The sequence below is a fragment of the Suncus etruscus genome, chromosome 1 (genome assembly GCF_024139225.1).
Source record: "Suncus etruscus isolate mSunEtr1 chromosome 1, mSunEtr1.pri.cur, whole genome shotgun sequence".
Lineage (NCBI taxonomy): Eukaryota > Metazoa > Chordata > Mammalia > Eulipotyphla > Soricidae > Suncus > Suncus etruscus.
In genome coordinates this window covers 198,854,906-198,989,905 of record NC_064848.1, presented here as the reverse complement: position 1 = coordinate 198,989,905, position 135,000 = coordinate 198,854,906, and the positions used below count along the sequence as shown (strand labels likewise).

Below are 135,000 nucleotides of genomic sequence, written 5' to 3'. Positions count from 1 at the left end.
AATGCCAGGTTGAAAAAAATTACTCAGATTAATGAGTGCTTATTATTTGCTGTGATAATGCATTTGTGCATAATACCAAGTATTCAAACATATATGGTGATAAGCCAGATAGTACTGATAAGATGTTTGCATTGCATGCAGCCAATACCAGTTCCATCCCAGGCACTACATATGCACCCCTGAGCACTTCCAGGAGTGAACTCTGAACACAATACCTGAAGTCCTGCTTTCCAAGCACCTTGTTGATAAATGTTTAAAACTATACAGTAATAGGGACTATGCTAGTATTCAGTTATTCCTGATGACAAAAATAACATAGTTTACACTTCCACAGAGTTTAGTGGAGACAAAGGCAAACTATCCTGAAACTAACCAAAAAACGAGAAGGAAAACTGCTGAGGATAAGATACACAAAAAGAAGGGCCAGAGAGATAGCACAGTGGTAGGGTGTTTGCCTTGCAAGCAGTGAACCTAGGACCGAGGTAGTTCAAATCCCAGTATCCCTTATGGTCCCGTACCTGCCAGGAGCAATTTCTGAGCACAGAGCCAGGAATAATCCCTGAACGCCACTGGGTGTGGCCCCAAAACAAAACAAAACAAACAAACAAACAAAAGATATTCCAAAGGATGATATGCTCAGGAGAGTCAAAGAGCTCTTTTGGGAGACGCAATGCTAAGCAATCGTGAACAATGAGTAAAAGTAGGAGCAAAATATCAAATGGTCTTGTATTTGAAGTATGAAGAAACAGTAAAGAATTTAAAAAAATGATCAACAATATATGCTGTATTAATTATTATGATAAAGTCCCAGTGTTGTGGTGAGGCCCAACTCCTGCAGCCCAGCCCCTTCAGCAGATGGATCTGTAGGTTGCAAGGTAATGGCGGAGAAATGATTTCACAGGCAGTCAGTTGAAGTTTCAGGAGAAATCCAGCTTTATTACAAGGCCCTAATCACTACGTGCACTTCCAACATGGCTTCTAAGCTAAGTTTTTTAGCCAACCTCCTTCAGTTGCCCTCCATCCATCCTTACTGCTTCTCCCTGTCCAGTCTGTTCTGTTCTGTTCTGTTCTGTTCTGTTCTGTTCTGTTCTGTTCTGTTCTGTCCTGTCTCAGTCTATCTCTGTCTGTCGCTGTCTCTCTCTATCACTCTGTGTCTGTCTGTCTGTCTGTCTGTGTCTGTCTGTCTGTGTCTGTCTGTCTGTGTCTGTCTGTTGTCTGTCTGTCTGTCTGTCTGTCTGTCTGTCTGTCTGTCTGTCTGTCTGTCTGTCTGTCTCTCTCTCTCTCTCTCTCTCTCCTGCATCTGCCTCTCCTCTCTTCCCTCCCCTCTAGGCAACCCCTATCTAGTCCCACCACCCACATATGAATGGGGCTGACCATCCAGGTGAAATAGGCAGGAAGTTAGGGGAGGGGTAACAAACAATAAGACACCCTGAGAGTTTGTTAAATGTGGGGGTAGGGGAATGAAAGGGAGCAGATCTAGAGACAATGATGGAGGAATCTAATATTCTGGAGGAGAATGTGGAATTAGATTCTGGAACTTTTCTTAATATCAACAGTTTTGTAAATTGTGATAGCTAAATAAAAAATAAATATTTACGGAGTTTGATAGAAGACAAGCATGCTCTGTAAGGAATTCCAATGGAAACAATGGACACAAGGTTAGGGTGAGAAGAGGCTCCCTGTGAGAAACACAATGTGAGTGGCAGTGAAAATGTTCTATATTTTTAGCTTTATTTATTTATTGATTCATTGGTTGATTGGTTTCTGGGTCACACCCAGCTGTGCTCAGGGTTTACTTTGGGCCTGCATTCAGAAATCACCCCTGGAATGCTGGGGGACCATATGGGATGCCTGGAATTGAACTGATCTCTCCCAGGTCAGCCACACGAAAGGCAAATGCCTTACTACTGTGCTATGTCTCTGGCTCCAGAAGTGGAAATATTCTAAATGAAGTGTCTTTAAAGAAAGTATAGAGGACTTCCCAAATCATTCACAGTTTTCATCAAGTCAAGGCTATCCACTAGAAAATCATACCTTTCCATTGGCCAAGAGATACCTGGATATTTTTTTTGATATCCCCTTCTTTGATTAAAGAAATTTTTATATTTTTGATCTAAACTATCAGCAGATTTGCAAAGTGAATTATGTTAACCCAGATTTGGAACACTTTCCCTAGGAATGAGTTTCTTCTTTTCTTTTCTTTTCTTTTCTTTTCTTTTCTTTTCTTTTCTTTTCTTTTCTTTTCTTTTCTTTTCTTTTCTTTTCTTTTCTTTTCTTTCTTTCTTTTCTTTTCTCTCTCTCTCTCTCCTTTCCTTCCTTCCTTCCTTCCTTCCTTCCTTCCTTCCTTCCTTCCTTCCTTCCTTCCTTCCTTCCTTCTTTCTTTCTTTCTTTCTTTCTTTCTTTCTTTCTTTCTTTCTTTCTTTCTTTCTTTCTTTCTTTCTTTCTTTCTTTCTTTCTTTCTTTCTTTCTTTCTTTCTTTCTCTCTTCTTTCTTTCCCTCTTCTTTTTCTCTTTCTTTCTTTCTCCCTCCTTTCTTTTTTTCTTTCTTTCTCCCTCCCTTCCTTCTTTTTTCTCCCTCCCTTCTTTCTTTTTCTTTCTTCTTTCTTTCTCCCTGCCTCCCCTCCCTTCTTTCTCCCCTGCCTCCCTCCCCTTTCTTCTTTCTTTCTCCCTCTCTCCCCTTTCTCCCTCTCTCCTCTTTTTTTCTTTCTTTCTTTCTTTCTTTCTTTCTTTCTTTCTTTCTTTCTTTCTTTCTTTCTTTCTTTCTTTCTTTCTTTCTTTCTTTCTTTCTTTCTTTCTTTCTTTTTTCCTTTTCCTTCTTTCCTCATTTGACATCTATTTTTTTTAATTTGAGCACCATGAGTTACAGTACTATAGGATGTCATACATATTATGTTTCTAATGCAACATTTTCTATCAGAGAGTTTCAGTTCACTATTGTCTCAAGGTCCCTTCTCAACCACCTTTTGTACCACCACAACTCCCACCGTGGTGAATTCATTTTTCTGTAGACTAATTCTCAGGTTCTGTTGTCTTTGAGAAATTGCTATTCCCACATTATGTATATTTTTATACTATATATGAGAGATAATTCTCTATCTGTTCCTCTTCTGGCTCTATGTCACTCAATATAATATCCTTCTACTTCCTTCCACACAACAGCAAAGTATGTGCTTTCATTTTTCAATAACCAAGTAGATTCCACTATATATTTATATTCATATGAATCTATGAAGTCCCAAATGTTTTAATGAAAATCTTGTCTTTGCAGGAATTCTATGAAATCGAAGACAAATTATTCTTGATATTCATGGTACTGATCTACTAATCTGTTTCATAGTAAGACTTTTCTATTTTACCTCACAGCTTCATTTTTATTATTATCATGACTAAAACAACTATTTTATCTAATATGATGTATTCCTGCTTTGAAATTATCTTTAGAATAGTCTTAACTAAAACATTTAAAGCCATCTCTGATTCTAAATTACAGGTTTTTATTTCTTATTATTATGGTTCAGTGGGTCAGATTTAGTGGTATTTGAGAGTGTTCACAGAGGTGCCCATGGGATCATGCAGTGCTGGGTATTCTGCATGCAAAGCATGCACAGAATAGGTAGGGCAAGGGGATAAGAAAGATATGAAGTAGTAATAATACCATAATGGGAAATTATATTGGCATGTTGTGTTAAAATCAGTGGGGTTCTTATAGTTCTGTTGCTTGAATAGAAAGATGGGACATGGTTGTGCTTGGAAGTTGGTTCTAAGAAGCTGAATTACTGCTAGGTGTCTGAACCTCTATCTCTTTTTATAAGAAATCTTCCTATTACTTTCCCTTGAATTTCAAAAATGCTCCCAGTTGAATTCAAATGCATTAAATGTTCTTTGGGAATGAATAACAGAACATAACTGTTTCTTTACTCCTGCCTTGCGTTCAGGCTTTGGTGTTCCTCTTTATTCTAAGATGCCTGGAAATGAAGTATGGGAAGAAAATATTGCAAAGAGATCCTATTTTCAGGTTGGAATAAGAAACACTTTACTTACTTTTTCTTAGTGTTTTCTACATTGCTGCTGTCTTTTCAGCTAATTAAGATGGTTTACGATTTACAATAAAAACACCAATGGTTCAGTTAGGACCTGAAGGTGGCAAAGACATTAGGCTTTTAGGTTGTTTTTGTCATCAATCAAACTGAGGGAAACATTGGTCCCTCAAAACTAATTCATCAAACAGTCATTGTCCCATTCAAGATACTGATATGTTCTTGAAAACAGGGATGGGATAGAATCAACAGACTTACATGGGTCATGTGTAGATCAAGGGACTTTCAAAAGTACTTTTTGACTGTGGCTGGAGCAATAGCACAGCGGGTAGGAAAATTGCCTTGCACATGGCCGATCCAGATTCGATCCCCAGAACCTACCAGAAGCAAATTTCTGAATACAGAGCCAGGAGTAACCTCTGAGTGCTGCTTGGTGGTGGCCCAAAAATGAAAAAAAAAAAAAGGAAAAAAAAAGGAAAAAAAGTAAAGGAAGTATTTTTGACCAAAGAACATTCTAAATGGTAAAATAAAAATACTATGGTGAATAAAATAAAAAAATACTAGGGTAAATAAAATAAAAAAAAATACTATGGTTAGTGAGTAAGATAGGCTCAGAGACCACAAGAAAATATGCTTGATCATTTCGTGTGTTGCAGTGGCGTTTTTTTCATTAGAAAGAGCACACGGCTGCTCTTCTGGAGCCTCTAGGAGAGCGATTTTGCTGGGCCCTTTTGGGCCCACTCACGAGAGTTTCAGGAGACAGGACAGTAGAAAAACACTCACAGACAGCACTCACAGTTTCTCACAGTTGGGAACCACTGGAAAGCGCAGATTTTCCCAGCCTGATGTCACAGACAGGTGACCTGCCTTTCTGCAATTTACTGCTGATAGCCGGTTTCTCACTTTTGGATGCAAGTCTTCCTTGGCGTTTCCAGCCCAAGCCTTTCTGGAGCCCCTAGGAAAGTGATTTTGCTGGGCCCTTTTCGGCCCCCCACCTCACGAGAGGTTCAGGAGACAGGACAGTAGAAAAACAGGCACAAACAACACTTCAAAAAAATATGTTTGATCAATTTTGTGAAGAAGCAGCAGTGCTTGCTAACAAATTCGAAGTGGTAAGAGACCAATTTATAAGGATAGGAGATGCTGAATGGGTTGGGCATTGACCCTGAGTGTAGAACTCTGGCCACCAAGGATTTCTTTGCCCTAAGTAGAAGCAGTGGGGGGGCCCTCAACATCCTATCTATGGCGGGAAAAGGACCGTAGTGAAATCAGAGGGAAACTGACTTAATATCTATCTGAGTCAGTAGATTAGCCCCTATGCCATGTTTTTTTATATCTTTTGCAGAATTTCTCCCCAGAGAAGAGGTACACAGCACAATTCTGAGTATCCCAGAGATGAAGATGAAGATGAAGATGTTCATGCAGAAAGAACCAGAACAGCAACTGCCCTGACCACTTCAAACTCGGAAGAGGTAGAAAAGAAAGTAATAAAGGGAGTGTTTTGGGGGATAACCCACGAGCCATCCAAAGCAGAAATGGAGGGACTCCCATTTCGAAAGTCTTGGATTTTGGTATTTTTTAAAATTCTTAAACAAGTCCATAATTTTTAGGAATGTCCTGAAACCTTAAAGAAGAACAAAAATATCCTAGAGTTTATTCTTTTGTTTGGTCATTTTTGTTTGGCGACACATCTCAGCTGTGATCAGGGTTTACTTTAACTTTTGATCAAGAGGCTCACTCCTAGCTGATGAAGTGGCCAGGGTTAGGCTGAATTTAAAGCAACTTTGAGTTCTATGAATACCCTCCATATTTCTTCTCTAAACTCCTTATCTAAGAGGCTAACTGTAGTGTACTTATCTGAGACCCTGGATCTAGGTGTAGCTACCTGAGACCCACCCATTTCTGGGAGGGGTCTTGGGAACTGAATATTAGGTGTAACCTTACCTGCAAGACCCCGCCCATTCCTGGGAGATAAACCCTGGAGCCTGGATAAACCCTGGAGCCTGGGGATTAGGTGTCTCTGCCCTGCTGCGCTTGCGGGCTTTAGGTTCTTTGCCTCTTTTGGTCTTTGACCAGGATGGAGGCCAAAGGAAGATGGCTGAATTATAAGATGCAGGGCTAAGAATGGCCGAATGCTTGAAAGGTTATGAGATAGGCCACACACCTGTGGTGGTCAGGGCATGAATAAAGATGATGCTTCCTAATGCCTGCCTGTGAGTGAGTTCAATACCCGTTGCTTCCCTGAACCCCAGACCCGCCGGTAAATGGGGGATGAAGCCACGTGGCCGGGGCCTAAGAACAAAGGCCTCCATCCTTCACCATCCATCGCCATCCAGCCCAATCCTTAATTATTTGATTCTACAGCTAACTAAGTGGTTGGCACTTTTTTGGGTCATCATTGCTGCCATCTTCATTCTCTATGCATGGTGTTGACCCGAATTGCTTCCCCATTATCATGCTAATAGTGTGGTTTCTACATGTTGGTTGGGATTCATTGGCTAGAAGATGTGGACAGACAGCCTACCTCTGCTGTCATGCCCTCAGGAGATGTTTTATGCTGTCTTGCTTCAGACATGCTTCAGAGCTGCTCTGGGTGAAGTGCTTTATGGCAGCTTTACAGAGCAGAACATAGGCAAAAGTTCAAAATGTCTCCCTTGTGCCAAATCACACAGCAGAAATCTGAATTTAAAGCAACTTCCTACCTTCAATATTATCTCTCCAGCCCCCCCCCAGTTTTCTTTTGTAATATATAAATTGGTTTGATAAATAAAGTTAAGGGAATGAGTAGAATTCCCTAAAATTATGCTGTTTTCCCAGCATAATTTGAAAAGAAATGGCGAGAAATGGTGTCATTAATACATACATGTTCTATTTAAAATAAGCAATGTAGACTACTCTCAACTCAAACTGTGATGGGGTTAATAACAAGAAAGACTCCTGTGGAGAGAACATAGGAGTAAAAATCTCAAAGTCTAAGAGAAAAATTATTGTTGTCATCTCTTTCAGAAACCAGTCATACTTGCAAGTTGTCTACACAAAGAATATGTGGGCCAGAAAAAATATTGCTTTTTAAAGAGAAAGAAGAATGTAGCTACAAAAAGTATCTCTTTTTGTGTTCAAAAAGGTTTGGAAAAATCATTTATTTTATTCATCATTCATTTAGGAATTACACACTGGACATTTATGTTCTGGCTACTGTTGTGCTTAACTACAGCATTCCTTCCTTCATTCAACTGATCATTATTTTTTGAGTGTCCAAGCACTGTTATGATATTTTTAAATATAATTATGAAATAAATAGGAAAGTTATTAATTTTTAAATCCTGCAGTAAATTTATTACTTTTTTATTTACCAAGAAAACAGCCATCACATAAATTAGCTCTATGCAGAACATTCGAAGATATGAAATAATGTGGGGTGATTTGTTATCATATTTGGTTAAGGTTAGAGAAGGCCTTTCAGGAGCAGTAATAGTTAATCCAAAATCTGGGTAACTCTTGTGCCCACACTAGGTGGTGATGAAGAGACAAGACACCCAGAGGCAAGGAACCTCCAGACAGAGGCCAGATATGGGAATGTCTTGGGAGTAGCCAAAGTACTCGGAGGCAACTAGGTGTTTCAGGGAATGGAAGAAATGAGGGCAGACATGAAGTTAGCATGTAGACTAAATCCAGGTGGTGAAATATGACATTCAATTTTATACCAAATTTGTAGAATTTGACATATTGAGATGGTGCTTTGACTATGAATATATTGTTGCTCTTTGGAGTTGATGCAGTGAGTGGTCCCTTCCTCCCTCATTGCTCCATATGCAGCCTTCCAGAAACTGTCTTTGAAGGTTCTTTAGTCAAGGGTATATGAGTGCCTGCATTCATGTACTTTCACTTCTAAATAACCTCCCAAGTTAGTGGAAGGCCATAAGAGAATTTCTAGGGGGTCTGTTGTCAATAGATTTACTTTTATATTGTTCAAAGATTGCACATCCGGTTATTTTTATTGATGGATTTGGAAGACAGAAAAGATAAGATATGCTGATATCACTTCAGAGGAAAGTCATCTGGAAAACACAGGATGTATTATGAAATAGAGTAAATTCTTCTTATTTTTTTAAATTTATGAATCTCTTATGAGTATAAGAGCACACTTAACTACTATGGAAAACTATCTGTCATGATTTTTATTGGACAAGTCTAGCGTCTGTATATCCATCAAGGAATACATTGCAACATACTCCCCATGAGATGTCTGAACCTACATATAGCAGTGAAATTTCAATCTACATTTTCCTTGCATACATTATTATACTATATATCATTCACATTGGGGCATTTATAAAACAAATAATAAAATAAAAATGATAACAATGCATAATAATAAAGTGATTAGAAATCAGATGTATTGACCTCAATGTAATGCACTTTCACAATTGTTTTTATCTAATTTGTAGGCATTAAGTGTCATGCTTTGGTGATGCGATTATGCATGACTGTTTTGCAAGTTTCAAAATGGTAGTGGGAAATTATTCTATCTCATAAGTTACTGAAGAAATGGCTTTATGTTTAATATTATCTCACAATATCCAATAATGGCAGTCAATGGTTCTCTTTCAGGTGAAATTTTGGGATTACTGGGACCCACTGGAGCTGGTAAAAGCTCATGTATGAAAATGATATCTGGAGCTATGAAGCCAACAGCTGGAGAGGTAGTGAAAACTGAAGAAATGGCTTTTACTTCCTAAATAGATATTTCTTGATAAAGTACAGGCTTTGTAAGACTTTTCTTTCTTCATATTAAGTATTTCCTCTACTCAATCTATAACGTATATTTGCAATGAATACCCTGGTGCTCTAAACTCTTAGGTATTTACTCGCTTACCTGCCTATACCTTTACTAATTGTGTGATTTTTGGGAAAGCGCTAATGTGTTTCCAAAATGCTCTCACTTTCATAGGTGGAACTGAATGACTATTGCTCAGATTGGGATCAACCAGAAGGCAATCAAGTCAAGGTCCTGGGGTACTGCCCTCAAAAGAATGTGCTGTGGTCCAGGCTGACAGTAAAGGAGCACCTGCAGGTGTTTGCCTCAGTGAAGGGACTCAACAAAAATGATGCCACCACTGCCATTTTAAGGTATAAGGGTCAAGTGAGAAGAAGGCTTCACCAATGAGGTTAAAATCACTAAGAAAGAAAGGACAGTGGAAATGATATACTTTATATTCTTTATACTTTTTATCATACTTTATATGATATACTTTATATTCTTGTAAATAGCACAGATCCTATTTCTTCCATAGGGGATGGAGACATATCTACATCATATATATATCATATATGTCTATGTCTATATCTATATTCTATCATATCTATCTGCATCTGTGTCTTCACCTCTACCTCTACATCTACATCTATATGTCTATGTCTATGTCTATATCTATATCTATATCTATATCCAGGGAAATATGGGACCAGAGAAATAGTACATGGGTCAAGGCACTTTTCTTGTATGACTGTTGATCCCAGTTTGACCTCCTGAGTACTTCCAGGAGTAATCCTTGAGCACAGAGCCATGAGTACTCCACTGTCAGTTTTGAATGGACCCAAAGTCCAACCCCAAAATTGGCCATGTTAGCTAATCCCGAGTTTTATTTTCATCCATGCCTACACTCATGATTTCTTTTTCATTCTTAATGGTTGTTCATTTGGGTTCCTCATATAGCTGACTTTCTAGAATGCAAAGTCTTTCTCATTCCAACAAAAAACTTATTTTTTTTCTTGCATCACTAGAATTAGAGTTTTCGAAGTCATATTGACAAATTTCCTCTCATTCCATTACAATCGCATTTTTTTTAGTTTCCTTCCTCCATATAATATGCTCATCCTGTTTTTCTTCAGATTGGTGAATGCTTTCAAATTGCACGAACAACTGAATGTTCCAGTGTGTAAGTTAACAGCAGGAGCTACACGGAAGGTAAGTGTCAGAGCCTTGTATTCCAAGAGTTTTTTGGTGACCACAAACAGTGATCTTTCTCTGCATTGTAGTTGTGTTTTCTGCTGAGTATCCTGGGAGACCCACCTATCCTGCTCCTGGATGAACCTTCCACAGGGGTGGATTCAATGGATCAGCTACAAATGTGGTAAGGATCATTATAAGTTCCCAAGCTAGAAGTAACCTGAGAAAAGTTTCATTTGAAAACTGATCTTGGAAATTTAAATCTACCAATTCCTAATTTTAAAAAAAAACTCTATAATTATTAGGAAAGTATATATTTCACCAAAAAAAATTCTCGAATGTTATTTTATATTTCTGTGGCATTTATTTATATAAAAATTAAATATTTTAGGGGCCGGAGCAGTGGCACAAGTGGTAGGGCATTTGCCTTACATGCACTGTCCTAGGGCGAACTGCAGTCTGAACCCCCGGCATCCCATATGGTCCCCCAACCCAGGAGCAATTTTTTAAAATTTTTATAATTTTTATTTTGATCAAAGTGGTTTACATATCTTTCACAGTAATATTTTAGGTACATATTAATATTGAATCAGGGGAGTTCCCATCACCAAGGTTGTCTTCCCTCCACCCCACCTCCGTCCTATCTTGCATTCCATATCCCCCACCCACACACGCCCCCAGGCTGATTGTATAAGTGGTCCCCTCTATGTCTAGCTTACTACTTAGTGATCATACAACTGTTGAGGTAAAAATCAAATAAGCCGAAAATGGGCGGAGTCCTTTTAGAGGCTCTCAACCTCAGTTTGAGAGAGGAAAGGGAAAAAGGAAGTGAGACACCATAACAATACAAAGGGAAATATCAAATAAAAATCCAGTGAGCACTACAGCAATAAAGACAAGCACCACATAATAACCACGGTCCGGAAATAAAAACAGCAGAGAGCAAAAAGGAAAAAAAAAAAAAAAAGAAAGAAAGAAAAATGGAGACAACAATTTCAATATCCAAACCAAAATAAAGAAATAAAAAAATAGATAAATAAATAAAAAAATATTTTGTGTTTTTTTTTTCTGCACAGGCACAGTAAATATTGGTGACATTAGGAAGGGAATTCCCTTGGCCTAAGAGATATAGGGTTTCTCCACCTTTGAAGTGTACTGTCATGGGAATAACTGCCAGGAGCAATTTTTGAGCATATAGCCAGGAGTAATTCCTGAGCATCACCGGGTGTGACCCCAAAACAAAACAAAACAAATTTTATTAAAATTTTATTAAAATTATAAGTTTTAGGATTTGAAGTACACAGTTTACAATTTTTAGATTTGTTCTTACATCATTGGGATGTCTGTTTGTTTTTTTGTTTTGTTTTGTTTTTGTTTTTGGGCCACACCCGTTTGACGCTCAGGGGTTACTCCTGGCTATGTGCTCAGAAATCGCCCCTGGCTTGGGGGGACCATATGGGACGCCGGGGGATCGAACCGAGGTCCGTTCCTTGGTAGCACTTACAAGGCAGACACCTTATCTCCAGCGCCACCTTCCCGGCCCCGGGATGTCTGTTTTTTTAAGACACTATAAACTTGAGGATTCTGTCTTTTTGTTGTTGTTTAATCTGATAAATTTGTTTTTACCAATTTTCCTTAGCTTTCCTTTATTTGAATGCAGGACTTTTTTCATTTTGACTAATAAATCTTCCCAGCCACTTTCATACTGGTGACTGCTTAATATCTATCTTCTTTCAAGAAGAAAATTATTATAAAAAATGGATGTCAATGTAAAAGCAGTCATTTAGAAACTAAGAATACCATCCAGTAGTTCCAATCATGAGCAACACAAAGCCAACTTTTCTTCATCAGTCCTCCACCATCAATTTTCTTTCACAATTATTCTGAAAAAAAAAAATAGCCAGTCATGATATCGTTTACTTATAAATATTTTTGCCAAAAGATTTTAAATCTAATTTCTTTAAAAAGCTTAACCTGGGCAGGAGTGGTAGGGCATTTGCCTTGCACATGGCTGACCTGAGTTCAATCCCTGGCATCCCATATGGTCATCTGAGCACTGCCAGAAATGATGCCTGAGTTCAGATACAGGAGTAACCCTGGGCCCCAAAAATAAAAAAATAAAAAGCTTAACCCGAATACCATTATCACCTTTTGAAAAATAAAACAGTTCTTTAGGTTACCAGAAATCTATTTACTATTTATACTTGTTAGGTGGGTTTTTTGTTTGCTTGTTTGTTTTGTTTTTGTTTTTTGGGAGGGTCACACCTGGCAGCACTCAGGGGTTACTCCTGACTTTAGGCTCAGAAATCGCTCCTGGCAGGCATGGGGACCATCTGGGATGCCAGGATTTGAATCACCGTCCTCGTCCTTCTGCATGCAAGGCAAATGCCTTACCGCTGTGCTATCTCTCCGGCCCATTTGTTAGTTTTTAAATTAGGATATAAATATGATTTGAAACTATGTTTTTCTATTTTTTTTCTCCGTTTCCCTCTCTCTTTTTCTGTATGTGTCTGTCTCTATTACTTTGAATGATTTTATGTTTTTGGTTCACTTTAGGAAGACTATTCAAGGAACCATTAAAAACACAGGGAAGGGGGCTCTCATCGTCACTCATCACCTAGCTGAGGCTGAGGCCTTGTGTGACCGTATTGCCATCATGGTGTCAGGAAAACTTAGGTGGGTGACTGCCTAGAACTTCATCAAAACCAAGAAATTGTTTTTACTTGCACTAAGAGTGGAAGTAGGAGGACACAGTTCATCTAGAGATCTGGGTATCTCTAAGCTCTTGATTCCAAAACTGAGATTCCTTGTGGAAAAAGCAAAATCATTATGAATTGCTGGAATTCTCCCTTCCCCAAACTATATTTGAAGTCTTAAAAAAAACATTTTTAGGGCCTGAGCAATAGCACAGCTAAATGGTGTTTGCCTTGCATGTAGCTGATCCAGGATAGACCTTGGTTCAATCCCCGGAGTCCCCAACCCAGGAGCGATTTATGAGTGCATAGTCAGGAGTAATCCCTGAGCATCACAGGGTGTGGCCTCCAAAACAAAAAAAAATTTTAAAAGATTAAAAAAAGTTTTTTTAAGTTTAAGAGAGAATACTGTTTTCCTTTTTGCCCACAGATGCATTGGCTCCATCCAACATCTGAAGAGAAAATTTGGCAAAGATTACACCCTAAAAATCAAAGTGAAAGAAACTTCTCAATTGAATTCTGTCAATACTGAGATTCTGAAGCTTTTTCCACAGGCTATTCAGCAAGAAAGGTAAAAGGAACTTTGCATTATGAAGAAACTTGGAGTTTTTCTAACTCAATGCTTTTAGCTTTGTTTGTTTTGTTTTGTTCTTTGAGAATTTCAGGGTGATTTCACATCACATTGAAAAGGTAGGGAACTCAAAAATGGAAATAGATTTTGGAACTACCCAGGGAATGACCAAAGGACACTGTCTGTGGGCCCTTCCAATCACCCAAAGCTGATTTCCGGCTCCAGAAAGAAATTCGAAAAATATTTGGGGAAAGTAATTTCTTATGACTTGGAATTCACATGTGACTCCAATTAGGTCCATAGTGCTCTTCCTGAGTTCTCCTGCAAGTACCTAAAAATATAGACTATTTAATATATATAATTAGGGATCAAAGTGATAGTACAGCTGGTAGAGTGCTTGCTTTACATGTGGCCAACCCACATTTAATCCCTGGAATCTCATTTAGTTCCCCTCACCCATTTCCAGTGTGCAGAGCCAGGCTAAGAATGCCGGTGTGACCAAATCCCTCCCAACATTTTTATAATTAATTTACCTCATGGGAAACATTCATAAATTGATATGGACAAAGAGTATCTTCTACTCTAAATTTCAAGTCTCAAAATAGAGACTAGAAAGATGTGTGTATGCATATGTGTGTGCACAGATGTGTTTATTCTGTGTTGTTGAGAGAGGAGGACAGAGAAGAGAAAAATGAACTTATTTGCAATTGCTTTAAAAGGAGGGGCCGGTGAGATGGCGCTAGAGGTAACATGTCTGCCTTGCAAGTGCTAGCCAAGGAAGGACCGTGATTCGATCCCCCAGGGTCCCATATGGTCCCTCAAGCCAGGGGCAATTTCTGAGCGCTTAGCCAGGAGTAACCCCTGAACATCAAATGGGTGTGGCCCGAAAAATCAAAAAAAAAAGGAAAAGCATACCAAAGTACTAGGACATAGCAATTGGTGTTTTCATTTTAGCAGTATGGAATCATTAAATATGAGTATGTCCCATTGTCCTGCTTTCAACTGTCAAAATCCCCAAACCAAGAAGTAGTTTTGGTGTAGGTGAATACTAAGAATGGAAGAAGAAGAACTGAGTTGAAGACAATTCCTCTTGAGATCTGGGCATCTCCAGGGCCAGGGGAGCATGGAAATTGGGAATGAATTGAGAACAGAGCATGAAGTCAGGGAACTAGAAGAAGCACATGGGAACAAGAGTCAAATATCAGAGACTATCTCAGCTCTTAGTCAGAACCTTTTGAATTTCTCTACTCTTGTGTCCCTCTCTTCCAACCTCATATCTCTGGTTTGTTTGGTTTTATTTTGGCTTTTTGATTGCAGAGATGAAGTGTTAAACTCGGGATCTGGGACTAGCTAACCAAATTTGAACTAATTGAGCATATTTATTCAAAGTAATCGTGTTTAACCAGAAAAACTTTTGTGTTAACTGACCACTAACGAAATTAAACTGAACCATTTCAGGGAGAAGATCTCTAATACTCAGCAACCAAAGTCATTTAAAAAATTATCCCTTGGGGCCGGGCGGTGGCGCTGGAGGTAAGGTGCCTGCCTTGCCTGCGCTAGCCTAGGACGGACCGCGGTTCGATCCCCCGGCGTCCCATATGGTCCCCCAAGAAGCCAGGAGCAACTTCTGAGCGCATAGCCAGGAGTAACCCCTGAGCGTCACAGGGTGTGGCCCAAAAACCAAAAAAAAAAAAAAAAAAAATTATCCCTTGATTCATCATTTTAAATAATTCATTTTTAAATCAAAACCGAATATGCATGCTTTTTTACTTTCCAATGGAAGTTTCTGATATAGTACATATTATATATTTTGCCTCTATATTTTTGATGGTCATTTTCTCACCTTGAAATTCAAACTCGAGCTCAAATGCTACATTTTCCAATTCTCAGGTATGCCTTCTTCCTGACCTATAAACTGCCCATGATGGATGTTCAGCCGTTGTCTCAGGCTTTTCACAAATTAGAAGCTGGTAAGAAATCACCATTTAAAAATAAACTTTCAGGCTGGAGAAATAGTATAGTGGCTAAGTTGCTTGTCTTGGTCAATCTGTTTTCAATTCCTGGAATGCCATATGGTCCCCTGAGATCTGCCAAGAGTGATTCCTGAGCACAGAGTCAGGAATAAGCCTAGAGCATCACGAGGTGTAACCACCCCCCCAAAAAAACCCCAAATAAATATAATTAAATTTGAAAGTACTCAATCCCTCCTGAGAATAAATTCCTACATAGTGGGATTACAATGACTGGGAGATGTTTATGGAGTAGCATTGTTCAACATGCCTAAGACTAAAATTTCTTGTGTTGGACTTGAGCCCCAGTTTTAGTTAATCCAACTCTTTGCAAAGAATTCCTCTTCATTGTAGGAAGGAAATCTTCAGAAAGCGTGTGTGTGTGTGTGTGTGTGTGTGTGTGTGTGTGTGTGTGTGTGTGTGTGTGTGTGTGTGTGTGTGTGTGTGGCTGATTTTGTAGTAGATTCATAACACAGATCCAGAAGGGCTCTTGCTGAAAGCTACTGGTCTTATAGGATGCAGTCACAAGTGCCCTGAATCAGTCTTTCCCTCTGTTCCCTTCTAAGTCCATCAATACCCTCGTTTTAGTTCCTACTAATACAATAAATGCAATAGGAAAAAGATCTCTTCACGTCTGCCCTAAGCTCTGCTTTCTTGTCACAAAGAATGAACAGGTTAGTTTGTCCCCTGTTTTTATTTAATGATTCTTACCACTTGAAATGGTTCTTTTCATCTCTTCATTCTCATTTCTTTTTTAAATTACTCTATTTAAGGTTGTGCTTAATACAGTTGTGGTTTTTTTTTTCCTTGAGAATTTCAATAGCATCCAGATACATAGAGATAAGGGCCAGGAGGACCAGTCCATGGTAGGAAGCTTGCCACAAAATGGGGGATTGCAGTTAGGACAGAGGGGAAAAAAACCACTAGAACAATGAGAGTTGGAAATGATTGCTCTAGACAACAACTGAGTGCTGAATGAAGGGAAAGCGATAGGCATGCTAACCCTTCAGTAACCATATTGCAAACCAAAGTGCCACCCTCATTTCTTTGCATTTAAGTAGGTCATTCTTAGTAATAGTCCTCCATTCTGTAACTTCCTAGTATAGCCTAAAAATAAAAAAATTTAAATCTTAGGACCAGACCTTCCCTATTTTCAGAAAACTATGCTCAATAGCAAGGAGTCATTTTGTTATGTCATCAACTATGCAGTTATTAATCCTTTAATGTCCAGACAATTCATTCCTACAATATTAGAGAATCTCAGGGCCATGTAAAACATTAAATAAGTGCATTTGTATAGAACCTAGAACCATGCCTGATTCATTGTGCTTGGCAAGTTATAAATCTCTGAATTTCTCATTCTATAAAGTTCTTAAATACCTGTATCTTCCTAGAATTCTTCTACCACAGGGTTTTATACTTATCTTTTAGCCTGCAATTCTATTTGGTAAATATCTAGATAAATCCTAACTCCTCTCCAGTTTTTGCTCGATTAATACCTTAGTCTTAAGTCCTTTCCCAGTTCTTTTGTAAAGGAGTGTATCCTTTAACAATTCATTTTATTTCCTCCACAGTAGATATCATAAATGATCTTGATAATATTATTATAAATCTACTTGATGTCATTTATGATGAAATTTACTTGAATGCAAGCAACACAAGGCAGGGGTATTCTCTCTTTTTTTTTTTTTTTTTTTTTTTTTTTACAATATTGTCCTATCTGAGGTCTTCAAGGAATGCTCTTTCCAGAGGATTTTTAAGGTATAAGTAGTTAACCATAAATATGTAACTCAGGCCACTCATCTCAAGCAGATTTCCCAGTGGAGAAGGCTGAAAACCAAAAGCTGGTACAACAGAAAAGCTGGTTGAAGCATCTTGAATTGGGTTCTTTTATTTTTTTTATTTGAGATATAGTATTATATATACTTTTAAAACTTTAATTAAAGAACCATTATTTACAGTTATTGATAGTTTTAGGCACAAAATATTTTACCATCAATCCCACCACCAGTGTCAACTACTAACACTAGTCTCCCATACTCTGCCATCCCTCATTCCCCAACCAATCATATCTATGCAATGCTTGCCATCTGGCAGGCACATGAAATTTTAGTGGTATCAGCTTAGGTCTTATGTTTTCAGTATTGTTGAGTCTGTGCTTTGAATGTCTCATTGTAACACTTTCGAATTGGGTTCTTTTAAATAGTAGAAAATGGTACTGAAATCTTTCTCATGTTTAAAAAAAATCTACTAGACAATTATATTGTTCCTCAAGGAGACTTATCTCTCACCCTGAGATATACACTAATTAATTCAGCATAAAAGCATAAGGAGGGAATTCTTGTCTGTATTTATATAAACTCAGACTTTTTATTATTTGATTCTTTAAGTAGTTGTTTATTTAGATTTATAGTCCATGTACATTAAAAGGCTAGTGTTTGGGTGTGTATGACTTTGAAAATATTTCTTGATGATAACTGGTACATATCAGTAACAAGTCCTTTTTTATTTTAGTGAAGCATAATTTGAACTTGGATGAATACAGCCTCTCTCAATGCACCCTAGAAAAGGTGAGTGATCTTTAATGGGTTTTCACCCTTGCTTTGCCACAGAATATAGTGACGTTTCTGTTCCCTGGCGATTGGGATAATATGCAACCTTCTTCACTTATGTAAATTTATATAAGAACAATGTTTTAAGGTATATTATAAAAGAATAATATTTTCTTCTTCACTTCTTATATAGGTATTCTTAGAACTTTCCAAGGAGCAGCTGCTGGTAGAATCTGATGAAGAAGTTGGCACAACGGTCAGATGGAGACTGTTACCTTATTCAGATGAAGCTTAAACACTTAAACATTCTTTGTTGTTGTGTGTAATATGCATTGTAAAGCTGTGAATAAAGACTAGGATATATAAATCAGACTCTCATTGGCATCACCATTAGGTTTGTTTTGTTGCCCACCAAATCCCCTGTAAAGTGTAGGGTGAATGGAAAATTCACAATAAAGACAGTGATACTTCATAAGAGTGACTGGAAGAACTAGAACCCTGGGTGTCAAGGAAATAAAATCACCAAAGGAATTTTTGAAAGGATATTTTGAAATATTAACTTTTACTAAAAAAGTTCTTGCTGATAAGTAGAAGGAGGTAAGCAACAGCCATCAGTGGCATGATTGCTAAATCTCATTTGCCGTATGGTCAGTTTGAGTTTATTGTGGTACCAACAAATCTTTCCCTGAAAGTTCTTAGAATTCCATTCACTCATGAGGGAGCACATGCATATAAGAAAGAAACTTTGAACATGTTGCTTTTTATTAAAAAACACAGAGAATAAGCATGGCATTTAATTGGATTTAAAATTTTGAGATGGTTCTGTTGAATTTGTAGGATTGTAAGTGACTCTTCTTTCCTTCATCACTTCATAGTTTCTTTCCATGTATGTACTGCAAGTGTAGGAGCATTTTCTCAGTGAATCTGTGTCTGCATATGTGCATATAGCTTTACATACGTATGTGTGTGCCTATATTTTTTGGCATTCCTTAGTTGGAAAGTTACCTTTGTATACTAATTTCTTCTTAAACAACATCCATTTCATTTTGATTCTAATCTCATCAGAAAAAGATTTGAAGCCCAAAATAATGGAATTATTTTTCACTGAAGAAAATGTATGTAGTGTGGAAAAGAGTTTAATTAAAATTGAGTGAGTGACCCACCATAATTTTTATACACTCACAAAAATATTGACTTTCATGTTTGTTAGTGCATTTTAACATAGTTAAATTCATCATAAGTTCTAAATTAAATATAATGCATTTATAGTTGTTGATTAATTTACTTTTAATATATGGTAAATTAACAGCCTTCTGTTTGCCCTTTATTTTTATAAATTAATTATTTGTATTCTCATTGAATTTATGTTTGCACTGTAATATTTATGGACCAGGGTCTTTTGGGATCAGAATAGTGCTATTTATGCGTTCAGTGTACAAAATTATTGACCTCCACTACCCCAAATTTTCTAGATCCCTCCTACCACCTTATGTCATTTCTGGTCCACCTCTTCTTCTCTTCACACACAGATAATAGAATACACCACTCAGTAATGTCACTTCTGTGTAGTTTAAGAATTTGATGTCATTAAATCAATGTTATCCCTTTATTTTGTTCATTTTATATCACATATGAATGAGATCATCTAGAGTTTGTCCTTCTCCCTAATGAACTTCACTTAACTTTTCTAGCTCCATCCAAGTTGTGGCATGTGGCAAGATTTTATTTTTCTTATAACTGAGTATGTTATTATGTGTAGATATTATACATTCTTTATCCACTTATCTGTTGTAGAACATGAAGGCTATTACTAGATCTTGATTTTTATAGCACTGCAGTGAACAAGGTCTGAATGTATTTTTCGAGGTTCATAGTTCTTTTGGGGGGATAGATATTACAGAATAGAATTGCTTTAACATTTTTTCTTATCCAGTTTATAAGCTTTTTTTTTTTTTTTTTTTTTTTGGTTTTTGGGCCACACCTGGCGGTGCTCAAGGGTTACTACTGGCTGTCTGCTCAGAAATAGCTCCTGGCAGGCACAGGGGACCATATGGGACACCGGGATTCGAACCAACCACCTTTGGTCCTTGATCGGCTACTTGCAAGGCAAACGCCACTGTGCTATCTCCCCAGGCCCAGTTTATAAGCTTTTAAATATAAATAAATATTTTATCTGTATATTTTATCATTACATTTGACAAATCTATAATTGTGTTTTATATTACAAATATATGTATAAAATATATAAGATATATATATAAAGTCTATGGTTTAGTCTTCATTTAGGGGGCCTTAAAAGTTCACTTATGTTATAGTAAGTTGGAATTAAATTATTTTGAAAACTCAAGCAATAAATTATCTGTCTCACTCAAATATGCAAATATCATAACATATTATCATTTTACATAATACAATAGAATCTTTGTATTCTTCTTATTATATTTTTCAGTTATACAAATAGTTGCCAAGGTCTGATAACCAATGTCAATTATATTCAGAGCATTATGAAGGGAAATTAAATATAGTTTGCTAAAATCATAATGATGTGCTTGTTTTTTAAAGCTGTGCTTAGATTTTATTACAATTGTATCCAACTGTAATGGGTATGAGAAACAATTGGAATAAAATAAAAGAAGACTACTCCAAACTCAGGAAAATATTGTATTATTTCTTACAAGATTGTAGACAAATTTGAGATGATTTTCTCTGTTTTTCTAATGTACCTCTTTCAGGGAAGGTTCCTCTTTCTTTGATGGTGTACTTCCAGTTGGATTCATCATACCATTAGGAAGTAACTATAAGAGATCTGGGAGAATGAGAACACAAGATTGTTTTTGTACCTTATATCCTATTGTAATTCTAGATATCAGAAAGGAGAGATATCCTTCCCGGTCTATAACATTTGCCTTCCACAGTTATACCCTCTACTTTTAGCTTCCCAAACACTACTGACCAAGTACTTTTTCCTAGTACTTAGCCTCAGGTAAAACAAAAATTTAATATTCAACTGTTTGCTCCTAAAAATTTATGATTCTTGATGCTTCTGCTCCAAGCAAGCTATTCTTGGATTTGATTTATGTCAAAAGAATAAAATTTGTCTATCTATCTGTACTTCTCTCAATTTAGATAGAAATATGTTGCTATCCCAGTTCCATCCAATATCTTGGGATATGTATGGGATTTGTTGTGGGGTCTATGACCCTGGTTCCTAAAACTCTTCCTGGATTTCTGGGAAAATAGTAAAACCATAAAAAATGGTTTGTTCTAAAGGATTTACTCTGTAGTGTATTCCTCCATCAAAAGAGCTCCATCTATCATTGTTTAGGACCAAGATGAGAAATTTGGTTCTTGTAGTCCCATTCTCCAGAGACAAAAGGGTAGCAAATTTAGAGTGTAATATAACATTCTAACCTGATGCTGCCTTTGCCAAAATCCTTAAAACTTTTGATTCGAGAGGTTTCCAAATGAATGAATACTTCTTGGTCCTGAGGAAGTACACCCAACTTCCTAGAACTGAAGCATCTATGCCCAGGATTCTTCAGACCTATCTGATGTATTTCAGTTTTGGCAAGTCATTTAAATCTTTTGTCATGTCAGTTATCATGAATAAGCCAATAGCTATAAGTTTTTCCTTGCATTGTGAGTCAAATTCAAGGAAGAATTGTGAATCCTCATTGATAGACAGTCAGTTATAAGTGCAAGTAGCATCCTAGGACATGATTGGCTTCTGAGGTAAGGGTAGTTTAGGGAACTAAATTCTAGTGAATCAGACATCAATGCAGAGAGACAGTGTTGAAACTAAATGGAATCACAGCATTCAAATATCACTGGAAGAATTAACTAGTTAACTTGAAGGAAACTTCATGCATTTGAGAGGCTGAAATGAGAGAGTTAAAGAAAATCAGTACGTTTTTTTTCCTACTCATTTATTGCCAACAGAATTTTCTAGAAGAACTCTGACTCATGGGGATATGTGGTTTTGAAAGAGTCAAAGGATAAAGAAACTTTAATCCCTGGATGTCTTCCTAGTCACCCAATGAGTTGAGTGTCTGCCAGTTACTACAGGGAAAAATTATCAGTGGAACCTTGAAGAATTCTGAGGATTTTATATGAAATAGAATGCAAAATGATAATATTAAACATACTAAGGATAAAATTCACTGGTCATTGGTATCTGTAATAATTATGATGAGAGAAAGCACTGAGTTTTGATGCTTCTCAAACTGAGTTTTAGTTTATTTTGAGCTTTGCCATTTTCATATATATTTCCAACTATCAGGAAAGTACTCTGAGGATTCTGCTCACCAAAATGGTAGTACAAAGAGGGTAGAGTAAAACTCAGAAACTGTTGAAACCAGAGTGGAGAGTGTGAAATTATTCCACTCCATGTTCTATATAGCCTTCCCTTCCTTTTGTACCTTGACTGAAATAGATTGTGAGAGTCTCACATCTGGGACTGTGCCTTTGGTTTTGAATTCTGCAGAGCAGAAACTGTTTAGAATGTTACAGAACCCACAACTCACTATAAAGCCACTACACATAACTGTAATGATCTGAAAACTCTGGTAGTTATTCCCATGACCACAACTTGGTGGATTGGATTTAAAAAATTATGTTTTTTTTTTAAAAGAAATTAACCCCTTATCAGATGGTATTGGGTGAAAAGTTTCTCGCAATATGTGGGTAATTTTGTATCTTGGTCATCATTTTATTTAAATTTTTTAAATTTCATGTAGTTCCATTTGTTTATCTTTGCTTCCTCTTGCTTTGTCAGCAGTGTTTCATCCTTGAAGATGTCTCTAGCTTCAATCTCATGAAAAGTTATTTCTAGATTCTCTTCTGTGTACCTTATAGCTTTAGGTCTTATTGGATCTAAAATACTTTTGTGCACTGTGTTAAAAATATGTTTTTATCCTAAGAAGCTGGAATTCCAACTCTCTATTCCCCCTGAATTCCAAGTGAAATAAGCCTAAATGAAACAGTTATCATGTTTTGTCCATAGACCATGTGGAATTGGCTTCATGACAGTTGGAATATTCATCCAGAGAACAGGACCATTCATTACCAGGTTATGACATAAATAAAGGGGGAATATTCTTTCAAAATCCAACAATGTAAGGAGTTTATGAGATTTGTTGTCTCAGCATCCCCATGTGAATCATATTGATGTCAAGGTCACCAAAATATTTTTTTGTTGTTTTTTTGGGCCACATCCCAAAACAACAGGGGTTACTCCTAGCTATGCACTCAGAAATCACTCCTGGCTTGAGGGGATCATATGGGATGCTGGGGGAGCAAATTGCAGTTCATTCTAGGCTAGTGCTTGCAAGACAGATAGATGTCTTACCCCTAATGCCACTGTTCTGGCCCCAATCAAAATATTTTTTAAAGAAAAATATTAAAGGGAGAAAACTCAAAGGGGGCAGATTAGATGCATTTGGTTGGTAGATGTGGGAGAAATGACATAAACGTAGTAGAAATTCATAAGGTTTTTTTAAAAAAATGATGTTGATGCAGCACTTAAAGACTTTGTAGCTCAAATTTGTAGCTGCATGTGCCCCAATATTAGAAGACTCCCCCAAATTCACTCCATTTATCCCAGTTTGGAGGAATAAAAAAAAGCAATAGCAAGAATTATGATGAGAAATCTCACCCAGACTGGATAAACAACTGAACCAAACCAAATATTAAAGTAGAAGTTGGCATCTATTAATTTGGCCTGCTAGGAAACCAATGTCATATGTACATGATTGTACAAAATGGCCACAGAGAAATGGAGAGAATTGTATCTCTTGAACACGGAAGCCCAGGGCACTATGATCTGAAAGGTGTTGGTGTAGTCTTAAAAGGCAGTGAAATTTAGATTGGGAAGTTACGGAAATGTATAAATTGATAGGATTACAGTAGAAGTATGGATGCAAATTGGATTTTTGAGCAACCTCTGAAGAGGGTCTTTCTTTTACCTGGATGCATTGCTAAGATAGATATATATCTGAATATACATTGTTTCCCAATGTAATATTATAAAATGGGCAGCATAAAAGTCTTCCCTTGACTGAATCTTGTATATACTAAATGGTAAATTGACACAGTTGGTAAATTTACAATAATACAAGGTACCTGACAGGCAGAATATTTAATAAATGCCTTATTAGTTGAAATAGTAGTATTTTTATAAATAGTACCAACTTGCTGGCTCCATTAAATTTTTTGCACGATTATTCTGTGGCTATTGGAAAAATATTTATAACTTTCTGAGACTAATAGTGGAATATCCCAGGTTAAATACAGTAGTACTATCTATAGCTGTAGCAGTTCAAAACACAGTTTTAACCAAACTAGAAAATATAGCATGCTATAATTGACTATTTTGAAATACAGCCCTTGATGGGGTTGACTGATGGAGGGACGGAGGATGAGACGTTTCTCCTTCAGCTCGAACCACATGTCTGTTACCCTGTTCAGCCAGCAGTTCTGAGGTGAATGAGGCGGGTAGAAAGCTAACAGGCAGTCAGGCTTCTGACTATAAAAACAGCTTTTATTCCATGGAAGAGGCTGAAGCCAAAAAGCCCCAGAATCAACCCCAGGAAAAAAGCCCCTTATCTTCCACAGACCCTTGCTTTTATACATCAGAATAAGGAACCACCCTAGGGTGGGATCAGAATGCCAGGTCACACCCTAGGGTAGGGCACAATCACAGATCAGGGTAGGATCAGTAACATAATAATCCCATAGAAATGTTTACATACATGTATATATATATATATTTTGGTTTTTGGTTTTTGGGCCACACCCATTTGATGCTCAGGGGTTACTCCTGGCTATGTGCTCAGAAATTGCCCTGGCTTGGGGGGACCATATGGGACGCCGGGGGATCGAACTGCGATCCTTCCTTGGCTAGCGCTTGCAAGGCAGACACCTTACCTCTAGCGCCACCTTCCCGGCCCCTATGTATATATTATTGATGTTTGTTTACTAAAAACGGGGTGGGGGAATTGTTGTGTATGTAAACATTTCTAAAAATGTTATGTGAGAAATGTCCTAGTAAAATCTTTGGCTTATTATAATGCAAATTGGGCCTGTAGATTAGTATTGAATATATTAAATGAAAAGGCAGATGTGAATGATTTCCTTTATGCCTGTTGGAATGTCTATGGAGAACCCCAACACCCACCCCACTTAGACTTGGTACAAACCTTCGCAGTTACCAAGGGAATGATGCCTTACTCCCCTCAAAGACAATGCACTATCCATAAACCAGGGTTTTGCCCAATATGCGGAAAAGGCCATCATTGGGCAAAAGACTGTAGATCCAGAAACCTCATTGATCATAATATGAGGAGAGGTTTCAACACAAATCCTAGGAGGTAAATCAACTGTTATCATCGTGGGAAGCCCAGGCAAGTCCAAAGACATTGCAAACTCCTTTTAAATTCAACTCCTCAGGCACACACACACACACACAATGCAGGGAAACGCCCAGAGGGCCTCCCACCCAGGCCCTATCAAAACAGGGGCAAACTCCTCAAACCATAATCATTCCAAGCCCAGCCCAAGAAAATTTATCATGATAAGGGAATTAATTCACGCTACATCAGGGAGTGCTGGATTAGACATATTATGCACAGAGGACATTACAATTTATCCAGGAACATCCCTTACAAAACATGTTAGAAACTGGCATTGTGGGCCCACCACCCCCAGATACTATTGGTTTGATTCTTGGCAGAAGTTTCCTCAACATAAAGGATATATCAATAACCACTGGTGTCATTGACTCAGATTCAATGGGAGAAATCATTGTAGTTATTACTGTACCAGTTACGTGGACCTTTAAGAAAGGGGAAGCAATTGTCCAGATTGTGATAGTACCTTATGTCAAATGTGGGAACTCAGATAAGAAAAGAATTGGAGGTTTTGGAAACACAGATCCAGGTGCTGCTCAAAACCCACTCGTGGCTTTGGTTACTAAATTTAAAGATGAAAACTTTAAAGATGATCAAACTTCACTTGGAAGGGCAACCTTTTAATGATATGATAGATATGGATGCTCAGGTTACTGTAATATCTGATTAAGAATGGCCAGAAAATTGGCCTCTCCAGGAAATCCCGTATTCTCTGGAAGGAGTAGGAGGTTTAAGTTCCTGTTTATTGAGTACAAGGACTATGGTGTTTTATGGCTCAGATAATCAAAGAGCTATAATCAGACCTCATGTGGGTCCATTCTCACCATCCCTGTGGGGCAGTGACCTACACAAACAGTGGAAGGCAGAATTCCACATCCTTTTAGCTCCAGAAGAGCCCAAACCTTCTCTTGATTTAAAAACTCAAAAATTTTTATAGGGGCCACTGCCATAAATATCCCAGCACCAATAAAAATAAAATGAAAATCTGACAAACCAATTTGGACAGGTCAGTGGCCCCTTAAAACTGATCAATTAAAGGTGCTGACAAAATTAGTGGAGGAACAACTAAGTTTAGGACATATTTAACCATCTTTTTCTAGTTGAAATGAGCCTATATTCTCTATAAAAAAGAAATCCGGTAAATGGAGACTTTTGATGGATCTTAGAGCTGTAAATTTATCCATGATACCAATGGGAAGATTGCAGACTGGTTTACCATCACCTGTAGTTATTCCAAAGGAATGACCACTAATTATAATTGATCTGAAAGACTGCTTCTATCATATTCCTATTCACCCAAATGATAAAAAATGTTTTGTATTTTCAGTTCCTACTCTCAATAATACTCATCCATGCAGACGTTTCCAATGGACCGTTCTCCCCCAGGGCATGCTGAATTCCCCAACAATGTGCCAATTTTTTGTAGATAAGGTTTTGAGCCCTGCTTGTGAAAAATTTCCTCAAGCCACAATATTTCATTATACAGATGATTTTTGCTCACAATGAACAATGAAACAGATTTACAGGACTTATACACTAAAATTATTGACTGTTTACAAAAGTCAGGACTAAAAATAGCTTTAGAAAAAATACAGACAATCCACCATGTCAATATTTGGGTTTTATTTTGGACCAAACATCAATACGTCCACAAAAAATTTCTATCATAAAAGAAAACCTCAGATTGCTTAATAATTTTTGGAGACTTTTAGGTGACATAAATTGGCTTCTCCCTGCACTAGGAATCCCAAATGCAGAGTTGTTTAATCTGTTTAAAACTTTGGAGGGTGACCCTGCTTTAGATAGCCTGAGAAACTTAACAACAGCTGCAAAAAATAAATTGGGCGTCTTCTTTAGCAGATTACAAAAATCATTTCTCTTAAAATTCTCTCTTAAATTTCTGTTAATCTTCCCTACAATAGAAACCCCAGTGGCAGCCTTGATGCAGCAGGCAGGACCTTTGGAATGGGTGTATTTACATAACAAAAAGCCTCACTCTGTAGTCTCTTACTTGGAACTGACTTCAGAACTGATTCTCAAAGCGAGACTCAGATCTATAGCTCTAATAGGTTTCAACCCAGATATAATAGTTTTGCCAATACCAAAAAAGGAAATTGAGTCCCCGCGGATTTTTTCCCGAAACTCCACGAAGGATCTGTTTGCAGGTGCTGGCATTTTGCGAACAGATTTGGCTCACAACAGATTGTCTCTTAATGAATCTCTACAAAGGGCCCTCTCAGATTCCACAGGACAAATATCCTCCCATTATTCAGCAGGAAAAACTTGGGACTTTAAAAAAAAAAAACTCAGTTTGTTATTCCTTCAATTGCTCAGGATTCCCTTATTCCCAATGCCAAGGTTTTTTACATCGATGGATCCCAAAGTGGAAAAGGAGGAATAACCGGAGACATTAATATGACCATAGATACCAAATACATATCTGCACAGAAAGTTGAATTGGCAAAGTTAATTTACCTATTAAAAAATGTATCTGAAGCCATGAATATCATTTCTGATTCTTTGTATGTAGTAAATTTATGTCCTGTAATAGCCACTGCCTCCCTTAATGCTAATAGCCTGATCATACAGAATTTACTTAAACGATTATAACAGCTTCTTCAAAAACGAACTGAGCCCATCTTCATCACGCATATTAGAGCCCACTCAGGTCTTCCAGGACCAATGGCTCAAGGAAATAAAACTGCTGACTTGCTAGCAAGGCCTATATTTAAATCACCTGTAGAGAAACATTCAGCCCTACACACAAATGCTCGTCATTTACATGTGAATTACCAAATTCCATGGAGGCAAGCTAGAGAAATTGTAGAAAACTGCAACATATGTGCACCATTAACAAAAAAGACTCACATAGCAGGAGCAAACCCAAGAGGCTTACAGTCTAACGAACTTTGGCAAATGGATATAACTCAAACAGATTTATTTCCAAGAAAACCTTATCTTTATGTTGTGGTGGACACTTATTCTCGGTTTATGTGGGCAATTCCTATGTCTTCTCAAAAGTCTAAGGCTATTTGTAGGTTTCTTTTACAATGTTTTTCTGTGATGGGTATTTCGTATTCTATAAAAAACTGATAATGGGCCAGCCTATATTATCAAAACTTTTGAATTTTTTTTTGTAAAGAATGGCAGATAAGACATTGGAAGGGAATTCCTCACAATTGTTGTGGACAGGCCATTGTGAAAAGGGCTCACAGAACCTTTAAAACTCAATTACAAAAAAAATAGAAAAAGAGGCTTATCTCCAAGTTAGTTGCTATCTTTGACTCTTATCACATTAAATTACTTAAACTTACCCCAAGAGGAAAGTTACACAGCAGGGAAAAGACATTTTAAAGAAGATATTCAGAGACAAGAGACAACCCATGTACCCATTTGGATCAAGGAGGATGAAAAATGGATAGCTGGATATCTTCTCCTGAGAGGAAGGGGTTATGCCTAAGTTTCTACAAATGACAACCCTCCCAAGAAATTTTGGGTCCAATTATGCCTTGTTAGAAATCAGGCTAGCACAAATGATTATGTTCAGACTATAAACTCCCCTTCAGATCAAATACAGAATACTCAAGAAACTAACAACAGTAACATTGCTGAGGTCTCCACGGCAGGGAACAAGGATTTAACTATCACACACCATACATTGAGCGAGACTGACAGTAGTGATAAACTCTTACATTCCGGGATGCAAAAGGAAAGTCAGGAACCTGTCTTAACAGGGTTCCAAAATATAGGAAATTCTTGCTACATGAACTCAATATTGCAATACCTGTATAATATTTTAGACTTGACTCAGCATTTTCATCAAGATGATTATAAAAAGGATATTAACAGGAAAAATCCAATGGGTCCTGAAGGTAAATTAGCCGAAGAATTTGGTTGGCTCATCAAAACCATGGGAAATGAATATCATAGATATATTAATCCTGAAAGCTTCAAAGTAACAATTGGTATACTTAATGACCAGTTTGCTGGACACAATCAGCAGGATCCACATGAACTACTGATGTTTCTAATAGAGGGACTACATCAGGATTTGCTTACTGTAAGTCTGACAGATTAAAACTGTACATCTGATGGAAAATGAAAATTATGAATAATTTAGTCCAGAACACCAAAAGGCTTACAAATCTATTATTTATGATCTCTTTCAAGGACAATTCAAATCTATACTACAGTGTCTCACATGCCACCAAAAAGTCTGAGGTTTATGAGACGTTTGTTCATCTCTCTCTGGAATGCCTCTTTGAATTTTATTTTTTTGGTTTTTTTTTTTTTTTGGTTTTTGGGCCACACCCAGAGGTTACTCCTGGCTATGCACTCAGAAGTCGCTCCTGGCTTGGGGGACCATATGGGAAGCCGGGGGATCGAACCGCGGTCCGTCGTAGGCTAGCGCTGGCAAGGCAGACACCTTACCTCTAGCGCCACCGCCCGGCCCCATCTCTTTGAATTTTTTAAAGAAGAAGAGTTAAGGGATAACAACAAAGTTCAGTGCAACAGCTGCAACACTAGAAGGGATTTTTCAAAGAAAACATATTTATGGAAACTGCCACCAGTACTAATAATACACTTGAAACGTTTTGCTTTTGATGGCAAACAAATAAAAAGAATTGCACACTTATGTGGATTTTCCTTTAGAAGACCTCAATTTAGTAGAATTCACTTCAGAGAATAAAAGCAAGATTAAAAAATACAACTTTAGAAATGTGCTGATTTCACTTTAGAAATGCTACCTGTAGAGTATCTAGATTAGTTGTAATTTCTTTTCATGAGAACTACATTGGCCCTTTTAAATGTGGGTACTAGAGGAGATTATGGGAAATATAGAGGTTAAACGTCTCATGTGAGATCTTTGCCATACAGATGAAACAAGAGACTCTTGATTAAAATAAACTTATTTTATTATCAAAAAAAAAAGAAATACAACTTATCATTAGTGTCAAACCATTATGGTAAAGTTCACTATGGACACTGTACTTCATACTGTAAAATTGCTGCTAAACAATACTGGATCAATTTCAATGACAAGAACATCAAAAAGTCCCTAATACCTTGTTGAAAAACACAGAAGTATACATCCTGTTTTATATTTCTTAGAGACCTACAATAAACACCAGATAATCATTTCACTTCCTTATTGGTTGCTATTAATGCTCCATGATTCTTTCTAGAGGCATGATCAATGACTAGGATTGAAAATGATTGTACCCCAATGCATTTCCTTGTATGGTGGATTTATGTCTTAATTTTATTATTGCTCTTGGTCACAGTAAATCATGAAATCTTATAATTTAATTTACTTAAAGTTCACCTGAAAGAAAAATTTCTCATCATATTAATGTTGTTTTTCTTTTTTAGGTATACTCATTTAACAACTTTCACTCTTTTTATTCTAACATCATTGCTTTATTTCCCTCAATTTAGGTCTTAAGATGGAAATGAATTCATAATGCTGACATAACGATTCTTTTTAGGTAGACTCTTCACAGTGCTTCTCACCTATGATTGACTATCATAGAGTTACTGTTATACAGTAACTTTGTATATATACTGTTATACACTTAGTAGAGTTTTCCATGTTTGTTTTGTGCATGAGATTCTCTTTCAGATCTGGTCTGCTCTGCCATTAAAATTTTTTTGTTTTGAATTTGAAATGATTCATCCAACAGTTTGCCGGCTATTACATTTTACAGCGCTTTTTGTTGATTCAGCTGAATTTTTTTCTTTTGCTCTATTTTGGATCCTTTCCAACAAATATTTTTTGGTATGAGTGAGTGTTATGGCCATATTTTTTGTGAAGTCTGTATGTGTATGTCTTGTTCTGTGTCTGTCTGTTTTGCATATTTTGTATATAGTTCCCTTTTCCCTAACTTTATCTTCCCCAATTTAGTTTTCCTTATCCTTCGCTTTCTCTTCCTAGTCCTTAACATTTAATTTTCAGGATTTCCTTCACATGTGCAAATCATCTCCTTCACCCACAACTACAAGCCTCCTGATCTCGGCCTGAGAAAGAAATCCATGACTGTTGGAGTTTTGTACCCTGTTTGCTGCAAACTTGTTGGAAATGAAGCCACCTGAAGTTTGTGTCACAATGTAACCCCAGAAAAAAGATCCATGAAAAAAGATCCATGAATAAGACCCACAGTCTCTGGATCCCAGTTAAACTGTGCTATCTGAATTTCTGGTTTTTCATCCACATACACAGTGCTATTGTTGACCATTTCTACAATGGCTACCCCAAGATTGCACCGAATCCCAAAGGAAATGCAGAAGCCCAGCCCACTCATGATGGCAATGATGTAACTCTTGGGGATGTCCCAACAGTGGCAATTAAAGAAGTGAAGGCCCTTGCCTGGATGCCTGTTCTGGCCTTCCTTCTTCATTCAGCTTGATGTTATCTTCTGTACCAGGCTGCAACCTGCTTTTCCAGATCCATCAAGTGTCTTTTGCCGGTCTTTTAGGAGTTTCAGACCCCTCATATTTACAGATTGGTATTGGACTCTGTAAAAATTTCACCTTTTGTAATTTTCTTATAATTGTAATCCTTTGAATTTGATTCTACACTTCTTTTGACTGTTGTAATTAATGTTTTTCCATTTTAGTTTTTACTCTTAGGAAATGATGTTGTATTACCTCAGGGTTTTGCTTTCTTGACTTTAGGTTAGTGGGTTAAATATTGTTGTCTATAATTCCCTAAATGATACTTTTGTTTGTTCTCAGGGTTTTTTTTTTTTTTTTTTTTTTTTGCGTGGGTGCATCATAGGCAAAAATACTAGGTTTAAAAGGAGGTTCTATCCATTTTGGATGGACCCTCAAGTTGTTTATTTACACAGGGAGGTTCTCTGCCTTAAACATTTTGTTTTGATTTGTGACTTAAGCTCCCATCTAAAAAAAAAAATCAGCCGTACTTGGTACATCAATTTCAGACCTCATATGAACTTTTGCCAGGATTAAGAACTCAGATTAAGTTCAGATACCTATTGATCATCACTGCAAGGCTCCCAACTGTGCAGGGGGTATGTGCCTCTTCCACCAAAATAAGGGCCTAATTCACTGCCCTCAAAGATGGGCTTTCTGGTCTACCTGGACTTGAATGAAAAATGGGCTTCACGCTAGAGAGTTAGCATGGAAGTAAGGCGTTTGCCTTGCATGCAGAAGGTCAGTGGTTGTTCGAATCTTCGCATCCCATATGGTCCCCTGAGCTGAGCCTGCCAGGAGCGATTCCTGAGCATAGAGCCAGGAGTAACCCCTGAGTGCTGCCAGGTGTGACCCCCCCCCAAAAAAAAAAACAAAATCAACAACAGCAACAACAACAACAAAAAGAAAAGAAAAGAAAAGAAAAGAAAATGTGCTTCATCTCGCCTGCTACTCAGCCTTTCTAGCATCTCGTCGAAGGATCTCTTATATATGGGCTTTCAGATTGCCCTGGGAGCTTCCCATTACCTACTAGATCCTTGATCATTGAATTTCAGATTCTCCATCTGCTTTTCCAAGGAAGATATTACTTGGAATTCTTCATCTAGTACATCGTAGATATAACATCTCTGGAGCTTGTAGTTGATTCCTTGACAAATATTTCTTGTTTTAGACACCCTGTGCTTAGGTTAGAAGTTTTTCTTGGGGTGTTTTTCTTTGGGTCTCTTTTAGCTGGTACTCTTCGGGAATGCAGGATTTGATTGCATGTAGTCTTTAACTCTGGGAGTATCTCTTTGATGATGTCTTTGATAGTTGATTCTTCCTGGAGATCTCCTACCTGGGTCTCTGGGACTCCAATGATTCTTATGTTGTTTCTGTTGAGTTTATCAACGACTTCTATTTTCATCTGTTCGCATTCCTTGAGTACTTTTTCTATTGCCTGTTCGTTTGTCTTAAGGTTCTTTTCCAATTTTTTCTGCTGTGTTGAGTTTTTCTGCATCACATCTTCCAGTACTCCGATTCTCTCCTCAGCTGCTGTTACCTTGTTGGCGAGGCCATCCATTGAGGTTTTCAGTTGAGCTACCGTGTTTTTCAGATCTGTTATTTCAGTTTGGAGTTTTCCGATTTCTTTCTTTGTGTTCTGTTCAGATCGATCTATGCTTTCTTTGAGTTCTACAAACATCTTCCATATTGCTATTTTAAGTTCCTTATCCGAGAGGTTAATCAGGTGGTTGGAATTTATTAGGTCATCCGAGCTTTCATCTTCATTTTCTGTGCATGGTGTTTGCCTGCAAGGTTTCCCCATTGTCACGCTTGTAGTGTGTTTTTTCCTGCGTGTTGTGGTGAGGTTTATTGGTTAGAAAGAGTGCGAGGCCACGAAGCAAAGCGGAGCCGCTCTTCTGCTGCCTCTAGTTGACAGTTTTTTGGGGGGTGCGCTCCCTAGGCCTCTGAGGAGACCTTCAGGTATTCAGAAACAGAGACAGGCACAAGAGAAGTTTCCCTTGAAATCCTCAGAGTGATCAAAGGCACAGCAGGGCTGAGCTTCCGCAGGCCAGAGAGCTCATCTTATTGGATGGCGACCCCCACAGCCAGAGTTTACTCACTGGGCAGCTTCAAAATGCAGTTTTTTGGGGGTGCCATCCCTAGGCCTCTGAGGAGACCTTCAGGTATCAGGTTAGAAGTTTTTCTTTACATCTTCCTGTGATGCGCTTATGCAAACAGCCGCTCTTTTATTATGACGTATTTTTCCTTTAATAATTATAGACAATATTACTTACTTGTGTATATTATTAATGTTTGCTTACTATAAACAGGGGAATTGTTGTGTATGTAAACATTTCTATGAGATTGTTATGTTACTGATCCTACCCTGATCTGTGATTGTGCCCTACACTAGGGTGTGACCTGACATTTTGATCCCACCCTAGGGTGGTTCCTCATTCTGATATATAAAAGCAAGGGCCTGTGGAAGACAAGGGGCTTTTTTCCTGGGGCTGATTCTGGGGCTTTTTGGCTTCAGCCTCTTTCACGGAATAAAAACTGTTTTCTTCAGAAGCCTGACTGCCTGTTAACTTTCTACCCACCGCATTCACCTCAGAACAACTGGTTGAACAGGGTAACAGACTCGTGGTTCTAGGTGGAGAAGAAAGGTCTCATTCTCCATCCCTCCATCAGTCAACCCCATCAAGGGCTGTATTGCAACAACTACTACTAAAAAGTTGATATTGAAAATACTTTCTTTTCTATCAGCATATTGGAAAAGAGCTAGCCCAGTTCATCTCAGACAGGAAAAAATCCCAATCTAATTTTGTCATGCTACCAAAGGTAGCTCAAACTCAACAAACCAGTTTCTTATGCATTTTATTCAGAGAGGATTTGAATGTAAAACAAGTCTCCCTTGTAATGGCACATCACATTGATGCTATACAGTACTAATATTGAAGACAGAAGAGAAAGCATGGGCTGATCCAAACAAAATAGCAACTCATGGAGCTAAAATGAATAAGGTCAGTAGAAGCTCAAGGACCTGCCCTTAATGATAAAGTTCTTAGAACTAACCTTAGGAGTGCTGGAGTGATAGCATAGCAGCAGGGCGTTTGCCTTGCACTTGGCCAACCCGGGACAAACCTGGGTTCAATTCCCAGCATCCTACATGATCCCCTGAACCTGCCAAGAGCAATTTCTGTGTGCAGAGCCAGGAATCACCCCTAAGCACCGCCGGGGGTGTCCCCAAAACAAACAAACAAGAAAGAACTAAACTTAGGAATAAAACTTATAGGCACCTGGGATAATTAGCAAGCAATGAACAGTAGACCACTGTTAGTACACACCCTTAAGATTCATCAAGAAATCCAAGAGCTGCTTAACTCATCTGGTTTGGGGAGTGAACATAGTCTACATCTGGGTCTAGTGTCAGCTTCTGTGCTAGGGCAGCCCTAAAGAAAGACCTATTTGAGTCCTGATCAGAAAAACCATGCCAGACTATCGAAGCCAGTCTCCATTTCTGTCCTGGATTCTTAACAACTCAGATAGATGGCAAAGCCAAGTTTATCATGGAATCTCATTTCTCCAATGGGCCAACAAAACATCATCCATTTTCACTTTACTTGCTGTTAGGAAGAAAATTGTGTCATTTAAGCTGTTCAAACATCTGAGGTGAAGAAAATAAATTTTATTTATTCATTTATTTATTGGGAGTTTATGACCATACCCAGTAGTGCTCAGGGGTGTTTTCTGAGAAATGGGGAGAGTTGTGTTTTTTTTTAACATGGAAGCCCAGGGCACTATGATCTTTTTTTTTTTTTTTTTTTTTTTTTGTTTTTTGGGCCACACCCGGTAACGCTCAGGGGTTACTCCTGGCTATGTGCTCAGAAGTCGCTCCTGGCTTGGGGGACCATATGGGACACCGGGGGATCGAACCGCGGTCCGTCCAAGGCTAGCGCAGGCAAGGCAGGCACCTTACCTCTTTGCGCCACCGCCCGGCCCCCTGGCACTATGATCTGAAAGGTGTTGGTGTAGTCTTAAAGGCAGTGAAATTTAGATTGGGAAAATATGATGTGTTAATTGGTAGGCTTAAAGTGAAAGTATGAATGCAAATTGGGATTCGCATTTGAGTCATGATGTGATCAGGTCTTCTACTCAGGAATAGCCCCAGGTGGTGTTCAGGGATCCTTGTGATCATACATAGGGTCACATGTTCACTGAAGATGAGAATAAATTTGCTGCTTAATAAAATTACACCGCCTAAGATGACAACATTACCTTTTGGAGAGGTAGCTATTTTTAAGATCTTATTTTACTAAACACAAAGAAAGGAATAGAAGGGAGTAGTAGAGAAGAGTTGGCCAGGGCAGAGCAGTGGCATAAGTGGTAGGGTGTTTGCCTCGCACATGCTAACCTAAGACAGACCGCAATTCAATCCTCCAGCATTCCATATGGTCCCCCAAGCCAGGAGCGATTTCTGAACACATAGCCAGGAGTAATTCCTGAGCATCACCAGGTGTGGACCCAAAATAAAATACAATAAATAAATAAATAAATAAATAAATAAATAAATAAAAAGAAAAAGAAATAAAAGAAGAAGAGGTGGCCAAGAGATAACAGGGTCAGGAATCAGGCATGTATTAGTGGAATAGAGAGGTATTGTCTGTGTTTATATCTAAAATACAAAGCCCCTAACTTAGATTATTAAATGAGATAGAGAACTCGGCTCTGATCATGTCTCTTTTTTTCTCACTATCTAATTGCTGTTTGATATCTGGGTTATTTTTATTTGTTTTTTGTTTGTTTATTTGGTTTGGTTTTTTGGTTTTTGAGCTATCCCCAGTGATGCTCAGGGGTTACTCTTAGCTATGTGCTCAGAAATCGCTCCTAGCTTGGGGACCATATGGGATACGGGGTGGGGGGGGATTGAACCGTGGTCCATCCTGGGTCTACCAGGAGCAAGGCAAATGCCCTACAGCTGTGCCATTACTCCAGCCTCATGATATCTTAATTTCCATTGTGTTTAACCTGCCAACACCAACCCTCCAAATACAATAAGCATTATCATCATTACTCTACAGGGTCGAGCTTTATGTAGTTCACTTATCGAGTTACTATTTTCTGCCATCTAAATACTCTTTGGTTTAAGAGTAAGAATTTAAGTTAAAGGGTAAGTAAACATACTAATATATTAGTAGTGGTTTCAGAAATAACTATAAAAGAGAACATGCAGGTTTTAATTGAATCTTGAGTCTATTTTATCCATCTAACCCCATTTAGCTGGCTTATCAATAATCCTTTGCCAAACCACCTAAAATTGCTGCTTTAAAAAGCAATCTTATTTTAACTTTGTTTTCTTGTTCCATGTCTGGCATCTGGATATTTGTTTTTATTTCCATTTGAATTCACTTTTGTTATATTTGATTCATTCATTTTGTGACTGTTGAGGGAGCAAAGATTTCAGCATGGTTAAATAGTTGGACGGAATTGTACAATTTTCTTTTATATTCACATTATATTTGTTTGCCAAAATGATAAACTAAAAAAAATAACTAGACCAACATTTTTTTCTTCAGTTTTGAATCTTTAATACTAAGTAAACCATAAAACTTACCCACAAATGTACTCCAAGGGTTGATTTTGAAAAATAATGCTTGCCTATTAAAAATAATGCTTTTAAGTCACGGAAAATAGTTTTTTTTTGAATTCTCATTGAATATTTTATAAAAGTAATGCCCACCTAAGCTACTTAATAGTCAATAAATAATTTTGGTAAGAGGTTATAGAAATAGAATACATAGAGATCAAAAATATGAAAATCAGATACAGAAAAGATTATTAGCAAAAACGTATGAATTGTGCCTATTTTTCCAAGGCAATAATAGAGATGGAGCTAAAAATCTTACTATTTCTTCTTAAAGATTCTGTTCTGAGATAAAGACATTTTTAGTGTAGTACTCTGAGCTAATCCTCCGCTGTCAACAAAAGTTGGAAACAAAGAGTCAGTAGTATTTACCTCTGTCAAACCTGATGAGGCCAGTGAAGTCTATATAAATCTACCATAAATCTACCTAGAGTTTGTAATGATGTGATCATAACTAAAGAGTTTTCTAGAGTCCTCAATCTAAGATTAAATTTATATAAGGCAAAGAAAATCAAAGGGAGAAATTTGTATAAACCCAATGAGTTCTATAAATTCAACACTGGAACCAAAAATAACTCAATTATGCACAAGGAAAAAAGGTATTTTCTAAAATTAAAAAAATTACTTTTAAAATGATTTAAAATCTGTCAACACACTTGTCAATCTACATAGATTTTTTATTACTACTTTTGTATTGTTTTATGGTAGTGTTCTAAGTTTGAGTAATTCTGTTTATTCTAAAATTAATTTTCCCCCTTTTATAATTTAAACATTTTTAAATCTTTTTTTTGTTTTTGTTTTTGTTTTTGGGCCACACCCAGCGGTGCTCAGGGGTTACTCCTGGCTGTCTGCTCAGAAATAGCTCCTGGCAGGCACGGGGGGGACCATATGGGACACCGGGATTTGAACCAACCACCTTAGGTCCTGGATTGGCTGCTTGCAAGGCAAATGCCGCTGAGCTATCTCTCCGGGCCCACATTTTTTTCATCTTAAATAATCAATGTTTTCAATAATTCTTATTACCTTTACTGAGTCACCAAAGAGTGGTTGGTTATCCAGGAATAACTTTTAAAAATACATTAGATTGAACCATCAGTTCATAAGCAAGTCTCACAGCCTTTCTTTCTTTGAGGGAGCTTCAAACTTAACAGACTTATTGGTGGAAAGAAAGTTATTTACAACTTCACACAGGGTTGGGAATGACTCCAGGGTTTCTAACAGATGAAGGTAAATATCGAGTGTCCTGGAAGTTCATTCAAGATGCCCTATCGTGTACCAGTGTCTAGAACATCTGTTGGTGTAGTTTTAGAATTTGCTTCCTACTTCACAGCTCTTAGGTAACTGTATTGTTTTGTTTTGTTTTAGGCCAAATTCAAATTGTGTCCAGAGTCTACCCTTGGTTTTGTGCTCAGGACTAGCTCTTGACGGTGCTCAGGAGACCATATATGGTCTGGAAATCAAAGCTGGGTCTGCTGTACTCAACACAAGTAGTATTATCTCTCTGGCCAGGAAGTGAACTGTTTCTTCATATTTTCATATCTTAATTTTCATTTACACCTCTTTTCTTATCTCCTTGCCAAGGCTGTCTTTTTGTCTTGGAATTCATCTAAATGTCTCTCCAAATTTCTCCCCCAAACTAGCTGTTCCAGCCCAAAAGCATTGTGCCATCTGTTTCCCTTTTCACTTCCTCTTCTAAACACCATCTTCAATAAAACCTAGCATTGACCACCAAAACTCATGTTGGATATCATCCAATCATAGTTCTATAAAAATTAAATAACATTATTGTCTCACTTTGCCATTTCATTAGTATAAATTAACATTTAAAACTCAAAATCTATGAAGTGAGCATCTTCTAGTCACATTCCAAGCTGTGATGCTTTTAGTGAGGAAAGATTCTGTAGGTTTCTGATATTTACTGTCTATGATGGACTCAGTACAATCTGTTTAAAATACTGTAAAGTGCTATCATGTGTTGTGGGGCTTTCTTGCAGTGGAGGATTCAACAACACACTTGGAAGGAGGTCCAGGATGTCTCCTGAAAGAGAAAAGTTAAAGCTAGATTAAATAAGCAGGTCAAATAAGAATAAAGCAGATTTGTAGTTATTCTAAGAAGGTCAGGAGAGAAAGACAGTTGGATTGAGAGAGTCAAAAGAGGTAAAGGAGAACATAGCATAAATTCATTCAAAACAAATCTAGCTCAGCATGACTAGCAGTGGAGTAGGAATAGGGGAAGTGAGGAATGGAAGGAGAAGCAGGGAGAGAGAGAAGTCTGTGTCTTCTACCAAAATCCAGGCCACTAAGAAGGGAGTAACTGGAGTGATACTGTAAAGTTTCCCATTTCAGTTAGAATAGAAAGACTGGGTGAGAAGTAACACTTGACAAAAGCTATTCACTGAAAATTTCTCAGAACTTATAAACAGCTGTGAGTTCTTTGATGGGTGAAGTGACCCCAAAGTATCACACAGGAAAAGAAAACCAAACACCTAAATCTAAGCTCTGTTGTCAGGAAATTTCATACCCTGGTGGTTAAAGAGGGAAATCTTAAAATATCCCAGACAAGAAAACAAAATACCTCAGATGAAAGAGAGAGAGAATGAAAGTTATTAAGAATATTTAGCTGAAAACTAAATGCAAAAGGCTATGCTTAAGCTGAAAAAATTTAAGGCATTATTTTTAGTCAGAGTCAAATTAAGAAGATAAACAAAGATCCTGGAAGAATCTTCTAATAGAAATATGAATGGAAAGAGATAGATTGATAGATTAGTCTAAAAGTTGGCAGTTATCTAAAAGAGAAAAGTACTAAAATAAGCTTAACAGAGTAACCCATCAACTATATAATAAGTCATCAAAGTAGCAACACATTTCCTACTCATTAGGACTCATAATTTTTAAATATTTATCAATTTGAGTAAAGTTATAAAGAAATACGTAACTGCTGTTCTATACTAAGCATGAGATATTACTGTTAAATAATTAATACTTGTGGTTTCTTTTAATCCCTCTTTTCCCTTTCCCAATCTTAATTTTCATAAGGCTGAATAACCCTTTTGTTTTATAAGTAAGAAAATTAGGCTTCCAGGAAAGTTCTATGTCCAACATTGCAGTTAGTAAGAACAGAGCTAAAGTTTTCATGTCAGATAGGTGGAAGGACTTTTTCTGCTAGGTTGGGATGAAGTGAAGATAGGGCAGGTTACTGAGTGACTTTTTGCTTTTTTGGGAAAAGGTAAAATCAAAGGAGTTTATCAACAGTTGAAAATAATCACTAGGTCACTAGTAGAATAACATAGCATGTCAATATTTATCCAGAACTTTCTAGATGAAACAAAGAGGAAAGGGCAAGAGGAACCAAAAAAAAAAAAAAAGAAGAGACAATAGAGAAAAATATATCCCCAAAATTGGGGGGGAAAAATCCATCAAAGAATGTTTAAATAGAGGCCAGAGAGATAACACAGAGGTAGGGCATTTGCCTTGCATGCAGAAAGACGGTGGTTCGAATCCTGGCATCCCATATAGTCCCCCGAGCCTGCCAGGAGTGCTTTCTGAGCATAGAGCCAGGAGTAACTCCTGAGTGCCGCCAGGTCCCCCCACTCCCCCCCCCCCAAAAAAAAAAAAACCCCAAACAAGCAAAAAACAAAAATAAAAAATGTGTAAATAGCAAAATTTAAAAAAACTATAAAATAGGAGCAAATATATAGAATATAAGCACTTGGACAGCTTTTTAAGTGCTCTAAGGCCCAAAGGCCTCTTCAAATAGCTCTTAGCCCAACCTGGCTGATGGTTAAATGTGGAACATTTGAGTTACCAAAGGTTTTTGGTGGTAACTTGTGCTAGTGAGCAGAGGTTGGCTGCATGCAAGGCATGCTCCCCAAACCCGTAGTATATCTTTGCAGCAAATTTACATGTTTTTAAAAACAATTAGGAAAACATTTAATAAAAGGTGTTGTTCACTAGGTGGTGGAAAATGAATTGCAAGAACAGAGAAGGGCCTGGGGAATAGAAATCTGACTCTGCCTCTCATCAGCCACTTCTACCAGCTCTCAATTCAAAACCGGGGTCTGCTAGGCCTTTGCCCACAGTGATGAAGACTGTCCCCACACACACAGGACCCCCATGCCAAGTATTCCATTCCAGGAAAGACTTGAAAAGGGAGGTTTCCACTCCATACAAACACAACACATGAAATCGTCATTAGTGCCAAGAATAAAGGAAGCAAAAGAGAGGAAACTGGAAAAAATGGACATGTCCAGTGAGGGTGGGGGAGGAAATACTATAATCAGAGGCATATACAACTATCAGTGTAGATCACAGGCCAGAAATAATCTGGTCTACCATGACAGGAAGAGTTGGAAATAATCACTCTGAACAAGAACTCGGTTCTGAAAGGAGATAAAGTGATTTGCCTGGTACCACTTCAGTAACAATATTGCAAATCATAGTGTCCAAAAGGAAAAAAAATAATGAAGATAGAGAGAATGAGAGAGAAAGTGAAAGGAAAAAAAATACCTTCCCAGATGCAGGCAGTGGGGAGGGTGGGAAGAAATGGGTACACTGGAAACAGGAAATGCACGCTGGTGAAGGATGTTGGCCATTGTATGATGGAAACTCAGTCCTGAACAACTTTGTAGCTGTGGGGAAAAAAGAACCAACCCCAACTATAATATGTACAATCTTGTAACCACAGTGTTTATATAAAGTAATTGAAAAGAAAAAAGAAAATAAAAAAATAATGTGGGTCTTTCTTTTGCTTATTTTTCAGCCACATGAATCTGGGTGATGAATTTCAATTCTCTGGACCACACCCTCCATGCATAGAATGTTTTATGAGTAGATATATTTTAATGCCTACTCATAAGTTGCATAAGTGATTTAGAAGTGACGCATGCTCTCCAACAGTAAGCTATGCATTAGCTCTCTAAATTGATGCTATCATGCCCGTGTCTTGCAATTTGGAAATCCCGCCAGGACCTTTTAAAAAATTAAAAAAAAAAGGTAAACTGATTCTAAACTTATATTTGAAAAGTGAAGACAGAAGATTAGGAAAATGTTGAATCAAATGAGTGAAGGCAATTTGTTAAAAAGAGAACTACAGAGATGAAGTGTCTGTGAAGGCAGAGGACACTTGGATTGAAATATGAAACACATCTGGAAGAACCAGAGAATGAACCGAGCTCATTTTCCCCAAACCACCAGGTGGAACTTGCCAGCACAGAGACCCAAGCAACTACTGGATGTGGACCAAGATCAAAACCCCTCAAAGAAGAAAGCCAGCCAGGGTAAAGAATATATATATTGGATTCTGGATACAAACTCCTTCTAGGGATAAAGTGATGAGAAAAAAATTTTCCCAACACATCTTCGGGCGATGTGATTCATGACAACACTTTGAGTCTTTGACTAGCTGCAGCAAATGTGTAGAAACAAGCCTAGCCTTTGTTGCTGCTGTTTTGGCTTGACAATCTCCTGCATGAAGCTTGGTTTGTTTCTACTTCGCTTGCCCTGTGCATTCTAAGTAGGATACAGATTTCTGCATTCACACTGTGAGGCACTGAATGTGAAAGGCATCAGAGAGAGGTAAGAAAATCAGGAGACATGGAGACATTTGTGGGTTGAAGAAAGTGCCTGTTTTCCTTGCAATTGCATATTTAGGATGTGAAGTGCTTAAGCTGGAGGACAGCAGCAGAAGAGGTGTAATGTTCACCTTTCATCTTCAGCCAAAGACAAAACCAATGAAATTTTGCAACTGCCTTATCCTCAAAAATGAGCATGGTGGGGATCATGTCCCATCCCGTCCCTTAAAAAACATTTTTGAAAAACTATGGAAAGCAGCACATGCCTAAAAAACAGTGATTGCTTACAGGAAGTTTGTTCTCTGGAACCTGCTGCAGAAACCAGAAGCCTCTGGGTCTTGAGAATAATACATAAGGGTTTGTCATATTTTGAGGGTTATTTTCTTTGTTTGGGCTTTTGCAATTCCGGAATTCAAACCACTGGCTTCACACATGCCAGACATGTGCTCTACATCTGCACTACATCCCCAGCTGCAGGTGCGGGTACTTTGACTTTTTCCTTCCTTCCTTCCTTCCTTCCTTCCTTCCTTCCTTCCTTCCTTCCTTCCTTCCTTCCTTCCTTCCTTCCTTCCTTCCTTCCTTCCTTCCTTCCTTCTTTCCTTCCTTCCTTCCTTCCTTCCTTTCTTCTTTCCTTCCTTCCTTTCTTCTTTCCTTCCTCCCTTTCTTCCTTCCTCCTTCCTTCCCTTCCTTCGTTCCTTCCTTATTCCTCCCTCCCTCCCTTCGTTCTTTCCTTATTCTTTCCTTCCCCCTCCTTCTTTCCTTTCTTCCTTCCTCTTTCTTTCTTTCGTATTCCTCCCTCCCTCCTTCCTTCCTCCCTCTCATATTTCCTCTTCCTCCTTTCTTTCTCTTTTTCTTTCTCTTTTTCTTTCTTTCTTTCTTTCTTTTTCTTTCTTTCTTTCTTTCTTTCTTTCTTTCTTTCTTTCTTTCTTTCTTTCTTTCTTTCTTTCCTTCTCTCTTTCTTTCTTCTTTCTTTCTTTCTTTCTTTCTCTCTCTCTCTTTCTTTCTTTCTTTCTTTCTCTCTCTCTTTCTCTCTTTCTTTCTTTCTTTCTCTCTTTCTTTCTTTCTCTCTTTCTTTCCTTCTCTCTTTCCTTCTTTCTTTCTTTCTTTCTCTCTCTCTCTCTCTCTCTTTCTTTCTTTCTTTCTTTCTTTCTTTCTGTCTTTCTTTCTTTCTTTCTTTCTTTCTTTCTTTCTTTCTTTCTTTCTTTCTTTCTTTCTTTCTTTCTTTCCTTTTCTTTCTTTTTCTTTCTTTTCTCACATTTTCTCTCTCTTTCTCATCTGCATGATGCCAGAGTTCCAACCTAGATAGATCCTTGATCCTCAATCCTAAATTTTCCCTACCTGAGCTCTATCCCAGCCACAATTATATTGTTTTCATTTTTAGCAAAGACACTGAGGCTTTTCTGCATGCCATGAAACTGAGATGCAGATGAAAATTCAGAGTTCATTTTGTTCTCCTGGGGAGCAAAAATTAAAATACTTCCAGACTTTCAATTCCAGAATTTTAGAATTAAATCTCAGTGGAAGATTTGAGCAACTTTCTGACTTACTTTTTTTTTTTTTTAGCCATCATTTAAAAATCTTTTGTCTAAACTGACTGTTTTCTTTCTTCTCTTTAAGATATGATGTTTGGAAATCAACTCTCCTGTTGGAGCCTTGGAGAGAGAAAAAAAAATAGCTAATTGAAAATAACTCGTTGCTCTTTGATTTGATAGTTCCCAATGTTTTGATATGCCCAGTCAGCCATCTGCAGCTCTGAACTCCCTGCTGAGGAACTGGGGGTGGGGGGGGGTGGGGGGGGGTGGGGGGGGAGACAAAGAAACGGAGAAACTGGAAAAGACATCGCGATGTGAGGCGAGCAGATTTTGGCAGCCAGACGGAATTTCAACCACAATCCTTTTGGGAAATCAGTCTAAAACGAAACTGTTCACAATAAACATGGAATTAAAAAGCATGTTGTAGGAGTGACCCAAAAGGAATGTGATTCCCCTCCAGGACACGCAAGACAAAGGATGAACTGTTTCTAGATTCTTGCTTCAGCTTTCCTAAGAGTAAGTGAACCTTTAAAATTGGGCTATTTTGCATGTAGAATATAATATATGACTTCAAATAGGGAATACCAAACTTTGGGATGGAAATTATTAAATACAGAAGAGTTAAAATCTGCAAAGAACTTAGTAAAGTTTTGAATTTTCACATCATCTGAGAGTTATTCTATGGGTAAATAATCATTTGCTAAATTAATATTGTTTGCTTAATTTTAGACCACTACCAAAGCCTGTTTTAATACATAGAAAATATTATTGAATAGTCTTCTTCAATAAATTGAAATAATGCAATTTTTGTCTTGGCCCTTCGCAAGTCTGAACTATTTATCAAAATTTGAATTATTTATTCTTTTTGATTGTTTTTAATTCTGCTTTCAGAAGAATTGTTAGCAGTGGGTGAATACAAAGTCTTCTGAGTTGGGGATTGTGTTTATTGACTTCAGAATCAAGAAAATGCGGGTCAATATTTTATTGATCTTGCTTACCACATTTAATAGCTAAGAATTTTTATCTAATTATTGTGTGCTATTTTTTCTCTGAATAGTAGGAGTTACATCTGACCATAAAGTCAATCATTTTTTTAGATAATACAACTTGTTCAGGACAATTTAATCTTAATATTTAATATTTAAACTTAATATTTTGAGCTACTACCAGAAAAAGTATTTTTGTTCCCTGATATTTACATTGAAATTTGCAATGAAAAATTTAATTGTCAGGAACAGATAACCACAATCATGAAAATAAGATGGTGTCAATTATTTTTTAGTCATAAGTCTTTCCAGCACATGCATCAACCCTCAAATCTCTTTCTCCTCTCTCTCTCTCTCTCTCTCTCTCTCTCTCTCTCTCTCTCTCTCTCTCTCTCTCTCTCTCACACACACACACACACACACACATTATATTTAACCCTTCAGATATTCATATACTGTGGTTTACCAGAAAAATTGTTTTTATTAATTGGAAATGATTCAGGTGGGGTTTAGTTCAGGCAAAATGATATCAAAGTTTGTTCCTCTGCCATTGTTATCAGAAACTCATTCATCTAACTTTATGTATCCTTTAGTTCTTTCCTGGACCATTTCTAAATGCAGGCTCTATCCACCTTTGTTCTAGAAATGATGTTCGTCTAAGGAATGTGGTATTAGTTTTACCCTTAAGCCCTATCTATAGCTGCTTTGAGAATGACTTTCTATCCTGTTCTTTAGTGCCCACCTTTCTCCAGCTGCTGGTATTCATTTTCTGTGCCTCCTCTAGCAAATGACCACAAATTTAAGGGCTTAAATGAAAACAGATTTTTCTGTTCTACAGTTTGGGAGGGAGGGAAGAAGTTAAATGTGAGTCTTCTGGACTGACATCTGGAGACTGCCAACTGCATTTCTTCTTCAGGATGGAGAGAAAGTTTTGTTTTCTTCTTTTGGCCAGCTTCTTAGGGCTGCCTAGATTCCCTGGCTCCTGCCTTTCTTTTATTTTCAAAGCCTGAAACTTGTGTCTCAATCTTTTCCCACGGCATCACTCTGACCTCTTTTGCTTGCAATTTCTCCGTAGAAATATCGAGGCATGTCTGCTTAGGTCATTCAGAAATTTTTGTTTTCAAATCATCAGATTAACCATTTTAATTTCATCTGCTAATGAAATTCCCCTTTGCTATACAATATGATACATTTTCATGTTTCCTGATTAAATGAAATTACCACAAAACAGCACTCCCTGCAAGAAACTATGGTTAGATTTGGTCTGGTTTGGTGATGCTGAGGTTATTTTGAGTAGGTGATCTTCCCAGTTGAACTGTTTCCTATATGTATATGGATTTGCTCTTGCACCCTAATTGCAATCAGGATTTTGGATCAGGAACCTATTTATCAGAAGTCACCTCACTGGTACTCTTCCGATTCTCATCTGTCTTCAATATGCCCAAAAGAAAGAAGACAAGACTAACCTAAAAATTCTCCTAGCCAACTGAACTTGACCTCTAAACATCACATCAAACCTCAGGTCACTACTTCTGGAGCACTTCCCAAACCAATTCCCTCTCCTAGAATACAAAGTTCTGTTGGCTCAGAGTATGTTATGTTTTAGTTATCAGTTAAAAAGAAATGTTGGAAAGGACTAGAACAATAGTATAGTGGCTAAGATGCTTATTATGCAACATGGCCAACCTGAGTTCAATCCCTAGCATCCTATATAGACCCCCCAAAACCACCATAATTGATTTTTGAGCTCAGATCCAGGAAAAAAATCCCTGAGCACAACTTGTATGGCAAATAAATAAATAAATAAATAAATAAATAAATAAATAAATAAAAGTATTGGCAGTCACACTTTACAAGTCTTACTATTTTCTTATCCTTACAGATAGGAAAATAATAAAAATATTTTATTTTTATTTCTTTGGGTTTATTTTTTATTGTGCCTTTGCACTCAGGAATTCCTTCTGGCAGTGCTCTGGGGATCCACATGTGATGCCACAGATTAAACCTAGGTGGGCTACATGCAATGCAAGGACCCTACCTTCTATAGTATCTTTCTAGCTCCCAAGATATTCCTTTTGCTAGACAATTATGTGACTTACTCTAAGCTAAACAAGAGCTATCCCTACTTACTCACTACTTTGCTCTTGTGAAAGAACATTATTAGTGTCGTTTTCCTTAATTGAATAAAAAAATAAAAATAAAAAAATTGAAGAGAAAGTTTTCTATTCTAAGACAGGAAAGGCAAAAACAATTCTCAGTGCAGCAATATTTTCAAAGGCAGCACCAGGTTTTTTCCTAGAAATTCTTTTCATTCAGCCAGTAGATGAGTTCTGCTTCTCTGGTTGCAATTGATGAACATGTATTTCATTCCTCTGTATACCAAGGTTGGAGTTGAAAAAAACAAAAATATTCTCAGGATATAGATGCTCCTTTCTCTCATCTCCCTAGTTTTCGCTGATGTGGGATCTGAGCTCATGTTCTTGACTTAGCCTTTGAACAGCACATATCATGTCAAGGGATTGTGTGGGTTTTAGAGCTTTCTCAGTAACTTTAGACCAAAGAAATGGCTTCCATTAATTTTAACATATAAATTTGGTTTTGGATTGCTGAAAACTTCCTTTGTCTATTCTTAATATGAGGCACATTTTAATAATTTGGCTGACATTTAGAGAGGAGACATATGGTTCACGGTTAAACCATATTATAGCTTTCTGTGAATGGCTATTTCATCTATGTCCTTTTTTTTTTTTCATTTTGGAATGTATTTCTAGGAAACCAAGCAAGTTGACTTGCCCCTTCTGTTTAGAAGAAAGCAAACTGATCCCCCCACCCCTTTACTAAACTGTGAAGTTGGTGTGAATCCTTTGTAAAGTTCCTTTGCTACCAATCTGGGGACTAGCAGAATCTCTGATCTGGCACAGACAAGACAACTTGCCCAATAATCCCAAGCTAAATTTTTATGGCACTAAATTTTATAAATTTATGGCTATAAATTTTATATCATACTGATTAGGAATGGGTGTTCCAGTCCTTAGTCATATAATTAATAGCATATGATTAATCTATTAGTAGCATATGATAGTCACTTTGGCTCTCCAAATCTTTCATCTTTCAATTAATTGTCTCAAATGCTTATTATAAGAATTTAATGAATCAGTTTTAATGAAACACTTTGAACTACCTAGAACATAGGAAAGTACTAGATATTGTCAATATTTTTTCTTCTACACCTCATATCCAAACTTCAGTTACTCTGGCCATAATGATCAACATGACTGTCTCTCAAGTTTATGAAGTTTTTTTTGTTTGTTTGTTTTTTGTTTTATCTCCTTCATTTGAGTTCTTTTTCTGATGGGTTTAGTGTCTGTTTGTTTGTTTGTTTTTGAGCCACACCCAGTGACGATCAGGATATACTCCTGGCTATGCGCTCAGAAATTGCTCCTGGCTCAAGGGACCATATGGGACTCCGGATCGAACCTAGGTTAATCCTGGGTCAGCTGCATGCAAGGCAAACACCCTACAGCTGTACTATTGCTCTAGCCCCTGGCGTATTTTTATTTCAGTAGCTGGTTCAAAAACTTTTGAATTTACTTCAAAGTAGATAAAGATAGAGTTAATTTTTCCGTCTAGTGTATACTACACATTTTGCTTAGGCCACATACTGGTTTAAACAAATATATATAATTATAGTTTTGTTGAGGGAGATACACCGTCAACCATGTTGACGGATTACTCCTGACTTAGAGCTTGGGGACTGAATCCAGTGGTATCCCATAAAACACATGGTACCAAGGGATTGACTTGGGTTTCCTACATGCAAAGCAAGCACTCCAGTCCATTAAGCTGCTTCCCTGCTTATGTTGGTTATACATTTTTTTAATTTATAATTTAAATAAATGTGAATACTCAACCTTAATTCCCATGTCCCACGATCATGTCAACTTTTTATATTTTTTTAAATGGCAACCCTCTTATTCCTGGTGGTCCTTGGAGAAATGTGTTTTTCATGTTGTATAAATTAATATAAACAGTATTGTGGAGTAAGTTCTCAATACTGTCTCCTTTAAAAATAAATGTTGGCTTATGGTTGTTAAGGTCACTTTCCTTGCCTATAAATCCTACACCAGCCTTTATACACCGAATTCGTGAATATTGGTTTGTTCTTTACCAAAAAACTCAACATTATGATGAACATCATTACACAGGCCCCCTCTGTGGGAGTTTCCTTGGCAATGTCTCAGTAGCCGAACTGATTGATGGTAGGTTATTGTTAAATAGTCATTAATTGATAATGAATCATCAGAATGATTGTGGAAGTCTAGATTCCCAGACACAAGTATATTTATTCTTGTAGAAAATTGACGCTATTAAGCTTTCCAAGTTTTGACACTCTAAGAAGGGATAAATATAAGTGATATAGTGTAATTGCTTTAATTGTTGTTTCTGCCAGTACTTAGCCTGGATACTCCTTCCTAGGTTTGGCTCTCTTCTCTAGCTTGCAATTGAAAACAGCTGTTGGAATGTTTCTTTGGGATTTGGTTGCACAATATTTTCTGTTTCAGAACTTCAGATTTACTTCCTTCCCTTCCTTCTCTTACAATAAACAGGTCATCATGTGCAAAAGGCGTATCTGTGTGGGCCAGCAAACATGGGCTCTTCTCTGCAAAAACATTCTTAAAAAATGGAGGATGAAAAGAGAGACTTTTCTGGTATGGTCAGATTCTGTCTTCTCATAGTAAGCAAAGAATAATTATAAAGTATTTTCTCAGGTAGCACAAATAGCCTATATTCATTAGCATTTTATTCGTTAGCATTTTCTATGTCTTCTATTCCTAACTAGCAGTCTTAAATTATTTTTTAATCTGAATGTAGCTATTATTTCAAATACTAGAGAGGGAAAGTGTTGTCATTGGTGGCAGGAAATGTACCACCTGAACCATTTAAGGTTGTTACACTTTTTATGACTGTAACTCCATCATGAACAACTTTATTTGTGGGAAAAAAACGTGTAGTATAAAAAACCTTGTATCCATGGTGTTTAAATAAAATAAAAAAAACCCTCTAAAACAAACATAAGATTTCTTTTAAGAACTTAGCATTAATTTATTAATACAAGATTACTTATAACAAAATGATCTGCATATCATAATTAAATAGTAACTCTTAATGTTATAAATGTAAAATGTCCGATAAAATGTTAAGCATTATTTATTTTTTAAATAATTTTATAATATATAATACTTAAATATACTTTTTATAGCGTTCTATATGATATAAAACACATAATCAATACTATTTAAAATATTTTAGTATCAAGTCATGGTGCCTCAAATAAAAATACATATTATTATGTAATAATAATTATGATGTGTCTTATTGGAGTTTTGTTTTTTTGTTTTTGTGGGCCTCACATATGAAAATCAGTTCTCCACTAGTGAACTTCATTACCAATCTTGGAGGCATTTTTGTTTGGTTGGTTGGTATTCGTTTAGGGTCACAATTTGGCAGTGCTCAGGGGTTACTCCAGGCTCTGTGCTCAGGAATCACTCCTGGCAGGCTCGGAGAACCATATGGGATGCCCAAGATCTAACCCTGGACTGCTGCACGTAAGGCAAATGCCCTGCTGTGCTATCACTCCAGCCCCCTTGAAGGCATTTTTTTTTTGGGGGGGGGGTCACATCTGGCAGTGCTCAGGGGTTACTCCTGGCTCTATGCTGAGAAATCACTCCTGGAAGGCTCATGGGATGCCAGGATTCGAACCACTGACTTTCTGCATGCAAGGCAAACACCTTTCCTCCATGCTATCTCTCCAGCCCCAGATTTGAAGGCATTTTTTTAAGAAGAATCCATGTTTAGAATTTTTCTGGGAGAAAAATGCTAATAAAAGCCAATTTTCATTTTAATTGTGTGAAGTTCAGGGCTAGAATTTGATCTAGAACACATCAAAAAATAATTCAAACTTTAAAAAGAGCTCAAGACCAATTGTAGTATTTTCATACAATTTTAGAATTAATACACAATTACCCAATTGTGCTCAACTGCACAATATCTGATTTGAAGAGAAATGAATATATAAACAAAAAATGATATTTTAATGATTACTTTTATTGATATTATACTTGTTTTTTTTCTGATCACAAGAACAATTAGATGTGCTTTATGTTATGTAATACATTTATAAAAATGAAATAACTTAAATTATTGATAATAGATTTGCAGGTCAAAGGTCAACATATTATTATCCCTTTTGATGAACATTGCTTATGTGTGTATCTTTTCAAAATACGTACTGAATTCATGGATGGAAGGTGACAGAAGTATAAAAATAAACCCTGCATAGAGCAGGGAATGTAATAATAATGGCTATAAATTTTTTTCTATTCTAATTAGATGCTGTATTTATAAAATTGAACGTTTTTATCAGTATTGTACCAGTCAATTTATCTCTTGTTTAATTATTATAAACACAAGATCTTCCATTTTTATTTTTTCTTATTTTATTATTATTAACAACTTTGGGTTTGGGCCACACCCAGTAGTGCTCAGGGGTTACTCCTGGCTCTGTACTCAGGAATCACTCCTGATGGGCTTAGAGGACAGTATGGGATAGTGGGACTTGAACCTGGGTCAGCCATGTTCAAGTCAAGCACCCTACAAGTTGTTCCTTCATCCCTGACACAAAAGATGTTTTAAAAAAATTCTATGATCTGGAGCACAGCAATAGGACATTTGCCTTGCATGCAGCTAACCCAGGACAGATGGTGGTTCGAATCCCAGCATCCCATATAGTCCCCCGAGCCTGCCAGGAGAGATTTCTGAGCACAGAGCCAGGAGTTGCCCCTGAGCACCACCGAGTGTGGCCCAACCTCCACCCAAAATTCTATATTTTATTTAGAACATAAAACTAGTTTAGTTGTGTGGGATAATCTATATCCAGATTATATAGAGTAGAATCTTGTCAGAATTTAAAATGCATTCTCTTGCATTTTCACTTCTAGAATGTTCTGGGAATGAACAAGATTTGTAAAGTTCTCTTTGTAAAAATGAGTCATATTTTGGGTTTCTTTTTCTGCATGCAGGAGAAGAAATTATGCCTTATGCATGTTGATGATGAAATTGTTTTTCCTATTGACAACATAGATGGAGCTTTTAATTCCATACCAGTTAGTCAAGAATCCTGTTCAAACTTGATTCCACAATCCCAGCTGGTGAGGCTGGTCACAGAGAATGAGATAACAAATGAACAAACACACACACACTAGGACTGTCCAAACTTTAGGGTCAACTGAGCCTCCATTATTGATTGGGCTCACAAGTAGATCATTTATTCCATACAATATCCCTCCCCCATTCTGACTCCCAATGTCTGAGTCATTAGAGTGCACAGAGACCTTAAGGACAGTTAGTAAACACATCAGCATTCAGAAGTACATGAACAGAGGCTGGAGTATTTCACATAAACAATCAGCAGGCACCCTTAAAATGAGAAGTCATAACAATTTCCTCTTCTCTTTATGCCTATGTTTCCCTCAGCAGCTAAAATTCCCAAACTGTTCATTCAAGTCTCCCCTGGGAACAAAACCCGTCATATTCTAAGATCTTAAAGATTTGACCCAGGGGACTATCCCAACTTTGGGGTTTTGTATTAGGGTAACATCTTCCACACCACCTAACCTTTCTTCATCATTGTCACTCCAGTTGCAACAAGACTGTAAATGGTTGTAAATTTGTCAAGCAAATCAGTCTTTAACATTTTCATTAAAGTGGAACACATTTTTAATGGAAATTGATGAGGACTTTAATGGGAATTGATGTTATAATTCTGTCTAAGACGATGTGGTGCTTATTTTAGACTGTGCAGGTTGAAGGATAAAAGAAAACCGAGGCAATGAACAACTAGTAGAAAAGAGATGAAACTTATGCTATGTGAGAAATCATTTTAAATTTGTTTCGTCTATGATTGCATAGCTCCTGTTGGCTTACTTTGTCTCTCTCTGCCACGCAGGAATGGTTTTTCTCATTTCTTCTAGTCCTGTTTGCAGACCTATTTTTCTCTAATCTACATCAAGTTCATGACTTTCCTCAAGTGGCTGCAAAGAATCTGGGACGTGTGGATAATTTCAATGATTCTAATTATATTATTGCATTTACACCGGACACACAAACAACCCAAGAGATAATGAACAAAGTGGCGTCAGCCCCATTCATGAAAGGTATGTTCTTTGCTAGTTATCTGAAAAAATGCATGGAATTTATTTGGGGATTACCTTGATAAATTGTTAAATGTTCAGATTTCTAATTTTTTTTTTTTTGGTTTTTGGGCCACACCCGGCGATGCTGAGGGGGGTTACTCCTGGCTGTCTGCTCAGAAATAGCTCCTGGCAGGCACGGGGGACCATATGGGACACCGGGATTTGAACCAACCACCTTTGGTCCTGGATCGGCTGCTTGCAAGGCAAATGCCGCTGTGCTATCTCTCCGGGCCCCAGATTTCTAAATTTAATTAAACAACAGTAATGCATATTCCTTTCCAATATCAAGGGAATATTAGTCTGTTGACAGTCTTCCATTTAGAACATTTTATGTTAAAAAGTTGTCCTTATTACAGCCCATATAATTTAGAGAGTGATTGAGACCATTTTCATTTTCATATTAGGGTCAGCCAATTTGAGAGCCACTGAGACCATTTTCAATTATTGTAATGATTATTATTTTTTGGTGGGGCACACCCGGCTGTGCTCAGGGGTTACTCCTGGCTATCTACTCAGAAATAGCTCCTGGCAGACACGGGGGACTATATGGGATTCCAGGATTCAAACCAACAACCTTAGGTCCTGGGTTGGCTGCTTGCAAGGCAAATGCCGCTGGCTGTGCTATCAATGATTATTATTTTAATGTAATGTTAGAATATTACTGTTCTAATACAAAATAATAACATTATTGTGAGAATGCTAGTATGTGTAAAATGTATCAGGTCAAATAATTATGAAATAGTTTATGAACTTCTGTGTTCTTGAAACACAGGGTCTAAGTAGAGTGGAAAGGAGAAGCAGAAATCTGAAAAGGGAAACTTACTGTGTGTGAGAAATATTGTCATGGCAAATTGCTAGCAAACAGTTATGCCAGAAGATTCAACTTGGAGAAACTACCAGTAGTAGACAAGCTAGTTTAAATTCAGCAAGAATTTTAAGATCGATTTGCAACATATTTTAAGTAGATTTAAATTCATGCTTTTTCGTAACATTAAAGGAAATTATAATTAACCGAAGTATAATGTAGAGAAAATCAGTTCTTACTATGAAAATTAATAATGGTGAAATAGTGTTGCTTTAAAATAAAAAATAATGTCTAATGTCTATGTATCTGGGTAAGGCTTTTCTCTCACAGCAAGGCCTGGCACCTTTAGCCCCTTCGGCTGTCAGATCTGAAGACACAGGATAAAGGTGGAGAAATAATCAGTCAGTTAAAATTTCATTGGAGACAGCTCAGCTTATTCTATGGCCCTAATGCATTATGTGCATTTCCTCACACGGCTTCTATGCTCAACTTATTCTAGGCTGCTTCTCCTCTGGCTTTCTGCCTCCTTTTTTCCCTTCCCCCAGCCAGACCCTTTTCTTTATCCTTTTCAGGGGTGGTGAACAAGTTCAACACAAAGAGCCAACATTTTAACTGTGAGAGTCAGAGAGCCACACCACGCAGTGACCTGCCAAAACAGACACTCACACAAAAGCACATAATTTTAACAATAATATATTAAACACATATTGCACTTTGCCATTTTGAGTGAGGGTCAAAATCCTGTTCACCACCCCTGCTGCAGATCTCTATGGACCAGGGTGGGGAGCAGCCCTATAATCCAGGAGTGAATAATATTTCAACAGAAAGCTTAGGCGTTAGAGGAGGAATACCTTACAAAGTAACTCTAAGTATCTGACATGGATTGTACTCGTTTAGATGAGATTGTACTCGTTTAGGTGAGCCAGTTATGCAAAAATACTGCTCTGTAAATATTACTTACCAATAAATGTAAAAGAAGTGATGGGAATATACTCTGAATCTCATCTCAATATGGATAGTTAATAGTTGCTGAGATCTCAAAAGAGATACAGTCAGAAATGGCAGCTTGACACTCTCATAAAAGAACACATACAAATCCACATAAACATTTCTGAATGATTAGGCCTATTTTGGGGCCATACCCAAAACCACACCCAGGAATCATCCCTGGTATGAGGGACCATAAGGGTTACTAGAGACAGAAACTGGTTGACCTTGTACAAGACAAGCACCCTACCTGATGTCCTACGTCTCTGACCCTCCATTATATTTTTTAAAACAAACAATTTTCTTTTGAGAAAGGATTCTTTTTTTTTTCTTTCTTTCTTTTTTGGAGGGGGAGGGGGAGGAGGAGAAGAGAGGGAGAGGAAAAAGGAAGAGGAGAGAGGGAGAAGGAGAGGAGAGGGGAGGGGAGGGAAGAAGAAGGGAGAGGAGAGTGGGAAGAGGAGTGGAGAGGAGGGGAGGGGAGGAAAAGGGGAAAGCAAAGAGGGGAAGAGAGGAGAGAAGAGGAGAAGAGGGGAAGAGAGGAGAAGAGGAAGAAGAAAGAAGGAAGAGGAGAGAGGGGAAGAGCGGAGAGGATGAGAGGGGAGATAGTAAAGAGGGGAGAGAACAGAGGAGGAGAAGGGGAGAGAGGAGAGCGAGAAAGGACTCATAACAATTTTATGTTGTCTTTGAAAGTTTGGCCACCTGGTACTATTGTCAAATAATGCATATATTTATAGGTATGTATGGTATGTGGGATTTTAAAGGTAAGCATCAGTTTTGCTATTACCTCAAATTTATGAAAGGATTGGTTACATAATTTATTTGCAAAAGCATAATTTATGTGTGATAAAAGAAATTGTTTTGTGACACCTGTAGTTTTTCCAGGTAAGAAGTTAGCACTTTCTCCAAGTTCACACTATAAAGAATGAGTCTCATATAGAACCAGAACAGAATTTACCTGAAGAAAAGTTAGCATAAATTGTGTTACATAATTGAATGTAATAAGTTGCCTATTGTTCACATAGAAATCTTGTTTATTTAGCAATTCCATATTTTTCACATGGCAGGAAAAATAATCATGGGATGGCCTGATGAAAAAAGCATGAATTTATTGAACTTGAACTATTCTATAGATGCAGTAAGAGTCATATTTAATGATGCATTCTCTTATCACTTGAAGTTTACCTGGGGAACTCGAATCCCCAGGATAAAGGAACACAGAGACCATTTAGGTAAGTTCCCAATGAATAAAATACTTTGTGGTCATTATTTGCAAGGAGGTATATGTGATAGCAGAAGTGGGTATAAATACATATAATATAGATTATTAATTTCTGAACAAAACTATATTAATTTTTTATGAAATTAAGATAAGGTTCTTACATTGTTAAGTAATTAGTTTTAGAGTTAGAAAGATAGTACAGGGGTTAAAGCACAAGCAGACAACCCTGGTTCAATCGGTAACACCAAGTGATCCTCCAAAAATCACCAAGTGCATCCAGAAAGTCCCTAAGCACAAAAAGGGCATAACACTTCATCTCTGAGTATTCCTGAAGTGACCCGATAATCCCAGACACTAAAGAGCACAAGCAATACTGCATCTTTGAATCCCAGCCCAATTATTTGAGAACTACTAGGATTACCCCCACCCCCAGACTTTCTCAATATCATATAGGCACCCACCAAATAAACTAGGGTTACTAATTTTCTTGTTATACCTAAAGAAAACTTCAAGAAAATACTTTTGTACAATGACTTCCAAAAACATTTTAAGCAGTATTTTCTTTCTCTATGAAATGCAAAAATGAAAACCCATTAAAAATTCTAATGGAGAGCATCATAAGAGCAAATAAAAAATTATTAAGAGCTCATCTTAAAAATATTTATCAAACAATTCTGGTACATTCTCCTTGGATATGTTTATAAACTTCACTGAGAAGTCTATATTTCATAAACTTGGAGAACTCGTTGGAACATTTAAACTACTGAATTTTTTCTGTCATCAAAAATGTCCCACCCCCTTATGCTCTTACTCTTTTTTAAAGCTCATTGTGGAGTAATTGATGAAAATGTCCGTTGTGAAGCTTCAATATTCTGGTCGAAAGGCTTTGTAGCTTTTCAGGCTGCCATTAATGCCGCTATCATTGAAGTAAGTAATAAGTTAAAAAAATGTTTGCACTGTAAATGATTGCAAGATGGTGGATGGTGATGAACTGTCTTGCATTATCATTTATTTTATTCACTTAATTTTGATGTAATATTGTGAAGGATTGCTATAAGGAAACCATGACGCCAAGTACAGAGGATCAGTACATAAATTAAATGGGCATAAACATTTCTTTAGGGATACTGGGTGGTGGGGAGAGAGCATATGAATTCATCATCATAACCAAGGTTTTTATTCTATCATGGATTATGGTTTGGTAGCCAGACAACTAAATATTTTTCTAATAAAAATATTACAAAGATCTCCTAATTGAAGTGGCACTTTAGTTGGAATTTCAAACATAAGCAAAATTTACAAGCGTTTCAAAGCACAGGATCATGATGGTAAGACTTATGTAAATATGGACCACTCCTAATTTCTTATAATTGAGAGAAAATGCTTGAGGTTAAAATTCTTTTAATTATAAAAATGTGTTCATTGATTTCTTTAGATCACCACAAATCATTCTGTTATGGAAGAACTGATGTCAGTCACTGGTATAAACATGAAGATATTACCTTTTATTGCTCAAGCAGGACTGGGGACTGATATTTTCATTTTCTTGTGCATTATTTCCTTTTCTGCATTTATATATTATGTCTCAGTCAATATTACACAAGAAAGACAGTATATGAAGCCATTGATGACGATGATGGGACTTCGAGAGTCAGCATTCTGGTAAATCACTTGATTACTGTTGACCCTAGAGCATAAATATTAGAAAAAGTTAGTTGGTTACAGATCTAGACTTAGATCTATAAAGTATCTTCTTAAAACCTGATATTTTATAATTAGAAAATTGTGAATGGAGTAGATAGTCTTGTAGACTGGATAATGCAACTTTTATATTTCATTACTCTTTTTTTGCTTTCCTCATTTAAAAAATTAGCTTTTAAATTAATTCTGTTATAGTTTAGGTAACATGGTCTCAGTTGTGTTAAACTTATAGCATTGGAGTACAAAGTTAGCTACTCCATCACCACTAAAGTTCCCAAGATCCTCCACCAACGTCCTGATGTCACTTGTAAATTAACTTCCCTCTACTCCTAGGTAACGTCAGTTTTGTAATCCCAGGCCTAGCACTGCCACAATATGATACTCTCTATGCTTTTGTTTTGTCTCTGTATACAGATGAGTAGGATAATTTATATTTATCCCTCTTCTGATTTACTTCACTTAACACAATTCCCTCCAGTTGCACCCACATCACAACAAACTGAAAGATTTCATCTTTTCCTTAGAGTTACATAGCATTCTATTGTGCAGATGTAACGCCACTTCTGTATCCATTCATCTGTCTTTGGACATTTGGATTGTTTCCAGACTTTGTCTCTTGGATTTAGCTCTGAAGTGAATATCAGTATGGATATATCAGGAGTTAATTCTGTGAATGTCTGCTGGTATTCAGGACACTGGCCAACATAAATCACTACCTATTCTATATGGGTTCCCTAATTGGAACCCTAATTCCTTATATGAGTTCCCATACTACATATGGGATATGACCAATCTGTAAGAGTCTGAGGTTTTCTATATTCAATGCAATAAGAATTTCTATATTCAATTGCAATAAGAACCAGGTATTTTACTAAAAAATGATTACCTTTGACCCCCACATTGATTAAATCATCTTTTGTGGCTAAAGGATGAAAATCTTTATGCTGCTTTGCTTACAGAGCTCTCCTTATTGGTGATATTACTGCATAGTCATACACATTGGGGGTAGATAGTGGGGAACAGAAAGATCATTATCCAGCCATTGCTACCTGGAACAAGTTACTTAAACTCTTCAAATCTTTTTTTTTTTTCTGCACTTGAACTACCAGATTCAAGTTAAGAAACCAGATATCAAATATCCCCAATAAACAATAAGGTTTCTTTATGAGTTTAGCTAAAGAATGAACAGGTATTTTCTGCTTCCAAAAGTACAGTCACATCTTGCTTTTACAAGAGACACACATTAGCATTTGTGTTCATTTACTGACATAAATTGAAAGAAAATTTTCCATTTAACAGTAAAAAAGCAAAAGTGTTGTTTATCAACTGGTTCAGACACACAGAAAGTGACCCCCACTAAGGAGCAGGTATATTAATCCTTTCTTTTACTCTATGTTATCGTGTTGCTTGGGTTTTATGCAGTTTGGTAGGTTTTGGGGGGTGGGTCTGGCTAAGGTTAATATTTTTTATGTATAAATTAAGGGTGATTTTTTAAATTTATATCATTACACTTTATAAAGGTTCTCTTAGGAACTATTTACTACTGAAAAGTAGAGGGGGCCAGTTACGTTGAGACATGTTCTAAGAACCCAAGTTCTGAAGCTAGAAAGTAGGTGCTTTGAATTTATACCTTGCAATAATTATTTTCTTTATCACTTTTGTTTCTGAGTTATACCCACCAGTGCTCAGAACTGACTCCTGACTGTGCTCAGGGATCACATCTGGTAGTGTTTGGTGTTTATGTTGTATATAAAGTCAGTACAATACAGTACTGACTTTATATAATTTTAATACAAATAGATAATGAAGAAAACAATTTGGCAATATAGTTTCTCCCTCATTTACACTCAAACCATTGAATTGTTGTGGAGAAAAAAAAAACCCTAAAATAATTTGGTAAAAAAAAAATGATCTTACAAATGTGGTGTCTTCCTCTTTAGAATTTTCTTTTATAAGGATTACAGATTGTAGCTAGAACTACCTAAACTAAATATCTTTTTTAACACTGATCTGGAAAGTTATCTTATTTTTTTTTTTAGATACAGGAATTCAAACCCAAAGTTTTGCCTGCAAAACACAGGCACTCAACTGCTGAACTATATCTCTGGCCCTTGTTTAACATTGAAAATAATATGACAGGGCTGGAGAGACGTACAGTGGCTAAGCTACTTGCCTTGCATGTGGCAGACCTGGGTTCAATCCCTAGCACCGAATGGTCACCTGAGTCCCACCAGGAGTGATACTGAAGCACAGAGTAGCAGTAAGCTCTGAGCAATGCAGGCTGAAGCCCTCAAAAACATAAATAAACAAATAAATCAATGCATTGCCAATATAATGTCATATATTTCCAATGAGAAAGCATTAAAAAAGATTAGGGGTTTCCCATTAAGAACGGTTTGTGGCTGGTCCGATGGCAGTGGTTTATCAGAATTTATTAACGTTAGTATCACAAAAGTTGGTATATAACCCCCCACTGCTCAATTTGACTGGCTTAAAAAAAATGGTTTGTACTGCTGCAAGTCAGCCCCTGAAGAGGTTGACTGATGGAGGGATGGAGGATGAGGTCTTTCCCCTCCAGCTCAGAGCACGCGTCTGCCACCCTGTTCAGCCGGTGGTTCTGAGGTGAAGCGGCGGGTAAACAGCTCGCAGACAGTCAGGCTTGTGGAAATATTAGCTTTATTCGGTGGACAAGACTGAAGTCCAAAGTCTCAGCATCAGTTCCAGCCAAAAGCCCCCCGCCTTCTACAGACCCTTGTTTTTATCCCCCAGAATCAGGTACCACCCAATGGTGGGATCAGATACCACCCAATGGTGGAAACAGAATCAGGTACCACCCTAGGGTGGGGGCAGAATGCCAGGTCACACCCGAGGGTAGGGCACAATCACCGATCAGGGTAGGGTCAGTAACATAATAATCCCATAAAATGTTTACATACACAACATGTACAATCTTGTTTGTACAACATTTGAATAACATAAAGAAAAAGTTAATAAAAAGCAAAGATGAGCCATTTCACACTAACAAAGATCCGTTGAGAAAAGACAAGGACTGCAATTAGGCGAAACTCCCCAAGCATGATTGTATTTTTCACTTGGAATAAAAGAAACCTTAGTGTTCATTGTGGGCTCATTATACACCAGTTGCCATGTTAAATGCATGTCATTTAATTTTTATGAATTTTTAGTAGCAAATAAGGAAACTTAAGTTCTCCTAGTCACTAAGAAAGCAGCAGATAAAACCAGCTCAGATCTACATCATGGAAAAATCTTTAATTTCTCATGTATGAAGAAATCTCTGGATATGGAGAGCAAGAAAAAATGATTTTTGTTTCTCTATCTCTGCAGCCATACTAATCTTAAATTTTCTAGACCAGGGATTGGCAAACTAATATTTATATGTTATATATGTTTTGTATAACCTGAAAACTTGAAACACATCTTCCATTTGCTAATGCTTCAGCAAAACAAATCCAAAGAACAATTGTTTTTGGCATGCAGAAATGTATGAACTTAAAATGTCACTGTCAACAAATTGGTCTACACCCATCATTTGTAAGTGATGAGTGATTTGTGCTACAAAGCCAAGATTGGGTGTTTGCAAACGACACAGCACAACCACCAAGTCTAAAATATTTATTTTCTGGCTCTTAGAGAAAAAGTTTGCTGATGCTTGTTTTGGCATGAGTTTTGATCCACAGTGTTGATTACAATTACTTTATCCAAACAGGAAGTGTACAACCAATGATCATGGGTGCCTTCCTGAAAACCTCATCAAATTATTCTCATTTTATCACTCTATCAAGCAGGCTAATTTTTTGGTGTTTTGCAATGAACCACCTATTATACCCTGTTTGTTTATTTATTGCCCTCCTTTACCTGTAAAGTAGGAATTTTCAGGCAAAGAAGTTGTTTGATTTAATAGCTGTCCTAGTCCCTTGGCTCTTGGTATTTGGGAAGCTTCCCAGATCTTTGAGGAATGAATGAACAAATAAAGTTATGAAGTGACAGCTCTGTGATGATGCTTTGTCTCTGTGCTAGGCTGTCCTGGGGTTTGATGTATGCTGGCTTCATCCTGATCGTAGCTACCTTGATGGCATTTGTGGTCAAATCTATCCATGTGGCTGTTCAAACTGGCTTCATGGTGGTCTTTCTCCTTTTTTTCTTCTATGGGATCTCTTTGGTAAGTTGGTGAATTAAATGTCAACCCTTTTCTCTTTTGCTTTCCTTCACTTCCTTTTTTAAATTTCTCTTTCCCACCCCTTTCTCTTTTTTATTCTCTCTCTTCCTTTCTCTCTATCTTCATCTCCTTCTGTGTGTCTCTCTCTAGAGTCTTTCTCTATTTTTTAATTATCTGTAGAAGAAATCTACCAATCATTTATTTCACTCATTCTAATCAGCCATTTTTCTGCTATTCAGCAGGGTATTACCCTTGCATGCAGCCAATCCAGAACAGATGGTGGTTTGAATTTCGGCATTCCATAGGGTCCCCAGAGCCTGCCAGGAGCGATTTCTGAGAGCAGAGCCAGGAGGAACCCCTGAGCGCCACTGAGTGTGGCCCCAAATCAAACAAACAAACACAATAAACCCCACATTTTTCTGTTATTTATGGTATCTAATTATTTTCATGAGAAAATATTTTCAAATTTGATTATTGATGAAATTTGATTTTTGGTGAAATTTGATTAAATATTTTCAAAGTTGATTATTTTCACGAGAAAATTATTTTCATCTACAGTGGAACATGAATGCACTATGCATTTGTGCTACTATATTTCTTTCTTATGGAAGTTTTTCCTCTCCTTGCAGATAGCTTTAGCTTTTCTGATGAGTGTCTTGGTAAAGAAGCCATTTCTCACTGGGCTTGTGGTCTTTCTCCTAACTGTCTTTTGGGGAAGCCTTGGATTCACAGCATTATACGGACACCTCCCTGCTTTTTGGGAATGGACGTTATGTCTTCTAAGCCCTTTTGCATTCACTTCTGGAATGGCACAGGTAAGTGTTGATGTGACTATTTCACTTTTATATCATGTTAAAAAAATCCCCTCTGAGTAATTTGCACAACAATTCTAAACAGAAAAATCCATATCCATGTTTATAAATATTATAGAATTTTTGGAGAGACTTCACTCCTTCCCTTTGGGTAAGTCTAGAAAAATTAATTTTAGTTATTATATCATAAGTTTAGGATGCTACTAAACAGTTACATTGCACTGCTTAAGTACTACCTCCTGCCATGTTTTTACTCTCAAATACTCCCTTGCCTAAAATGAGATTTTTCTTTTACCTCATCCTAAATCTAGTAAAATCTTATTTGCTGCTCAACTAAAATCTCATTTTATTTGAGTTTCACTTACTTCTGGAGGATTTTGCCTGATATTTTCTGAGATTATATGAGTGTCTAAACCCACCTCAATTAATCCCTTCAATTGCCTTAGAAATCAATGGTTTTATCATTTTGTTTTCCAATAGTTTAAAGCTGTATACAGATAAGTATGTTTTATTTACCACTTCAATTTTAGATTCTACTAAAAGCAAAGCAATAATAAATCCTTGTGCTCTAATTAGCCTCCTTAAAGCCAATATCTGTCTTTTTTGTTTTCAGCTCATACACTTGGACTATAATGTGAATTCTAATGAGCATTTGGATTCTTCCAACAATCCATACCTCATAATAGTGACTCTTTTCATGTTGATTTTTGATTCTCTTCTCTACTTGGTCCTGACATTATATTTTGACAAAATTTTGCCCAGTAAGTAGTAACCCAATTTTAATGATCACATTAAAAATAATAATATACAGGTAATATATTTACTATTCAGCATGTCTTAACATTTTCTAAACTATGCCTACTGGAATTCTGACAGTGTTTCTATAAACACTATCTATCACTTTCTGAGGTTTTGTTGTACCATCATGCTTTTGACAGTTTCCTTTTTAAACAGACACTTGCAGAAGATAAAATATCAGCATCACAGCTTGTATTAGCTCTAGATGAAAAATGTTGTTGCTTTATACTGGCTTTTTTGGGGGGAATGTCTAAATGTGAGAATCGATTTGAACATTCCTTGTGACATTTATGCTTTCCTTTGGGGTCTGCTTTGCTCTTCTCTCAAAAGAAGAAATGGGTTCCATCCTGTGACTATGTTCAGTTTGGCACCCTGTCTCTAGTCCCCTCTCCGATGCTCCCCTGTAATTCATTCTATGTCAGTCCCACAATGGCCATATTCCACACCTTTTCTGAAATGAGAGGAAAGAATTCTGAGCTGTAACTTGACTTGCTGATCCTATGCCTCATTCCAGGACTTCTGCTATTGGTTTTACCCCTGGTCAAGGTGTTCCCCTTGAATTTGTCTCCATGTGGTTGGGGAGTGATTGAACCCCAGTACAAGAGTGGGCTCTGACCCTTGACTGCATGTTCCCACATGGCGTGGATATGATCATTTGGACCATGAATTCATTGCATACTAATCTAACCCCTCTCATTTTTACATATGTATTGAAATTCTAGTTGCTTTCTTCAATGGACATGTTTAAGTGTGAAAATTAGCTTTGTTCAAAACATTCTCTGGGTGTATTTGTTTATATGTATGTTGCTATAAATAAACTCCCTGCTATTATCTATGGTAAGCTTTATGCCACCTATTATGATAGATAAGAATGATAGAGAAACTAGAAAGATGGTACAGGAATTAAGGCATTGCCTCTGCACTTGGTCCTCTGATCACTGTCAGGAATGATTCCAGAGTTCAGAGCCAGGAGTAAGTAGGCTTTCAGCATGACCCAGCAAAGGACAATATAAGCATAATAGAAAGTTGAATGATTCAATTTATTTATTTTTTTGCTTACTCTCTCTAATACCAGGATATTTATATACTCAGAATGAGGTGGCTTTGCATTGCTAACACCTCTTTAAAAGTAAGGGAAGAGCTTGAGAGATAATGCACAGGTTTTATGCTTACTTTACATCCTACCTATTCTGTTTTGATCCCTGGCACCTCATATGGGCACAGCCAGGGGTCTCTTCTTAGCACACAGACAAGAACAGCTTCTGAGCCACAGAGAACTTTTGAGGTTCTGAACCTCAAGTCATAAGTAAAATAAAATAGTAATAGGCCTCGAGAATTTGCTGGAAGGTCCTAGCAGGAGACACAATAACTCACATACTGTCCACCAAAGAGTGATGAGTCCCTCCACAGGGAAGTCTGTCTTCTTCCACTGAGCATAACATCTAACTTTGGGAAAGATGCACATGAAATAATGAGGGTGAAACGGGGGCACCATCCCCAAACTAGAGAGTCAAATCTGACAAATCAACTGTTGGTGATCCAGGGCATGACAAATCACAATCAGATCGCAAGAATTGATTGTAGGTCATTAAGGGGACAGATAGTTGAACTGCTACTAGAATTTTGAGGATACAGTAATATCCAAAGAAAGATTAAAGGAGAGACCAACATGTATGTACTGCTTTTCAAATGGGGTAGAATTTGTCTTTCCTGAGCTGTGTGACTTGTCTTGGGGGACAGGTTTTGTAATTGAGAGACTTTGTCTCCCCTGAACTTCCTTAGGGTCAGCCAATGTAGTGAAGTGATGGAGGAGCTGAGAAAGAATTTTACTAACAATAGACTTACAAGTTGGAAAAATGGGATTATGTGATTTATCCCATTTTATCAGCATTGGCTCCCCAGCAATTTATATGGGTTGGTGGGGGGGACACAAAAGCATATTTTAGATACAGGACATGTTGTAATCCACTGGAAGTGAATAAGATTATCAGCCAGGATCTGGCCTGTTATCTGTTGCTTTCCAGGCTTGTTCTTGCAATTCTAAAAGGAAGATTTCTCTTCATTTTTTCTACTTCCTTCTTTTCTGTTCCTCCTTTTTTGCAAGTCTACTATTTAGATGCCCTTTTCCTTCTGAAGATATCAGCAAGAAGAGGACAGGGGGAACAAAATGTTCTTGCTACTTAAGCTAGTTTAACTTGTGCCTATTCTCTGCTTTGACTCCCTGAGGAGTTGACAGCTAAAACCATCCCTTAACTCCCTTTGTACTGGCTCCAGCTTTAGAAAAAGTTTGAAATCACTCATGAGCACTTCCTAGTGGGAAGTTCTGAGAAGTGGCTTCTCTCTTGAGTTTAGTAAGAGGAATTAATTCCAGAAAATCTAGGTGAGTTTGAAGACAGAGTCCTGATTTGGGAGGTTAGACAAAGCAATACATGGGGCATAATTGGATTTTGTGAAAGTTGGGCATATCTGGATAGTGTGAAAATGAAAGTCCTTATTTTATGCTTAAAAAGTGAAAGGACACATTGATGTTAGGAAGTTAGGTTGCATGGAATTGTTGTTTACAGGGATACTCCTGATTTATTTGAGGCTTTCTCCTGGATCTTGATTCAGGCATCACTCCTGGTGGGGTTTGGGGAACCATATGTGGTGCTAGGGATCAAACCGGTTACATGGCAGGCGAGCTCCTTTCACACTGTGCTATCTCTCCAGCCCCACATGGTGTTTTGATAAAATTCCACATGCCATTGATAGTACCCAAGAGTGAGAGTTTACTGGGCTACAATTGGGCTATGTCTAGGTAACATATTTAACATTGACTTGGAAGAGTTGCTGAGGTCAATGGTCATCATTTAGCAGTGACAGTAACCCAACTAGAAGAGTTTTGAAGGGCTTAAAATATGGGGATATAAAAAGTACATTCTGGATTAGGATTAAAAGATTGGTTTTCCATCGAAGACATCAGACTGATTTTCTAGGGACAATTTCTCCACCCCTAGAATCAATGATGCATAGGGAATTCATAATACACCCAAAGTGACACTTCCAATTAAGTTTAAAGTTCTTTCTTGGACCTCAATTCCTAAACTTATGTAATAGCATGCAAAAATAAAGAAAAAGATAAACATTTTATTTTGATGATTTATTTGAAGTGACAGTACTCTTTGAAAAGAATTTTAGAAATAAGACAGGAAGTGGATAGATTTGAGGGAAACAGACAGTTTCTTTATCAAATCTGAATTTAGCCATTTAATCAGTAAAGAAAACTTTAATCTTTTAATTCATCTTCCTCCTTTTAAAAATTAGGAACAAGCAATATAGACTTGGTTATAAATTTGCTTTTTTTTTTTCACCAACTCTTCTGTACCCACAAAGTCCCCAAGAATCAATTTATGGCTCTTTGTTTTTCCTCTTTCTTGACAGGAACTCAAATTCCATCTTTGTAGCCAGATTTTTCTTTGTCTTCTCAGTTTTGTCAGGCAGATTTTTTTTTTACTGAAAAATATGAGGTGAACTTTGCAAAGAAATGGTTCCCTATAAACTTCTCTTAAAGAGAACAAAGACTTCTTTGCTTGTGAGATCCTATGCTCAGAAAATGCTAATTTAGGGAGTGCAACACCTTTTGGATTCTTTTAAGTCTCTTCTAAAACATTCATCTTGCGTTTAATGTTTCTTCTTTCCTTGGTGTAGAATAGCAGTTGTTAGAAAAATAAGTGCAATATTTGTAGATCCTCTCAAGGAATCTGGCTTTAACTCTTTTAAGTGCTGAGATCTCAGGCAACTGCTTTTTGAGGTCTCCCAAATCAAACTCAGGGAAACTAGAGACCCCTTTTAGTAATACTTAGCTAACTGTACTGACTAGTAGTTTAATTCAAGGGTCCAAGCTTGCAATTTCCCAAGTCCCTGTGATGCCTGATGTTTGGAAGATGCATTGGCTACTTGCAAATCAGACCACTCTTGTACTATTTCTCCAACTACTCTAGGCAACGAATTTTTACATTATTGTTATATATTTTTAAATGTATAAAAGACATTTCTCAAAATGATGCAGCTGTAGAGAGGGATTGAAATCTTGCATCAACAAGGCAATGCCTTTATAAACATATTTTCAGATATGCAAGCAGTGAACTCAAAAGCAAACTCAGGAATGAATTTAATCAATCTTTATTATCTGGCAAAACAAAACAATCTCCACAAGTCACCCACTTTGTATGTTTTCTGTCATTTCTAACTATCGCTTTTCCTAAAATTAAGATATCAAAAATTACATTGAAATTTCTGAGAACTTCTACCAGCCAGGTTTTTCCTTTGTTGTTATAAAATTCTTCCTGAACAATCTCTTTTTTGATGTAGGTTGTAGAGTTCCCTGTGTCTCTTAAGAAAAAATAAGATTTTACTTCTCAGTTATGGTTAATTTGCCTCTTCTGCAGATGTCAAGAGTATATTACTGTTAATATCTGGAGTGATCATGTATGCTCAGGTTTAATATCAAAGGGAATGTGCTGATCTGCTTTCAAATAGTGATGATTAATTCAGGGTTTCATTGTCTCCTGTTTCTCTAGCTGAATATGGACGAAAACATTCTCCCTGGTTTTTCCTGAAGTCCTCATTTTGGTGTCAGCACCAAAAAGTTGATCACGTGGTCCTGGAGAATGAAGCAGATATAGATTCTGCATCAGATGACTCCTTTGAACCAGTGTCTCCAGAATTCCATGGGAAGGAAGCCATCAGGTACAAATTTTATTGAGACACAGGGAAAACAGGCCAGAGACCACAGATGGTAAAGTCAGAATTAGAGATGGAACAGACAAAATTCCAATGGAATAAAAAGTTGTTCTTTTGGATCCACCTCTAGCTGCACTGCTACCCTCATGAAACAAGACATTTGTTCCTAATAGCACTTTGTTTTCTCCTGTATAGTCAACAAATATCTTCACATTTTTGTTTTCCTCATTCTCTTTTTCTCCCTTTTCTGCTTTTTCTCTCTTCCTATGCCTACTATATTTGTGTGTTTGTTTTTGGGTCACACCTGGCAGTGCTCAGAGGTTACTCCTAGCTCTGCACTCAAAAATCACTCCTGGATTAGGGAACCATATGTGTACTGGGGATCAAAAGCATCTTTGTCTTGGGTCAGCCTTATGCAAAGCAAATGCCTTACCACTGTGCTACCACTCAGGCCCCCTCTTCCTACTATTTAAAAAAGCATAGAAGCTACCTATGGCTTTTATTACTCTCATCCCACTTTCTCTGACTCTCATCTTTGTTTCTTGACCTACGAGATGAGAGGGAAGCATTGTGCAGAAAAAGAAGAGACATGTTTCATGGAGTTGGGTAGGAAATGTGAGGGTAATAGCACCATTCTTAACTTTCCTTTGAGATGATGAATGTTTTGCTCAGAGCTTATTGCTTTCTTTCCAACCAAGAAGACTTTTCTAAGTTCACTAGCTTTTGCATCAAATGTTCATAGTGCCCCCTCTCTTTGTGTTTACAGTTCTTGCAGAACTTTCTTATCCATCTCTTTTTAACTGCCACTGAATATCTTGTTTTTAAAAACCTGTCTAAATAAACAAATAAATGGCTTTCCCATTCTGCATGCATTAGCGCTGGTTTCTCAAGAATTGTCATTGTCCAAGTGGGAAGTCTAAACTCTTTGTCACTCTGTAGTCAAGGCAGAATTAGTTGCTGAATAAGAGCCTTAATAGAAAGACATTTTTATTTGCATAGTAGGCAAGGAGGAAGAAAATGAGTTCCTGTAAACTGTAGATAACAAGATTAATCCTATGATCATGGAAAATGATTCCCAACAACAGATGGAACAGAGAATCACATAGTTGAGGAGGATTGGGATAGTGTAGAAAGTTTGGTTAGGAACTGGAAACTCCTTATCGACTGGCATGTTCATTTCTGCTACCTGTTAGGCATTTAACAATCCAGTGCAAAGCTCTTAAGCTCTGAAGCTCTAGGTCATTTCATTACAGAAACCAAGCCAACTAGCCTCATAATTATCCACTTCACACAAAAGGAAAAAAAAGTGAAGTGCCAAATTAGACACTTTCTTGGGTTGTAGGAGAGAAAGGGCAGTAGCATAGCAGGGTATATATGAGCCTGTTCCTGCTTTGATACCCAACACTTTGTACCCTCCACCATGACAGAGCCAAGCACAAAGCCAGGAGTAATCCCTGAGTATCACCGGGCCCCAAAACCAATTTAATTAATTAACTAATTAATTAAGAAAGGAATGAGATGCTCTGGATGTTCTTTGGTCATCTGGGTCAGCACAAATGAAAGGCCCTGAATCTTCTCATTCTGTTAAAGTTTTTGGTTTACCCATCTTCAGTCTATCTCCACAATTCCCTCAAAATGTTTATCTATTTTTTTTTTCAGAATAAAGAATCTTAAGAAAGAATATAAAAAGGGAAAGCATGAAACAGTGGAAGCCTTGAAAGGTAAAAAAAAAAAAAAAAAAGAGCCAAACAAACCCACATCAATTTTGGCTATATAATTTGATGATTAACTCCTTTGTTAAAGTCTTGGTAAGCATTGAGGTAGGTATTAAGATTTTGGAAACCGGGGCCGGCGAGGTGGCGCTAAAGGTAAGGTGTTTGCCTTGCAAGCGCTAGCCAAGGAAAGGATCATGGTTTGATCCCCTGGCATCCCATATGGTCCCCCCAAGCCAGGGGCAATTTCTGAGTGCGTAGTCAGGAATAACCCCTGAGCATCAAACAGGTGAGGCCCGAAAAACAAAACAAAACAAAACAAAAAGATTTTGGAAACCAGAGAAATAGTTCAAGGAATTAAGGTGGTTAACTTTCATGTCGCCAAACCCAAATTCAGTCCTCAGAACTACATGGTTCCCTGAGCACCACCAGGAGCAAATTTCAAGCTCAAATCCCATGTAGTGCCACTGCCAGGTACTCAAACTCCCACCCCTACCACAGATAGTAGAACTCCAGATATCATAACCCTCATTTATTGGAGCACTTAAATTGCCTTCCAAGCAAATTTAAACCCTATGACAATTATAGGCCAGAATGCTGGTTAGGGTGCTTGCCTTGAATGTGGGCAACTATAGTTCAATTCTTGATATCACATATAGTCAGTCCCCTAAGCTTACAGGAGTGGTCCTTGAGTGCAGAGCCTAGAGCAAGTCCTGAGCATTTCAAGGTGTGTCTCTGTATCCCTTCAAATCAAATAGTACTGCAAATATCTGATAAGCTTTAATAAAATATAATAGTCTCACCACATTCTCTATTTCAAAAGCTAAATCTATAATAGCTTTCTTTTTATCTAAAAATATCAATCACACAATAATGTATTGAAATATTATAGTTAGGCAAAGAGTATCCTGAGAAATATTATTTATTTAGCAATCTTTGCAATGCTTGGGTTAGCAATACAAAGGATTTTATTTAGTGAGATAGAGGGTATTTAGGTTTCAGGATATGAACTTAGGGCTTCATACATGCAAGACATGAACCTCAACCGTAGCCACTTCTCTGGTCGGAGAAGAGATCATTTAAAAGGAAAAAATGCTGTGGGAAAATTTTCTTTTCAGTATTGTAGACAAGGAAATGGCTCAGGACCAAATGGGAAGAAAAGATCTTGGTCATTATTTACTATTGCTATGGAACTATATATGTCCTATAAGAAATAATAAAAAATATTCATAGTTTTTTTTTTAAATACTTCAGGTCTGGTGTTGGACATTTATGAAGGCCAGATCACAGCCCTGCTGGGTCACAGTGGGGCTGGGAAAACGACCTTGTTGAACACACTCAGTGGACTGTTGGTTCCAACTTCAGGTGAGAACACCATGATCTAATGATAGAGAAGAGGCCAGCGAATTAATTTTACATTTCATGAGTTTATTTACTTTTTAATTTTAGAGTTAATAGTTGTATGAGCTACTAATCACAATCAAAATCTCAAAGAAAAGTTGGAACAATCACTTCAAGTTGCTCTTTTATTTAAGATTAGCCTTACATTTCTTTAAGAAAATACTGGTGGCTAAATCTTTTATAACAAAGAGCTTTGTGCTTGCTAATCGACACACTAACAGGTTCTGATGTCTTGTAAATATGAAATGATTAATTAGCCAAATTATGGTAAATTTTTTAATATATATTTAGTGATGTTCGAACATTGTTTTCTATTTTAGGCTATCTTGAATCATGCTTGGCACATTATGATTATGTTAATTCTCTTCCTTATAGGTTCAGTCACGATCTACAATAACAAGCTTTCCGAAAAGGTTGACCTAGAAGCTGTCAGCAAGCTCACCGGTGTTTGTCCACAATCCAATGTGCAATTCGACTTTCTCACAGTGAGGGAAAATCTCAGGCTGTTTGCTAAAATCAAAGGGATTCAACCCCATGAAGTGGAGAAAGAGGTGCCTGCCAGATACCATCCATTTCCTTGGGGAAATGTTCCTCTAGACTAGTGTTTTCAACCTTTTTCTGACCATAACTTCCTTTTTCACCTTTCTATGGCTCCCATCCTACTAATTAACTCCCCATTCTTATTCTCCCATTTATGCCATTTTCACCTATAGCCTTTTGAGAATATCTTAAAGGCACACTAGAAGACCATATGGTTCCCTGTGGAGAAATTCTGATCTGGGCCATTGTAAAAGTATCTGTGTTATTTAGACTCAGTCAACTCCAAGGGGGAAAATAAGCCTCTTCAACAAGAATAGCAAAGTGATAATATTTTTATTTTTGTTTTATTTAATTATTATGAATTAGCCATTAGTATGATTATTTTGGCTTGTGGTCACACTGGAAGTTGCTCAAGAGTTACTCCTGGCTCTGCATTCAGAAATCACTCCTGGCAGTGCTCAAAGAACCATATGGAATTCTGGGGGTTGAATCCGGCTGGGTCAGCTAGGGACAAGGCAAATCACCCAATCCACTGTTCTATCTTTCTAACTTTGATGATAAGGTTTTAAAACAAAAGTTTGGGGTTTTGAACAAAGTATTTTCTTATTTGGTCAGGTACAGCAAGTGTTACGGGACTTAGAGATGGAAAATATTCAAGACATTCTTGCTCAAAATTTAAGCGGTGGACAGAAAAGAAAATTAACATTTGGAATCGCCATTTTAGGAGATCCTCAGGTAAACTGAGTTAAAATTGCTAATGAAGTAAAATTGAGGGCCATAAATCTTTTTGGAGTGCATCAAACTTAATATTTTGGGGGGTCACACCCAGCAGCACTCAATGGTTACTCCTGGTTATATGTTCAGAAATCGCCCCTGGCAGGCACAGGGGACCAAATAGTATGCTGGGATTCAAACCATGGTCCTTCTGCATAAAAGGCTAATGCCTTATCTCCATGCTATCTCTCTGGCCCACATCAAACTTAATTTTTAATAAATGTAAAAGAATTCTTGCAATGGACAATTCAGTACTAAGGAAGCTTTCTCAAATACTTTTACAACTATCTGACTTTTCCATAAAAATCATCTTGCAGTAAAGGAGGAAGTGGTTTTATGTGCTTTTCTACTATGCAGGTTTTGCTATTGGACGAACCCACTGCTGGATCAGATCCACTTTCGAGGCACAGAGTATGGAACCTGCTGAAAGAGAGAAAAGCAAACAGAGTAATTCTCTTCAGTACCCAGTTCATGGATGAGGCTGACATCCTGGCTGGTGATTCTTGTTTTTCTTTCATATATCTCTGGAAGCAATTAGGAACATGTGTAAAATATGTATAGATACATCTGATATATCTGTTTTGCATCCATCATGAGTCATGCTAGGAAAATTGCTCTCATCCATTAAAGTGTCTGCATCTGGGTGTTCTTTGTTCCAAAGAATATTCTGTTCCCATTACAGAGCAATTCATCAGTTGTGTTCTCAAAGCAATATTCTGTTCTGATCCATTGTAGAATAGTTTATTGATTATGAAACTTATTGGATGCACTCAAGGATACATTAATATTTTATTGGGAATTTCAGTTGAAAGGACAAACAAGTCCCTTCAAAGCATCTTAGAGATTAAATGAGAGAATACATCATTTCAGTTATTGGATAGCCAAGAAAGTCATGCATATAACTATAATTAGAATATGTCTATTTTATTGGATCATACTCTTAAAATACATGATCAATGAATTGGCCCAAGGGTCACATTGGGGCCTGTGTCACTCAAGAAATGAACATATGTTTTCTTTTATAATCATGAAAAAAAAAAACCCTAACATCATTTACGTTTTCCTGCTTAGATAGGAAGGTATTTATATCCAATGGGAAGCTGAAATGTGCAGGTTCTTCCCTGTTCCTGAAGAAGAAATGGGGCATTGGCTACCACTTAAGGTATAGTACTTGTTGTTTCAAACAGATAGGAGACATAAGCTTTCTTTACTACTTTGTAGTAGCTAGAAGTCTGTTGCAAAGAAACTTGTTGGAAATCTTCCAACTACTACTCTCTTAGTTAGGATGAAGGATATTTGACCTCTATCCTATATACAAAGAATCTAGAGATATGATTAAGCTAACATTGAATAAAAGTTTTGGAAAATATTTAGAGAGCATGTTGTCTCCTTCGAGCATTAATAATCTAGCTCTCTAGTCTTATTGTTGGTGATCACTTTTGTGCTTTATGAAAATTTCATGCAATTATACTTACTCTACATAAAGCTAGGGTGATGGTATTATCACTCTCCTGTCACTTCTCAGAAAGTTTTAACCTAATTTCTTATTCTTTGCTTGTAGTAATGTCTTTAGGCCAAAATGATCTGTGTGCCATGATCGACTCTTTGTATTTCTCCCCAAATATTAATATTTCTTAAAGACTAATTTGCTTCAGTCTCAGTGGTTAAGTGCATGCTCTAATTTTTTACTCTTTATCTTTAACCTTATATGATCTACCATTTTTGTCATGATTACATTTCTTCATCAATATCTGTATTCTTCTACCCAAATTCTCAATTTTCCTTCTGCACTGCCCCAGCCTGCATCTATGAAAGATATTTTTCTTTCTTCCTTTTAGGCACTGTGGTTTTCAATACTGCTTTCAGCACCCAGTTCTTGTCCAAAGTCATCAAGTTCCACAATCATTTTTATAGAAGTCCTATTTCTGACTTAATCACCTACCCACTGTGTAAAGCATTCTACTAATCCTCCTGGCCTTTGTTTCTATTATCTATAGGTATTCTCCCATGTTTCTCACAAATGAGTGTGATTATTTTGTCTGTTCCTCTTCCTTCTACTCATTTCAATCAGCATGATACTTTCCATATGCAGCTATGTATCTGCAAATTTTATGACTTCATTTTTTATGACTTCATTTTTTTTACTTCTTTTTTTTATTTCATTATGTAGATGTACCACAGTTTTTTTTATCCACTCATCTGTTCTTGGGCTGCTGCTAGATTCTGACCATTATGATTAGTTCTATAATGAACATAGGAGAGCAGATGCCTTTTCTACATTGTGTTTTTGGATAATTAGGGTATATTTCCAGGAGTGGAATTGTTGTAAATATGGAAACTCAGTTCCTATTTTTTAAAGGAATGTTCATATTGTTTTTCCCAAAGGCAGATCAGTCAACATTCCTAGAGCAATGAATAAGAGTTTCTTTTAACTAGATCCACACCAACACTGGTTGGTTTTGTTCTCTGTGATGAAAGTCAGTCACTTTAGTGTGATATCTCAGAATTGTTTTGATTTGCATCTCCTTGATGATTAATGATGTGGAGCATTTGTTCATGTACCTTTTGGCCATTTTAATTACTTCTCTGAGGAAGTTTCTGCTCATATCTTCTCTCCACTATAAGGTTGGATGTTTCTTTCTTGTAAAGTTTTAGCAGTGTTTTATACAGTTTGGATATTAAACTTTATTAAATGATAGGTGGACAAATAATTTCTCCCAGTTTGCAGGCTTTCTTTATATTCTGGTCTTCATTTCCTTTGAGGTTCAGAAGTTTCTTTAGTCCCATTTGTTTACCTTTTCTTCCATTTACTTGGTCAATGGCATTTTATCTTTAAAGATGACTCTAGTTTCAATGTCATAGAATTCTACCTACCGGTATATTTTTCACTCTATATACCTTATGGGTTTAGGTCTGATATAGAGGTGTTTAATCCATATTTTTTTTTGTTTTGGGGCCACACCCATTGACACTCAGGGGTTACTCCTAACTATTCGGTTAGAAATTGCTCCTGACTTGGGGGACCATAAGGGACACTGGGGATCGAACCGAAGTCCATCCTACGTTAGCACATACAAAGCAAATACCCTACTACCTGCGCCACTACTCTGGCCCTTTTAATCCATTTTTATTCAACTTTTATGCATCAGAAAGAGGGGTAAATTCTTTTTTCTTTTTTTGCAAATGGCCAACCAGTTTTTCCAGAACCATTAGTTAAAGAGGAATTCCTTACTCCACTCCATATTTTTGCTTCTTTATTGAAGTATTTTAGATAGCTGGATTTTTAGATATGTGTCATCAAAATCAACTGTGATTCTCTCATCATTCCACCCTTCCATAAAGTTCAATGAACATGACGAATAACAAACAATGTTGTGATCATCCTGAAGTGTCACAATGTTTTCATCGGGAGGACAAGGCAGCTTGCACTTAAATAAAGTTTGGATTTAAAAAAATAAGATGGGGCCAGAATGATAACACAGAGGGTAGGGACTCTGTCTTGCATGTAAACAACCTGAGTTCAATCTCTGGCATCCCACAGCACAAAATGACCCCTGAGTGTAGAGCCAGGACTATGGCTATGCACTATAGATTGTGATCCAAAAACTGAAGAAGAAAATAAAACACCAAGATTAAGGCTAGGAGATAGCACTGCAGTTAGAGTGCATGCTAAACTCAAGTTTGCTCCCTGGAACTCTCTGATGCCCCAAGAATCACTAGATGCAGCCCTGGAGGCTCCTGAGCATGCTGAATATTCTCCCAGAAGGCCTCAAATGCTGAAGCTGGGGGTGGCCTGGGAATCCCCTGGCATGGCAAGTCTTGTGCAAAGCTGCATCCTTAGACTCTTGCATTGAACCATTGGCTGATTGGCCAATGTTGTGGGTGGGCCTCCACCCTCATCTCTCCAAAACTGCTTGGGCGGTCCCCCTCCCTCCCAAAAGATAAAGTAATCTAACATCTGTTTATATTTATTTAGAGCAAGGCTTTGTGCCACATACTTAATTTTATTCTATCTTTCAAGATTAATTGGAGTGCATGAGTCTTCATTCAGTTTTGAGATTAATAGCTGGTGTTCAGACTGGGTCTGGAAGCTGGATCATTATGACATCCTAATTAATAATAACTGGCTCAAATGACCACTTTTGCTTTTTTTTTTTAACCATGCTCAAGCCTTAGTTTTTTTGCAGAACTCATAATGTATTGGACATTACTTTTTAAAATCATTTTTATTGAGGCTCTGGGATTTATAGTAGAGTGATTGTACTTCTCATGCATGCATAATTGTTTCAACACCATGCCCATCACCAGAGTGCCAACTTCTCTCCACCACTATTCCTAGGACTCCTTGCAGTTTCGCTTTCATATGATCTCAGTCCTAGAGACTAACTGGCCTATGCCACCACTGGGCTTCCCCTCCACTTTACCTTAGCCAGATGTAACTGACTACCTCTTATATCCAAACAATAATTTCTAATTCAGCTTTTCTTTATAATTTTTATTTATTTATTTAAAGAAAGTATATCACATAGTTGACATAACTGATGATAATACATTTGTTTTAGGATGACAGAAAGCGAAGTTATTAAAAATAGAAAAAAAATAGAAAATCTAAAAAAAATACAAAAAAAATAATATGGACAAAAAAGATGAAAAGGTTCATTAGCAAGTATATCCATGAAAATTATTGTATCACCAATAAAGTTGTTGATACAATAGCAGAAGATTTAGTAAGTCTCCCCACTTTTATTTAAAGATATGAAAAAAGATACTGTGTGTGTGTGGCAGTTATCTATTTGCATAGGCACAGCAAAATATGGAAGAAATTGAAAGGAAAAACATTCGATCTAAAAACGGGGACCTTACCCATGAAATATTCTGCATAATCCCAACTCCAGGCTCCAGGTATACTAGGTTGTCCAACCCCATAGTCTTTCTCTGTGATCCCAGTAACAGCTCTTCATCATCACAGTTGTCGCTGTCAGGTTTCTGTAGTCATAGATCCTGGTTTCTGTACAGGTCCAATGTTTGAGTCTGGGTGATGCGTAGCATCTTCTGATTTCTCTCACTATTAGGTAGCATAGCAGAGGATCCTGCCCTAAAAGTTGACTGATGACCCAGATCATCAGGGTGCCATAAGAATCCTCTTTGGAGTAAGTCGGTGCCACGGCTGTCGTAGGGCCTTCCTTCTTAGAATTCGTGTTCCTAATTCAGCTTTTCTAATTGTCTCTTATAGGACTTCCTTTACCTCTATTCATTTCTTCCATTTTAGAAGGTGTTTGTATTTTTAATGTCTTGCTTCTTCTTTAAAAGAATGAAATCACATTTCTGATCTCATAAGTAATCCTGAGGAGACAAAAGCACATACCACAATTGTTTGCAGAACAGGTGTTAAATACCATTAACTTTAACTTGCCCTTTTAAAATGTAGTTTGCACCTGAATGAAATGTGTGATCCAGACAGCATTACATCGCTTGTTAAACAACATATCCCTGAGGCCAAATTAACAGCGCAAAGTGAAGAAAAGCTTGTATATATTTTGCCTTTGGAAAGGACAAACAAATTTCCAGGTAACAGAATGGAGACATTTAGAATTATGGGTAATTAGTGTTGATGCTTTTATTAACATAATGGGGATGTGGGGAACATTTGTGTGTTTTCTATAATACCTATGACTGACTGAAAAGTGTGGTTTGTCTGCATGGTCCAGTGTGGTCTTGGTAACGCTTAGATCTCCTGGGTCTGAAAGTTGAACCATCTGGCCCCTGCAGCCAAGCTGAATATCATAGAGAGGCCCTCAGAGCACTGTTTGGGAGTAATCCTAACCCTTCTGGCAAATTAAATATGAATAAAAGATCTGTAAGAATGCGTATTGCCAGTTTAATAGCACTAATAGTATTCAACAATTTTGTTCCATCAAATACAAGCTGATTTATTAAGAAATAGAAAAAGAATGTTGTTCCTTAAAATACTACCTCTCATCAGGGCCAGAGCAATAGCAGAGTGGTAGAGCATTTGCCTTGCATGTGGCTGACCCAGGACAGACCTCAGTCAAATCTCGAGCATTTCATTTGGTCTCCCAAGCCAGGAGCGATTTCTGAGCACAAAGCCAGGAGTAATCCCTGAGTGTCACCAAGTGTGGCCCAAAACCAATATATATATATATATATATATATATATATATATATATGTGTGTGTGTGTGTGTGTGTGTGTGTGTGTGTAACAAATTTTATACTTGTGAAAACTAGCACACGAAAGATTAAGAACTATCATAATTTTCTGGTAATTTATTTAGATAATTATTTTTTTCTGATAATTCATTTGCATAATCACATAACCACACATGTCTTCTATTATTTAACTATAGTTTTTATAAATTATATTATAATTACGTTTTGAATCATTCTTGTATCTACTTTTAGATCTTTACAGGGATCTTGATAAATGTTCTGACCTGGGCATTGAGAATTATGGGGTTTCCATGACAACTTTGAATGAAGTGTTCTTAAAATTAGAAGGAAAATCAGCTATTGATGAATCAGGTAAAATAAGAAACCTTGAATTTTATTTATATGTTATAATATTTTGTTTTGGAAAGACATTTTTGAAAGATTCACTTCTTACTTTCAAGGTTAATACTGTATTTTCTAGTGTATAAGACAACTGAGCGTATAAGATGACCCCCTACTTTTCCTGTTAAAATATAGGGTTTGGGCTATATTCACCAATTAAGACCACCTCTCTTTTAATGCACACCAAATGGAAATTAAAAAACATAAGAGAAAAAGAGTAAAACCCTCAAAGGTTAACAATATATGTTTAATAAAGCTAGACTTAGGAGTGCCAACAATCATTTTACATTTGTCATTTGTAATGAGTGGTGATTTTTTTAAATTGTAATCTACATTGAGAGCCCAAATACATTGTTAAGATCCCATTGTTGCTGTAAAAATCTTGTCTAATTTCTGTCCCTTGAAAAATATTTACCTTTCCTCTCTAATGGCCCTAAAATATGTCCTTGGTTTTGATTTACCATGTTTGCTCTTTAAAATATTTTTGAGAGGAAAATTTTAACCCCCTCCTTTCATATTTTATGTACATTTGATGTTCTATACTTAGTATTTTTAAGTTGTCATGCATAATATATATGCTTAGCTATTAGTATTCATAAAATGTTTATAACTTTCAGTCTTCTAAATTGATCGGTTCTCAGTCAGAATTTAGAGAACTGAACTATTTCTCTTCTAAGAGATAATTTTGATCCTAGTTTCAGCCATAACTATATTAAAATATTTTCTACAATTTTATATTATTTAAAGATTAAAAAGAGCATTTATATACACGAATTATCTTATTAAAAACACTGATTAGGGGCTGGAGTGATAGGACAGCGGTAGAGTGTTTGCCTTGCACGAAGCCGATCCAGGACAGACTTCGGTTTGATCCCCAGCATCCCATATGGTCCCCCGAGCCAGGTGCAATTTCTGAATGCATAGCCAGGGGTAACCCCTGATCATCACTGAGTGTGGCCCAAAAAACAAAAAAACAAAAACAAAAACAAAACCACTGATTAGTGTTTATCTCCTGCAATGAATGATTTTTTCTGAGCTATCTTGTTATATTTTCTTTGATTTTCCTAAGATAAATTAAGTTCTCTAAATCTATAGATATATAATACTTTTAAAATAAAAATACAAACATTGTCATTTTTTTTCTTAGATAACATCCTTTTTCTTCTTAATTCTCATTTCTTTAGTAGGTGTTTTAGCAAGACATACATTAGATCATTTGCATCATGGTCCAAGACCCTGACATCATTTTGCAGAAATATGATCACAGGAAAAGTTAAATCATACCCATCTAAAATGACACTTCTAAATCATTGGCATTATGTCTTACAGACATTGGAGATTGGAGACAGTGGCAGAACAATAGGACAAAAGACACGGGAAGCCTTGTTGAGTTGGAACAAGTTTTGTCATCTCTTAATGAAACTCAAAAAACCATCAGTGGCATGGCCCTCTGGAGGCAGCAGCTCTGTGCAATAGCAAAAGTTCGCTTCCTAAAGTTAAAAAATGAAAAGAAAACCCTGTTGACCATGTAAGTAGCTGAGTGCCTCAGATACGTTTGGTCAGTACAGTTAAAAATAGATTCATCCTTGGGCCGGAGAGATAGCATGGAGGTAAGGCATTTGCCTTGCATGCAGAATAACAGTGGTTCGAATCTTGGCATCGTATATGATCCCCTGAGCCTGCCAGGAGTGATTTTTGAGCATAGAGCCAAGAGTAACCCCTAAACGCCGCCAGGTGTGACCCAAAAACAAAAACAAACAAACAAAAAAGTAGATTCACCCACACTAAAATAAAAAAACTCAATTACAAATTCTTGGGACCGGAGTGGTGGTGCAAGCATTAGGGCATTTGTCTTGCACACAGCTGACCTAGAATGGACCATGGTTCAATCCCCCAGCATTCCATATGGTCCCCCAGGCCAGGAGCGATTTGTGCGAACATAGCCAGGAATAACCCCTGAGCCTCACAGGGTGTGGCCATAAAAGCAAAAAAAAAAACAAAAAAACAAAAACAAAAACAAAAAACAAAAAACCCAAAAATCAAAATAAAACAGAAAAAATACAAAAAAAAAAAAAAAAAGAACCAAAGGAAACAACCTACAAATGCCTATAACTACTATATTTACTATATTTGGCCTTTTGAACACAGGAATCAATTTTTTTTTTTGTTTTGTTTTGTTTTTTGTTTTTTGGGCCACACCCGTTTTGACGCTCAGGGGTTAGGAATCAATTTTAATCACAGAGCTGATAAGTCAAAAATTAGGTAAATTTGGAAAGTTTCTTTGATTTTCATATAGCATTTGCTCTTATCATAGGATTAAGCTCATATTTCAAAAGCAGAGAAATTAGCACTTAAATTCTATCCCAAAAAATTTGTCCAAAGTAGTTAGTTCTACTTTGTAGTTCCAGCCAAGGATTCACACTACTGTCTGGAATCTACTTGATGACTTGTGGGTTCTTGTTTTGTTTTGTTTTGTTTTGTTTTTTTTTGTTTTGGGGCTCCTGGCAGGCTTGGGACCATATAGGATGTCGGAAATCGAACCCAGGTCTATCCTGGGTCAGTTGCGTGTAAGGCAGATGCCCTACCGCTGTGCTATCTCTCTGGTCCCAACTTGTGGATTCTTTTACAGCTTCTAAGTATTGAAGTTAGGTAGTTATGTAGGTATTTCTGTACAGAATGTAAGATGATACTCCTTTACAGAAGCACTAATTTTTACTCTCTTTTATTTGAAATTATTTATAAGCAGCTCAGCATAATACTGTGTTAAATGTCATTAATAGCATGTAGGACTAAATCAGGCATGAGTTTTTGGTCTTAACAGTGATTGGACATACAATTATGCAGCACCATGCAGCACTTTACAGCATTTTAGTCCACAATGGAGCAATACAGGATGCAATGATGGTCCCATAGGCTACATATAACAATCAAGTGTAATAAACTATGCCATTTCAATTGGTGTAATTACACAATATATACAACAACTTGCCTACTGATACATTTCTCAAAGCATGTACCCATCATTCAATGAGGCATGACTGTACACTAAAAATCACAAACAAAATTAGATATATTTCCATCTCAAGTATCTGGTACGAAAGAAATTATGTATAAATAGGGCCATCAGAAAAAGCATTATATATAAAAGAAGAAGATAATTTGTATTTTTTCTAGGAAATATAACATTTAACTAAGAGGAGAAAAGGAATTTGGAAATTCAGAGGGAGCAGAACGAATCATGAAGAGATAAGAGGAATCTCAAGAATTATGATTAGTTTGAATTAATTCAATATAAAGGATACAAAAACAGTAAAAGTAGATGATATAATATAGATGGAAAGCCTTGAACTATATGAGTACTAAGGAACAATTAATATTTTATTTGTTATTTTGACATAATTAGAAAAGTGACAATAAACTTAACTGGGCAACAGCGCAAAATGGTTTAGAAGTTTTAGATGTTGGAGAAATAAAACAGTTGGGTCAGGGCTGAGAGGTCAAGAAAGAAATACTTTAGGTTCAAACTTGAAATAATGGGAAAAAAGACAGAAGGTTTAAATGCAAGTTCTAATGATGATATAACAAATAAAAAATATTGAACTGAGAATTATAGTCTTGGTGTATACTGTTGCCTTCTCACAAATTTGCTCCAGAACCTCTTGCCAATCAATATGAAAGAAGGGAAAGATGTGAGGAAAGAAAATTTGAATGAATGTGACAAAGACGGGGTAAAGGATCAGGGAACTTTCAATGGTTGTGGTTTGCAGTAATATTGGACATCACTCTCATAAATCTGAACACTATTGCAACCTTATCATCTAATTGTTAAGACAATTTAAACAATATATTTCAGTGATCAGGAAAGGGCCTTAAGGGGGAGAGATATGTGTAAATTGCTCACATGTGTGTAAGGGAGAGAGATGTGTGTAGATTTGGAACCCACATAATTGAGAAAATGTTGTAGCTAAAGAAATGGAGAACAGGAGGATGAGAGTGAAATTCTAGGTTAAGTTCAGGTATTGGTAATATGTCCGTCTGCAGTGGTCCATAAAAGGGGGAGGAATTTAAGAAGGAGACAGAGCAAAGAAGTCAGCAATGGAGAGGGATTTAAGATTCATAATCAGTAGCTTCATAATCAGGAAAGAAATATCCAAGGGCTGGAATGGAAATAGAGAAACAACTACATAGGAATCATTGAGATTAATTATAATCATTGAGATTATACAAGAGAGTATAATAGGAAATGGATGCATAATATAGCTATTTTATTTTTATGTATCATTCACTGCTCAGGCATAAAGTCCTGCAAAAGAGACTATAAATGATTATTTTCCTTTTCATCTTTTTTTATGTAGGTTATTGCTTTTTGGCATTAGCATCTGTCCTCAACTTTTGGAACATCTAGTTTTTGAGATTTATCGAAAAAGTTATTCTTGGGAGCTGTCTCCTAGCATGTACTTCCTCTCACTGGGGCAGCCACCTCAAGCTCCTCTGACCCACCTACTTGTCATCAATAAAACAGGTGAACTTGGGGTTTAAATGCATCTTTTTAATGTTCTTGTGAAAATGTCTGAGAAAACAGACACTATGGCAGAAATTTTAATCCTGCATATTCTAGAAAACACAGATGAGGCCAAACTGGAAATTAATTTAAAAAATAAAAAAAACTTAAGGTCCAGGTATTGATTTTAGAAACCTGAAGTTGATTGCACAAAGCAATAATATGGAATTTAGCAAGGAGAGTAATCAACTATCTTTAAAGCTATCTATGTCATGTTCTAAGTGATATAACTTGGGCATAGGGAAACTATGTATCCCAAATTCATAAGACAATAGAAAATTACTATCTTCAAAGTTTATAACATCAAGTTTGCATATCATTTTCACACTAAAAATGTCTGTGGTCTGAGTAAACTTATTATATATCTGATATCAGAATAAAATTTTATCAAGAACCAATTGTTTTTTTTATTTTTATTTTTAAGGAGATCCACAGGTGGCTCTTAGAAATGGTGTGCTTGCTATAACATCATTCATTTAAGTGATTTGCAAACTATTGCCTAACCTTAGGGTAGAACAACAGAACAGTGGGTAATGTACTTCGCACATGGCCAATGTGGGTTTGATTCAGCCTCCCATATAGTCCCCCAAGCACCACCAGAAGATATTTCTGAGTGCAGAGCCAAGAAAATCACTGTCACCAAAATGAAATAAAAATAAGATATTGCTTGACCTCAGTTTTATTTTAACCTCAATGTAGAGTCGAATATTGATAACTTCATACATTCACTAAGAAGACAGAACATAGCTTTGGAAGTGGATGCCTTTGGAACTAGAAATGGTCCAAATGAATCTTCATACAATGGTGCCATTACTGTATCCGGTGATGAAAGGGTAAGTTGGGCTTGGTTTTCTGGCTCTCACCAGAGATGGTGTATGATGCAAATTTGAATAATACATAGCAACTAACAGAAAAGGCCAGTCTTGCACAAACAAATGAGATAGTTCTCAATTTTAGATGAGAAACTGGGATACAACTAATTGTCCACAGACATTCTCATAATCTATTCTGGGATGAATGTAGTATTATTCTCTATATAATTCACAATAGAATACTGTTAGCTTTCATTCTTACTCAATTGTATGCACTGCTATAATAATGGATCCAAATCTCATTAACACTTGTATTCTGTTCTAATAGCTAATTTAAATCTTATTCTCAATAGGATTTCAACTCAAATGACATCTTGTGATTCTTCCAAATATAAACCTATGTAAAGCGTATTGTGTGCTTTAACTTTGGTTACCAGAAAAAATATGAGTTCTAGGTTTTTTTGTTACAGTAGATATTAGTGTTGGTTTCATGGAATAATAAAAAACAACATTCAGTCCCACCTGCTAATTTTGACAGACGTGAGCCAAATATTCAGATAAAATACTTTTATGTATATTATTTTTAAGTTTTCATTTCATGGAACATGAAAGGTAGAATATGAATCAATCTCAGTGGATTATTTGGAAGTTCCTTAGAAATATAGGAGTACAAGTGACAGCACAGGGTGTGAGAGGATTTTCCTTTAGTGTCCATTTCTCACCTTAAAGTGTGCATTTCTGACTTCTCTTGAAAATCCTTCCATATGCCAGTTCTGAAGATTGCCATCAGACCTAACAAACCATTGTCCTGTTGGACTTAACCTTTCAATTTGCTAAATTATTGCTGCTTTACTCATTGGCATTACCTATTTAAATCTTCTGGAAGCTTGAGATGAGATTTCTATAATATGCAAGTGGAAAAAGAAGAAAAAATGTTGTATTAAGTGTAAAAATCACATGCCATAAAGCTGGTGAGAATTGATTTTAAGGGTTAATTTCCATGTCCAAAATGAAGTGATAAACTGCCTTTGAGCAAACCAATCTCCATCAGATTAGTTTCCACTTTACTGAAGAAAAAAAGTTAAAAAAGAAAACAAACGCCATTGAGGCTAGAGAGAAAGTTCAACAAAGTCAACAGACTAGGTCTGCATTCAAATCTCCTGGCTTAATCTCCAGCACTGCACAGTTCTCTAAAATACCCTGTGGTAACTCCTGAGCACTAAACTGAGTGTAAACACCATACACTAAAACAAAGATAAAAATAAAATAATAGGGACTGGAGAGATAGTACAGCAGGTAGACTACTTGCTTTGCACATATCCAACTCAGGTTTCAATCCCTGGCACCCCATATGCTTCCCTAAGCACTGCCAGAGGGATTCCTGAGCATAGAGCCAGGAGTAACCCCTGAGCCTTCCATGTATGGCCCCCCAAACAATGGTATCCATCAACTTTTATTTGATTGATTAGTTTAATTCTTTTGATTTATAATCGCAAATGCACAACCTCAAGGCTCACCCATATTATGGGATATATAAATAATTATATACTTTTATTTTATGGGGAGAATAATCACATCTTTTACTATGTGTTTTCCCCAGTTTTAGTGAGATGTAATTGAAATACAGAAATTTATAATTTTAAGATTGATAGCATAGTCATGTGTCATATATTGTGAGTTGATTTTTCAAAATGTCACTTTCAGAGAGATTTGACAAGCCACATTGTGATTGCATGCTCAGCAACTGTAAAAAAGCAGACTAAACTATTATGCCAACTGCCAGCTTCTGAAGTATTCACATATTCTTTACCAAATAAATCTGTCCCACTTTGACAGCAAACCTACTGTAAAAGTGAAAATAAAATAGAGATAGTGTAGTATTGTTTTGTGAATTCAGACATGAATTCCATATAGCTGATAATTAAATTGGTAGATATAAAATATTGAATTCCTTGAGATACAAGGGAATTAATCCAATAAAATGAATAATGGTAATATTCGTCACCTTTAGTGCTTTAGTCTGATGCCAATAATTTGAATTCTTTTAGACCTTATTCTTTCATTAAACTTTTATTCTGCTACCTGAAGATTTAGAATGCACAATTTCTATATTTTAGGATCACAGATTTTCCATAGCGTGTAACACCAAAAGGCTGAATTGCTTCCCTGTCCTTATGGATGTCATTAGCAATGGGATTCTTGGAATTTTTAATTCATCGAAACATATACAGACGGACAGAAGCACATATTTTGAAGTAAGTAAATTCTGTCATAGTGAGACACCATAAGTTTTGATCAAATATTCGGCATGCTGAGATAAAATTGTCAATTTTATTAACTTACTCCTAAATAAATATGCATTAATTAATATAGAATTTAAATTAATCACACACATAGCATTTACCAATTACTTTACAACATTCTAACCTTACTAAGATGAATAAAGGTCAATGGAAAAATAGAAAATACCATTCGCAGGGGAAAAAAAGATAATCAGTTACCAGCTAAAGCCTAAAAGAGCTAGACATAGTTGAAACAACCAGTCTTAAGGTTAGACCATGTAACATTTTTAACTACCTAACTCTGTAGATCTTGGAGAATGTCTCTAACATAGATGTAGCAGTCTGTTTATAAACCAAGTTATAATAAGGAGACTGACTGTGGAGAATAAAGGTAAATTTTCCAGTCCTTTAAGCTGTCCCAGCAGATTCTTCCTTTCCTTTCCAGCCCCTCACTTTTAATAGTCTTTATTAATGTGTGCTATATCTACTATAGGATCTCGGAATGATGCATTTTAGGAGTAATAGAAGTGATCTAATCTCAAATATCATGATCCCTTACCTCTGAAGACCAGTGAGACAACTGGCTGTAGATTAAATCAAGGAGTCTAGGGGAAAAAGAAAACAAAGTTCTAATTAAGCTAGTCAAGACTTTCATTTCTTTTATTCCAACTCCCTTTTTATTGCTTATTCCAAAATAAAACAATAAAAGTTTTAAAAATGAAACTCTTACTTCTTTTTATCCCAGTCCTTTTTCTTTCTTTTCTTTTATTCTCGCTATGTAGAGGATCTGATGACATTTCTTCTTCAAGTACTCTTGCTTTTATTTCATTATGCCTCCTACTCATTAATTTATATCTGCTGAGCCTTAAGTGTCTTAGAGTTTGCTGCTTAAGCATTGCCTTGAACCAGAGAGATGACTTCATAAATATTAAAATGAACTGATATAGCACCAGCTTCTAAAAGAAGCAAAATAATTCCTCCACGGACAATCAGCAAATTCTCTTGTCTACACAGCTATGAAAATAAATGCTGGAAGCCCAAAGTCAGAGGAGTTTCCCTTTAAATGCTTTTCAATGTTATTAACTGTAAGACCTTCACTTAGTCAAAACAACTTGATAAATTCTTCTTCCTAAGCACAGCAAGACACATGCTCATAATGACCAAGTTGCCACAACACATGATTGAAAGTACAGGCGGATAAGATAATGATAAGATAAATGATTTGGGGGTTAAACTTTCCTTTGAGTTGAGTGTTGACATCAAGAAAATACAAATGAGCCATATACCTCGTGACCATTCAATCACTTGTTCTATCTGTCTTCAGGAACACATGTCTTACGGAAGTGGAAACCCAAGTAATGCCTTCATCTGGATCCCTGTGGCTGCCTGTTTCACTCCTTACATTGCAATGAGCAGCATCAGCGACTATAAAGTAAGCTTATAACAACAATCTGACTACCCAGATCATTTCTATTGAGCTGATGGACATGCATTTATTTGCTGGTGGTGTGCATGTCTTTGGGAATAGGATTAAACAAGCATTTTGATCCACTGTTGACAATAGGAAGGATTTAGAGGTTTTTCTCAAGCAAATGGAAAAGCTCAGGAAAGTGGGCTTGGCAAACAGCCTTCACTAGCAAGGAAAAGAATTCTAAATGCAACATTTTCGTTCATTTGGTTTCATGTGTAGACACTTACCCATTGACATAATCAAATGCTCTTTCCCAGTTAGTTTCCCAAGTGTTGCTAAAGAGACCAAGCTAAGTAATTCTGGTCAACTCATAATAGTCCCCTAAGCTCAATTTTGAAAAAGATTGTCTCTTTCAAATTTGATTTTTGAGAATCTGTTATACAATTTGAGAAGTATGCAAATATTTCCTTCTACTTCTCTAGGGCACTTTTGTTTTGTTTTGGAGCCACACTCAGCAATGCCTTGGGTTTACTCCTGGGTAGGCACTCAGGAATTACTTCTAGTGGTGTTTAGGGGACAATATGGGATGCTATAGGATGCTGGAAATTGAACCCAAGTAGGCTACATGCAAGGCAAGCACCCTAACCACTGTTCTAGCTCTCCTGTACTTCTATAGAACTTTTATAAAAAATAAAAGTCCTTCCTGTGTCTCTCTGACCTTGAACTCTACAAGACTCCTACTTTGTGCTGGGGAAAGTTCTGGAGATGTTACTGATGACACATAATTAATTTTCACTTATTCTACTCTCAGACGGTCCCTACTTTAGTAATTTCTTTCATGAGAAAATAAAACAGCAGCTGTTCTTCCTTCACCTGTGGATATGAGCACACATTTTTGGCATTTACTTTGTCTTATCATGACTTACTCTTTGACTTATTCTTGTCATCCTTTGTCACCCCTATGTTGAAGTCAATCTGCCAGCTTGAAGGTTGACTCTTTCTTTATCAAGCTGTATGACCATCTGAAGGCTGCTTAGTTACCTTGACTCACTGTTATCACCCATAATATAGATCACTGTGAAGATATGGTGAATTAATAACTATGAATTATTTAGAACACTATTTGATACATAGTCAATTTTCCATAAGTGTCAGTGGTTGGTTCCAAATGCCTAAAGCCAGGATCCTGGGGCCTCTTTTCTTCTTATTTCAAGAAAGCTCAAAGTTTATATATCTCTACTTATATGTCTTGTGTTTGCTTCTCCCAGGTCAGTCACATGCAAGGCAAAGCCCACTGCTGTGCTATCTGTCCAGCCCCTGGTTATCATCAAATTTAAAAACTTTAAAGGACTTACTATTTTTAAATTTTGATTTTTATTATTTTTAGGACTGTAGTATTTTTGCATCTGTGCATTATGACCATCTTCATGATGTCAAACAGCAAAGAGTTTTGCAAGTAAAGAAAAAGTATTTTCCTAACTGCAGTTAGAATGTGCTCTAATAGAAGTTCATCTCAAATGAGATGAGATGCTCCTTTTACCTTTAGTCAATAAAGTTAACATAAGATTTAGAACATTGTTAATGTCCCTGAAGCATGAGTGTGACAAATGATAGTAGCATTGTAAACCAACAAAGTATGCACAAAAGACCACAGAAAAAGTACGATTTTGTGACTATGTATTTGTAATTTCTCAACTCATAATCATTTGGGAATATTTAATGATTCTCTTCTTTCTTTATCAGATCAAAGCTCACTCCCAGCTATGGATTTCGGGCCTCTACCCTTCTGCTTATTGGTTTGGGCAGGCACTGATAGATATTCCATTGTACTTCTCCATTATCCTTCTGATGCAGATAATGGATTATGTTTTTAGCCCAGATGAGATTATATATATAATCCAAAGCCTGTTAGTTCAGGTAAGTGGCAAATTATGAGATGATTTTATGAGATGTCCTGGTTTATTTTTGGATTTTTTTTTCTTTTGGGCCATACTTGGTAGCACTCAGGGGTTAACCTAGCTCTACACTCAGGAATTACAACTGGGGACCATTTGGGATTACTTAGGGAACCATATGGAATGCCAGGGATTGAACCCAGGTAGGCCATGTGCAAGGCAAATGCCCTACTCTCTGTGCTATAACTCTGGCCCCTGTGAGATTATTTTTTAGGAAAACAGTAACTTTATTAATTTTAAATCAAAGAATTTTCAATTACTTTTGCTAATTTGGGGGGAAAGTTTAAATATGAACACTTTTCTAGCTAGCTATTTACCTGACCTTAATATTCCCATTTTTAGATCCTGTGCAGTATTGGCTATGTCTCATCTCTTATTTTCTTGACATATGTGATTTCATTTGTTTTTCGCAATGGGAGAAAAAATAGTGGCATTTGGTCATTTTTCTTCTTAATTGTAAGTATATATATTTATGTGCATATAGTTTTATTTTTTTAAATTTAAAGAACTTGAATTAACTTTTTTTATGATAGCAGAATGCTCTCAAGAAAATTCAGTTTGTTCTTAGAGCCATCATATAGATCAAATAAATTGTGAGCCCAAGAGTATCTTCAGGTATAACTTAAAAAATTCCACCTCATACAATTAACTTACAATTTCACTGGAATATCTTCAAAGCATTGCCATGAGGAAAATACAACCATTTCTTCATTTTTATCCATTTTGTATCTTAAATGAATAACATGATTGCACATGATCATATAAACTACTTCATTAATGGCACATGACAGAGATATAGAATTGTCATTGATTTCCCTCTCTCTGTTTCTCCTTACACTCAGTCTATGTGCAAGTTCTTTAGACTTCTTAACATTTTCAGATCTTTTCAGTGTCTTCCAGTTTCAAGGGTACAAACATTGTCCACTTCAAAAATCTCTTAACTGGATTCTTGCAACACATTCCTAATTTTTCTCTTTTCCTGCTCTTATCTTCTGTGAGCTATCCCCTGCTTACCATCCAAAGGCTATCTTTTATTTTTATATTTTTATTGACACAATTGTGATCTACAGAATCCTTCATAGTTGAATTTCAGGTATACAATGAGTAAGGGCCTTTCTCATCATCAATATCAACCTCCCTCCACCAATGGACCCAGAGTGTATCCTATACCACCACCCTTTGGCCCCTAGCCTGCCAGTATAACAGACCCCTTTAAGTTTAGATTGTTAAAGTTTAGGTCCCTTGAATCTATTATCATTGACCTTGACTTGGATATTTAGTTCTGTCCTTATTTATTTTCCCACCCATGCGTAGGAGAGCACTTTACCCCGCACCCCCAGCCAAAGGCTATCTTTTAAAAACACACATTTATGAAAAATAAAGCAATATATTCATAAGTGAACATGTTTTAAGCATAATAAATACACTAATTCAAACTCTTTCATAGCATATTTGGATAGATTAAGATAAAGAATATTTCTAACTTTCAGAAGTCTCCACCTGCCCCATTAACAATTTTCTTCTTTCTAGAAATCACTCTCCTTAGTGGTAATACCATAGATGAGCTAGTTTCTGAACTTAATGAAAAAGTCAGACAGATTAAGGTATTCTTAATCTTCTTATAGTAAACAGTAAGTTTTATAGAGTTGCTCATAAATTTGTACCTAATTATTACTACAGTATAATATTTCTTAAAGTATGTTATTGATGGTTTTGAACTTATTTATTCATTATATTATTAACATATTGCTTTGACTTCCTGTTTTGGACTGCTATAAATGATGATGCCATGAACTTTCTTGTAAGCCTTGAGTTGTACCTATGCAAATACTCAGGTACAAACCTAGAAGGAAAATTACTAGGTCATAAAATATTCATGTGTTCAACTATAATAAATAGAGCTAGGTTTGCAAATGGTACTCACCATAAGGTAGAGGAGGCTTCTCACCTTTGTCAACATATTGCAGAGACTAAAAATATATTAAAAAAGAAATACAGATTATAAATTATTATAATTTACCATTTTATGATTTACCATTTACCAAAATGTTACCATTTCTACGTTGTCACAATAAAATTTATTTAGTTTTTTTTGTTTGTTTGTTTTTAGCAATATATCTAAGCTGTGTCAAAACTTAACAAGTAGAATTTAAGTAGAAAATTTTGGAAAAAGGTCATATACTTAGACTTATAACTCTTGCCAAATGGGTGGCAATTTTATGCAGGAGCCCCTGGGCATGGTGCTGCTTCGGTTGGGGCTTCCAGGGTTCACCCAGAGATGCTTGAGGACCATATCATGCTAAGGTTCAAACATACTAGTGATATGCCGTAATTGCTAGTACTATCTCATGACCCCCCCACAATAGAATTCTTGAAACTGAAAATCCTAAAATGAAAAGGAATATATGAAGGGCTGGGGTGTAGCTCAGTAAGAAGAAGGAAGATGGAAACAGAAAAAGAAATATGTTGATAATGTGAAAGATGTAACACTCATAGTTTTATTAGCATGTAGTTTATGTTCATAAACAGAACACAATTCTCTATGAAGGTACAGAATTTAGACTACCTGTTTCAGAATTGAAATATTCAGTAGAGAAATGATCTGGAATGCAGAGATTAAAATTAACCATCATGCAAGTTGAGATTTGATGAAGTATAAGATAGAGCAGAAGATCCAAGATCATTAATAACTTAATGAAAATATGTATTTACATATAGATACAAAAATGGAATATGGTCAGACTTGAATGAATATTGAGGATAAAAGAGTAAAAGGAAAAAGAAAAACAGTAGGAAAACTAGATAGTCTCACCTTGTCCAGTGGATAGAAAATATTTAAATTCATGAAAATAGTACATCAGCAGTTGCCAAGAACTTAGAATTTAGTGGGGAAAATATCACAAAATGCTGGTCAGAGTTCATAAATTTTGTTACAAAAGGAATCAATTCTGGAATAATTTAAAACACATGTTGTTCATAATGTGTGAAATACTTAAAATTTCCCCAAAGTCCTTACCACAGCAGTAACATAAAATAGGAATTTATGAGGAATAAAAAGTGTTTTATAATATAAATAGAAAATATAATATATAAAATAATATTATTATCTTTATGATATAATCATATAAATTATAATATTATCATTAATATACTCTATTAATTAAAAACTCTGATAATCATGTGACATTAGAAACATGTCTCAAATCATTGTATTGTACACCGTTTTGGATTTTTTTTAATTATCTTTATTTAAACACCGTGATTACAAATATGATTGTAGTCTTTTTGGGTTTTTTTTTGGGGGGGGGCCACACCCTGTGACGCTCAGGGGTTACTCCTGGCTATGTGCTCAGAAATTGCTACTGGTTTGTGGGACCATACGGGATGCCAGGGAAATCAAACTACAGTGCATCCTAGGTCAGCCACTTGCAAGACAAATGTCCTACCACTGTGCCACTGCTCCAGCCCCTGTATTGTACACCTTTAACTTATAAAATGTTATACGACAAACTAAACAGAAAAACATGAACCATTTCAGAATAAAATTCATCAAAACCAGAAGTAAATCAAAATAAAGAATTCATAATGGGGCCGGAGAGATAGCATGGAGGTAAGGCGTTTGCCATTCATGCAGAAGGACGATGGTTCGAATTCTGGCCTCCTATATGGTCCCCTGTGCCTGCCAGGGGCGATTTCTGAGCATAGAGCCAGGAGTAACCCCTGAGAGCTGCTGGGTGTGACCCAAAAACCAAAAAAAAAAAAAAAAAAAAAAAAAGAATTCATAACAATAAAAATTGCTAGAAAAGCACTATTAGGGACTGCTGGATTCCATTTAACATGTGTGAAAATGACATTTGGCACCAATTACATACAGCCTGTTTAAGTGGAAAATTTTTCAAAATTTTCTTTTTTTTAATATATTTTTTATTTAAACACCTTGATTACATACATGATTGTGTTGTTTGGGTTTCAGTCATGTAAAGAATACCACCCATCACCAGTGCAACATTCCCATCACCAATGTCCCAAGTCTCCCTGCTCCCCACCCAACCCCCGCCTGTACTCTAGACAGGCTTTCTATTTCCTTCATACATTCTCATTATTAGGATAGTTCGAAATGTAGTTATTTCTCTAACAAAACTCATCCCTGTTTATGGTGAGCTTCCTGAGGTGAGCTGTAACTTCCAGCCCTTCTCTCTTTTGTGTCTGAAAATTATTATTGCAAGAATGTCTTTCTTGACCTTCATATAAAGCAAGCAAATTTTCCATTAAAAACTCTGAGAAAGATAATATAAAGATAAAACTATTGATAAATACACTTACAAAAATGAAGGCTATCACTTGGAATACAAAGAGGATAATGGTATACAAATAAACTTAGAGTAATAAAGAGTCAACTATCTTATTTCAGAATGCAATGATAGTTTCATTTTAGCAACTGTTAAGCCAAAGGACAAAAAACTTCATGAATAAGGAAAAAAAGGATACAATTATTTTAAATTGCCCAGTTTTAAAAAATATAGATGTAGCTGCTAGGTGTAGCCAAAAAGAGAGAGAAAATGTGTATATGAGTATGTGTATATATGAATATATATGCATACACGCAAATGTTAAAAGGGCAGATTATTAAAACTATTGGTAAATATGACAGAATTATAGTTATTTACCTAATAATAGCAATAAAACAGTCATCATTAATAAATTTCAACTCTTGCATCAGTAAGAAGGCATAATGTATGTTTACTCTCAGAACAAAAGACTGTTACAGTCATTTGAAAAATAATTTGTTAGTAACTACTGAAAACTTTAATTCATGTCAGTTTTAATCTGAAATAACACATCGCAGAATCTCTTCTTAAAGACTGGAAAATTTGGCACTATATAAAACTGTCAGTTACAGGGTAAGAAAAACAGAGACAACAACAAAAGCAATTTTTTTTTCTGAAAGCTAAATGTTGAATTCTTCTTGCCTTTTTCTTGAAGAAATGCTACAGTTATGAAAATGAACAGTTTGCATACCTCAGTAGAAAAGAATGTCTAGGACCTACTGTGAAACGAAGACAGAAAACTGCAGAATCATGTCTAATAAATTGCCCCCTTTTTCAGAATCCGAAATTTAGCGAGAATTTCAATGGATTTGTAATTATATTAACTTGAAAAGTCCTATTATGCCTTAAAATCTCATGTATAATCCACTGCAAAACTGTGGTAGGAACTGTACTACAAAGAAACTCCAGGATACCTGTACTGACTTGGAGAATGAGATGAAAATTAAAACTTAGAGCATTTGCACGACAAATTCCATATTCTTGCCCTCTTTGAAAACGCCGTCCAGATAGGATTACAGGACTGAAATTATGCTGTTTTTATTTCAGATCACCATCTTCTCAATAGCTGCTGTTGATATAAGTGGATTCAGATTTGTACCAGTCATTCTCTGCACCCTACTAATACCACCCTTTACACTGATTGGTTCTCTATTCATTTTTTCTCAGGCAAGTAATTCCATCCTAGAGTCAGAAGTGAAATTTAGAACCAATAAAGAAAGCTTTGAATACAGATGGGAAAAAAATTGGCAATATCAGTCTCTAGCTATATAAATTTGAAGTCTCTGGAATACCAATTATTTTACTGCAGGATATTTGCTTATGCATGAATGGATATGGAGAGTATTATGCTGAATCAAATGAGTCAGAGGGCAAAAGATAGACATAAATCATCTAAATCATTTGTAAAATATAAGAAAAATAGAGAATATGGTAATAATATCCAGAGACTATAGAAATGAGGGCTAGAGGGACCGGTACAAGGTAGGACGCTCTCTACAAAGAGCAGTGGAGTGCAGTTAGAGCAGAGAAGCAATCACTATGAAAATGATAGTTGGAAATAATCACCCTGGACAATAACTGAGTGTTGAACAAAGATAAGGGTATATGCATGATAGCCTTTCATTAGCAATAGTGCAAAACACAGTGTCTAGAAGAAAATAAAGGGAGGAGGAGAGAGAGGAGTAAAATGTCTGCCCTATAGTCAGGCAGGGGGGTTGGGTGAGAGGGAAAATGAGAATATTGGTAGTAAGAAATATTTATGGTTGAAGGGTGATGTACATTGTAAGACAAACTCAATCATGAACAACTTTGTAATCATGGTGTTTAAATAAAAGGGGCTAAAAATTTATGATCTCATTCCAGGGCTTGAGCAATAGTACAGTGGGTAGGGCTCTTGCATACAGCCCACCTAGATTCAATTCTGGCACCACATAGGTCCCCAGGTCCCTCTAGGAATGACCCCTATGCAGAGCTAAGAGTAAATCCTGAACTCCATTGGATATGGCACACATTTGAAATAAAAGGAAAAATCATAATCTCATAATTCTATGGGAAATTTTGTCTTACTTATGAATCTTAAGGCAGTATTTTAGTAGTAAAATTTTCCTGTTCTCATGATAACCATCACCCCTCAGAGGAAATTCTATTATGGGGATGGTAAGAAGATGTTCCCTTCTATTAATTTCAAGCATGATTGTTTCCTATTAGATATGCAGAGGGCTATATTCATGGGATCAATTAGACAGGGTGTCTGAAATTCAGTATAGAATATTCTGAAAATTTTAGTCATAAAGTTAATCACTGAGATTCATCAGCTTTTAGTATTTAAGGTCATGGAACTAGAGAATATAATATAGAGTTAATATACTGAGAATGGAAAGAGGACCAAAGATTTGGCCTTGGTTGCCAAAACTTCAAGACTGTGAAGAGCAGAGAGAAATCACTCTGAGAAGGAGCTTATGAGGTGGAAGATGAAAATGCGTGACTGTGGCATATGAAAGTCTCTTTTGATAGTCTTTTTATTTTTTTATAATTTTTCTACTGACAACAGAAAGCATACCTAACTGCTCTGTAGTCAGGGTGCTTATAACCTGTGCTTATACCAGTGCTTATATTGCTATTGAATTTCACCCTGCTTTACCCAAAACAAAGACTTTCCCCAGTTTCCTCTTTCATTTTCATCCATCCCTTTTGACATGTGAAAGGTCCACCCAGACTAGAGAACCTTAATAAATACTTTTGTCTCTCACTTAACCCTCACCCACCTGGTTGGGATTTGAGCTAGTCAATAAAGGGAGGTCCATTTGGCAGGTCCAGAGACCATGAGGCTAAAAGCTACCTGACTCCATGCTTTTCTTTCTTATGACTGTCTTGGTTTATTAATTCGCCTGGTGACCCTGCTTCAGACCTGCTGACCCAGGGCTGGAAATAAAGCATTTACATAGTGCCAAAGTTTAAATGAGTTAAGCACATACAAGACACTGCCTTGCCTGCTATATACTCTGCCACACTGAGATGGTCTCTTTAAGCACTGAAAATATTGCTATGTAAAACCTGTACTAGGTGGTATTAGAGAATATTTTCCCAAACTGAGTTATTCAACTTTTAAATGAAAGTTCAATAAAGAAGATAGAGATAAAGATGTCATAGGATTAGGTTCCATGGAAGTCTAATGAAATTACAAGATAGATTTTGTGTGATAAAAGGTTGAGCACAAAAGTCTAGTAAGAGTGAACTTAGGAAAGAATATGAGACAAGGAAGGAGATCAGTGGGAAACTACACATATTTCTAGAAGTTTAGCTGAAATAGATACCTCAAAAGGAAAAAGTAATGACTGAAACTATTTTAAGGGAAACACTGTGGTGAAAAGAGGAGAAAATTCTCCTGAGAAGAAGATAGTATATCCAATAAATCAATCTTTGATGGCATGACATGCACACACAAATGGGTTACTTCCCTCTAGCAAGAATATTCCATCTGTTTCCAAGAATCAGAATCAGAATCAATGATGGCAGAAGAAGAATGCAAAACCACCATTGGTGGCTATGATGGCAGGAAAAATATTGTCTGATTCGAATCTTTTAGAGAAAGAGGTTAAATGATCAAATGAATATGAAGGGGGTGGGATACTGAAGTTTTGAGGGTCAAGATGAAGATTAACATTTTATATAATTATTGGTATCACAGGGATACCTTCTGTCCTACTTTTCTAGTGACATCAGTCTTGTTGAGTGTGTTTGTAATCAAAGTTTGTGACTCTGGTACCAATAAGGGCAGGTGGTGAGTTAGATTCAGTCAGGGTTTAAATTTTGAAAAATGAGTCTGAAGAAACACACACACAGCAATCTTAAATAAGAAATTACAATGCTGGGTCATAAATGCAAGATAGTGAATGAGGAAGTAAAGAACTTGGGTGAAGGACATTAGAAAATAGAAAGTGGAGGGGTTCAACAGTTCTATAGAAAGTGACGGAGTTTACCAACTATAAACTATGAAGTCAAGAAACTAAAGAAAAGAAATAAAATGGTAGTAAACAGGGTGAAAATCTGAAGTTGAGTTCAGATAGCTCACAGTTCTTGGAAATGAGTGAATTAGAGAATAAAATCATTCCAGATTTAAAAGGCAAGCATCTTTTTTTGATGGTTGATTACTATATTAGAGATGTACTTCATCAACTGAAAACATTGAAAATAAACATAACTAATAGGCCTTTAATTAAGAAATAAAGGATGTTTGAAAAGATTTTCTAAGTCGAATGAAAACAAAAAGCATTTAGGTGTACAGAGACATTTAATATAAGGAATTGTGGGATGGGGTGTAAGGTGTTCTCCTAAGAATAAGTGTAGCAAAGGATAGAATATTGTAATGGTCCCTAGGCTCTTGACAAAGTATAGAAAGAAAGGGTACAGAGCAAAAAATTGGGTAAAGTTCGGAGAGGGTTTGGCTTAAGTTAATTTTTATGCATAGATTTAATGGGATTCTGCCAGCACCATCAAGATTTATCAAGTAGAGTGGAGCCTCCTACATAAGAAGGCAGTTGAGACAAGTCACAGGTTACTTGTAATTGAGTGACCTGGAAGGCAAAGAAGTAACAAAGTGACTTTTACTTAATGCCCAGCAGAGACTCACATAGAATATCTCACGATCATTTAATAGATATTAAGTTTGTCTTTCATGTCATGAAGAGATCCATGAATCAATGAAGCTTTTCCCAAAACATTCTTCTTTCTTCTTTTACAGATGCCTCCTGACATCGTGGATTATTTAGGAGATACAGATTATAAAATTCTATTTCTGGCATTGCTAATTGTAAGGAGATATTTCCACTTACATATTCTTAAAGAAAGTGGAACATTTGCATAATTCAAATTAAGCACTTAATTTGGGCATATGAAAATTTGATACTATAGTCATCTGAAGCAATAGACTTTAAAATCTATATCACTATCTTTATAATAATCACTGAACTCTAAGCAGAATGAAGAGTGCTGACATCTTTTTACTGGTACTAATTTCTGGTAATGGGTTTCTCTGAAGACCAACGACACTAACTTCATTTCATAGAATATTAAGTAGACCGCCTGAGTCTTGTAAAATGCCATCAAAGTTTTTATTATAATGATGAAACTCAAATTAATGCCCATATTGAAACTGTTGTTTCATGATAATGCTAACTTACGTTTGAATTTGTATTGAATTGACATTGGTCTCACACTATGATTTATTGTCTGTAGGTGATGCTAATTTTTTTTTTTTTACCTCTAGCCTTATCTCCATTTCTTCATTTTCCTTTTTGTTCTACGATGTCTGGAAATGAACTGTAGTAAGAAATCAATGAGAAAGGACCCTGTGTTCAGGTGAAAAAAAATTCAAATAGAATTTTGTGTTTTGTTTTAATATTCATTGTTCAAAAACATTTTTCATATATCTGATTATATCTGTAAGGAACTGACTTAAAGGGGCTGAGTGGCATATAAAATGTTGTGATACTTTTATGAGAAAATAATCTAGTGAGAATAGCTACATTAGCACACATGAGAAGACCAGAATTTCATTGATCAGTGAAACAGTACATATACTTCTTGTATATAGGTAAACCTATCTATGTATCCATATATACGTAAGAGGTAAAATCTTTAAGATAATGAGTAAGTACTGATAAGCAGTTGAGCCAGTCTAACAACTTCAGGAAAAATATTGCCTGAGCAAAAGGACTAAAATTAAAATAAATACTACCTTTCTGTAAATTTGGGAAAGTAATTGGATTGAACTTTTGGTCCAGAGTAATGTATAATAATATAAACTTAAGGGGAGCCAAAGAGATACTAGAGTGGAAATGGTGCTTACCTTTCATGTGATCAACCTGTGTTCAACCAACAACAATCCACAAGCCCTTTCATGAGAACAGAGAACAAAGCCAGGAGTAAGCCCTGAATACCGATAAGTGTAGCCCCCAAAACAAGTGAATAATTAATAACATAAAATTAAATTGAAACTAAATACTGGAAAGTCTTAGATTAGAAAAGCCTTTGGGAAGGTTTTATAAATTACTTAATGTAAAACAAAGACATGTGTCTTTAAAACTTTGCCTCATTCACAAAATAGGAAGCAAAGGCAAATGAGATAACATGAAATCATCTGATGGAAGAAATTTGGATGGCATTTGGAGACAGATAATAATCGAAAGTGGGGAATTTGAAGAAGTTTAATTAGCAAATCACGGAAAGCATGATTATGTTCAGTTAGATCACAAAAGCGACAATGCTCAACTGTTGCTGATTATATGTTCACCAATTTTAGAAACACATCACATCTCTGATTCAAATGTTTTTATTCCTTGTTCTTACACAGTCTTCCAAATTCCAAAATATCTGTATCAAAATTAGATATCTACACCTATGCATTTCTGTGCTGCTGACTAGCTCTTGGGGTTTGATCGAGTTAGAGAACTTTTTTGAGTTCTCTAGAAGAGAGTGGATGACCAGGTGGCACAATATGAAGAAAATGAAACCACACAATGAATGTATGGGAGAAACAGTGTTCTAAATTTAATCTCCAAACTAGGGGTTCTTATAAGGGATAATTTCCAGTCACAGGTATGAGAAGAATGTTTGGATTAACAATAAACAGATACTTTTGGGTATACAGAAACATTAAAAGTAGCCCTGTTTAATATATATAAGAAATCATCTGGCTAAGGGGATACACAGCTCTGGTGAAAAGGACTATATTGAGTAAGAGTCCTGAGTTAAAATGGAGAATGTTAGTTTTAACATCTCAAAGGGGATCCTGCCTAGCTAGTTTCTGATGTAAAGTTTTTTGGGGGTAGCAAGAAGCTAAGTTTCCCTGACAGGTTTCCTATTTCTGCAGGAAGACTCTTTTTTGTGTCATAGGAGTAGATGAAATAGACAGGTCAAAGAAATGCAGATTTTATACCTAGTAAGAAGTTTCAACAGCCCAATGCTACATCTTTGCCAAGCCTTTTTGATGTAAGTTCAGAGCTGACGGAAGAAAATTGTCTCTAAGAGTATTTGGTACTGGAATTCTCCAGTAAAGAGAAATTTAAGCAAGGCGTATTTTGGCTTGTAATACACAGCAGAAGGGAGAAAGGTCAATTAGATGTTAGTTGTGAAGGAAGTATAATGCCAGCAGTACCATAACAAGAATCTCAAAAATATCTCTATAGAATTTACCAATTATCCACACAGGGTTGAGGCTTCCAAGAGGGCCTTTTGGTGAAATATCCTTGGAAATATTCGAAACAGCCATCCAGGCTAAGAATATGACACCCTAGCGGACCTTCTGTCCATCCTCCTTATAGAAATACAGAAATTCCTATTAATGGCACAGACACTTCTGCCCCTAAGTCCTTCAATGAGTATGCATACTATTTTCTTCTTTAAAAGATCTCCTGCTCAAAAAGAACCATTAAACTCAAGAAAAGGTCAATATGGTATAAGAGTTGCATTACTTGATTTACTGATAGAATTGGGTTGTTTAAAAAGTCGTCTGCCTAGGGCCGGAGAGATAGCATGAAGGTAAGGCATTTGCCTTGCATGCAGAAGGACAGCGGTTCGAATGCCAGCATCCCATATAGTCCTCCGAGCCTGCCAGTAGTGATTTCTTAGCATAGAGCTAGGTGTAACCCCTGAGCACTGCCGGGTTGTGACCCAAAACACCCCCCCCCCAAAAAAAAGAAAAAGAGAGAGAGCATGTAGTATTTGTTGTTACTCAATTTATTCAAATAATCCAATCCAATTTTCACATAAAAATTAAAATTCTTTTTATTTTCTTACCCATTTTCCCAAAGGAAAACCATTTAAACATGTTGCTTACATTTTAATCTTTATTTATTTGTTGTAATTTTAGAATTTCACCAAGAAGCAGTGATGTTTTCCCAAACCCAGATGAACTTGAAGCAGAAGATGAAGATGTTCAAATGGAAAGATCGAGAACTGCAAATGCAGTGAATGACCCAGACTTGGATGAGGTAAGCCACTCCATGTGTTCTTTTTCAAATCTTATTTGCAGATAATGCAGGCATCATTCAAGATTATGATCTTAATTTGAGAAACTTCATTTGAGGTTCTTTTATCCTAATTCACACAGCTTATCAGTGAATAGGAGATACCGCAGAGTCAAGAAAACAAGGTACACAGAGACCAATAGATCCACACACAAACTTATTCATTTATCATCCAAGGTTGGGTTGGTGAAGCTAACCATTACAAACCTAAAAAAGACTATGAGTTCCATAAACAGAAAAACTCACTGTAAACTCTTCAGATGAGAGTTCACAGAGGTATGGGGAGTCTGGGGTAAGTTTCCCCAATCCTGCTGAATACTTCTTAGAATGCTGGAGTAAACCAAATTGTATTGAAAGGCTTGGCAGAGGAAAAATACTTGATTTTAATAAAGTGCACATGCCAGGGCAACAGTGATTGTACTCATCTCATTTTTTCAGCCCAAGGGGCAGAATAAAGGGCGTGTAAATCCTAACCAAAAGGAAGATAAGTAGGTGAAGGCTCTGAGAAGACAGAGAGGTGTGTGATGCCCAAGAACAATTGACTTCATCTTTACCCTCCACACATCAGACACAGACATACAGACACACTGGAAGATACCCCATAAAGTTAATTCTTCTAGTCATTCAGGGAAGAAGGGAGCTTCAATTAGCAAAAGTGGAAGGAAGGGTAAAGATAAGCGTCTTAGCTTCTAGTTTGAACCTTTACTATTCCCAGCTCAAAACAGTATACATGCCAGGTGTAGTTTTTGAAGAAAACCAAAATCGGAGAATCTGGGAGTAATTTATTTCAAATACCTACAAACACATGTTTGTGCATGTATATATGCATGTGCGTGTGTGAATACATGTCTGTGTGTCTCTTAGCACATCTGTTGACTTATTGCATATCTCTCTTTTACACAGGTAGTTTGCTTGAAAATTGGCAATTTGTAGGCAAAAGACAGATATAACAGAGTTTAATGTTTCACAGAGTTAACATTTGGGGCAAGAGAAGACCACTCAGAGGGAATAGGGAGCAGTTATTTCTCTCAAATGAAAACAAAGTCTTGTCTTTGGCCTGTGTTTGCAGAAACCTGTCATCATCGCCAGCTGTCTACGAAAGGAGTATGAAGGCAGAAGGAAAGCCTGCTTTGGCAAGAAGAAAAAGAAAGTGGCCAACAGGAATGTGTCTTTCTGTGTCAGAAAAGGTTGGAAACTGCTTCTGTTTGCAGAGCCACCTTGAGCCCTGAAACAAAACAACTTTTGAAGGGAAAAATAAATTCTAAATCTGGAGTCATTAATAGATCAATATAAAAGACCACCAACTCTTGAACTCAGGATAAAGCTGATCTGTGAAGTTTAAAAGCCCCAGTTATAATTACAACATTGTTTTTCTTTGTACAGGGAGTCGCTTTTTTCTGCTCTTTTTTATGTTTTAAGTAGAACAAAAGGAGAGCAAAATAAGGCAGGCCAAGGCAGCCTTTGTGTTAAGAAGGTTAGGATTGGGGGTAACACTTGGAGGTACCTAGAGCTTATACTGTTCCTATACTAAGGGCACTGTGCTCAGAAGTCACTCCTGAGGATGTTCAGAGGACCATAGTCAGTGCCAGGGATCAAATTACAGTTGGCTACCTGCCAGGCAAGCATGTGTGCTATCTTGGCAACCCTCATCTTATATAAGAAAATTAATTTCACAAAAGGGGATTCATGCGGATAGAATAGATAGATTTCCCTCCTAATAAATAGCATATTTGTAGAAGTATCAGTGAAATAATGCAGCTATTAGAATAAAAGCTTGTTTTAATTTCTATTAAACCTCTTACTGACTGTACAACCTGAACTACCAATATATTCTTTTTGTCACTTGTAAATTGAAGCTAGTGTAACATTCATGGCTGTGTGTATATGCATTGCCACGTTTGTATGTATAAAAATAAACAAAATAATACTTTGGTTGCCTTAACTACAATGTGGTCTTCAAATAGTGTAGTGTTTTAATGTATTGTAATTACTGAAATTGTCATTCTAAGGCTATCTATTTCTTTCAGGTGAAGTGGTAGGTCTCCTAGGACACAATGGAGCTGGTAAAAGCACAACTATTAAGATGATAACAGGGGCCACAAAACCAACTGCAGGGCAGGTCAGTAAAACATAGAAATATGACCATTCATCTTAATGACAATAGTAATATTACATAGATGATTAGTTTCTTTTAAGTCAATGTGGCTTCTGCTTTAAATGAAGAGAATTGGTTAAGAATGTATCTCTTAATTCCAAAAAAAAAGGTGTTGAAAGACTCTATGTGATTCGTATAATACCCTTTTATAAATGAAAAAAAAATAGACTTTAAAAGATGTTTATTTTTTGTATGCACTCATAAATCTTTGCTTAGTCGATATAGATATTTTGAGAAAATGTTAAATGGAATGATTACATGAGGAACTGTTGTCAAATAGTGGTGAATCTTCTTGTGATAAAAATACTCTATTTAATAACTCTATTTGCATACCAACATTAAATATTAGACCTAAAATTCTATTAACAAGTAAAACCCAAATGGATTTTCTTTTATTAAATTTTAAACTTGAGTGGGATTCAGTTTTAATGAAATTTTTTTTTAAAAATGTTTTCTTTCATTTTAAAAAGTTAAATATTTTTCTTTATAATTAAAAATATATAGTCACTATGATATCAATCCTATTAATGTCAATGATCAGGCATGCAGAGTTATTATGCCAGATCTACCATCAAAGTAGATCTATCATCAATGGCCCTCCACTACTCCCTCTCCCACCTACCTCTCAACTCACCATTCCCTCCCCATCAACTCACTTTAGTAATTTCAGTTCTGTAGACCAACTCTTAGTGTTTGCTACCAGGGACCATTGTAATCTCTTCCTCTACTCCTCATGTCAAAGTGATTATTTCATGTTTGCTCTCCCTTTGAGTTGCTTTGTTCATTATGATTTCCTCCAGTTCCATTCTCAATAACCTTTAGAGAAGAAAATGTTAGGATTTCATCTTCTCTTCTTTCTGAAAAGCATATTTCAGAAGGCCTACTTCTAATGGCATACATAAAAGCAACTCTCAAATCATTAACCTATTTTCTGACACAGTAGATGTGAAGGTCTGATCAGTAATGAAAATTCACAGAAGTTCCCAAAACATAACTGTGATATTTGGGCAGGAGCAAAAGAACAAGGAGTCATAAAATTAGAAAGCTTAGGTTGAATCTATTCTCTAAATTGAATAGTTCTGTAAAGCATAAAAGAGACTAGCAAGGACTAGGACTAGGACTGGCTGTATGTATATAGGCTGGGTTGAGTAAAAGATCTCAGCAAGACCCAAAAGATAACAGCATTGAAGAGGAGATGTTATTGACACTTGAAAGATGAAGAAGACAGAGGATCAGTTTAGGAAGGGAGACAGCATGGTGACACCACATAGTTTCCTGAGGAGCTTCAATATTTGGGCATCATGTCTCAATGCACCCTTCCCCACCACCTCCCTTCTAATGATGATCTTTGTTAGTCCTATGCTGCAGGATATTGGGGATTGTCCTTCCTGTGGCCCAAATATCCTTCCCTTAATCTTTCTATTCTTTGTTTTCTCCTCTTAACACCTTAAACTTGTACCCACCAACTCTTTTTCCCCAATCAGACCAGAAGCATAAAGGGGATCACTCATTTTTATTTTTATTTGGGGTGGAGGAGAGAACATGGCTTCCTAAGCAGTGTTCAAGGAAGGGTCTGAGATATTTGGATCCAAAGGTACTTACCTTTTTAAGAGGACCTGAAACCTCAGACTCAGGCTGGCAATGTTGTGCTGAAGACTACCAAGACCCTACACTTGGAGAACCTCAAACTTGGGGTCCTCAAACTATGGCCTGAGGGTCACTATTATTCACAATTTTTTTAAATTATAGTTCAATGTTTTAATCGTCTGAGGGACAGTGAACTGGCCCCCTGTTTAAAAAGTTTGAGGATCCCTGATACAGTCTGACATTGAGCTCAGGCTCTCTACTTGCTAGCCATGCACTATATGTCTTTTAATGCAAAAACATCCTATATCCCAGACCTTTAAAAATTATTTAGGATATTTTAAGATATGAGGGTGTGAGGCACACCTGGCAATACTCCTGGCTCTGTGCTTAGGGATCACTCCTGATGGGCTCAACGTCCATATGGAGTAATGGAAATTGAACTCAATCAATGTGCAAGGCAAACACCCTACCCCCTATGCTATTACTATAACCCATTCAGTATTTTATTTTAATCTAAAAGTTATCTTTTAATTTTTTTCTTGAAAGCATTAAGTAGGGCTCTGATCCAGCCATATGTGTTTGTTTCCCTATTCTGTTTCTAGTTTGAACGTCTTGTAAGCTTTGGGGGTTGTTCTCTTCTCTTCTGTAGCTGGGAGATACAATAAACCACTAGGGATCTGGAACTTTAGTATGTCAGGCAGAGCTCTTGCCTTACACATTGCCAATCTGGGTTTGTATACCATATAAATACAGATGTAAGTGCTGAGCACCAGCATCCCTCAAAACAAACAATCCAACAGAGCTCAAAAGCTTGGATTCATCAAAGGTAGCTCTCAGTTTCAATGCAGAATTCTATCTTACATGATCTACAAGTTTTAAATCCATTGCACATGCTGATTTTCTCAACTATAAGTAAGGGTGATCAAGAGAATGTCAGAGTCAAATTATTTTTTTTTCTAAGGATAAAGTGTAGGTTCTGACACACATTAGCTTCTGTTACTGATAGCTAGTAGGATTCTTAAGAGTAGGTGCTATAACACCATTTCTTTTGCTGGTTTAAGGGATTTTTTGTTACCTGAGTTGAGACTTTCTCAAGCTCTGTGCTGGTAACATTGGATCAAGTCAATCTCAAAGTGAGGACTTGGTTGTGCGTTATAGGACAACAGTATCATCCTTGACTAAACTCAGCTGTCATCCTAATTATCACAATCAGAATGTTTTCAGGCCTTGTCCATTGTCCTCTGGGAAGACAACAAATCCCTGAGAACTATTGCTTTATTAATTCCCACAACAACAAACTTGTAAAAGCATCTGTCCTTTTGAAGAAACTCTTTTAACATTGAGGGAGACAGAGTCAGGCATGAACCTAACCTTTTGACTGAACAAATGGCTGAAGCCAACAACCATAACAAAGTCCTGACAAAAGACCGGTTGGCAATGGCAAAGGGTCACGTTGAATCACCGTTTATGATCATTTTCTCAGAGTTGAGTGATTGCTGGTCACTTCTGGTTACTGAGCACCTCCTGGGTAAGAGGGAAAATTCCGTGGAATAACCATGCCCTGTGTCCCCCGGTTCTGAATGGCGTGTGAGAATAAACTTCTTGTGCAGGTGATTTTGAAAGGGAGCAGTGGAGGATCACCCCTGGAGTTCCTGGGGTACTGCCCTCAGGAGAACGTGCTGTGGCCCAACCTGAAGGTGAAGGAGCACCTGGAGGTGTTTGCTGCAGTGAAGGGGCTGAGCAAAGGGGACGCGGCCACCACCATCTCCCAGTAAGGGGGTCTCACCTCTGGTCTCCTCTGGAGGGAATAAATTAGAAAAGCTCCACCCAGCCTGGGGAAAGGGGAGTTCAATGGGACAACAACATGCTCTGGGGAGAAGACTGCATTCCCTGGACATTTCATTCATGACTCAGGTGCATAGAACACATTACAATTGTGAGCTGGAACCTCGCAGGAGGGAAGTCGAGGGCCCCTAAACAGTTTTCACTTGACACTCACTCCCCCAAAATGCCTCTAACAAACATCTTCGGTTGAGCTGCTCTTTGTCCTCAGTGCATGGTCCTTGATGCCCGACCCATTACTCTGTGTCCTTCAGGTTGGTGGATGCGCTCAAGCTGCAGGACCAGCTAAAGCTTCCTGTGAAGTCCCTGTCTGAGGGAATCAAGAGAAAGGTAGGGACAGGGCTCAGGGCTCCTTTGTGTGGCCCCACAGATAGTTCCAGATGCAATTCCTCTCGTTTCAGCTGTGCTTCGCACTGAGCATCCTGGGAAACCCATCTGTGATGCTTCTGGATGAACCATCCACGGGCATGGATCCCGAAGGGCAGCTGCAAATGTGGTGAGGAAATTTCCCAAGGAGCACTAAAGGGATGTATTAGTCCTGAAACAACTGGCCGCAGTATGGGCATTTATGTGAAAGAGATCATTAAGTGACCTCTGTACTATCAGGAACAGCAGTATTAAAGTATTAAAGAGTATTAAAAGTCTGGTATCCAACCAGAGCTCACTTTCAGTAAGGAGAAAAAGGTTCTAACAGCCTGAAAGAATTCCCCTTTCATCTTCAGCATGTTCCTTCTTTAGGTCATATAAAATCAGTTTGCACTTTTATCATTGGCCCTCAACCAAAGATAGGATATGGTAGAGAAGAGCTTTATTAGCCGCAAGTAGGTGACCTCACTCCTAGAACCCCACTCTATCTGTATGGGCACTACAGAAGTTTACAGAAGGAAGGGACAGAGAAGTCAAGAAAGGGCAGATGAATGGGGACAGGATGGTAGACACCTCCCACAGTGGCCTAGTCCTTTTCTGTAGCATCTTTGGAAATCTAAAGAAAAGTTTCTAATAAAGGGGTTCATCTGCTTTCTGTCTTCCTGCCTGGTATTTTTCAGAAGGGAAGAGAGAAGGAAAAAAAATCTGTTGGATAACTTAACTGATGCTTGTCCTCCTGCCTCTTCCCAGACTTTTTACCCAGAGTCTACCTGGGGGCCACATATGGGGGCCACATATGCTGTCTTCTACATTTGCAATATCAGCTGATACACAATTCTGATAACGGGCTGAAAAAATGCCCCAAGTCTTCAATGTATTACTACATCCTGAAATAGTTAGGAATATGTTATTTTTGTGCAGTAGGGTAGATGTCATTATTAGCCTTGTTTTATATGATTTTTCATTTCCTGTTTTTTTCCCCTGGGTTTACATAAATATCCCTAAAACCCCACCTTTTTCAAAACAATCTTCTATTCTGATATCTGTTCTCTGCCTTCAAGCCCATGCTAAGCTCTGAATTGAATATCTTAACCAACAGGTTGGTTCTTTCTACATCTGCTATGATTCAAAACATCCTTTCTTTGTTTAATCTCCATTAGTTAGTTATTTCCTCTGAGTTCATAAAAATGTGTTCTGTTTTAGTTTTTAATTATTGCCTTTGACATACTTACTAGCTAATGTTTCCATTGACTTAATTTCAGGGAGGCCATCAGGGCCACCATTAAGAATTCTGAGAGGGGCGCCCTATTGACTACGCACTACATGGCTGAAGCTGAGTCGGTGTGTGATCGGGTGGCAGTCATGGTGTCAGGAAAACTGAGGTGAGTGCCTGTTCATGCCCGTATGTTGCCTGAACTAAGGTCAGTTTCCTGTACAAGGTCCTCACCATGGGAGATCTTGACTGTTCCATATCTACTAGGCCCTGTACTTTTAGTGGCTAAAAATCATGAGCTAGAGACTTCTCCTTTCCCTCTACTCATGACTTGATTCTTTTTCTGCCTGCAGATGTATTGGTTCCATTCAACATCTAAAGAGCAAATTTGGCAAAGATTACCTGCTGGAGATGAAGGTGAGGACTCCAGAACAAGGGGGGACTCTTCATGCAGAAATTCTGAGACTTTTCCCCCAGGCTGCTAGACAGGAAAGGTAAATCCTTGTGTTTTTTGATTTTTAATTGGTCTTGGTTTGCTTTTTCCTAATTGTTAGGAGGAAAATAATCTTTACTAAGGCCTGAGTTCAGTGGGTAGGGTGTTTGCCATGTACATGTTGACCTAGGCTCAATCCTGGTATCTGTTCCTGTCCCCTGAGCACCACCAAAAGTAATTCCTGAGTTACAGAGTCAAGAGTAACTCCTGAGCATCACTGGGGTGTGGTCAAAAAGCAAAAACAAACCAAAAGAGCCTTTCCCTTCACTTTCTCTGTCTCCGTCTTTCTGTCTTCCTTCCTCTTTTTACTCTTCCTTTCTATACTGAAAGAAAAACTATTGGGCAGCTAATCCCAAAACTAAAGGGAGCTAATCCCTTTCCTTAGAGGTCCAGACTGACCAATTAAATTGACTCAAGAGAGATTCACAAGACAAAGGATGAACTTTAATTATGTACTTACTGAGGTCATTTAGAGTAAGTGCTTCCTGGTCATTCTTCTATAAGATTTCTACTAAACTTGACAAGGAGGTACATTTAAGAGAGAGAAACAAGGAAGGTTGCAATAGAAAAGAAATTTTCAGGTTTTACATATGTATAGAAAACTTTGGGTCCAGAGGAATAAAATAGTCCCTAGGAAACATGGCTTGATTGTTACTAGCCCAAATTCAATTCCAGAATGTCCTCCCAGCACTACTAGGAGTGATCCTTGTTCACAGTTTAAAATAAGCTCTGAGCACTGATGGCTATGACCCAACATCCAAAAGAAAAGAAAAAGGCTTTAATTCCTACTCTGGGGTGACCAAGTTAGAAAACTGTACCCCAATGAGAGATGTGTAGTGTTTCTTGTGATATTTTATGTTGGGGAAGGTCCCAATATACAGTAAGGATTTCAAGAAATATTCTGAGCCTGGCAAATACTTTTGTTTAACATCCCCTAGACCACACTCCATACTTGCAGATGTTCAAGAAGCCAGACAGTTCTGGGAACCAAGAATGATCCCTCCTGTCTGCTCAGCAGACATCTTTTGGAAAGATTCCCTAAGTGCAAAGATTATGTTTGTAGGAAGACTAAACATTAGAAGTTGATAAAAAAAAATATATATAAAAGATTAAAAAAAAAAGTCCTTTGTGGATCTTGTCTTGCAATTGTTTTTTTTTAAGAATCAAACTTCACTGAAATAGAATTCAAATTTTATCAGATGTATCATTAAATGAATGTAATTTGATTGGGTTGAATGTTTAATTGGGTTACACATCTGTCATCATGCTGTTTTCGCTCTTGCTCTCTTTCTCTTTCTTTCCCTCCCTTCCACTCACTCCCTCATTCCTTCTCTTTCTTTATCTCTCTCCCATGCCTAACTGAGGAACTCAGCATTTTTAGGGACTCTATGCAGGCACTACATAATCTCAGTGGATATTTCTAGAATGAAATTCACCCCATCTCAACTACTGTCCCTTCTGTCTCCTTTTCTTCATTTCTCACTAGAATAAAGCAGAACCTTACCATGTTTTGTGTTTGTCCTGTCTTAATATTTGGATAATACCCAAAATACCTAGTAGTGCCTAGTAGGACAATATTTGTTGCCAGGATTAGAACCAGGGTCTATAGGATGCAAGGCAAGCACCTTAAACCGCTGTACTATTTCTCTGGCCCTTGGAGCCTTTTCTTAAGAACCCTCTACTGTTTCTCCTTCAGTAGGTTGATTTCTTGTGGATAAAAGGGTATTCCCACATCATTGTTTCCACTATCACACAGAGGTGAACTATGCTAAAATTATGAGATTTTGGGGTGTGATCATTGTTTTGTTTTGTTTTGTTTTTTCCAACACAAAGACTCCAGAGCACACTAAGAGATTCAGGTGTGTTCCTGAAGCCTGGAATTCATCCTCACTCTCTTTGTCTTAATCACTCTTTGTTGTTCACAGATACTCCTCATTGGTGGTCTACAAGGTACCTGTTGAGGATGTACAGCCTTTATCACAGGCTTTCTTCAAACTAGAGATAGGTAAGAGAACTGATTAGAGAAAAATCTGTGGGAAATCAAGTTTGTATCAAAGTGGTATGACAAATGCATAAACATGGTATGTGAGTATAAAATTATTAAGGTTTTTAATTGGATACTTTCAACCAGGTCATTTGGCAATATCTGGATATACTTTGGGTTAGCACTGGCAGTGTAATGGTGGAAAATAACTTGTATAGGTAATAGGTCAAGGCCAGGGAAGATGGTAGATATTCTGCATTGCATAGGTCAACTCCTCCTTACAGCACAAATCCGCTTGAGATGGACCCATGCTGATCATGTCCATGGGGCCCTTCAGGAAAGATTCTAATAAATATTTCAGTCTTATTTATTAGAGAAGCCTAGGGTCCTCTGAAAAACTCCTAGGCCAGAAGAGAGATAAAGAGGGAGAGAGCTGGGTTTGGGACCATTCAACTGTCTCTTCCAACTGCCAACAAACTTTCCAACTGTCTCCTCCAAATGCCAACTCTGGGGAGGGTTTTATAGACTCAGAAGCCAATCACAATTAGAGTCTTATTTAAAGGGGGGGCAGTGTCTTATTTAAAGAGGCGGACCCCTTTTATAGCTGACTGGTGCTGGACTGTAGGACTAGACCTCCCACAACCAGACATCATCAGACTCAAACTTCATTAGAGTCAAGGTTGAGAGACCCTAATAGACTATAGAAAAAAGCGAGTGTTGAGGGTAATTGATGGTCTTTGATTTCCATTCCTGGTCTTTGTCCCTACTTGAACTTCCTCCCCTTCTCTTAGAGGGGATTCAGCTTTCTCTGGGCTTCAGTGGTGCCTGCTGAAACTCATATCAGTGAAAAGGGGACTCCTCCAAATCTCTTCTCTTGATTTTACTACATCCGAGAACTTTTACTACTTCTCAAGAATTTCTTGATGTTTCAAGAATTCATTGCTATGTAGAGGCACTGCTTTGCCTGCCAGCCTTAGCTGTGATCCAACAGAAGTGTTTTTCTTTCTACTTAGGATCAGAACAGTGGTAGGAGTAATTCCAAAAAGGCTACTGCCTTGGAAACTAATAGAGATTTTTTTTCTTAATATCCTTGCAATGTTTTCATTTAAGAACGAGAGAAGATTCCTTAAGAATATTCCCTCCCCCTCAATATCTTTCTGCTGTGTTTTATTTTTACCAAGAAAGTTCTCTTTTAGTTAGAAAATAAGGGAGGATAAAAGCACTAGCAAACATTTTCTCATAGTTTCCCACACCATTAAGTCAAGATTAATGATCCAGAGTATAATACAGAAATGAGCACTAGCATTTATTCCTGCAAAGATTCATTTAGACACAATTATGCTCTCTGCTGCAATCTATAAATTTTGTGAGCTAGCTCAAGTGTGAAGCAGGCCCAGCATAAAGCCAGAAGAACTCAAGCCCATGCCAATTTTTTTGTATTATGAAGCAGATCCCTTTGATTTTATCATCAGATCCCACCTGAATCATGCCATCTGCAACCAAAGGATCATTTCATGTATCCTCCAGCTTAGACATGCCTCAAATTCTAGATGTCTGAAATGAGGATGGTTAAACTGTTTTTATTTTTTCATCTGTCTTCTTATCTTTACTCCTTGTGAGTTGATAATTGACACCCTATGATTTGGGAGCTGAAGATGAAAACAAATGTTCATACAGCAGCAAAACTCCATGAAAGCTGTTTTGTGATTTCAGGACCTTCAGATGATCATTGGTTCTTTCTTCCATGGGATTCTTCTATCGGTTCCTAGAACACCCCTGATTATACTTCTGTAGTCTCTAATTATACTTCCTCCAGTGGGTGCAAGCTCCTGTCCTTGGTCTCATGTGAGAATTTGAGACCCCTAGGACCATTCTTGGAATCCTCTAACCATTCTAGTACAGTCTCTGTAGTCACCACTTCCTTCAAAGTCCTTAAGAAGTATTACTAGCATATGGTGCCTTTCTTCTTTGCATGTTCTCAGACAGCAATTAAGGGCTCATCACCATGTCCCAAGATTTCAGGGCAATCAATCCATCTTGTGTCTGTCCATGGAAAGAGAAGAGGAAAGACCCCCAAAAGTTGGTGTATAGCTACAGAAACTTTAGCTTTCAGGTCTCACCTTCCCATTCACTAGAGAGGTTACAAGGCAATATAGACAAACACTAGGAAAGTGGAAACAGGATAACTGAAAGAAATACAGTGCATAGGACAATTTTCAAAAGGACAGTGCAATAACCCAAATCTGTAAAACAGGTGTATTACTATTTTTAGATTTTAAGAGACTAAGCAAGGAAGTCATATGGGGCTCTGGGAGGGTGCATCTGTAGTGTTACCTCCTGGAGAGAAACAGTGAACCTGAATCGAGTGTCAACATGAGTAAAAAAAAAAAAAAAAAAGTCTTGGAATTCTGGAATTCTCTTCTCTTTTGTCACTCCTTCTGAGCATTCCACTGCTAGGCTCCATGAGAAAAAGCTTCATCAGTCAGACCCTAGATCAGAGAGCAGGAAAGAAGCAAACAGTGAATGCAGGTGGGCACAGTATATGCTCCCAACACCGAGGAAACCACCCCTCATTCTCTCTTGCATGGATGCTCTGCAGTCTCTTCCACTGTTTCCCCATAAAGTTCATTTGCCCAAGCTCCAAGATAATGGTAGATCATGTTCATCCTCTAACAGGACTCTATGATAAATATGCAACCCTCCATGTTTTATGCACAAATATTGTTCCCGCCCCCTTTTATTTTTTGCAAAATGCGAAATCTGTTTGCATAAACTTCAGAGTCATGGTATGGTAAAACTTCCTGAATAAAGACTTTGAGAGTCCCATTGTTCATGTCTCCCTACAGTGAAGCAGAACTTTGACCTGGAGGAGTACAGCCTCTCACAGTCCACTCTGGAGCAGGTAGGTCTCTCTGGGGACTGGGAAGCCTCCAAGAAATGCAGTCGTCAGATGTGTTGCACACACCTGAAGCCACAAAGGCAGAACACATCCCTTTCTCTCTCTATTTTTCTCCTTCCAGGTGTTCCTGGAGCTCTCCAAAGAGCAGGAACTGTATGACTTTGATGAAGAACTCCAATCCTCAGTGCGATGGAAGCTGCTCCCACAGGAAGAGCTTTGAACCCCACAAGAACCCATGTTTCTCTATACTCATGAGCTATGGTACAAAATACTGAGATATGGTACACAATACTTTTGTTTGTTTGTTTTGGGGCCACACCGGTGGTACTCAGGGGTTACTCCTGGATCTGTGCTCAGAAATCACTCCTGGCAGGCTTGGGGGACCATATGGGATGCTGGGAATTTAACGCAGGTCCCTTCTGGGTTGGCCGCACACGAGGCAAATGCCCTAACACTGTGCTATCTCTCCAGCCCCTCACAATACTATTGAAACGTATGCCATTATTTTTCTCATTAGCACAGAGTCAGACTAAAGGGAAATAAGAGCAATGTTGACTCCAGACAAGGCCTCCTTCATTCCTGCAAGCCAGTCCCAACTTCCCTAAAGTAGCCCACAAAAACCATGAATTTATTATACAACTGTTTATGCTTCAAGGATGAGAAGAACTTGTTTATTGTCTTTCTCTGAAATCAGAAGGTCAAACATTTTCTTACCTTTTATATTGGGATCTGTACAAAGTCCAACATAACCACTGACTTTAGAGGAAAAGGAATCTATTGATTACATAGCAAGGCAACGTTTACTCTTTTATTATTTGCTCATTTTTCTTTTATGTTTTAAGTCTTAGATTGTAGTGTTCATGTTTTATCTGTTTTAACTATAAAGGAAATCTGTGAAAATAAAAATTTGCAATAGACATTCGAATGGGATACTTACCTGGCAGAGACAATACCATGATCACGAAGGTGGTTTCCCCAGGGCGAGGCTCACCCATAAAACTTCGAGTGTGCTGACCTCTTTGATTTCCCCAAATGTGGAAAACTTGACTGCGTAATTTGTGGTAGTGGGGGACTTCGTTCGTGCTCTCCCCTGAAGGAAAAAAAAAAGAATTTGAATGGTCATATTGATGGATAATTTAAATACATACCTTTCTTTACCTTTGTAATTTTGTAACAGGGCTTTGATTTTACTAACATTTTTGAATGAAATGAGAGTCTACTTTTTATGCAAACCCCTAAAATGTATAGATCATAACTTCCTCTTTTATATATGTGGGGACCTAACATAAAATTGGAACATACAATATAAACATTAAAACACTTTAAAATCAACAACATATCTGTATATTCTCATTTAGGTGACTTTTTATTGTTGTTTGGCGACATGAACTGAATTATGTTACTTAATTTGAATGTCAAAATGTAACTGTATTTGGAAACTGGAGTTTTAGAGGCATCATTCAAGTTCAATGAAAGCATAAGTGACCCCTAAACCTGTAGCACCAATATCTTTATGGAAGTCAAAGAAAAATTAGCTAATCAGATGGGAAGGAACTGTGTGAAAGACTTGACTTCAATTCTAAGTACCTTTTCTGGACCGCTAAAACAAAACACGACTATCAACATATGAGACCTTGGGCAGAGGGCCCAGGGTTGTTAGGTTTTAAGTGAGTCACTGTCGTGGTTAGGAGACATAACATGTACCCAATTCTGACTCTTGATTTTTGCTACACATGAGCCTCCAAGCAGCCATCACTTAATGTAACCCTGAAAGCCCAGAGCATCACCAGGAATGCCCCGGGTAATCTCTAGCACAAGCCACAGAGAATCTTCTGGGATTTACATTGAACCTTTGACCTGACTAGCCAAGAATTGTTAGTGAAGTCCTAAGTATCACTTGCCAAAATAACACCCCCTGAAATAAATAATAAAATTAGCTGTTAATATTGGTGCTACTGAGTCACTTGATTGTGTAAGACATAATAAAGCTGATACAAGTCAACACAACATGCTGACTGTGAGTGTTTACTTTTATTTCAGTTCTTACTACTGCCTACGATCCTCGCAATAAACAAAATAATGATTTACAGTTGTGGGTAAGGATCGGTCTTTAAACAAAACATAAACTTCTAAGCGACTCTTCTACAAATCAAGACTGTTAAAATATTTCTCAGTAAAAATAATAGGAAAACTTTTTGTTTTGTTTTGTTGCTAAACCCAGAGGTGCTCAAAACATACTTCTTGGCTTTCCACTCAGAGAAAGTTTCTGGTGATGCTCAGAAGAGCTTACTGGATGCTGAGGATCAAACCCAGGTTGGTAGTGAGCAAGGCAAGTGCCCTACCCACAGTACTATTGCTCCATCTGAAAAATTCATTTAAATTAAGCATGAAACCTTGACTCCGATAACCTGAGTGTGGCCCATCCAGTTCCAATTGGGAGATTTGTCATCTTAACAGACATTAAGCAAATTAGTGGTTACCTGGGCCCTGGAGAGAGGTGGGGGCTGCTAATGGGTCTAGGGTTTTGATTTCTATTTGAACAGTGGAAATAAGATTATGATAATTGATATGCAAAAATTAGTTCATTACATCATATTTTAAAGTAACTAATTAGAGAGATTGTGGAGAGCTGGAGAAACTATATAAACTTACCTGCAAAGTATGGTTTGTCACCATTGGAATCTTTTTTGTCCTTGGTCTTTTTCCATGTGGCAGGTAGCTGAAAGAACTGCTTCTCATCAGTTCATATAATAACTATTCTCTCTCTTTCCTCAGGGAGCAAAATTAAGGCCAACATTCTTTTCTCCCCACCAAGTCACTTTTAAACAACATTTCTTCCTCTGTTTTCAAACACAGCCTTTCTTTAAAGTTTATCATTATATAATGATATATAATATATAGATATATATAATATCTAATATATAATAATATAATCTAATATAGATATATATAATATCTAATATATAATATCTAATATATAATATATAATAATATATAATATATAATATATAAATCATTATATAATGATATATAATATATAGATATATATAATATCTAATATATAATATCTAATATATAATATATAATATATAATATATAATATATAATATCCATTGCTTAATGATTAAGCCACCCACCAACTTTTAGGTTACTCTTCCTCATTCTCTGGAAGTCACAGTTTTCTTTTGATTATTTCTGCTAACCACATTCTTGGTTCCTTCAACCTTACAAAGATAATCCTCCAACACTCTGGTCTCTTGAAGTCTTGGTCTTATTGGCAACGATTTTGTGAACAAAGAAAGGAACAGGAGAGACAAGGAATGGAAAAGGAAGGGAAGAAAGGTTGGCTTTATGTTTTGCTTTGCTGGAAGTACTTCCTCCATTGCACAGGGACCCCTCAGAGGCCAAACAATTCCACTGTGTGTTGTGTAGAGTGAATAGCAAGGGAAGACTGTGAGAAACTCAGGGCTCAAATTCGCTATCATCATATGCTCAGGCTGCTAGAAGAGGAAGCGTGAACTAAACACTTGATTATATCCTCATATTACTAAGTGTTACCCTTTAGGAGAAAGGTTTCAAAACACCCTTAATCTTTTCGTTTCCCACAGTTTATTCTGACTGAACTGAAAGACTTTGGCTCCAACCACCATCATCTCACCCCAGGGAAACATGTCTGGAGCAGAACTCACTGTAAGAAATAAATCAGGCCAACCTTGAGAGGGTGAAACACGACTGATCTGCCTTGTCAAGAGAGAGCAAACTACCACCAGAACCACAGTTTTTTTTTTTTGTTGTTGTTGTTGTTGTTGTTGTTTTAGGGGAGGGGCACACCTGGCTATCCGCTCAGAAATCTCTCCTGGCTTGTAGGACTATATGGGACGCCAGGGGATCAAACCAAGGTCTGTCCTGGGTCAGCCGCATGCAAGGCAAACACCCTACCACTGTGCCATTGCTCCTGCCCCTTGTGGATTATATTATTTTACAAGAAAGCAGCAGATTTCCTTCTCGGATCTGCTGTCTTTCTCCTCCCTTTTTCCAAACGTGATCAAGGAATCTCCACCAACTTCAATAACACTGATCATGACATTTCATTCTTCCATTCCTACAAATGACTTAACTCAGGATGTCAATAGTATCAATATGGAGAAATCCTGAGACAGATGATTTTTGTCACGAAGAAACTAAAGCCAGGCAACAGAGAAGGTGAAAATCAATATGGGAGTAAGTCAAAGAGGATGTCTTTGTAAATTGTCAGTCCTACTAAGCAGTCGATTTCCAGAGAAAGACAGTGGTGTGGAACATGGGGAAGTGACACACTGGTCAGAGAAAGCATATCTGATGACTCCAAGTTAGGAATGAAGTGTCTAAAGATATTGAAGAAAGTAGGGAGACCTGATGAAATGAGGAACTTGACTATATGAACTTCAAAACCAACATAAATTGGGAAATCTTTAGAGGGTGCCAAGAGGGAGCATTGCACAATAAGATACACTTGTTAATTTTATTTTTATGTTTTTGGACACACCCAGTGGTGCTCAGGGCTTACTCCTGTCTCAGAGTACAGGGGTCACTCTTGGCAGTGCTCAGGGTACAATATAAGGATCAAACTCAGGTCAGCCTCATGCAAGACCAGTGCCCTACCCATTGTAAATCTTTCTATCCCCAAGATATATATATATATATACACACACACATATATATATATATATATATATATATATATATATATAGAGAGAGAGAGAGAGAGAGAGAGAGAGAGAGAGAGAGATATTTTAAGTAATATTGGTGGGGCAGGGGAGAGAATTCTCAGGACTGGAGCACATTCCTCACATGCCTGTGGGCCCAACCCTGACCCCAGCAGCACTTCTAGGTATGATCCTAGTGGCCCATAACTCTACCAGGTCCAACCACCCAAGTGTCAGCCCCCTACTACTCACCTAATACACCTAGGAATGATCACTTTACCATCAAGTTCATCTAAGAAGCACTCTAACCCTGTACTCCCTCCCCAATAAAAGGACAATAAAAATGAACAAAGCTAACATTGACCTCTGAGTGGATAATAGATTGATAGCACAGGGAGTTTCATCAGAAATCTTGTTCAATCCCAATTGAGAAATGACAGAGGCTGGTGGGAGGATAAAATATGGGAATGGAGAAAAAAGGCACTGGGATATATTTTGGAAATAAAGTTAATTGATAGGCATACTTGTTGACAGACTGAAGATAGAAGAGTGCGGTGGGGGGGGGGGGAGGAAAAGGTTAGCCAAGATTTTCTATATTTGATCTTGAGCAAGTAGGAGATGGTGTTATTATTATTTCCTAAGATGAAGAGAATAGAGATGAAGACATGAAATGAGAAGCCAAGAAGATTCAAGAATTTGCTTGTGAAAGTGTCCAAAACCTGATTAGCTGGCCTGAGTTAACTTGTCCAGAAAATCCTGAACTGAACTGAGCTAAATAGCTTTTCTCTATCAAACTCTGCTTAGTGGTTTTGTTTTCTGCAGTTCAAAATTATCCATTTTCTTCTGAGGAGTAGAAGAGGACATTCACAAATAGGAGATTTGCTCTAAAAATACTGTCCTCCAGATGATATTGCTGGTCTAACAAGTACTTGAAATTAGTTTATGAGACCTCTTTGTCACAAACATTGGCTGAAGATTAACAAAAATGCAACTTGTTCCAAAGTGATCATATCTAAAAGAATTCAGCACTCTCAGACCAAAAATTTATTTTTAACCATAATTGTAACAATTACATCTTCCTCCTCTTGTCACTCAGGAATGACTCCAACAAAACAGGTATTTTTTTTTCTGAAAATGGTTTTATAGGACAAAACAGGTAGAAAGGGGGAGGCAGGGTCTCACAGCAATGTAGTTCAAAATTCCAGCCAATACTCTTCAACCAATAACTCTCTCCACCTATAATCCAACCAACTGTCCACAAACTCTATTACCCACTCTAGCTCTAACTTTACCACCAATAACTCTTCCCCCAACAGTATTCCAGCAAGGGTTCTTCTGTACCTAGGGTGACAGCTTCTCAATTTGACACAGGAATTTCTAAATGAAAGGACACCTTAAACTGACAGAACCTCTCCTTTTCTTTTGGATCCATCTCTAAGAATAACCTCCTTCCAGAAAGTCATCTTAATGGGAAATTTCAAAGCAGGCAAGCAGCTCAACCATATGCAAATATGTGGTAGAGATCTCAAAGAAATGTGAAGTTTTCTTGGAAATGAAACCTGAGGATAAAAAATGAGTTTATATATTATATTCTCCAAAGTAGCCTATATATATATATATATATATATATATATATATATATATATATATATATATATATATATATATATTCTGTTTTATTTGTGTTATGCAACAGCAAATTTTATTCCCATCTACTCAGTGCCAAATATCTCTAGAGAATTTATTAGCTATTTTACATCATAAACTTAAGGTTAATAAAAATCCATTTATTTATATATTGCAGGTAAAAATACTGGGCTGATAATTAATTTTTTTAATTTAATATAAGTCTGGAAGGAAGATAGAGATCAGAAAAATATTTACCTAAACAGTATTGGTGAACAATCAAAGTTAGAAAAACTGTCTACAAAATTCATACATATTGTTGTGCAATTGGAGGCTTTGGTTATGTTGTGATTTATAATTAAAAATTACATTTCTCTGGGATCTTTGCTCCCATTTCTAACATAGAACCATTTTTTTAGACATAGAACTCTTCAAACTTTTGGAATTCCTTGAAAGAAATGAAGAATGCTGACATTTGTTATGTTAATTAGGTAACAAGCTTTTGTTAATCAGAGGAACCAACCCTTAAGGTGATAGTTATAATTTCTAAAACTATTCCCAGACCTGGGAATCAATTGCCAATGGCCAATAATTCATTAATTCATGCCTAGGAAATGAAACAACTATAAAAATAATAAAAAAACAACAGAAGCGGCTCTGAAAGCAGCTATGTTGGTGAACACATGAAGATTTGGATGAAGATTTTCTTCCCTTTCCCATATACACTGTCTCCAATATACCTTCTCTCTCTGGCTGCTTCTGAACTCTATATCCAGTGATTTAAGAAGACATATTGTTAGAGTCTGAGTCAAAGCCAAGACCACACAATAGGAGTAAAGCAAAACAAAACTTTATTCTACCAGCCACAAGCCCCAACTGACCGGTCAGGGCCACCTCTCAGAGGAGGCAACCATCTGCCAACTTCAAAAGCCAGTTTATAGGGGCCGGGCGGTGGCGCTAAAGGCAAGGTGTCTGCCTTGCCAGCGCTAGCCTAGGACGGACCGCGGTTCGATCCCCCGGTGTCCCATATGGTCCCCCAAAGCCAGGAGCGACTTCTGAGCGCATAGCCAGGAGTAACCCCTGAGCGTCACTGGGTGTGGCCCAAAAACCAAAAAAAAAAAAAAAAAAAAAAGCCAGTTTATATATAGGGAGGGACTCAGGAGGTTCTAGCTTCTGATGACCTTTAAGAAGATTGTCAATTCTAGGTTACCTTCCAACTACTTCCTCCTGTCCTTTCCAGATAGGCCATCGGTATGACCAGGTAGCTTGGAGTGGTGTTAATAGAAACTTAAGCTTGAGAAAGAGAAGCCTAACACATGTTCTTTACAAAATGGAGTATCTCTTTGTTCAGAATGCAGGGCCCCACAGTATGTTTTCCTCGGTCCTGTAAATTGCTCTAGCAAGCAGATCAAGCCCAAAAGAGGAGGCTTGCCTTGACAAATTCTGATTTATAACCAGTGGATCAGATGAATAGGTAAGCAACCTGAACTTTAGGAGTTGACTTTGAGTCATTCAAGCAGGAGGGGACCTCCTAAGTAGTAAGTTTAAAAGCCATAAAGATAAGAAATGTTTGAAAAACAAGGTGTTTTTCTGAAAATGGATCTTCCTAACCCATAGCGCACCAGCTCAAGGCAAAGGCCAGATCCTTTCTAAGTAATGAACAGGCTAAAACAAATGCTTTTCTAAGATGAAAAAGTATTCACTTTAAACTTTGAGAAAAGAGTGCAAAGATTGAATTAAGTTTTAGGAGACTCAATTCAACACAGAGAATTGTTGGGTGGTCTGGAGGAATTAAACTCCACCCAAACATTCACACCTACTCATTGCAACAACAGAAAAAAATGTGTAAATTCTCACACTGATATGATTAATGTATGCGTCAACTTATTTAGACCATGGTATCTAGCTCTTCAGATACCACAATCTAGATCCATCAAGATTCTGAAGATATTTTAGAGATAATCGACAATTAGTTTAGTGCATTTTTGAATAAGGTAGATTACTTTCCATAATATGGGTAGGACTTATGTAATCAATTGAGGTCCTCCTAGTACAAATATCTCTTTGAAGATATTACTTGGGTTCTTCATCTGAATTTCTAGTATGTTGTCCTATGAAACTTGAATTCAAGGCTTTAAGATTGACCTGTATTAAGAAAAAAACATCTAATCCCATCAAAAAATGGGGAGAAGAAATGGACAGACACTTTGACAAAGAAGAAATACATATGGCTAAAAGACATATGAAAAATGCTCCACATCACTAATCATCAGGGAGATGCAAATCAAAACAACTATGAGGTACCACCTCACACCCCAGAGATTGGCACACATCACAAAGAATGTGAACAAGCAGTGTTGGCAGGGATGTGGAGAGAAAGGAACTATTATCCACTGCTGGTGGGAATGGCATCTAGTTCAACCTTTATGGAAAGCGATATAGAGATTCCTCCAAAAACTGGAAATCGAGCTCCCATACAATCCAGCTATACCACTCCTAGGAATATACCCTAGTAACACAAAAATACAATACAAAAATCCCTTCATTACACCTATATTCATTGCAGCACTATTTACCATAGCAAGACTCTGGAAACAGCCAAAATACCCTTCAACAGGTGAATGGCTAAAGAAATTGTGGTACATATACACAATGGAATATTATGCAGCTGTCAGGAGAGATGAAGTCATGAAATTTTCCTATACATGGATGTACACGGAATCTATTATGCTGAGTGAAATAAGTCACAGAGAGAGAGAAAGAAGCAGAATGGTCTCACTCATCTATGGGTTTTAAGAAAAATGAAAGACATTCTTGCAATAATAATTTTCAGGCACAAAAGAGAAAAAAGCTGGAAGTTACAGCTCACCTCATGAAGCTCACCGCAAACAGGGATGAGTTTAGTTAGAGAAATAACTACGTTTTGAACTATCCTAATAATGAGAATGTATGAGGGAACTAGAAAGCCTGTCTAGAGTACAGGCGGGGGTTTAGTGGGGAGGAGGGAGATTTGGGACATTGGTGATGGGAATGTTGCACTGGTGATGGGTGGTGTTCTTTACATGACTGAAACCCAAATACAATCATGTATGTAATAAAGTTGGTTAAATAAAAAAAAAAAAAAAGATTGACCTGTATTCCCAGCCTGCCAGTTTGGGAACCTCCAACCCTCAGAACCCTCAAGAATCTTCATAATCATATAGATCAATTGCTTATATTTTTACTTGGCCATTTAGCTACTTATTGGGTTCCTTTTTGGAAGCCCTTCTCTTTGGAGATGCAAAGGAATGACTCATACTCCATATTTTAAGAACCGCACCCACCTTTTGCCTCACCAATGTGGAAAAAAGGAATTGGACTGTGATTTGTATCTTCTGCCAGAGGAGGGCACTGGCCTACAACTGTACTTCCTCTTCCTGAATACTGAAGGTCTCAATTCGCCAATTTCTCTTCTCCTCAGATAGCTCCCTCACCAGTGCCACCTGTCCTGGATCACATACCTACACAAAAACTGTACATGAATACCACATCCACCAACCATAAAAATGCAGAAGTGACATTTAGATCACCTTCTTGCAACTTTCAGAGATTGCTTGATCTTTTCTTTTTTTTTTTTCTTTGTTTTGTTTGTTTGTTTGTTTTTTGGGGCCACACCTGGCTTTGCTCAGGGATTACTCTGGCTGTCTGCTCAGAAATAGCTCCTGGCAGACATGGAATACCAAATGGGACACCGGGATTCGAACCAACCACCTTTGGTCCTGGATCGGCTGCTTGCAAAGCAAACGCTGCTGTGCTATCTCTCCGGGCCCGCTTGATCTTTTCTGATTGCGGCCGCCCCCCTTCAAACTTTAGCATCTTCAAGTGGTCCCTGTCCTACTAGTTGACCTTCTAGTTGGCTGTGCCTCTTCCCCCCACCCCCATATATTCAATTTTCACTGTAGTCCCTAGGGAAATCCTGATGCATATTCCAAAATGCACACGCAAGTGCACCTACAGCCACTCCTGAACCCCTCTATTCACAAAACCTCCTTTCCTGGAAATCTCCACCTCCACATTTTAAATAATCTCACTTAGAACTTGACACGCAACCTAATTCCTGGAAAGCACTTATAATCTCACATTTTATATAACAGCTCTCTCAAGTGATTCTCAGTGAAGAAGAAAATTTCACATCTGGCATGTCCATCAATAGAGGTAGTTGAAATATTAAATGCTTTTAAGATTTCTAGAGTAAACTCACTTGTTATTTATTTGTTCAACCACACTTTAAGTGATAAAGCCTAAATGTATGATTTACAGTGGATGGAAAACAGTCCCTTATCTGAGAAGATTATGCAAGAAGCTGTCTATTCTGGGATGGTTCATTTTATTATCCAATGCTAGAGATTAATCAAAGTCATTTCACTTGATCTCTACTTTCTCCTGTTCAAAAATACCTTGCTATTTTCCTCTAGCTGCCCACCAAATTAAGAACACAATCACTCAAACCCTTCCCATTTTGACTCACCCAGATGTTCCATGACAAAAAGTTAGAGAAGACAGAGAAGTAGGGAATGGGCTTTTAATACAGAGAAAACATTTCCAAATTTCCATTTTGGGGGGGGGGTATTTTTTCTTATATTTAACTATTTTTTTTAAAAAAATTAACATCTGACTTTCAAATTAAAAATGTAGAACTCATTTGTTGGTATGTTTTTCTTATTATTCAAAAAAGCCAATGATTATTGCCAACAGACTATGTAAAAAGCAAATAGATAAGAATAATTGGATCCTTTAAAAAAAAAGACAAAATAGCTACACACAAAATTTGAGTACTTATTAGGAGCTAGGAAAGGTTAGATATAATAGCTTTGCTACTTTTGACTCAGGATCTTTCTTCAAGCTTCCATGTCCTTGAACAAAAAAATTCTACATGCTCAGAAATAATGCTATCTCTTGTTTACATGCAGGCTGACCTTGACTAGGTTTGGTTTCCAGTGAAAAATAAATCTTCCTTTTGATAGGGACAGAGCTTTGTCTGCACTAAAACCACAAGCTGTTTGTTAAAAGGGAACCATTGAAAACACAACCTCCCCATTTAATGTAAATGATTTTCTGTTGAAACCATATTACCATTATTCCTTTTGACACTCATTTATAATAAGAATACAAAGGACTACACATGGCTACTCACTAGCAGACTTCCATGAACATGATTTCAGAATAGACACTAGCTTTGAAAAAGCAGTCGGACCAATATTATAGCTCACCGCATTGTTCTTCACCTGGTCATTCTCCAGGGTCCATCTCATTTCTGAGATCAACATCCCACTCCATCATGTTCCTTTAGATTATTAACAGTAGAAGTAGGCTGCTTTTCTTCTCAAGATACACTAGAATTCATATATGAGCATAAATAAAAGAGTGGTGGGCTTTAGGTAACTTGTCAAAGCTATCCTTTGTGTCTTCTGTATGAAAGTTCTAAACCTATAAACCCAGAATTCTAAGTGGGATTGTCACAAACACCAAGTATATTACTTCCAGTACTATCTTTGGAGGCCCATAACTAATACTAGTGTTCGAAGATATGGTGGTATCACATGAAGTTAAACTTGACCCAAAAATCCATGTATAATTGATTCATTACCATCATTCTATTAAGGGGGACAGAATGACAGGTTTTTTTTTTTCTCCAGATATCAATATTTACTTTTTTTATTTCTCTACCTGCACTCACCACTCTTCATATCATGAACCACTCTTTCCAGCTCTCATAACTTTTATACTATGCCAAATACCAAATATTTCATTGAAATGTTTGAGTTTTTCTCTTTCCCCAGTGTGTGGTCATGCAGGAAAATGCATGCAGGTTCTATATGACTTTGAGTGAGGACTAAGTAAAGGAGAAAATAAGGAAATTACCACAGTGCATTTTTATCAAGATATTATAAGACTCTTCCTCTGGCTACTTCCTTAGTCTATACATTCTGATTTGGAACTTAGCTCAGGACCAGGGAGTGAGTAAGGGATATTTTTTATTGGGGTGATAGCTACTTTCCTTAGTCTTTTGCTTTCCTGACCTGTCTATTTCTGGTTGTAGCTATTAGGTAGTGCACCTTGGTGGCTACCATCCTATTTTCCCATATGCTGTACAGTTTGGTACATTCTAAATTGCTAAAGTGACAAACCACTGCTTCTAAGTTTTCTATAACATTAAACATGTTATCTTTAAAATCCTTTAGCAATCACAGAAATAATTGTACAAATATGTCATTTGTAAAAGACAGCCAGTAAAGTACAATAATAGTAAACAATGTCCAAAGAACCTCAAAGAAAGCGCAAGATGGGTAACAGAAAAAGGAACACCAGAATGAACAAACCAAACTAGTTAACATAATGACAGACTGAATCTAAAAATACCAACACGTACATTAAAGGTCACCTATCTAAACACACTAAACTAAACACCTATCTAAATGCAAGATATAGATCAAGAGTCTCCAAACTATGGCCTGCAGATCACATGCCACCTACTGAAGACATTTATCCAGCCTGCAAGGTGTTCCTGCATCCACTGCTTGTCTTGCTTAGCAGCCAACTCATCTGAGGCCCACAGTGAGCATGTGTGGGTTGTGCACAGCACTCTCCAACTCCCCTCCTTTTTCTGTCTCTCGATTCCTCCTGTCAGTCTAAGGCAAGGGTCCTCAAACAATGGCCTGCCAAAAGCAGACCCCTCGTTCCCATTGAAATACTGGTAAGTTTGTTGATTTAACTTCACTTGTTCTTCATTTTAAATATTATATTTATTCCTGTTTTGTTTTTCTACTTTAAAATAAGATTTGTGCAGTGTACATAGGAATTTATTCATCATTTTTTTAAACTATAGTCCTGTCCTCCCATGGTCTGAGAGGCAGCGAACTGGCACCCTGTTTGAAAGTGAGGATCCCTGATATAGATCATCTAATTGAGTTTTTATACCAAAAACAAAGGAGGCCACATTTGGCTTTCATAATAAGTTCACTAGAGGTATAGTGAGTCTAATTCATAAAGAAATTGTGGAATATATGCATGGTGGAATGCTATGTAGCTGAAACCACACATAAAAAAACTACACAGGAGAAATCCACACAATTTTTTTGGATGGAACCTGAAGGCATCATGTTAAGCAAAACAAGTCAGAGAGAGACAAATGTCAGATAATTCTGCTCATCTTGGTATAAGGTGAAAGAAAGCCAGATAATAGACAGTAGTAAATAATAAAAATTATTTGGAGCCTTAGATGACAAAACTGAAATTTAGATTACACAGTAGGGGTGGATAAAGGCTGTGAGAGAGAGGGGAATGACGAAGTGGACTAGAAGTAACATAAGAACATTGGTAGAGGAACTTGGGCACTTTGGTGGTAGTGAGGTATGGAGTGTAAATCAAAGATATAAATACTAACAATGTTACCAACACATGACTTAAACTATAAATACTTTAAAATATATCATAATAAATATATGGTTGGTTATAAGAGAACAAAAAATACACCAATAAATCATTGATAAAAAGGGAGAAGAATTGCTTATATTAAGGACAGATAAAATAGATTTTAGGGGCTAGAGATATAGTAGTACAGGGGTTAAGATGCATGTCTTGCATGCAGCTGACTCCAGTTCAGTCTTGGCTCACAAGGTCTCTGAATCATGTCTAGGACCTCTAGTGTGCCAATCCTGTTGGCCAACAAGTATCACTTTCCATTACCCCACCACCACCATGCATTTGGCACTGAGGACTCTCCCCACTCCCAACCGATGACCAGGAAAGAACAGTTCTTAGACTGATAGCCAGAGACACTTACTCCATTCCAAAAATGCTTATATAAAACAAGAGAAACTGAGATACATGCAGGGTGTCAGGACATAGCAGAAACATAGCTAGAGTCAAGTGAGGTGCCAGGGAGAAGATAAGCTTAAGCATTGAGGCTTAGGAATCCTTAGGAGAAACACAGCATTGATACAGAATCTCCCCTTTAACCAGAGCTTTCTGTTTCTGAGAAGGGACACCTGGAGTCAAGCCTGATTAGCAACCACTAACCATGGGGGATAATAGCACCTTTCTTTGTGCTGTCTTTTCCCATCTCTGGTGAGGTGTGTCTCAGAAGCTCTTGCCTAAAGGAAAATCCCCAGAATAAGGGTTCTCCCAGAACAGGGCCCTCCTACCAGATGTTCCAACTGTCAAATTATTAGGGAATAGCATCACAGGGTGTGGGGGATCCAACATTCAAGCACTGCCAGATGCGGCCTGAGTATCCTGAAATTGCAGGGCCCAAGCAGCCAACTTTTTTTTTTGTCTTTTTTGGGGGGCCATACTGGCAGCAGTGCTCAGGGATTACTCTTGGCTCTGCACTCAGAAATCGCTCCTGGATTGGGGGACCATATGGGATGCAGGGAATTGAACCTGTGTCCATCCTGTGTCAACAGTGTGCAAGACAAATGCCCTACCACTGTGCTACCACTCCAGCCCCATCAAGCAGCCAACTTTAACCTTAGGTTCTTGCATTGAGCATCAGGCAAGGTTGACTGCGAATAGTGGGGAGCACCCATTCACTGACCCCCTACCCCCCCCACAGGAGCATTAAACAAAGGCAGAATTCACAGCACACTTACTAGGGATAAGGATGGAGAGTACAGCATGATTAGAAAGGTCAAAGGCTGGAGATACTGTTCAGGATTTTAAGTATTTGACTCCTGCATATCTGATTCTATTTTAATCTCCATCATTGCTAGACTAGAGGATTGATCCCTGAGTACAGAGTCAGGAGTAAGACCTGAGCACTGGCAAGTGTGATCCAACCCTGTCTCTCCCCTTACCCCCCAAAAAAGGTCAATTCACCAAGAAGACAACAATCCTAGGTGTTTATGAATTTAACACAACTTCATATTACGAAAGGCTATGCCAGATATATCTAAAAGGAAAAAATTCAGAATCCTCAATACTCTCCCTTCCCTCAGTTCTCAACAGTGCCAGTCAGGATACAGAAAAATATCCCCAATACTGGAAAATAGAACAATACTATCAACCAACATGATCTCATAGATACATAATTTTTTATAAGAAAACGTATCACTTAGTTGAAATAGTTGATCATAATACATTTGTTTCCAGATAAAGAAAAGGAAAGTTACTAAAAAATAAAAAAGAAAAGAAAAAAATGAAATCAAAGAGAAGAGAGAAAAAAAAGAAAGACTAAAAGTACAGTCATAAGTTCATTTGTGAAAATTATTGTATCACCAATGAAGTTATTAATACAAAGGCAGAAGGTTCAGTAAGCTCTTGTTAGCTGTTCATTCTGTCAAATTGGGGATGTTCCTTTAGGGATGACAGCAACAAATCAATGAAGGTGTGTTCAGAAATTCAAAGCTACAACACTGTGACTTTTAGGGGCATATACTCAGCTGCAGAGAATCCTGGAAGATGGCCTGATTTGAACATTCTGACTGCACTTGTGGGCATGGTTACAGCTGCCAGGCTTTCCCAGAAGAAAGGAGATACTGGAAGAGGGGAGTGCCTGCACTTGCTCAAAAACAAAACAGAACAAAACAAACCCCTAGTGATATCAACCCAACAATTGGTATACCTGAAATGTGGTAATCAGTATCTCTGCAGAGTCATTGATGCAGTAGGCCATCCAAGAAACGGTGATTCCAAGTGATGGAGGCCTCAAGTGAGGCTCAACAGGTTGGGGGCTTGGTCCCCGAGCTCATAGATATTTATATACAATGTTCTGCTACAGCACTCACTTACTTACTGTCAAGCAAAAAGGGAATGTTCACTAAAAATAAATATTCCTCAGTAATGAGGCAAGTCTTAGCAAATTTCATATAAAAATATTTTTTCCAAAAAATACAGAAAATATATTTCATAGAATTAAATTAGACATCAATAGCCAAAAGATGGCAAGTAAAGCTTCAAACTGAGGAAAATAAGTGCTTTTCTATATAAATTTCAGATCAAAGGGTAAGTGCCACAAAAGGGGACTGGAAAGATAGCTGTGGGGCATTTGCCTTGCATGCAACTGATCCAGGAGGGACCCAATTCGATTTCTGGCATCCTATATGGTCCCCCAGACTGCCAAGGGTGATTTCTGAGTACAGAGCCAGGAATAACCCCTGAGCACCATTGGATATGACCCAGAAACCAATCAATTAATCAGTAAAAGTTTTTTTTTTTTAAATATCACAGGATATCACAAGTCATTCCAAACTGCAGGAAGATGACTCATAGAAGAATAAAAATTTAATTAACCAACTTCAGTGTTGATTCTGTCAGTCTAGATCTCTAGAAATGAAGAGATATTTGATTAAAATACCTGATTAAAGAGAAATGAATTCTTTGATTTAGTGGCTTAAAGGATAGTACTGTCAATGTTACTATCAGTCATAATTATCTTGGGTATGATAGTATGTTGGATCATTACATAATTCTGCATATTGAATTTCATCTGTCAGGCTGCTTTTTATAGTAAGATACAACCAAGCAACTGAGTAGAAATGCCACTCACTGCTCTTTAGGATATGTCTGGGGTTGTCAGTGGAAAAACAAACAATTAAGAGTGATCACGTGGCTCTGAGGTTTGGCAGAGATGACAGAATTGAGATCATAATTTCTTCTCTGAAAACAGTCATCACAGGAACTTCTCACTGCCGTCAAACTTAGAGCAATTTCTAGAGATGTGGTAATAACGGAGGAAAATGTAACTTGCTTTCTCCTAAGATCAGCGACTGTAAGCCCTTCCGTATCTCTTATTTCAAATTTCTCAGATGGTAAGTTTGTTGTATTCTTTTTTTAGCTTCTTGTGTTATGCTTCTTGTTTTGAATTTCCTGATGCAGCTTTGTTTCATTTTTTTTTTATCCGTGAGTTGTCATAGGATGTGGCTTTGGAGATAGAATGCTAACAGTAGAGAAGTTATTTTGGAAATTTATGAACAATTCTGTTGTTTGACACTATCCTATAAACAGCTATTCTATAGATGCAAGTATTAAAGTAAAATATAAGATTATTTTAAATTGTGCAGTTGTTATATGGTTGGAGGGTGGGGAGAAAAAAATTCTAAAATTTGCAGAAATTTGTCAAGATCTAAAAATGTTGGCAATGGATGTGTAAACCTGAAATGTTTTAGAAGTTATAATTATTAACTTTTATTGCATAATATTGGGGGGTTACTTTTAGGAGAAACTGTTCTTCAGACTTTGAGTCTATTTACAAAAGCATTGCAAAACATTGCAAATTAAAAAAGCATTGCAAAACAACCCTCTCCGCTTGTAAAACTTTTGAAAATATAAAATGATCTGCAAAATATTTCACTCTGTGCACACCAAGGTGAAAAAAAAAAGTTTTTCCTAAACACATTACAATTTCCATTGCATTTACTTGCAGTATCCTGAACTTTCCTTCTTTTATAACGTTAAGCATTGTGTCCTCAATGGACTCAATCATCACAATAACAGTGAAAAAACCGAGTAGTTACAACTTGAACCTGTCTTCTAGGAATATAACAGGGGATTTATGTAGTGGTTCCTCTTCTAGTAAACTACATAGCACATGCAAATTGAGAGATAATGCAGAAAAATCCTCAGTCATAACTGAAAATCCATGGGAGTTGAGCCAGCCCAATGCACATTCCATGTTTCATTGACTGTGACTGAATCCCCGGAGAGATTACTCTTTTGGACCATACAGTCGTGCATGTAGACCGTTATCAGTGTCTCTACTTAGTATATAAATATACCTAGTATATAGTATATAGATTCTCTATACTAGGAACCATCTATTTGGTTGATAGCTTTATCTGGGAATTGACATCCTCCCCAGATATGGGAAAATGTGAAAGGAAAACATAAGAAAACAGAGTCATGTGTAAAACCTGAATGACATGAAAATGTGTGATTCATTATGATTTATTAGTTGTGATTATTAGTATATGATTAGTTGTTATTATTTATTGTGATTTATTAGTTTTACTCATTCTTTTTTGTTTAGTTGTATTGTGGTATTGTTCTGAGGTCACTCAGAGAGACTCAGAGTCCAAGAAAAAGTTTAATTTCGCTGGCACACCCAGTGGCACTCATGGGTTACTCCTGGCTCTGTGCTCAGAAATCGCTCCTAGCAGGTTTAGGGGACCATATGGAAAACTGGGAATCGAACCTGAGTCTGCCCCAAGTCGGCCATGTGCAAGGCAAACATCCTGTGCTGTGCTATTGCTCTAGCCCTATTGAGGAGTTTTTTAGCCCACAATTGCACGGGAGTCCCAGATCCAAATTATGCAGCTTCCATCAGTGTTTTTCTAATCCTTTTTAAGAGTACATCCTTCTTGTGCAGGTAAGTAGGTATGCACAAGTTTATACACAGGTTACAATGCCATGATACTGGGAAATGTGGTTGCAATCTCAGAAAAGCCCCAGCAGTTAGCAATCAGCCTTAACAGTTAGTAATCAATAAAGATCATTTTCAGAGACTCTAGCTTTAAGGAGGTTCCTGCCTCTGGTCTGGGTTGATTATTTCTATGGACTCTGTTTAAAGAAAAACAAACAGTAAAATGGTGGTGGTGGGGAATATGGACTCCCTTGTGTCAAGCCATTATAGAATCTATTTCTGTATCTTTGACCTAGCTCTGGACAATCTCTAATCCCAGCATACTTACTCCTGTGCTCTTCAGCTCCCATTGGTTGCCTTAGGTGTACCTACTGTAAATTTAACTCCCTAATGGATTGTAGTTTACATTCCTTTGATTCATATGGCTAATTCTGGGCCACCTTTAACCCCTGAAGAGCTGTTAAACCTAAGGCCCTAGAGATCTTTCAAGAAGGTACACAGAATTCCAGAGGCATGTAATTTGCTTTTCTATCTCCTTTTGTTTAGTTTACTGATTCAGTGGCTATATAAACCCATACTAGAAGGAAACCTGTGCCCAAGTTT

The 135,000-nt window shown here is 37.1% G+C and overlaps 3 protein-coding genes and 1 non-coding gene across 4 annotated transcripts in view; all 4 read left to right on the top strand.

Annotated features, from left to right (window-relative positions):
• LOC126001171 (ATP-binding cassette sub-family A member 6-like) overlaps window positions 1–18,302 on the top strand; it is a 66,058-nt gene extending 47,756 nt beyond the window's left edge. Inside the window, exons 27-38 of the mRNA XM_049768383.1 lie at window positions 3,899–4,014; window positions 5,382–5,508; window positions 7,043–7,160; window positions 8,648–8,739; window positions 8,988–9,166; window positions 9,929–10,004; window positions 10,076–10,170; window positions 12,543–12,662; window positions 13,110–13,250; window positions 15,141–15,220; window positions 17,774–17,829; window positions 18,005–18,302. Of these exons, the coding sequence (XP_049624340.1) occupies window positions 3,899–4,014; window positions 5,382–5,508; window positions 7,043–7,160; window positions 8,648–8,739; window positions 8,988–9,166; window positions 9,929–10,004; window positions 10,076–10,170; window positions 12,543–12,662; window positions 13,110–13,250; window positions 15,141–15,220; window positions 17,774–17,829; window positions 18,005–18,106 (1,302 nt within the window). The 3' untranslated portion in view covers window positions 18,107–18,302. The remainder of the gene's footprint in view (window positions 1–3,898; window positions 4,015–5,381; window positions 5,509–7,042; window positions 7,161–8,647; window positions 8,740–8,987; window positions 9,167–9,928; window positions 10,005–10,075; window positions 10,171–12,542; window positions 12,663–13,109; window positions 13,251–15,140; window positions 15,221–17,773; window positions 17,830–18,004) is intronic.
• A 26,342-nt stretch (window positions 18,303–44,644) lies between these two features.
• Window positions 44,645–116,655, top strand: ABCA9 (ATP binding cassette subfamily A member 9). The gene is made up of 39 exons (XM_049772803.1): window positions 44,645–44,893; window positions 49,971–50,072; window positions 53,369–53,576; window positions 56,472–56,636; window positions 57,450–57,553; window positions 58,062–58,288; window positions 62,366–62,507; window positions 63,134–63,319; window positions 63,930–64,077; window positions 68,674–68,842; window positions 70,496–70,557; window positions 71,803–71,913; window positions 72,325–72,500; window positions 73,105–73,224; window positions 73,621–73,759; window positions 74,335–74,425; window positions 78,692–78,831; window positions 79,685–79,804; window positions 81,164–81,362; window positions 84,190–84,356; window positions 85,095–85,228; window positions 87,325–87,462; window positions 88,814–88,921; window positions 90,644–90,817; window positions 91,198–91,311; window positions 96,231–96,350; window positions 99,925–99,993; window positions 100,450–100,541; window positions 103,054–103,174; window positions 104,280–104,397; window positions 105,238–105,329; window positions 108,563–108,723; window positions 109,049–109,124; window positions 109,196–109,290; window positions 110,423–110,542; window positions 110,727–110,867; window positions 112,792–112,871; window positions 115,697–115,752; window positions 115,871–116,655. Exons 2-39 carry the CDS (start codon window positions 49,977–49,979, stop codon window positions 115,967–115,969), a joined length of 4,878 nt encoding a protein of 1,625 aa, XP_049628760.1. The 5' UTR covers window positions 44,645–44,893; window positions 49,971–49,976; the 3' UTR covers window positions 115,970–116,655.
• Window positions 116,656–116,678: 23 nt separating this feature from the next.
• Window positions 116,679–116,842, top strand: LOC126030803 (U1 spliceosomal RNA). The gene has a single exon (XR_007503184.1). It is a non-coding gene; the product is annotated as a U1 spliceosomal RNA (small nuclear RNA).
• Window positions 116,843–132,664: 15,822 nt separating this feature from the next.
• The window catches only part of LOC126001162 (ABC-type organic anion transporter ABCA8-like), a 14,400-nt gene continuing 12,064 nt past the window's right edge, over window positions 132,665–135,000 (top strand). The window contains 1 exon segment of the mRNA XM_049768373.1: window positions 132,665–132,847. Within this exon segment, the coding sequence (XP_049624330.1) occupies window positions 132,845–132,847 (3 nt within the window). The 5' untranslated portion in view covers window positions 132,665–132,844.

Excerpts from the sequence above, each read along its gene's own strand:
- ABCA9 (XM_049772803.1), top strand. The coding sequence starts at position 49,977 with ATGTGCAAAAGGCGTATCTGTGTGGGCCAGCAAACATGGGCTCTTCTC. Across the intron at positions 87,463-88,813 it reads ACAGAAGCACATATTTTGAA|GAACACATGTCTTACGGAAG; the intron begins GTAAGTAAATTC and ends ATCTGTCTTCAG. Across the intron at positions 99,994-100,449 it reads TATTTCTGGCATTGCTAATT|CCTTATCTCCATTTCTTCAT; the intron begins GTAAGGAGATAT and ends TTTTACCTCTAG.